The following is a 143,144-nucleotide window of genomic DNA, read 5'->3' on the forward strand; positions in this document are numbered from 1 at the left end:
TGCACTGTCAGCCATCACTAAGCCATCTGGGACACTGCAGGAGATTACACACAGACTGATGCTCATCTGTCCCTCCCCCTTCTCCTCATGCTCAGAAAACCTCTCATGTTGCATCCTGGAGGCGGAGGAAAAATGCATGATGTAAAAACATACAAATATATACTAAAATGGTTTTCTGTGTAAGGTTTTTAGATAAGAATTCAGTCACATGTCACTTCAATTATTTGTGTGTTTGATGGACGTTACCCAATAAATGTTTTCCTTTGGAAACAGGTAGCACATAGCCTAAATCTCCAAAACTGGATGCACACACATCTACAGTTTATACATGGTCTACAATCCATCTGCATGGAGAATCTAATGCCACACTTGAAGAGGCTGTGCCAATACGTTTCATATCATATGTTTTTAAAGTACCACTCCAGCCAGTGTTACTTCCTGTTTTTCAATTAATGTTCTTTCTCAGACAGAACAGGGCGGTGATCACCAGTTGGGCCTAATCCATTACCATTGCAAACACATTGTCATTCTAGCATAAGTGTCAAGGTCAGTATCATTAGCATGGATAGCGATAGCGGTCACTCCAACTGAAGTAATGAGGTGGAGGATTTTTCTCCACCCCCTTCACTTGAAAACGAGCACCCCAGTGAGACGGGCTCATCAGACCATATGCTCTGAGCCAGTGGCTTGCATTTTTTGAGACACCACAGGTGAGCCTATGGCTTCTCAACCTGCAGAGCCAGCTTAGTGCGCTGGCGATGTGTTGGAATGTTAGCGGTGTTATAGCCTAACCTGTTCACTTAGAACAGCATTGGCTACACAGACTAGGTTACATGTCACTAACAGAGATAGAAAGAAAGAAATCCATAGGTGAAATCAGATGATAGCTTAACTGTATTGAAGCAGCGTCATTGCTTTATTTTATTGTAAATGTCCTTGAATTTTCCGCCTCAATGGCTGCAGTTTCACGTAGCCTCCAAATCTTGGCAGGATAGAAAATTGTGTAAAACAATATAATTTGTTGTTGCATATTATTGCAATTAAGACAGCTGCTACAAACCTGAGTTGCATTGTAGTAAAACTGAGTCTGTATAAACAGGTGTATTTGTGCCTCCCTGCCAGGAGCTTGAGAGACTGTGAGCTGCAGTCAATCAGGTTATAAAACTGCCTACTGTTTTGTCCAATGAAATATGGTAAAATCCCGTCGTCCCTTGGCAGTTATTGGTCAGTGTGTCTCTACCATTGTGTTAATTAGGTCATGGCCAAGTGTGCACAGGTGCAGGACAGCCCTCAATTAACGATTATTTATAATCTAAAATGATCACCGGGCAGGTATTATGGTGAATAAAAACCATGTGCAGTAGGTCGTAAACCCCCTCCTCAACCTGCAGTTGGCAGCATTCAACTGAACTTCCCCAGAGTTCACCTGGAACTGATCAGACCACCTCTTTAAAACAGACTTCAAGCTAGGCTGAAAATTTGATGCGCGCCAGGGTTTAATTAGAGCATTCCCACCATCCCAAAGGATGCAACATAAAAATGGATTCTTGTATGAAAACGTCCTGCAAAAGTGATTAAATTAGCAAATATTGTGACATATCCCTTAAATAAAAGAAGTGCAAAATAGAGTCAAATATGAAGGTTCACTGAAAAACAGGAAGTAGTGCTGTCTAAGTGGTACTTTAAGGCAGTGGTTCTCAACTGGTCTGGCTTGGGGACCCACCATCACCCCTTAATGACAAGCCCCAACACGAATAGACAGGAGAAAAATAGAATAAAAAAAATAGACTTGCGGTCATGTGAGAAATGCCAATATTTTAGATTTTTATATATATATATTCACATAGTTATTTTTCCTTTGATAGGTCACTGGAGCCAATATAAAATATCTTGTGTATGTTCTGTCCCCACCAGGGACAATTTGGGAGCCTTGGTGCTGGACATGCTGTTCCACTGGGCCCGGGGACAGAGGAATGCAGGACCAGGGTCGGTGTCGAGGCTGGTGGCAGCTATGATAGAGAGCAACAGGAGGGACCTGGCAGATGAGATTGAGGACATTGTCAGTATAGGTAGGAGAAAGTACTCAGAGTCACTGAGGAGAGTAGGTCTGGAAGCAGAGGGCTCCTCCCTTGGTGAAACACAACAGGAGATCAACCCACGCTGAGTGCAGATGGCTGACTTGCACTTGAGCAATCTGTATACAGTGTCCCTCATCATCTCATCCTGCTGTTTAAAGAACTGTCCTGGAGTACAAAAGCATCTCTCTTTTTCACAATCATGATAGCCAACCACCAGCTTGCGGCACCTTTCACGAGACCTACAGGACACAAGTGAAACGGATAATGGCCTGTGGCTTTGTTTTCACCACTTTTTAAGAACTGTCTCAGTAGGAAAGACAATACTGTGGATGCCCATTCCTGCCAGGAAGAATGGAGAAAAAAAAAAGATGACATGTCATATGATGAAATACTCATGTTAAGTCAAAATTATGAGATACTAAGAACATCTTTTACTCATATCTAATATTTTTGAGTTACTATGTCAGGATTTTGAATTACAGTAGTATCTCATCTTTAACTCATCATAATTTGGACTTAGTATATCAGAATTTTGATTTAGTATTTCATCATTTTGACATGGAGCCTCAATTTTGACTGATCAGTCAGACTTTTGACAATGTCATCTTTTTGTATCTCTATAATTGTGACTTACTGTGACTCTTTATTTCCATTACCTTTCATGTTTTTTGTAATTTCTTGGCAGAACAGTGACATTGAATTCCATGAAATTCACTAATACCTGTTCAGAGTGGAGAGGCAGAGCAAACACTGGGAGCTGTGGGACTGTTTTTATGGTTGATTTAATGTCCTCCTTGTGTGCCTTTGGTCACCTAGAAACCAGCTCACCTGCAGCAAATCAGGACCTTCAGTTTTTATATGTCTATGAATTTTCATCTCTAGTAAATCTGTGATATAAAGAAATGTGTCGTTTTTTTTTCACTTTCAGCTGAGGGTCCTGCAGTGAGTCATTGGTTGTTTCACACACGTTTATTGCTGCATGCTGCGCCTCATCCCCAATATTTCAACTGCAGCCATTTTTCTATTTTAGTGTTCAAGGTCATCGGGTTGAATCGTCACGATGACGCTGGTCCCCATCCCCCACCCCTACACCTATACTGCAAATAATAAATATGTGTGTGTACTTCTACTACAGACCACTAGAGGACCCTTGTTAAAACCCCCTTTTTTTTATTCACTCCTACTCCATCGCAGCCAGGCTGTTCCTGTCTCCCTCCCTCCCTCCCTCCCTCCCTGCCTGCTCTCACTCCCACCTCTTGCACCTCCCTCCGCTGGACTCAAATGCTAGTAACGCCGGTAGGTTAGCTGCTGTCGGTCTGTCAGCCAGAGATAGACAGTAAAAGGCTTTGATTTCAAACCGCAACCACACCGGGAGACATAACGGAAACGGCTCTGTGTATGCGGTATGTAGATAAAGGGATGCAGTTAACGCTGAAGTGTTGTTGGCGGGGGTCTCATTCAGAAATTATGTGTATTGCCTTGAAGCCGTTAAAAATCTTACCTGAGAGTAACGTGAATGCGACGTGTTTAGTTGAACGTCCTGTAAAATACGTGGGATATCGCGGCATGGAATGCTAGCTAGTATTTCAGACTGGGATGTGATTGTATGTGAGAGGCAGCTTTTTCCGTTATGTGTCAAAGCTAACATTTTCAACATATGGTGGGTTCAAAGATGTAACATTAACCGCAGTCCTATTACAGACTGTTACGTTAACGTTACGGTGTCGACATTAACGTTGTGAATCACGAATAACGGTTATCCAGAGGATGGTAATATGCTGGTTAATGTGCGTTGTCATATTTTGCCCCCGAAGCCGGCGAGCCTTTGGGCACAGGTGTAACGGTTATTCATTAGTATTTTAAAGACATGTTATCCCGAGTTTCATGGTTTGTTTCATGGCTTGTGTGGACATTAAAGCTGGCTCGGTTTTGGATGTTGCCACAGAGTAACCAGACCAGATACCGAACGTCTCTCAGACCTGCAAAGGGCCGCTGTTGTCGCCCCCTGCCGGCCGTGCCAAAAAGTGATCCGCTAAGAACCGTCGGTTTGCCGTCGGTTTTCTGCTTTAACAGGTAAAAATGATTGGATTGGTTAGAGTCTGGCAGGTGAAATAATGCAGTCATAAGAATGATAGCAAAAGAGATGATTTCTTTAATTTATATACAACCCGTCAGTAAATCATGTTAATACAGTCTAGTTTACAAATATAGGCCTAAACAATGATATGATACATCTTAAACACATAGAAACATCAGAAACATTAGTATAGCATTTCTAGTATTTCCTATAAACACATAAGTGTCATGCTTGATTACGCTATAAACTGCACTTCTTTGGCCACCATTTGTGATTAATCGGGTACAAGAAATGTTAATGTTTGCTATTACCATGGACATTAAAGTTATGTGCATTTGCAGATCAGGACTGTTTGATCCAATCCAGATAAAAGCAGCTGTATAGGTCTAAATTGGGCGATAGGCTCAGTTTTTGGCAGACGCTCAGTTTTTGGCATGACACCTGTCTCTGCTGAGTGCTGAGGGTGTAATCATCATGTGGGCTGGGATGGTGGTAGTGGAGGGTAAACCCACTTAATCTGTACCACCTCCTTTTTCATTGGTAGAGAAGAGTGAAGCTCCTCACCTCTGACAGACAGACTAGCTAAACATTAACATGCTGGTATCTTCTTAGTGCAGGATGAAAGGAAGGTGAGATGGAGTATTGCACTCACATCATTCCTGGGATTTTACCCACCTTGCTTTTCTATTTACCCCCTCATCTCTGCTGAGGCCCCAAACTCCTCAAAAGCACACATTAGAGGACATTTCACTGTTGAGCAAGATGTCGAGCAATGCATGTTTTTAGAAGAAGCAACTTTTTTTTTTTTTTTAGAGTTCCCAGTGTGCTGGATAGGTTATGTTGAGGCCAGCAGTGTACTAAAGCATTCCTGCAGCCTTGAAATAATTGATGAGGTGAGCCATTCTTGGGTGTAAGGTGACATCCTATGCTTTCCAGTGGAACTTTTGTACCTTTTTGGCTTTCATTCAGTGGAAACAACAACACTGTGTTAAATATTAATTTACTCTGCATGCAAGGCTACACATATATAGCCTTGCCTGCTAAAATCCCAGAGCCAAGGACTCCTAAATGTCACTGGTCTATGCGTCCTGAATGGAAATGACGTATAGCCATGCATGTGGGAAGATGCTGTGCTGTTGTGCAAATGTTGGTCCTTCAGGCCATTCAAGGCCTCACTTTAATCTGCAAACTGTAATCAGATGCTTCAATGCCGCATTTGGCTGTCTGTCTATGGAAAGCCGACACATAGTGGTATTATTATTTTCCTATCAAGGTTGTAGGAAAGCTGAGAGGGAGGCAAAACAGAGGATATGCAAGAGAAAAACCCCAGGTGATTTTAGAAACTGGGCCACCAGGGATACCTGTGGTGTCAGAGGACTAAACACTACACCACCTCTCCACCAAAGGGCCTTTCTTGCTGCCTGGAAGTTGAACTGTTATTTCTGATCTACAGCAGGTGATTACAACAATGCATTACTGTGCAGGTTTAATGGCAGCAATACGAACCCGCGTAGAGGACTTGTCGTGGAAATGCATCCGCTGTGCCTAGATCATAACTCTCACTCCACTGGTTGTAAATGGAGATTGCGAGAGAGCTTTCATAAGTAGGTATTAGGTTTATAATCCTGATGCTGTAGGGAAGAGGGAATAGTAATCAGATTTATCTGTGACACCACAAATTTCATCCCTTGTTTCCGCAGTGCTGTAGGTGTCCAAAAATAGACTGCATCTTATAAACCGGTTAAATAAATAAATTAAGAAAAGCATGATATTAGCGCCATAGCAGCTGTCAGGTTTATCGTGAAGAATGGTAGAAATACAGCAGCCAACGCAGAGAATTATTTAAAATCGAGTCAGATGCAACTAACACATATAAGGAATTAAGTGATATAATACTAGCTCACAGTAGCTTTTCAGTATACTTAAATGATGCCCGCAAATTACTGAATGCTAGAAAAGAATGGCCCCAGAAGGAATGTAAAAGTGGGCAGATTGGGCTGTATATTCGATCTGGCCTTTGTGCTCCTGCAGCTGAGAGAAGTACTTGACATCTGATGGAGGATCGCAGTAACACACTTGTGTGTCTGAAACAGTTCTCAGTGCATTTCCTCGGTTGATGGCTTAGTGCTCACAGTGTGTTAATCAAACCAGTTCGTGTGTGGCAGATGGACTGGTAACAACAGCCTGCTCTAAGCTTATGAGGAAGGGCCCGTGTGATTTTCCTTTCTTGACAGTCACGTGAATGAAGTGCTGACCAGCACAGTGCTTTGTCACTATAGGTACTCACTTCCCCCGTCAATCACCAAGCTCACGGGCATTTAGTCAGCAAGACCTTTACTCTGCTTGGCACTCGAGGACAGAGAGGTAGTCGAGGAGCTGTGATAAATAAGGTAAATTTCCCTCTGGTTGATTTGAATGAAAGGAATATGATTTGCATTGAGTTTTGCATAGGAAAACTTCTGTGGATTTGTCTCCAGATTTCCCGTATCTGCAGACAGCTTCTCATCTTCGCTTATAATGATTGAAAATGTCAGAAAAGGAAAGTGAAATTTTCCTCTTACCATGCCAGCTGTCAGCTATGATCCCAGTGAAAACCGTAAATCTAGATTATCCAAAAATGCACAGTGAGTGATTGATCTTAATAAGATGAAATTCCATTCGCAAAGATTTAAGAACATGTGTTATGAGCATTTTATTCATCACATTCTTCCACATATTACCTCAACTACAGGATATCTTAATTACATAAGAATCAGCACATTACATAATAGTCATTGTTATTCGTTCTTCCAAGTGAGTCAGAAGACTTAAGAAAGCAAGTATCATATTTATGATCTCTGTGTCTGTTAGATATGTTATTTTATTATTATAGCCCTTCATATAAGGTGGTGTCATTCACCATGAATGGCTTTTAATTCTGTATGCTGACACACCCTCTGCTCTGGGATTACTGGATCATTATCTCCAAGCATTTGACTTTAAACACTGGACCGTGGGTGAACATATTTGAAAAGTTAAAGTTAATTGAATAGCCTTTACCTCTAAGATTGCCTTCTGCTTTACTGACAAGGTTCAACATAAGTGTCCTCGTCAGTGTTTATTGCCTCATTGCTCAAGTTGAAATGATGAACAAGGGTCAAAAACAGAGCGGTTATCTGCCCGTGCCCGGCCTCTTTAGTAGCTCTTTAATCTAGTGCGTCCTATAGTTGGTCTAGAGGGCTGGGCGAAGTTTGAAGTTAAAGGTTCTGCGTGGCTGCATAGTTGCATAATCTCCTCAGCGATTGTTTACTCATCAGTGCTTATCTGCTGTAGGGTACAAACTCAAAATATGACCTCTGTGTGTGTGCGCGCATATGTGTGTCTTTGATAAAGAAGTTTTCAGTCACTTTAAATGTTTTTTTTTTCCTTTTTGGTCTTTGTAATCTGGTCTGATTACAGATTGCCATGCAGGTTTTTGGCCCTTTTGTTAGTTTTTCTTTTGCTCTGAAAATTAAAGGAATTTCTTGGAGATTTTGTTGATGGCTGATGTTGCTGTGCTGTGCACACTGCACACTGTGGCCAGTTGTTTCCGCACAGACTCCAATTGTCGTGACAAGAGAGTCCAGCCAGGCTATGGCTGTGGGTCAAATAAATATTCTGGTGCAGACACAGTTGTGTGGTGTGGATGAACTGAAGTGGACGCCGCAAGCATGGTGAGAAAGGAGGGAGATGTCAGCTTGATGGGTGACTCATGGAAGACTGCAGTGCTCTTTACAACCCTTATATTTTCTCCTCTACCGACAAAACATATTGTCTTCTGTAAAATGTGGTACTAAGAAAAATCAGTGCAGTGATTGTTGAGTAAACAGCATATTCAGGAGGAAGTCAGTGACCGGAAATAGGGACGTGAAAGAAGCATGCAGTTATGTGAGAAGCTGGCTGGGAAAATGGTGAGGTCCATGAGCAGTCAGAGGGAGATGAGAGGGCTGTGAAGTCGGCTGTGTGAAGCTCCAGGGAGCAGGGAGGAGAACAACCAGCCAACAGAGACCAGAGAGGCGGCTCACTGACCTCACTGACACCTCCTCTCCTCCTCCCTGCTGCACCTCTGGAGCAGCCAGCCAGGGCCTCAAGTCCCCATCCAAACTAAACATACCAGACCGCAGCTGCATTCATGCAGAGATATCGAAATCGAACCTTTCACCAACGCTGTGCGCAGTCCCTCTGAAACGGAATCTGAGGAATTAGTGATACTGGTGTCCTACGAGTGTACGCACTTCTCTAAAAAAACCCACAAGTCAGCAAAGATCTGAGCCGGAAAAGCTGTGTTTGAGAGTCGTGACTCGTGACTGAGGGAAATGATGGGGGAGGGCTGGTGAGGAGGAGAGAGGAGGAGGCAGGTTGCATACGCAGAGGCAGGATGTGATTGGTGGATGGAGGGGGTGGAGAGAATAAAATGGGAAATTGGATGCGTTTTTTTCATATTGAGGGCAATCTGCTCCAAAAATGGTGAGCATCTTGGCCACATTAGAGATATTTCATCTGTTTGCTCAAACATGACTGTTTCAGCATCCAAAGGATAGCGGTGCTCTAATGTGACTTCAGTTTCACAGTGTTGGAGCGTTTGCATAAAACATGAGTGCTCAAGGACGCATGACGCACAGATGTTCCATTGACGATCATTTGTTTAACAGAAAGTAATCCCTCCACACTGATGTCTAAAGCTCTATTTTTGAGCAGCTATTTGCCAAATTTGTGCTGCCGTTGTAAACTGTTGACATGTGTCCTGTGCCATTGTCCTTATTTAGGGATTAATAAGTGACAAACACAGTTTGTAGTGCTGGTTTAGTTAGTTGAATGATTATTTTTCAAGGATTAATACCAAACATTCCTTCTAGTCCGGCTTGTCAATTGTGAGTATTGGCTGCTTTTCTTCTGAATATCTGGGTTTTGGATTGTTGGTCGGACTGTTAACTTTTAAATAGGTTTCTTTAAGCTGTGTGGCAGCTGCTCGTGCATTCATCTGTGGTGTTTCATGAGTTGTTTCTTTAGTTTCAGTTGCCTAACTAGCATAGAGCAGTGCTGTGAGCATGTTGTTGGTGTGTTGTTAGTCGGCCATACCAGGCTAAGGCTTAATGCTGCTGAATCGCCACACCACATTTGGTTGGTTACTCAGCTGTGAGTCAGAATACTCATTTTTCTAAAACATCTGCATTAAAATACCAAGCCAGCATTTTAGGATTCTTCCACTCAGACAGTTTTGGGAAAGCAAAAACACCATTTCTTTCCTTGGTAATTTGTGGGTTACACTGTGGTGGAATAAACTCACCCACTGAAGACAGCAGAGTCACTGCCCATTGTTCACTGTAGGTCAAGAACCTGTTTTTCACGCCAGCGCTTCCATCTCACAGCTCACTAATGATGCAGCTCTATGCAAGGCTTTTCACGGTTAATTTGGGAGAGTTGCACTTGCAGTTTTAGATGACCTGTAGCTTCTGTTCCTTTGGACAGTAGCGTCTGCCAATTGATCGTAATGTAACAAGACAAGCAATTAAATCACACCACCTTGGGCTGGAGGAAATTGATGATGATGATGGACACATATAGACCAAACGACTAATAACTGATAATGAAAACAACCTTGTAGGTGGCAGCTCAAACTAAGTGGTATAGATTGTGCTGCTGCTGTTTGCATTTTTGCAGTGTATTTTAGGTGGTGCAAAACCAAGTCTATGTTGCAGGCAACATTGCTTCCTTCTAACTTTGATCATGTGCTATTCCTCTATTTTGTTAGCAGCCACTTTGTGAGAGTGTTTAAAAGGTTCTTTCCTATTTCTGTGCAGAAATCCTCGAACTTGATCTGACAACAACCGCAAGGAGACGAGTGGACAAAGCATAATCAGAGGACAGCAGCACACTCCTGGAACAAACAACAAAAGACAAGGGCGACCTACCGAGTGTCTAGCTAACACACAGATTGACACTTTGACCAGTCAGGGCCTGATATAAATGGCTGACAAGCAGATCAGGTAAGGCTGAATGTGGAGTGGCAGCACATAGCAGCGCTGTGGCCTTGTTTTCATCTATTGATGTCATATTTCCTGTTTCTTCCTCCACGGTCCTCACCGTCATCCAGTTTGCCTGCCAAATTAATCAATGGGGGGATCGCTGGCCTGATTGGAGTGACCTGTGTGTTTCCCATTGACCTGGCCAAGACTCGCTTGCAAAACCAGCAAAATGGATCTCGCCTTTACACCAGCATGTATGAGATTTCTCCGTTCTTCATATGAACAGTCTCTAACGTGTTGCCTACATGTGGTCTGAACCAATAGGAGTATCATCCAGCTTGCCATCAGAGTCTCCGGCTGCACTTTGACTAACACACCACATTTTTCTGTTATATTTCAGGTCAGACTGCCTTATTAAGACCATCCGGTCAGAAGGGTATTTTGGGATGTACCGAGGTAAGTGTTTAACTTTGACAGGCGATGCTTGTGAAATTTATTAAGTGGCACAGGATTCTGATTTCACCTTCGTTGTGGGGCCACAGACATCAAATTACAGGCAATTATCTGGAAGGCTTTCCACCGTAGAGTGCCTCATTCTCTCTCTCTCCCTTGTCTGTTTCTTCCTATTTCTTTTTCTTCGTCAATGCCCTTTTCATCCTCCCAGGAGCGGCGGTGAACTTAACACTAGTCACGCCAGAAAAAGCCATCAAATTGGCTGCCAACGACTTCTTCAGGCATCACCTCTCCAAGGATGGGTAAGGCATGAAAGTGCTGACAGGCTGACTGACACACACCCACTCCCCTCATTCACTCTCTGATTAACCGGCGTGTTTACTAACGTGTAACCTGACACATTAGCTGTCCGTATTCTCACCGAGCTTCTAGTTAATCCGCCGCCGTTCTGTCATCTCCTCCAAGCATTTCACAGCGGTTTGCTAACAGTCTGATTTAAAAATACAGAATTGCTTGTGTGTTTTGTCAGCAGAGGTCCTGTCTGGAATCACGTCACCAAGGATAATTAGCACATAACGGTGTCTCTTGTCAGACGTTAGCAACCATCATCTGGTGTCGCTGAACCAAACTCAAGTGGCCATTGTTCCCCATGAGCATTGTCTGCAAAGATAAACCTGAAGGTTTCTGGGGCATCCGTCTCTGTCTCTATGGTGGCAAACATGCAGGCTGATGAATGATTGACTCGTCTGGCCCTGCCGCTCACCTTGTGAATTATTAATCTGTCCTTGTGCCTGACATGTTGATAGGGACCTATGAAAGGCAAAGATTAGCATCACCAGTGCAGGTGGTGACAACTCCTTTTGCACAAATAAAGTTGTCTGTCTGTCACACTGTCAGTCTTGTCTGTCCTTTAATTTGATCGTTTCTTCTTCTTCTTTTCTTCTTCTTTTCTCAGAAAACTCACTCTGTTCAAAGAGATGCTGGCTGGGTGCGGAGCAGGTACATGCCAGGTAAGTCAGCGAGGTGCTGCTTGAGTTGAATCCTCCTGTTCTCCATCGCGCTGACGGTGTCAGCTCACACGCAAACCATGGAGCCTCAGCCTCATTTGTCACGGCCTGCAGCCAGAATTAGCCACCACCACGTACATATGGAGAGGTGGTAGTTGCAGAGGCATGCTCGCAGTTTGTCTCTGCAAATTGTTCCCTGTTATCTGTGATCTGAGTGTGACCTCTATTTTCATGAATGATTTTTAATCACTGAAATGTTGTCCCGTTCGCAGGCGATACAATGGCGGCTAGATTTGAGTGATCAGATAAGACGTGAGAGTGCTTGGCCATGTGCGCTGAGTGAGTGAGTCAGAGGGAAATGCCTCTTGTCAATGAGGGCAAAGGCTTCAAGCCTGAGGAACGTGATTAGATTAAGTGTAGCAGACCTTGGATTAAGATTGCAGCTGAGAACATGGCCATCTCACCCTTAATCCAATTAACTAGTTACTATTGTGTGGATTACAGAGGAAAACAAGAGTTGACATTTAGCAAAGGGATGCCAGTAGATTTACACGAGACGCTGCTTTTGTTTGACACACTCAATGCTAATGAGTCCTAAACTAGGACTTTGAAATGACTTCACAGTCACATGTAGGAAAACTCATCAGATTTGTTCGCACTGCGCATATTTCAGCAGTGTTACCTGACACTTTCATTTGGTTTTGTCGCAGGTTATTGTCACAACTCCTATGGAGATGTTGAAAATCCAGCTCCAAGACGCTGGACGAATTGGTAAGAGGAAGTGAGATCCATGTGGTGGTTTAGCAGAGAATGAAGTGATTAACTGGAGAAACAGTGGCCTCATGTGGTCATGTCACAGATTACAACAGCTCTATTCTGCTTTCTTCTTACTGTTATGAAATCAAAATGTCTCCCCATATACCTGCTCTTAGCATAGTGTGATTCCAGTAGCTTCATATGAAACTTTTTGCTGTTGTTAATGTTGTATTTCTTATGCTCTGTAGCGGCTCAGAGGAAGCTGATGCCAGAGACGGTGGCAGCAGGAACTGTTGAGACCAAGTCCCCAACAGCCATGCAGCTCACCAGAGAATTACTGAGGGAAAAGGGTATCGCTGGGCTGTACAAAGGCCTTGGCGCCACATTGCTCAGGTAAAACACATCTGGCAACTCGGTGGCAATTTTACCAACCAGCTGTTCATGCAACTTAATCTGATCATCTGTCTTAATTGTCTCTTTTTGTAGGGATGTCCCTTTCTCCATTATCTATTTCCCCCTTTTTGCCAACCTGAATAATCTGGGTAAAAGAGGCGCAGACGGGCCCGCTCCTTTCTACGTGTCATTTATATCAGGCTGCCTTGCGGGGAGCACAGCGGCTGTTGCTGTCAACCCTGTTGATGGTGAGCAGTGGGACATTGTTACAGCAATTTGTGCACCGTCGGTTGATGTTATATGTTCACCTGAGCTCTGTGTGTGTTGCAGTGATAAAGACTAGACTGCAGTCGCTGAACCGAGGCAGCACAGAAGACACGTACAGTGGAGTGACTGACTGTATCAGGTGACCTCATTATGTCTTCACCGCTGCGGCATGTGCAATGCTGTCTTTATAGTCAAGTCAAAATGTATTTGAAGTGCATTATCACACAAGTGTCTCAACAAAGAACAATGAGAACAGCAGAGCTAACAGGCGGTACAGTTCATAGATTATTAAGAAACACACATTTAAACAGGAAGAGATAAAACACCAGCAGCAACATATCTACTGGCACATGCTGGCTGTGCGTTTCACTTATTATAATGAAGTTTTATTTGCTCTCTAGGAAAATCTTGCGTAATGAGGGTCCAACAGCCTTCCTGAAGGGAGCCTACTGTCGAGCCTTGGTCATCGCGCCTCTGTTTGGCATCGCCCAGGTGGTCTACTTCCTGGGCGTGGGTGAATTTATCCTCAGCTTCTTGCCTAAAAAAGACAACTAAGAAGCACCTCCTTTCTGCCTTTCCCTCCCATAATGCATCACACCAACTGCGTGTGGATTCATCTCATTCTGAAAGAAATCTTTGACGGGTCAATGCATGACCAGTCAGTACATTTTATTTTAAATTTGTTGTGTTGAATGTTGAAATACTGTCGTTTAGGAGGGAGCCTTTGTTTGCCAAGCTGCCTGTTGTGGCACACAAAATTCCAGTAGCTGCGCTCAGCTAGCTCTCTGGAAATGAAGCCACAAATCTCGGTTAAAGTTGTAAAGGAATATTGCTTTATAATTACGTTTTATTGCATTTTTGAATATGATTGTTGATTTTTCAAAGTAAATGTACTGCCCTTGGTTGCTGCAATTCTGCAAGCCCTACAGTATCTAATTTAAAATTAGGTATTAATTTACTACTAGGTTTTAATTATTAATGTGAACTAGCTAATTTAAATGCCCATACTTTAATTAGAAAGATACGGGAACATTAGATGGGGTAAAATATTTACTAAAAATACTACTCAAAGGATTCCCCCAGACCTTATGTCTTAAAAGACTTAGAATTAAAGCGAAACATATGCCTCTGTTTCAGACAAAGACCTGGGGAATGTGTTGATTTGATACCGTCACACCCCCTGTGATCTTTCCTGAGAAGCCACATCCCTTCCTGTAAGTGGTTGTAATGAACTCAGCCATTCAGCTCCGAGCAGACTTTTATTGCCTTGGCTTTATAAGTAGATCAGGTTCCATCTGATATTTAGTGCAGCCACAATGGTTCGACTGTTTTGCCTCTGTGAAAGATGTCTCATGTTTCGTCGTCACACACTACTCTGTAGAGACAGTGTTCAACATTTGGGCACGATGCACTTCCAAAATACACGTACACATTGTTCAACCTCCAAAAAAAAACCCAAAAAACCAAAACTGCTCCTGCTCTTTGTTGCATGGGTTGAAACCTTCAAGCATGTTGTACTTGTGGCCACACCCCAGTCAATCATGTCACAGCAGGGGCTCTGCCTTTGACACATGATGGAAACACCTGCTGTGACATCACTGATTGGATTGTGGCCAAAAGTGCACAGTGCGCTTAAAATTTCAGTCCTTGGAGAGCAGAGCAGCAGCAGTTTTCTGCCCTGTGTGAGTCATTGTGCATTCACATGAACGCATTAGCTGTGAACACTAAATGGGTTGAAAGTAATTTTAATAGAACGGCAGATTATTAGCAGATATTCAGTAATTACGTTGACAAATGGTCATGGTCAGACATCACATACCGAGGCCTCGCAACCACAGTCGTCCATCGTGGAGCCAGCGAAACCTGAGCTGGAGCATTTCAAACCCCGTAGATTCAGATGTGATTATTATTGTTTACAGACGAGTTCACACTCAAATTAAATTCTTTGTCCAAACTTGAATTCAGTGACAGGACCCAAAGAGCTAATGAAAAACATTTTTTTTTATCAGAGCATTAAACCAATGTGGTTTCAGTGTTCTGTACGTTTCACCAAACATCTCTGCCTGTTTGCATTAGAGGTTTTGTTTGCTTTAAGCTGCGAGGGAAAGCAGCACTGTCGTATCTTGTTTATGCATCACGACACTGAAGCCCTGCCATTGGTTTATCTCGCCGGAGATCAAGGTGACTTTGATGTGTATTATCCAATCACATTCCTTCCTCGCTCCCGCTGTTCAAGCAGCTCGTCAATTGTACTGTTGCACTGTAGATGCGCAATGCAACTTTTCAATGTATTATCATTTGTGGGAGTGAGATCTATTTATCGATATTCCTTTCTATAGGCAGTATAGCACTATATATTTGTATGTGTCGTTTTTTTCTGTGTCAAAAGTGTCCACCTGAACTATATTGTACATATGCAGATGATATGAACTTTATGTTTTAGGATTTATTGTTTGTTTTGTACATGATGGCTTATTTGCACACCTACCTCTCCAGCTCCCCCCTCAATCCATACTGTGGTGATTTTATGTTACGATGATGTGGACATATCAAATGAAGGAACATGTTTTAATGCAGCAAGCATCATTCGAACTCAAATGCAGCATATTGATGAGGGTTTTTTTTTTACTGTATGCAAAGGAGAACACAAGTGTAGATCTAGGATGGTTTTTTTTGGAGGTGCCATTTCTCCTGAGCTGTTGAGTTGGCCTGTTGTCCTGTTTCCTACAGTTTTATCAATGTGGACCAAATGTAATGATGATAGAAATGTAGTTTTAGGTGAATGACCTATGGCACTATTTAAACTGTTCTGGAAATGAAATACACCCTGGACAAGGTCAGTAGGGACCTGCTGACATTAGACTGTAAATCTAACATCTGTCTTTTTGAATGGTGCTTCTTTCATGAGGTCGCTGCAGTATGACAACAATGGCACTAATGACCATGGCTGTACCGACTGACTCACATGCTAGCAAATCTCAGCTTTATCGATGTCTTAACTGAAAGCCATAGGTCAGGGAGGAGCAACAGAACTGCTAGACATCGACTGGCACCTCCAGCCATGTTGACAGATGACAGCTGAGCCACAGGAAAATGGCAAAAAAAAAAAGAAGAAGAGAGACCTGCCTGCTTGTGTGAGCTGGTCTTTATTAATACCTGATGTAGTTTTTTTTTTTTTTCAACATTCCGATTGCCAGTTCATCTCATATATATATGATGTACATCATATATATATATTTGCTGTTATTGTGAACATAATGCCTATTTTTGTGTTGAGATTACTGTTATGATTTCTGAGCCCCCTCTCCCCACCTCCCCCCTTGTTTGTTTTCAGATTTTATTGTCTGTTTTTGGTTGAATCTTGAAATTGTTGTGCAAAGTCATTTTGTTTTACACAGCTGTGAATTCTCACTAACCTTGTGCATTTGGTTATGTACGTGTGTGCGTGCGCGCGTGTGTGTCTGACTGTGTAGTGCTGTAGTCGATGTGTAGATGTTAGTGTGACACTGCGGTATTTTTCTCTTTGATTGTCAGACCCGCGCTCTCTCCCCTCTTTTCCTCTATCTGTCACACTCCTCTGCCATCTACTCTCTCCGGCACCCGCCGCTGGGGCTGTGGGTTAATGCAGAGGAGCTCTACAACACCAAATGTATGACTTAGAGTGTAAACAATCAAAGAAAGCACAAAGGATTATTAGGCACAAGAGACCACATGGCCCACTTTGATTCCACTCAGACAAAGTCCTTTTTAAAACAGTGTGCTGCTTTGGCAGACACGGATTAAAGTCTGATTTATTCCAGTGGAGATGTTGATTGAGATTAACTTTTTGATCTTGTGAGAAAGTTTATCTATGTCTGTAAAAGTTGATCCATAGGGAAGAGACGACAGGGTAGGAGATCCATGAGATGGTGTCCACCAGGTTACCCATCAGCAGTTATCCACAAAATGTATATCGCCTACATATTCTAAATCAATCAGATATACGAATGTAACTTAGATATTATGAGATGTATTATAATTATAGTGAAGAGTTTATTACATTTTAATCTAAATATTTGTGCTTTACACATTCACTAAAAAAAAAAAAAAAAAAAGAATCTTGAACCAGCTCACTGATATGCAATAAGTAGAAGCCACACACACACAAAAAACATGCAGACACACACAAAAAGAAGAAAAATATGTCACTTACACACAAGGTATGATGCAACTGGGGACCTAGGAGGCCTTCTGGGGTCTGAGCGCTCTTCACCACCTCTGTTGTCTTCCTCCAAGAGGAATTGTGCATTACAGCACTTTAAAACAAGGACCCCCGCCCCACTTTCCACCTACAAAGTCTCTCTGTGACAAAGAGGGTGTTTTTGGATATGTGTGGTGAATGACACCGTTGTCCTACACACTGTTGACAATGCAATGAAAAAAAAAAACAAAAATATTGTGTTCCTTGTCACAATTTGCTGTTCAATAAACTGATTGTCCTCAAATTGCCTGATGTAGTCGTCTGTACTGAGGTTTGTTTTTTTTTCCCATGGCCATCACTGTATCTGCTTTCAAGGTCCAGCAGTCGCCTGACAGAATACAAAAGAACCCACACTGCCCTTTTTTTTTTCCGACTGAACTAGTGCAGTGAAAACCAAACAGCAGGGCGATGCTTTGAAAAGTGTGAGGATGACATTGTGGGTCCTCAGGGCAGAGAGAACAGCTGAGACTGTTGGGTTGCAATGATTTGCTTCCCCGTGCAGCCACCAGGTGTCAGTGTGGGGTCGCAGGAGAGCTGTAGTCCTGCCGTGGTGGGAGTGGGAAGAGTGTGAGCGGTGCAACACACTACAGGTGTATGCTGAGCTTGGGTGGCGTGGCAGTAAATCACGCGCTCCCAGCTCACTCTCCGTCTAGCTGCCTTATTGTCAGTCATGCAAGTTTCTGTCTCCTGCAGCTGTGGTGCTGCTTGTATGCAGATGTGTCTTTCTTGCCTGTGATTTCTGTGGTTTCACTTGATAAATAAGGTGTTTCTATGTGTTTATGAGTTGCATGATAAGAGTATGGAAATGTGTTTTTGTTTTTTTGATGATTCCATCGAATGTTTGAGGCTTATCAGTCCCTCGTGATTCCTGCACATTTCAGCACAACTGATGTTACGACGGGTTTATTCATTATTAATCTCCGACTGTTGGCTATGCATTCAACATTACTGTTTATAGCATTAGTTTCCAGGGTGCTATTTTGCAGCATAATTACATCATAGCACCTGCACACACACAGACAGACACACTGCTGTATGTCTGTGGCTTTGTATCCAGGTCTCATTTCAGCCAGAGTCAGATTTCGTATATTGAATTTTCTGCCTCTTTGAGAGATTCCTTTCATCAGACTATCTACTCCAGTGTTTACACACGCACAAGAGATTAGCCAAAGGCTCAGTTTACGACAATGACAAGACTTTGAAATATAGAAATGAGCACCAGCCACTGTTCTTATGCTCATTCAAATCCCTTTCATGTGTCCTGACTTAAGCTCCCATCGTGAACTATTCTTAGTCTTTCATGCTTTCTAGCAAGAGGAGGAGAGAAGGTGGGGGAAAAGGTAGTTGAAGTTGAGCTTAAAGGCAGAGCATGATAGAGAGAAGGGGAAATGAAGAGGTGGAGACAGTAAAGGACCATCGATAGAAGGAGCAGAGAGCCAGAGGAAGAGAGGGGATGGTGTTGATGTGTATATAGGTCACTAAATCAATGGGAATCAGGTTTTTGAAGGGGAGAGAAGGGGGTATTTATAGATAGCAGTGGAGACAGATGCATCAGTGACAGGCACAATGATGCTGGGAGCACAGGAGGGGAAAATCTGGGAATAGACTGTGGTCAAATTAGTCTGCAGAGAATTCTCCTAACAAACAGCAAAAGATTCTCAATAGTGAACAAATAGCATGGAGCGCAGTGCAAAACAAAATATAATCAAATGGAAATCACTGCAGGATACTTTGAGCAAATGACCTTCCCGGCTCTATCGAGAAAGCGCAGGCTAACGGTTAGTTGGAAATGCTTACAGCATTTGCATCCACCGTACAGCTCTACTCATATCCTATTGATTTGTAATCTGTGATATCAGAGAGCCACATGATTGAATGGAATATTAGCTTTCTATTTTGCTGGCTTGTAAGGAGAAGATGCATATTTATTACTCGGGCACGCCGAGAGCCAACGAACGCCTGTGAAGTGCATTAAAAACATTACAATCTGCATGGATGCATTGTAAAGATTTCAGGTCAGAGGTGACCGGTTGATGGGTGTGCACTGTAAGAATTTCCATTTAAATGTTGTAGCTTAACTACTCAACCATTTCTACCAACGGCAAAGTGGTGATGCTAGCTTTGTGCTGTAGTTTTAATAACTGTCATGGCTTATCCCATTTAATGTATAATGTCCCAGGCCACAGTCTACACGCTCCATGTAACAAGAAGTTCCATCACAAATTAGAAATATGCTCTGAGAACAAGAAGGAAAAATAATTGAAGAAATTGTTTTAAATTGCCTTCTGAGTAGATTTTTCTAGGACTAAGTCAAGGTCACGGACAAATTGTTCCCTCAGGGCTGCCTGTGCATGATGTAAGACAGCCTGAATACTGAGTGGGAAAATAATCTGCATCTCACTTCTGCTTCTAATTTGGAGAGTACTTGCATAGCAGCCGCATCACCCTGCATCAAAAACTGGCAGGGGACGCGCCCAATTAGTCCTTGAGAGCTTTTAATCTCTGGCCTGTGCCTTATAATGTGGTCAATAAACTTGCACAGGACAGCGTCTTGAATACGAGACCATCTGACGACCGTTTGTATAAGGGATAAGGATATGGATATGCAGCAGGTGGGACATGGTCGAGGTGACAGGGCCAGATGGGTTCTCTCCTTATATCAGTGTTTGTTGGTCAGAAAGACAGAATGTCCCTGAGATTTTACAAATTGAACCATTAAAAAGTGTCATTATGGCCACAGGATGTTGCTGCTTAAATGACTCTTTTGTCACTGTGCTTTTAGAAATCTAAAGGGGGAAATAACTGAATGCATTTACTCCTTCACTCAGTGAGTACAGTTTTGTACTTACAGGGCCGAAACTACTGTTTAATATCTTATTTTTTTTTCAATTACCTCAGTCATTGTTAAATTTATATAGTGTCACACAAAAAGCAACAAATGTCAATCTTAACTTCGCTGAACTTCAGTTGTGTTATCTGACCCGCAGTCCCAAACCTAACTATGTTCATTTTAACAAAACAAAACAAGAACAACAACTCCTCACACGGAGGAGCTTGGAACAATCTGTTTTTGATTTTTTTTTTCTTGATAAATAACTTAAATGAGTAATCAATAACCAAAATAGCTGGCAATTAAATTTTCTGGCAAACAACTAATCGCTTCAGCATTTTACACAAAAAGCATTTGAACATTGGACAGTATGTGATAAATTTCTATGGACTGAACTACCCAATGGTGTACAAGGCAGCTAAAATTAGCTCTGCATTGATCAGGCTCAGCATTAAAATGCTACGTGCCCATTAATGAATTAGTAATAATAAATCAATACTATATTTAAATAGATTCTATTTGCAAATGTTATGTTATATATTGTGTGAACACACATCTTGGGACCACGTTGGAATTAAATTAATGCTGATAATAATAATAATTTTGAATGCAGGGCTTTTGTTTGTAATTGAATACTTTGATACTTGTATCTTGTGGTATTTCTACTTTTCCTAAAAGATAATGAGAGCCCCTTGAAGCTTGTGTTATCTGAAATGGGACGTGGCTGCTCCTCATTCCATGCAAAGCATATATTTTAAGACGACAATTGAATGCACAAACAGAACCACACGTGGCAGCGGAGCAAATGGGCGGCGAGGACTCCAGAACACAGCTGCAAAAAGTCACTTTTTCCCATTTTGTCCTCTGAGCCACAGTGAACCAGCGGTTATTAGAGAGAGAGAGAGAGAGAGACAGAGAGAGAGAGAGAGAGAGAGAGAGAGAGAGAGAGAGAGGGAGGGAGGGAGAGAAAGAGGGAGAGGAGAGAGGGAGGGAGATAGTGAGAGAGTCTCAAACTGGTTAGCCTACCTACCTATCCACTAGGAGGAGAGGAGAGGCTGTTGAGGAGCAACACAACAACAAACAGCTACTACTACAAACCGCATCAGCGGAGTTCACGATACACGCCAGAGGAGTACCAAAAAATAACTGAGACAACGCCATCGTATTAGCCTCGGAGTGAAGTAACAGCCATGTATCTGAACAGGGAAGAGGACAACAGCAAAGGTAAGATCCAGGCAAGAATTGCCACTCTTTGCGAAGAGCATCCTGATAGTTTCAAGGTGTTTCATTTTTTGACCTGCTGATTCCCTGTGAGGTGACAGCCTGACATGAAAAGGTGGGGATGCACAGCCACGCATCTCCCCTCAACGCGCACACACGCACACACACATATCTATTTCTATTTTTTAAAAAGCAGCCTATCCTTGGAGCGGTGATGTTACTGAAAAGTGTGGGCTGTCATTATGTAATATCAGTGCAGTTAATTGCCTCCTAGGAGGATGCTTATCATTAGCCCAATCCTGCTTTTATTCCACTGCACCGTGAACGATTAATTGTGAACCTGTTGTAGACTGAGCCACTTTATCATATGCAGAATTTTGGCGCTGCGCGTTGCCTTGTGTTGCTCATGTTTTGTGCATTTATAATACCTACTTAAGGGCAACATAACACAAGGTCAAAGCCTCTAGCTACAATGAAACCCAAGTGTGTGGGGGTTATTTATGGTGCTCCACAGCTTCCGATATCCCGCAACAAATACTAACGGAGCGGGCTGCAGCTGAACGCTTCACGGGGGGAGATAACCGTGCAGCAGCGAGAGGGGTAAAGAGGGTACAAAGGAGGCATATTTGAGTAATCTCTCCCACGTGTTTTTGAGGCGTGATTTCTGCTCTCATCGGCTGCCCAGAAACACTCTCGACTCGTGTCCCCTGCTGCTACCATGAAGCACAAATAACTCTCTGGGGCGAAGAGGTAATGCTAATTACCACCTAAATCTTCAGGTTACACGAGAATAACACCTGCTGCTACCCTAGGAGGGGAGGGGAGGACGGGGGAGGTTGGGGTGAGGCGGGATGAGATGGGGGGTGGGGGGGTGTAAAAGAGCAAAAGGCAGAGTGGGAGGAGCCATTTTTGTTCATTTCCCTGTGATGTGAGATAATGTGATCTCACCACACACGGACAACAACATGATACTGTACAGAGGATGTGTGCGAGCAGCAGCAGCAGCATCCGTGGGCAGGGGAGGACGGTGGCTGGAGATGAGAGCAGCCCCCCCCCGTGTGTGTGTGTGTGTGTGTGTGTGTGTTAGAAATGCTATAGCCCTGAAGACAATGACACAAGCATGCACAGTATATATGTGCAGAAAAGTTCTTTAAACAGATTTGTGCCCTTTCCACTAACAAAGCTTGGCGAGGTCACTTTAAACTGACCTCCGCAGGATGTCAGTCCCAAGATGAAAATGAAGGGAATAGGAAGGCTTAAACGTCCCCCTGGATCGTTATAAGCATTCAGTGCTTGTTGATTTCTAACAGAGGGCATGGTTAACCCCAGCCCTTGTTTTGACAGTATAAACTTTACCTTGAATGATGTAACTGTAGCAGCAGAGTGTGGTGCAGGCAGTGCAGGTCAGACATGAATTACCTGCTCCACACCCAGGTTACACCAGATATCTGTAGGGAAAAGTGGATGTCTCCCCTTAAATATGTTTCCACAGAGGTGGTTTGGTCTGCGGTGTATTTTTAGCAGCACAGATGCGACTGAATGATCATAGAAATATTATAAGAATACTACAGACAGCAGTGTGCCTATATGATCCTCTCGCTCCTCTGCAACCGTACACTGGTATTTGTTACTTTGATCATGAAGGTGACACTACTACTACTGTAGGCTGTAATATAGTATAGAATTGTCTATTTATAGTATATAGTTTAGAGAATATTATAGATTCAACATGATACTGACAGAAGGGCGGGAGTGAGAGAAAAAGGCACAATTACAAATGTCTGCTACTTCAGCACCATGGACAGCACCGTGGATTCATCAATACACAGCACAGTTAGGCTACTGATATATCAGAGCCATTTTCAGGATCATATATTCTAACTTGCACAAACCTCAGTCAGATAAAGGATCAATGAGTCAGGCAGACTAGACTAACATATTCAGCTGTCCTCTGGCCCTGCACTGCCCGCTACCAGAGGATAAAGAGGGAGGACGGCAGGTTAACAAGGGGGATACATCTTCATCATTTTGCTAACAAGGGAAATGGCATTCCCCCTACTGTGGCTACATATGACGTGACCTTGTTGTTTGTCTTGTAACGGTTACCGACTTTTAATGATTGTAACTAGCTAGCAATCACTTAGGTTGTTGATTTGACATGTTTTTATTACTGTTTGTTGTTGAGATGACAGAATTGGACATGATTTTATCTGCAGAGTCTGCTCACATCTGAGGAAAGCGAGCTAACATCTGAATTACCAGATTTTGAACAATGGACGCTGTTTGCTAAGCAGCTTGGCTCAGGAGTGGCACTATAAGCCTGTGGGTCGGTGGTCCATTGAGCCACCACTTCAGTCCAGACAGATGTTTTTTTTTTTAGCCTATGAACATTTCATTTACTGCCATCACTGGATCAAACTTTTAATTCCCAACTTATGACAAAAACCAAAACCAAATTGTTTGTCAGCCTCAATTGTCCTTGTCCTTAGTGCTAAATGCTAGCATGCTAACACACTAAACTACACTCGTAGGATGGTGAGCATTGTAAGCATTATTTGCTAAACTTGCTAAGCATGCTAGCATTGCCATGGCAAGCATGTTTACATGCTAACATTAGCATTTAGCTCAAAGCATCTTTGCACCCAAGTACAGCCTCACAGAGCTCCTAGCATGGCTAATCTTTGTTTGTAGTGTAGCAGGCTGCACAGAGCATGACCTCATGATCCAGGAGGTCATGTTAGTTAGTAGAAGGTGTTGGAGGGAGAATCAGGTGTGAGCATGTGTGTGAAAGTCTGTAGCCTGTAGTTTGACTTTGTGGTAATTCAGGCCATTTCCAAGGGTGAAGGGACCGCAAGTAAAGTAGTGAAGTTATGAGTACGCTGACTACTAATGTGTTGGGCCTGTTCTTTTAAGCGAGGAGCTCAATACTTGATTGACGCGCCTCAAATTGATTTACGTGAGTGGGTGTTCCTTTCAGACGGGTGTTCCCTCGCCGCACTGCTGTGGCCTTTAAATTCACACCGCGTCTCAAGGTGGAGTGGCAGGGAGAGGGAGAAAGGTCTACCAGGGACGTATTGATTATGGCCTCAGAGGATTAGAGGGGGGTGAGTACAAACAGGTTGATCATATGTGAGCCTGACAATCCTACAAACTGATGGCTACTGTCCAATAAACATCTGAAATACGACTGGATGTGGGCTCCAGATGAACTTAAGGAAAAAGTAAATTGTAGAAAGTAGAAAAGGGGGAATGCTCAGGATAAATGGCACCATATTATTGTTTCTTCAGTCTGATGGCTAAATGGTTAGTTATTTATACCCGCTGGAAAACATTCAACAACTATTTAGACTACTTACTGATGCTCAAAATGCAGCACTGTTGGCTCCTGCGGCGTTTGATTGTAGGCCATTAACAGACAACTTGGGGATGTTCAGACCATCCAGCACACATACAGCCAACTTCTCCTAATTATGGAGAAAAAAAAACCTTCTTAAAATTTTAGTTTTTTAACGAGAGCGTCTAAACAGCAGATGGATTTGATAAAAAAAACAAGACGAGATTCCTGTTTGTGATGGGTGTGGCATTAATGTCTGCACTGGTGCTTTTGAGACTAAATGCTTTAGGGCATAGGTAGTATAAACTGTCAGAGGGACACTGTACAGTATGTCAGAGCTGAAGCACTTAAGATGTAGAATCAGTGACTAAACACACTGCAATTGAAAGGCCATGCATGGTGACACTAATGGTTCTTAAAGTAATGGTAAACAGCTATTTAGAGGTCTAAGATCCTGGTTGTCATGTAGTTGAATAGAGTCATAGAGTCAAGAGTCAAATATGCATCATTGTCAGCGGTAACTAATCATTGTTTTCATTATCAATAAATCTGCTGACTGTTTTCTCAAATGATTGATAGTTCTTTCAGGCCATTTAAATTCCCAGACCCCAAACGGACATCGTCACATATGTTTTTCTGTCCAACCAACAGCACAAAACCCAAAGATACTCAGTCTGTTATCATGCTGAGCTGAAAAGCAGCAAATCTTCAGAATCACCGAGAAGCTGGAAGCAGCATCTGTTTCATTGTCTCATGTCTAGATGATCGCATCTAGATTACAATCTTAAATCACCTTTTAAAGAAAGATTTTCTGACATCAATGTGCTTTGTATCTTAATTATAATTAATTATAATTTGACCATTTTTTTTCTTTTCTCAGTTAATTACTAGAAGTGAGAAGTAACAATCTCATTTTATATAAGTGGATTGGGTTCGTATGTGGCTTTACACACGATATTGTGCATTTCTCCTTTTCAACCGTCACCAGCAAGTGTGAAAAATCTGTCAGGCAGGCGGCATCATCACCCCATGCACAAGAAGAAGACCATCTCCACTTGTGAATGTCTGCGCTACACAGAATGGGGAGATTCACTTCTATTTCCACTTCAGCGGGAATTGCAGCTGAAGCCAGAAGCTGAAGGGTTTCTTTCAGTAGTCAACCGAAACACAGAGCAGTTTCCTGCTTGTCAAACAGCAGGGGAGCAGTAAATGAAAAGCTTTCCAGCTTCATCTGCTGATGACTGTTTTGATGAACTGACTGTAATAGATTTGTTGGACAGGAGCAGATGCCTTTATCGATCGATTCCACCGAGGGAGAATGGTTCAGGTACAGGTTAGGTTTGGAGAGACGTGTTCTGAGAGGGAACCTGTGGTTGACTGGCTTCATGTATTATGCATGCAATCCCCCTGATCTGTATAACTGACAACAAGAAGTGGATCAGTAAGACAACTTTATGGCCTCTCTGGGTGGAACAATGTCACCTCAGGACATGTTCCCCTGTTGTCTCATTGCAAAGTCCAGTTCAGTCCAGTTCAGTCTGGTGCAGGATAGTCCTCAATGCAGTTTACAATAGTATGTCGAAAAATAATAAAGAAATCAGTGAAGAACTTCATTTGTTTGCTCAGCAGCATAAAGTATTATCCTTTGGAAGGTAGACATTTTGTTATTTCCCTCCTTGTGGTGTTTAGTCTGAAGACAGTTTGTGCATCAGGGACAAATTGCCCTTAATTTATTTGATGTGTGGTCCTGTACTCTGTCTGGCACCACACACTATCTACCACTTGAATATAATATATAGCATTACCGTCAGGCTTACTATTGATTTAGGTTGCTGCTGGCCTTGGGTTTGGGCTGGAGCCTAAATCTCTAGCCAGGGCTACCAATCTAAATGACTTAAGTTTGGCATGTGGAACCTGCACTAAGAGAGCTCCTTAGTGAGTTTATTGTTTTGGCATCTCTGCAGATGAATCTGCAACTTAAAAATGTTTGATGTGATTAAAAGAGGACAAATACTGTGAATGTCACAAAAGATAAACTTTAAAAAAATTATTTATGGACATTTTCCTTTAACTGTCTGACCCAATTCTGGGCCTCTGAAAGACAACTGCTCTTTGGTAGTCATGGTAGAGGCGTGGCTTGAGAGATAACCCAACCCTGTGGTCAAGACTGAAGTACTTCAGCGCCTATTAGATGGATTGCCATCAATGTTTGCACGGACAATTTTGTTTATTTAAATGATCCTGTAACATTTCAGTGGATTGCCATCGTCAGGTCGATATTTGTGCTTTGCTTTATGACCAAACACCCGCTAACAAACCACTAATGATGATATCATCAGCCTGTGCTGTACTTTGTGTTAATTGCAAATTAGCAAGTGTTTCCATGCTAACAAGCTGAACCAACACGTGAACATGGCAAACATTATGCCTGCTAAACTTCAGCATGTTAGCATGCTGACAAATTACTGCTCATAGAGCCACAAGCATGGCTATTGGCTCTTCTTGAAATGAAATAGCATATGACCATGATTAATAAGTGCTTTGTAATGACGTATATAAAGCCAATATGCTACCAAAATGCAGGCAGACAAGTGACCAGTAGATGGTGAATGTGTGCACCTTAATATTAAGTGTTACCAACCACTCTGATTGGATTTTAGGTGGCCCCTCTTTGCCTGTGGGCCCCTGACTTTGTTACAACCTTTCAAATCACACATGACAGCCTCATATACTCTAACATACATTGTCAAAGTTGTGCGTAGAGCCAGTATATAGGTGTGTTTTACTGTAGTCACTTATCTCTGAGTGAAAAGCCTTCATTATGCCCCAGGTTTTGACAATTCTTGGCATACTAGCTTGGTGTTGTATCACAGTTCTTGGTATGCATCAAAGGATTTTAACTGCTAAGGAATTGAAATGGAAAATGGAGAGAATTTGTGGGGAGTCTTTAACATGGTGTGAAGTATAAGTGTCAGCAGATGACTGAGTTCCTAACCTCTTTGTTATTATTGCCCTGTAGAAATTGATGATGTCCTCCTACTTCATGGCTGTTTTACTAATATGGGTTGGGAAATTATTTGGGAGGATTGCTGTGGCAGTCTTGTAATGGCCATGCCTCTTAGAGCAGGATGAATTAAAAAAGCACTGGATGCTGGGAGAAAAGGTGCCGCGACAGGTTTTAGCGGCTGCACTCAACAAGTCTACATTTCTGTGATCAAACACAAAGGGAAGATGACTGGATATATTCATTCAGGATGCCCTTTATTTTCTCTCCTAATATTGTTTAAAGCGCAAAGCTGCTGCATGCTATTCTGTTGTCCTGTCAGCTTGCTGAGTTGATATCAGATGTAGATGAAAATGTCACATTTTACAGCAAAGCCTGAATTTAAATGCAGCGGATTCAGTCTGTGAGCATCAGATTGGTGAACACAACCTCAGCGGAGACCTTTAGATATGTAAGGTGCATAAACCAGCACAGGAATAACGTAATTGTAGAGAGCACTCAATTAGCCTGTTTGACATTTAATGGATCGCTCCGTCACTTGAGCTTAAGTTTATTTAGCTTTGAATGGATAGTCAAATGGTTAACGGCTCCAATTTGTTATACAGAGGGATGTTGTGAGCTGAGCCATTGGGAAAATTTGAAGGATCACTGGAGTCAGAGGAACAGGCCACAATGCTGCGATTCAGGCAATTAGATGCTTTTGTAGGAACACCTGCAATGAAACACGGATTTGGACCTGCTGTTTCACTGTTCCACTGAGAGAGCTCATCATCCTCCCCAGTGAAACAGGAAGCCGCATCAGCTGATTACTGCAACGTCTAATCACACTTTGAATCATCAAGCAATATGCGCCACAAAGAAATAAAATCATGCAAAGAACAGAAAATTACTTTTAATTGATTAACCTGCAGCCTGGTGCAAATATCCCGCTTACATAATTCAAAGTCAGTCTTATGTAATGCAAGGTAATGCTGGATGTCAGAAGATTTGTGCATTAACATTATTATTTTTCGATTTTATTACACTTACTTGACCTCATATTAAATTAATGACGGAAGTCCTGTATTTTGATATTCGAACGAGAAGGATCCTGTATCAGACTTGTTGATACAGTTCCACAGAGCTGGAGCTATTCTTATGGTGGACTCGCTCTCAGCTGACTAGATTGCGGAGGAGGGGGAAGTCTTTCACTTCTCCTTTCTCTGCCATCTTCTGTCCCTTTCTCCTCTGCGTCTTGGGGTAGAGGAGAAAAAGGACAGCGCCGGTTAACATCAACCGGCCGGGGGAAGAGTGATAGAAAGCAAGAGGTAGAGAGGCAGACAATAGAGTGGAGGCGAGCGTGAAAAGATGGAGAGAGCAAGAGAGACAGAGGGAGAGGGAGAAGCAAAGAACAAGCCCTGGAGTGCTAGCCAGTCAAGGTCACACAGAGGAGAGGAGGCCCTGCGTGTCTATGTCTATGTGTGTGTGTTTAAAGGAAAAACAGAGGGGATGGGAGGCCTACATAGTAAAGAATGAAGGGTTGGTGACAGCAGATTGGTTTAGTCTAGGATGGGGGATTTTATGGGGGAGGGATGAAGAAAGGAAGCAGACGAGGGAAAGAGAGAAAGCCAGAGATGAAAAGAGCTTGTAACGTGGCTTCACAACGCTCTTCTTATACTTAATATTCTCTTCAATCCTGTATTCATGACAGGGATGGTTTAATAGGTGGGTGACTTGTAACATGTTGGACTTAAACTCAGAGGCAGTGGTGGCGCATTTGTAATGTTTATGATTTTATTTGTGCGTATGTGTGGGGAACGTTTCCATGTACGCTGTTGCATAACCACCCAGTCCCGTCATGTTGATCCATGTTCTCTTCGGAGCCTCTTTCTCTTCTTCTCTCTCCATTGCTTTTTTTTTTCCCCTCTCACCACTCGATGACCTCCGCTGTCTTGTTGCAGCTCCCACTTTCAGTAGGTTGCATTCTGTGAACAGCCTGTGTTGTGAAGATTAAAAGCAATAGCTCTGCAGGTACATCCCACCACCTCTTCTGTGTTCTGAACGCAAACAGACACCACGAAGAAACCGTTAATCCCATCCAGAGAATTTGCTCTAGTTTTGATTAGTGATGGAGAAAGGGAGACTATTGCATAATGGATTGCCCGGTGCTTGTCATCTTAGGATCAAGTGTTTTGAAAGCAGGATTGTGGTTTGCTGAGAACATTCTTTATTCAGTTAGCAGGATGCAAGGAGTCATTTGGAAATGTGATCACTGCTGTCTCTTCAAACATATTAGCCCTGTTTGCATCTCACACCCAGGAGAGATTACGCGTGTGAGCAGTTGCCACAGTGTTTTGGAGCACCAAGGTGCTGATGTGAAAGATCTGAGGTGGCTCGGGTGCTCTGTGACATTATCTCTCCGGAGCAATGGTGTGTGGAGTTGTGATAACGTATGATGACTTTGTTTGCAGGAGGTCAAGAGTTCACCCTGTGGGTGGCCCCCTGAGGTCACTCCCAGCTCCGACTGTTATCGCATCAGATAGTCTCTGTCTTAATGTATTCATGCCCCGTTGATGTAATTTTATTTTACTTTTTTGGAAAAATGTCCTTTTTCCACTCTGTCATCCTAAAACGCAATCACCACCACTAATCCTCACATTAAACCTCCAGTGGTCACACAGTCGCATTCAGTTTAAGACTCCCAGTGAATTCCTGGCAAATTATCCTGTTGACAGACATCATTACCATTGCAAAGAGTAATTAATCTTTCCACACCATGATTTTACACAGATGAACAGTAATAGCTTCTATAATAATAATGGGTTCAAGGCATTTTGCCAGCTATAGACTGTAATTTTACTCATCTTAAACAGACCCTGTGGAGCTGACTTGCAGTATATGCTACTGTACAAATGACGCTTAATTCTCGTATTATTATAATGGACAGCTGATAGAGACAGGCAGTAAAATACAAGAGCGTACAGATCTCCACCACGCTTACAGTCAGTATGGTGGCAAAGATAACAAAAATGTGCACAAAATGTTTTAGGCTGATTGGTCTATTACCTGCGGACAGTACGCACATGGACACACACAACCAAATGCACAATCCCCTCCAGACTTACCCTTGGTGGAAACAACAAGGGGAGGGAGATGTGACGAGCAACAAAGGTCCCCAGCTGGAATCAAACGAGGGATGTTGCTGCTATGTTATATCTTCTTAAATATCATCTGTCCACATGGGGGGCCCCAGCCTGAGCTTTAGTTGAAAGGACACTGCCCTAAGTCATTAAAGCAATAGTTTGAAACTCTAAACCCCCCCCCCAGCCTACACATTTCTGACTTTGATTGAGGGGTTTATGTGTGACCATTTCTGTAACTTTCCGGAAACTGATGGCCCTACATTCACAGCCACTTCACGCCATGATCCGTCAGCTGTGTGGAGCTTCACGATAATATCAGTATGATTTTTAATATGTTAAAATTGAATGTTTATAGGAAGCTGCATCACGCTGTTTGCTTGAGTACAGCATGTTCCACAAGTTGGTGTGTGTGCTCGAGCCTTAATGTGTGTGTGGCCGCTCTGTCTCTTGGTATTTAGCAAAAAAGTGTGTGATTTTGTGTGAGCCACCCTGTATCTGGCAAGGTAGTCAGACTGACAGATTGGGCTGTACGAGTGCCATCTCCTCAGCTTGGCTGCCTGAGCGTTTCTCCCTTGTTCCCTCTTCCTCTCTCCTTCCTCCGTCCGTCTCATCTTCCCTTTAGCCTGCTTCACTGGTGACCAGCAGGGCAAGGGATATTTTCCTTCATTTACCTTATCTTGCTAGCTGTATAGGTAGGCCCTTTCCCTGGATTACGTCCACTCAGTGTTCCATAACTGTAACTACAATACCTGATGGATCAGCTGTCCAGGTCTGTCTCCCCTGTGCTCGACCAAAACAGGTACTTGGCGACAGTGTGAGGTTAAAATGCCAGAGATGGCAGCGAGCACCCTGTGTGTCCTCGCATTAGTCTCTACCATTAGGGATTTTCTCACTTTGTGGCTGCATTGGGCCACAGTTATGTGTGTATTAGGAGATACACAGAAACTGTAAATGAAGAGAGCTATTGTTCTGCAGAACTGAACAGAGGGGGGCTGGGTCATGGTAGGATTCAACAGAGTGATTGTGTGTGGCAGTGTGTGTGGGGAGAGTTCACACAAACTGTTTTCACACTCATGCTTCCACGAGAACTGTAGCGTCAATAATAGAAAGATAGATTTTCAGCAACAGCTATCAGTATGTCCTCATTTTGCTCTGCTCACTATCTTGATCAGTGTCTTATTTTGGTAAATTGAAAAAGATAACATTCAGTTTATTACACAGCTGTTATGTTTCACATCTGCTTTAGGTGTACCCAGCTATTTGGGCAAATGAGGCATTTTGAAATTGGCATCTTTTGTGCGTGCGTGTGTGTGTGTGTGTGTGTGTGTGTGTGTGAGTGTGTGCTCCACCAGAGCTCGTTGTGGAGAACAGGATGGAGGGAGCATGGGGGAGAGGAGGAGGAGCAGGAGGAGGAGGCAGAACAGAGAGTAATGAGCCCAGGCATGAGGGACAGATGACGTGGGAAAACCTGACACAGACAAAAGAAATAAGCAGTCTCATATCTCCAAACCCAAATATGGATTCACGTGACTGATTAGGAACAGTTGGCTTAAGAAAAGCAATGCTGACCCGGTTCGTGGTGTAACTGAGTACCTGTTATGAACACAAAAGACCAAATTACAAATACCAATAGCTGGGAGACCCCCTTTGTTCTCTCTCCTCCCACTCCATCTCTGAAAACGATCTGGATTACTGTTTTCGTTGCTCCTCTTGATTCCCCACCCGTCATCTAACTTTTGCAGACGCAGGCTTATCATCCCATGTTTTTGCTTCAGCAGCGGCGTGAATTGGTGCAGCTCGAAGAGCACAATGAATTGGATGCAAGCAATTGTGCATGCATGGGAGTGAGTCGAGAGAGCTCAGCCCCGGACTCAGTAGAGCTGAGACGCACCAGATTGGGCTGGCTCGTCCAAGCAGTGCATTTCTGATTGGTCTGGGCTACAAAGCTGAAATGCGCCTTTTGTGCCACTGGTCCACAAATCTGACATGCTGTGGAAATTTCTCCCCCTCCTTTTCTCTCTCTTAACTCTCTCGCTAATGAACAGCAGCGCTTTTCTACTTCCACAGATCATTTTTCTTGTACGCAACATTCATTGATTAATGCCAACCACCCTGAGACCCTTCTTTGTGATTATGGCTCTCAGGCTTGGGAGGGGCCACTGATACTCTTAATGAGTCATAAAAAGCGAAGAATTATACACTCCAATAGTCTTGACATTGGGTGATATTTCAATATTTGGCCACTCACTCTCAGAGTCTATTTGCCCACAGAGTTGGCACACGCTCAAATGCCCTCAGACACGCATTTGCACAAGTAAACAGAGGAATCTTGACTTTCCAGTCCCATGGTGTGTTCCATGCGCTCAGGATATTTGGGTACAGGCAGGATCCTGCTGCACAGCCCGGAAAAACAAACATGCAGGTCAAACAGAGAACTCCCAGAATGCACTGTGATTCGGCTCAGCTCACTCACCACCAAAATAAGCATGTTGATTACATAATCAAAACAAGGAGCCTGGATGCCAAAAAAGACTATATGGTAATTGTCATGCTATCAGTGTGCTGACTCTACAGTGCATCCTGCCTGTGGTGATATTCCTTCCTGGGTGGATTGTGAGCCTGATTGTGCTAAATTATGTTGTCTTATATGTGATTATCCACTTGATAAGGACAGGGTATTGTTTGCCCACCAGTGACGGTCAGCACATCGAGATGATGGAGGTCTTGCTAATTGAGCTATCATAGAGGGATAATGCGTGCAAAGGATGTCATAGTATCTGCCTCTCACACCATCTTTCCCTGGGGTATATCTGTTCCTCCCCCGTCTCTGAGTCCACTGCCCTCTAAAACACACTGCTTAATTACAGAGCAACAGAGGGAGGAGGTGAGGACAAAGTGGGAGAAACGAGCAAAAGCCAGAATTGCGGAAGAAGGGGCTTCAAGCGTGTAGCTGGAGGAAGTAAAATGGGTGCACAAGAGCAGCTGTGAGAAACTGACGCTGGATACGGAGAATGTTCATAATTAGGATTGTTTTAGAAGTAGCTTTTCTTAAAAATTACAGTTAATATTTGATGATGGCTGCACTCTGAGATCCCCCACTGAACAGGCTCTGACTCTGAGGCAAACACACAATGACTGCACATCAGACATGGCTGAGGATTGACAGGCGTGTGGCTCCCAGCTTCTTCCGACAGTCTTCTTCCTTCTTAAAGCGCCTGACAAACCTCATTAAGGACTGTTCACGCAGGCTGTATTGACATGAGACATACCAAGAAAGGGTCATGTATAAAATATGAATCTCCCAAGGTTACATAGCAGAGGCTGCACATGGATCTATACTGCTTTGTGCTGTATAAGCTTTTAACTAAACTGTAAACACAGTGGCATATGAGATGTAGTCTGTATTTACGGTCAGACCCTCGTGTTCTATTGCATGTTGGTGTCTTTGGGGGAAAAAATGTTGGGCACTGTTTTTATAACTGTGGGAATATTATCATTCTGTGCAGACAGATTTTGCACACACCTCTGTTTCAGTCCAAATCCCTGAGCCAAGTTCACCCCGTCTCCTTTACTCCTCTGAAATATTAATAAAATGTAATAGGCTATTTGTATTAAATATTTAATTCTGTGTCGTATTTGCATCTCATAAACCGCTGGTCAGTATTACTTTGGATTACCTTTGAAATTTTAAAACTCGGAGGCCTGGGACAGAATTAGAATGGCAGAGGAGCAGAGGAAGGTTGGGTGAGGAGGGGGAGTGTGTGGAGTGAGCTGGGAATCGCTTGGGGAAGTTCAGTGAAAATGCTTCTTGTGTCTTTTGGCTGCTCCATTTTCCTCTTCTTCTACTTCTAAACACAGCACGCCTTGCTCAGTCTCCCTCTGTTTATTAGCCACTGTTTGCAGCAGCACTTTGTGTAATGCGCTCCAGACAGATTTGACAGGCTGGATGTGGACAATAAAATGTCTCCTGTTAGATTACGATCTACCGAGGGATCACAAGCCCAGGTGCGTGGAGTCTGGGAGGTAAAAACCCGAGTAATGAAATGAGGACGAAGGACAGGTGAACCTACAGAGTGATTGGACTTACCATTGAAGGTTGTCCCCTGACCTTAAAATCATAACTTTCTGAAAGCATATCACTGTTTTCATGAGGAAACCTGCATTTCTCACCATAAATGTAGTTTGCTTTCAAGTACATAAAGCTCCATAAAACTGTGTTTAGTCTGACTTTATGGTGCTATTATTTAATTGAAGTTAGAATGATATTATTGTCATAGTTAAAAGCGTTAATCTTTGAGGTGAAAAGATTGCAATACCAAACATACAGAATCTTTTTTTCAGAAATAACCTCTTATAAGCTTTAATGTGTCTGAGTGGTTATATTGGAGCGTATAACCATCTGTATAGTGCTGAACTGAGGTTAATACTGCATGCTGTGATGGGGGAGGGCAATTCATTGCGTGCAGCCATAGGTGTGCTGTTTCAGTGGTTTGAGGCAGTGCTGTTGGACCTTAAGTTGTAATATCAGACCTATCTTATTCGCTCAATGTTTCACCTGTTGAATGCAGCTTTGCAATCTGATTTGGGAAAGGAGACCTGCATGTCTGATTAAGCGACTTATTGTACCATCAGCATAGTTTTCATCTACAGACGTTGCACTCCCTCCTGTTCATTCTTACTGTGCAAAATATAGCCAGACTGGAAGCTTTCATTTTAGCGTGAGATGTAATTGGAAATAGCTGAACATTTAATCCAGTTGTACTATTGTAATAGCAGCATTTCAAGGTGGTGCGTAAGTATTTACCAATAACAATTGCATGGAAGTGCTGATGAGGTTTAAGGAAGGTGTCTTTGTTAAACTACATATGATAGTCCTCAGTGTGCAAACACATGCAGTGAGTCAGCCAGTCTTGGAACCTATGGGCTTTCATCTGAGACATTTTAGCATCTAAACAATGGCTAGTGTTTCAGGGCTTCCAGTGCAGCCAGCAGATATCCACATAATGGCCAAGACTTCCTCTTTCTTGCACTGGTCATTATTTATAGTCTGATTAGCAACTTGAGAAATGAAGACAACATTTTGGCTAATCTCTATAAACGGGTGTCTGCTTATGAATGCAGATGAATTACAAAAAAGCTAATGTGTCCTCAAACAATAGCCGATGGATTCTGTGATTGCATTTCAGCCAATGTTTCCATCTCTTTTGCTCTTCACACGGACTGTTTACCTGCATACAACCAACGCCACCAGTGAGCAGCTCTAAATACCGGCATAATAACACCCACACAGCTCTGAGGATCTTCTGAGATTGAATCGCTCAAACAGCATCCAGAGGTGGTCAGTGATGCATGTGACTGCATATTCAATGAAGTGTGAAAGCAAGTGCCTCCTTGACTGCATGCAAGGGCCACAAGGTCAACTTCAACTTTGTACAACATGCATATAGAACGACAAGTTGTTTGTTTGTTGCAACCAGCGTGGGCAGCGTTTTGGACTTGATTCATGGGGGGAAATACCAAACAGCATTTCTTGTGTCTAGCTCTGAGGCTGAACACTTATGTTTTCATGTTCAGCAGTGGTCGCAGTTTCCCACAGATGAACTCAAATGTGAGCCAGGAAGCAATGTAGTCACTCTTAGGCACTTTCTGATGCCAAGTGTGATTTGCAGCTCAAGCTAGACACATTCTGGATGCAGTTGGTGTGAACGGGGCATGAAACACATGTGGAAGGGCTGTTCTCTGACAGGATTATGGGCCATCAGCCATAACAATAAGACCAAGTAGGATTTGTCAAAACCCTGGCCAGATGGAAAGGTGTTAATAATATGTCAATATAAGACACGATTTGCTCTTATTTACTATAGCCTACTTGGCAATCATCACTGTCAGCAACGAAGTGCAAAAACATTCACATTTGTTTCAGGGGGGAAATTAGTGATATGAGTAACGAGTAAGCCTTGTCTAGTCCTTTTTGGCTTTGCAGAGGAAAGAAGGCTAATGAAAAGCTCTGTGCATCTGTAGGTCTGCATGCCCATGCTCGCTCACTGTCTTCCTCCAGCCAGCCATACGCATGGTCTCCTCTCCCCCCCTCCCCAGCCTTCAGCCTGCCAGCCCCCAACTAGCACAGCCTGGAGGTAGGGCATGCTGGCAGTCCTCTGCGTTTGATTTTTTTTTTTTACGTGCTCTGGACTAATCCTATTTTGGGTGCTGCTTTTTGAGTCAAGGTTTGCACAATCTCTCCAGGCCAGATGCAGGAAGGAGTGACACTGCAGACCCCTCCCCTACATATTATTACATCATCTGTTGATGACCACTCAACCGTTCAACCATACATCAACCCAGGAACGCTGTGGAGGTGGCACTTGTCATTTAACCAGTCGTTGGGTACGAGGGGCCAAAAGGGAAGCACAAATCTTTGTACTGTATGTGCCATTCTCCCTCCTGCTCCTCTTCCCCCATTCTCCCTCTTCGCAGGTCCCATTCTCCACGACTGTCAGCCCACACAGGAATCCTCCAGAACAGCCTGGTGAATCACCCTGCATCCACAGGCTTAGCACAGCACACGTTCTAACAATTACTCAAATAGGCATAGACACATACCCACACACACATACTCCCCCCTGAACCTTACATTTCATCTGTGCATCAATTAGTGTTTAGAAATGGTATAGCGCTAGCTACTTCACACATGCCCATCAGATAACAGTCAGGGATTTGTGTAAAACTATTCCATTAACTTGTGAGTAGCCACTGATTTTCAAGCAGAAGTGGTGTGTTTAGTCACAAAATGTCCACAAAGCACTTAAGTCCTTGATCCAATATTTATTTTACTTTTCTGACTTAATTGCATGCTTTCGCTGTCCGTACAGTTTTATGACATGTTTCGTGATATAATGTTTTAAACATATTTTAACAAGGTTGGGAGTCTGCAGCTATGTAGGAGCTCTTTGTTGCTGTACTTCAAAGATTCAAGCATCTTTATGTGTCGCATGCACAGAGATACAAGTAAGACGATGAAAGAGATGCTCAGTTTCTGTGCAAGAATGAGAGATACTCAGACACAGCAGTGCTTTGAGCTAAAGGCTAACGCCAACATGCTTACATGTTCACAATGGCAATGCTAGTGAGCTGCTCTGAAGCAAGTATTGAGTAGTTGCTGAGATATATCAGGTAAAGTAAAGTGAGGTGCTACAGTAAATGCATGCTGCTAAAAGCTAAAACTTTTTTCACCAAACTGAACTGAGCTGAGTGGAATTCATTTCCTCATACTGTGGAAAATCCTATGTTTAATACAACCAAAACTTAAAGGCCAGTCTGCTGGATTAAGTGCCATCTAGCAGTGAGGTTACAGATGGTAACAAACTGAATATCCCTTGCCTCACTCTCTCCTACCGTGGCAGCTAAAAGAACGTGAAAGACTCTTCTGGCCAGTCTTTGGTTTGCCTGTTCTGGCCTACAGGTGACATGGTGCGCAACATGGTGGACTGTAGGTATATAGAGCTCATTCTAAGGTAACAAAAACACAATGATTCTAATTTTCCTGTGATCATTCACAAAAGGAAAACAAACAGTAACTATGAATATTATATTCCATTTCTACCAATAGATCCCCATTAATTCTACACGCTGGACCTTTAACAGGACACTGATCTAACAGGAACCTCTGTTTGGAGACTGTTCCTTTGTGTTCTCAAGAGCCCCTCAATCGGCTTAAAGGTCAGGTTGCATACAAATCACATAACCGCCCTGTTTGTCCTTTTAGTAATTTAACAGACCTCATAGAGAGACGGGGCTGAGAGGCTGCCTCAACAGCAGTCGTTATTCCTCGCCTACTCCATCTGGCCCATTACACATGACGAGAGTTATAGCTTCTCCTTGAAGAGAGTTAATAAATCAACCACGGATCAGGTTAGTTTAGACTCTTTTCTTTTCATTCCAATCACAATAAATAATGCTGATCATGCCGGGGGGTTGTTTGTGACAACTTAGTTTGCATGTGCCCAACTCAGGCATCGCCCGGTGAATACAGTACTCTGAGCTCTCAAGAGAGCACCAGGTAAATTGAGAAAATGATGGAAAACAATGCTTTCCACACTAATCGTATATTTGTGGTAGAAATGCTCATTATTACCCTGCCGGAGAAACATTTAAGGTGATTTCCAGTAATAACTTCAATCTCTTCTCTTTCTGCCTCTTAATTCCTCTCCAGCCTGAACTCACACTCGCTCTATTATTTCCCCCCTCAGCTACGCCTGTAATAGTTAGCCAAATGACATCCTTGTCATGATGTTAGGGTGATAATGTCAAGTAGGTGTGAGAGCTGTGTGTGTGTCACTTGCTTACTGGCAGCAGCCAAGCCTGCCATTTATTCTCTGCCTCCCTGCCAGCCAGATGGAATACTTTGCTGTATTGGTTGACCTGACAAACAGTGACATCCTGCACGGTACTGCAGGTATTATGGCTACTCCCGAACTCTGAGGTGATATTTACTGCAGCAACAGCCCAGCTGTGTGAGTGTCAAGCTCATGTCTCCACAACAGTTACTATTAATATGCTTGTGAATAAGAATTAAGACAAGCTATTACAGTATGGAGCTATGCTAAAATGTCCTCAGGTGCTGTGAAATTGAGTTAATGTGGAAGGAAGATTGCAGGCGGCTCCCAGCAGAAGTGAAGGCCACAAGGACTGGTAGTTAGTGGAAAACTCTATTTCCCATGAGCCCTTGACTGTAACCTGCTGCAAGCGAGCAGCTGCATGGCATCGTCAATATGTCTCAGTCTGCTGGGTACTACCCAGCTGTAAATTGTTGACAGTTATACAAGCAAACACATCAATGAGCAGTCAGGCAACAGACAGCAGAGCTGGAGGCCCGTCCAACACGACCCTGTGCTTATAAAGAGCAAATTATGTTTATACAGAGCTGGCTGTCCACGGAAAGTAAAACTTCATTCTGGGGAACATATTAAATTTGATCATTAATTATTAAATGTGATTTTTGGAAGAAATCCACTTTTGAGTCCCAGGAAGCAGATACATTAAAACCTACAGTAGATATTATAGGATATATTTCATTACTTTAATTTGTCCTTCCAGTGACATTGGCTGATGCTAATGAGAGTTATTTTCTGTGGTGTCTGTCCAGCTGGAGTCTAAAAGCAGAGGGGTATTTAAATCTCCTCCTGACACTGAGCCAATGTAGTGTCGTCCCTGGAGCCTCTGCTCAGTCCACAGCACCGAAGAGGACAGGATGGCTTGGACCATCGCAGAGCTTTACCGTTAATGCACAGCTGCTGACAAGGAAGGTCACCTGGGGCGAAAGGTGGTCACTGGAGAGATGGGATTCTCTGCTCCATCTGATGAGTGCAGCAGCCACTGAACAAATATAATGCACCCTGTCGCAGAGTTACTCTGTTCTCCCTCTGTGCTCCTATGACAGGCTAAATTACAGTTCGCCAGCCTGTTGCACATACAAAGACAACACCAGAACCATTATTTCTTCCAAAGTAACCTTTCGCCATCCCTCACTTAGTCGCCGCACACTTGTACATCCTCCCCCCCTCGTCAGCACTCCTGACACCAGTTGTGAGAAGGTTGTGGTCACAGGCGCGGCAGAGTGACCAGTCATCACACCAGCCGAGGGTACAAGTTAGTCAGTGTGAGGATTTGACTCCAGGGAAAGTGAGTGCGACTTGCAGAAAGAAACAGACATACACAGGCAGACATACAGACGAAGAGGCAAGAGATGCACAGATGGCATCAGGTCACATGAGGTCAGGTCGGTCTTTTCGTGGCTTTTTTATGGAGTCTAAGGGGAGACAACTTTGGCTGGGTTGTGGCCGAGTCAATACTCTAACCTCTAGCTAGAGGCTAGGGTTTGCTGTGTCCTGGGTTTTTACTGCCTGGTCCATCCAGACAGGTAATAAAGTGCTTTTTACAAGCAGAGTTTAATTCAATGAAGAAGGCAAAGGTAGAGACCTCCAGGTAGTCATGAATCTAAATTAATTCGTTTATGACAAATGGAGTCAGTCCGGCATTTTCACTTGAACTTTGCTTGATAGATGTGCGTCTGTTTTGGTTGTGAATAATCATGTAAATGTCTTAAGCTAAGCTCATTGTGTGGTTGCGTGGTGTTTGAGGAGATTTCATATAAACCATAATGGAGATGCTGTGACGAGGCTGCTTCACTGTCATTTAGCTGTCATTTAGTTGTCATTCAATTAAAGTTGCACTTGCCCCTCCAATACTTTAATTACACCCTCAATAATTGTTTTCCCATTTTTTAAGGAGTGAGAATATTTAGGCTAATATTTTTATATGAAGAGGAGCACTGGAAATTGGACATAGATATGAAAGCGCACAAGTATGCACACACAAGCACACACAAGCACACATACCATGAATGCATGCAACTCTGCCCTGTATCCTTAGGCAAATACAATTGACTTTGACTTGGATTAGATTTTATAATGCCACCCACATAATACATCTGGAGCATCCGAGACCTCTTTGTCTTGGTTGATGTCACCAGCAGTGAGCTGATGATGTGGGCAGATGGGGACTGTAGGCCTGTATGCATATGCACAAGCTTCACAAATTGCTCCTCAATAGCATTACAGTCGAGTCCCTCTTCCCTCACTCCCACTCTGCTTTTTCCTGTACTGTTCTCTCTCCACTTTCTTGGTTTCTTCACATCCCTAAAGCGCATGTGTTCCCACTCATGTCACTGTGCTTAAGCTGTGTCAAGTAGAAGAATATGTGTGTATTAGTGTGTGTGTCTGCAGTTTTGAGCACATGAGATTGCACCTTTTTCTTTTCTTTTCTTTTCTTTTTTTTTTTTTAGAGCGGCAGTAAGTAAACAACTTTCAACACAGATGGTAAGGTGATACAGCAATAAATGATCTACTGTACTGTACTGTAAAAAAGTTTCTGTACAGTGGAGCACAAAGTTTAAAAATGTGAACATGGAAGGAATGTAGGAAGTTAGAGGGGCTCGCCAAGACATTTGGCACAACACATGAGACTATTACCATTTTGGGCCTTGATGAAAATATCCATCTATACTATCCATTAGCTGTACTTACTTATCATGGAAGGTTGCAGGGCGGCTGGAGCCAGTCACAGCTCGCATTGCGTGACAGCCAGGTTCACCCTGGACAGGTAGCCAAAAAACAACAGAAAGTGGAAGAAATGTGACCTTTGTACTGCTTAGTAATGGCCACTTGCTAAACCAGTGGAGGAGTTAAACATACACACAAAAAATACAAAAACTGCTCACTTATTCATTGTGCTTATCTGCTCTAAACTAGTTTGTTAACATGTCCACCAAACTAGCTAACTGCCTCCAGTGGTGACCAACCTTCCAAGGCCAAGGAGCAACCAATGTTGGACTCCATTGGCTATCATCTGACTGATTTCTGGCCCAAGATTTTCGGCTAATCTCCATAAACATATCTGCATATGACTGCATATAGATTAAAACAATGCTAATAAAAAGCTAAATCATTGTCAGACGATAGCTAATGCATTCCTAGATTGTACTCCGGCCAATGCATGCCACCTTTTTTCTTCTCCATACAGACTTTCTATGTGCATGCAAAGGCAAAAGGTAATTGATTGATACCCAGCAAATGAAAAAATGTCCTCACCACATCCCCCAAAGGTCCTCTGTGAATGTCTGCTAAATGCCATTGTGTAGGTTCCCATTGTTACAATATTGCAGGATTTTCAGTGAACTTGATGTCCATTATTATTATTATTATTATTACTAATGACTAATACCACACTTTCATTACAACTAAATGCATTCAAACCCTTAGTTATGTATTGTCAACAAAAGTCAGTCAAAATTAAAAGTACTAATTATGCAGTAAAATGGCCCCTGTCTGTGTTTTACTATTACCTTATTTAACTTTGCACTAATAAATATGTGGTCACATGCTATTCTGTGTTATCAAAATGCCAAATTTAGCAGAGATTGCATTTAGAAATTGTGCCATTTATGGTGAGTAGTAAGGAGTGAGTAGTAATACAAAACAGATTTCTATTATGTTTTTCTCTGCATATTTTCATGGTGCTTGCAAAGATAACAAAGCAGCTAAGAAAGTAAAAGTCAGCTTTTAAAAGATAAAGTGGGAGTTAGTGGCAGAATAACTCCTGTAAAAGAGTAAAAGCAAAGAGCATCAGCACTTAGTTTAATTTGGATGTATTTGGTATAAAAATGTTTGAATGTTTTTGCATTTGATGAAAAAGAAAGGCCGAAGAGAACTGACTAACAGTGTATTATAGAAAATAATAAATGACGTCAGTGTGGTGTCAGAATGTCTGTCAAAGCAGTATGTGGAAGGAACGGACTAGCTTATTCCCACTGGTGATGTTGATCATGTCAAGATACATGAAACAAGCCTGAAAACTGAAAATGATGATTGATTGCATTTACAGTCTCCATGTTGTTGTCCTAATGATAATAGTAGTAATATGATAATGATAACAGTGTGAGTAAAAGGCCGTTTTTTTTTTTTTTTTTTTTAAATCACATAGTGCTGACTCATTGATTGGATTGGGAACTGTTCCAACCCAGTCATGCACTCATGGGATACCTATTAAAAAGATATAAATAGGAATAGGCCTTGTTGGAAATTCAAGTCAATTTCTTCCAGATGACATATAGTAGTAACAGTAAACTAGCTGTATGCTACAATTTAAGAGCAAGACTGTTTCCAGGGACATGCCTCAGTCTTTTAGCGTGATATCATTTATGGAGCCATCCAGCGTATATGTAAGACCCTTTTTCAGGATTCTCATTTAAAACCAGGCAGGTGGAAACATTAAACTGTCTGTCAGAGGCAGCATTTTCAACTATCTCACAGAGCGAATGTTATCTCAATTAGCTAGCTAGCCATGACTGATGAAATCTGCCAGCAACGGCTCTCAAAGTCAATGGTTGGGGGCTAGAAATGAGAAGCTGCTTTGTCTGCCTCTGTGTGAAATCAAGGATTGTTTCAGAGAATTTCAGGTAGTAAATCTGCCACCGTTAGGTTTGCAAACATTATGTGCTGTGCAGGACAGAAAGCTGGACAGGCATAGCAACAGTAATTAAGGGCAGGGCTTCGTGAGTGGTCAGTTGGATTCATAATGAACTGAAAACTCTTGAGAAACCAGCAGAAGAAGTGAAGGGAAAAGATTCATTGAGGTGCTGTTTTATTGCAAACCTTAACCTTGCTTACAGCAAATAGACTAGGCTGTATAAAGGCAATTTAAAACCCCCGAACCTGGAATAATGTTAGTCATGGTTGACTTAGTTCACAGCTCTTGAGCTCATTACTGGGATGGACAGTGGTCTACCTCCAGCCACCATGTGGACTCAAGTCAATAAAGTCAAGGGCATCAGTGGGACTGGTGAGTAATAGCTTGTTTGTGAAGCCATAACATCCAAGTAAAGCTCTGGGGCCACGAACCAGGAGAGGCTCATTCAGCCTCATCAGGTGTCTGGAATATATAACAGCCATTTGTCCCAGTGTGATCAAAGTGAGGATAGTACTTAGAACAGAGGAGAAAGGTGAAGTCTGAATAGGGTGTCGGGTTTATTATGCCTAGATGCAAAAATGAATCAATGGTCATATTTCTGAAAATTTTCTTCAATCCTGACAGATCTGGCACAATCAATAGATACGTAATTAGCTGGTAAACTACACCGGCAGATGTGCTGCATTAAAATAATATCCAAGCAGGCAGCCTCTTTTAAAGCACTGTTTTGAAATTGTCTGGTGACATATGACTGTAATCCATTACTAATGTGTGTTTGATGCGAGGCAGGGGCACTTACGACAAATTGTAAAACAACTCGGCCTGTTAGGAGGTAGGAGAGAGTGTCCTTGGTAAATGTGTTGAGTCCTTCCTGTGGCTTACATATGAAAGTCATCCGTTTCAATCTGACCAGTTAATTCAGCCTTTCTGAGGCAGAGCTGGGGGAGAAAAGAGACAAGGATAGATCGTGTGATAGATTGAGACCGTGCATACTGTATAAAGTCCTGATCAAAGACTGAGATATAACCAAAATGTTATCTGTCGCGCTCATTCAATCAGAATTCAAAGTGGATTATCTTCATTTACCCCCCACGGAGCTCATGACATTAAAGAAGATTTGTTCAAAATCAACGTGCTGATTTCAGCTTCTGGAATCTGGGGCTTCATCATTTTTATAAAAATGTATAATATGTTAATGTCATAGGCTGTTTTTTTTTTTTTTTTTTTTAAAGGGAGCAGGCTCCAAGAAAGAAATTATCGGAGGAACAGTAGGTCGTATAGAGTAGTTGAACAGAAGTCATAGGATTTCAGACTGAGCTGATTCTGTGTATGCCTCTTTAAATATGCTGAAAAGAAAAAATTATTCAGTATTTACATATTCATTATTTTTATTGCAGTATGTCATTTTGACAGTATTATACAGCCCTGCTTACTACATAGAAGATAAGCTATTCAGTCTATTCATTAAGCATCTTACTGTGAGCAGGTTGCTGGTTGTTTTTCTCAGATACTCCTGAGTATTTACATTAGCATAGAGAGGATGAGGGAACAGTGAGTAGTGAGAAATGTTGGCAAAGGTATTTACGTGGGTATTATATTTGTTGACACTTATATAATTACATAAAAAATGTCTATGCCAAAAGAATATGGAAGGTATATTAAAGACTCATAAATATTGAATATGAAGTGCAGCGTTTTGTCAAAGTCACATTAGAATATCATCTGTTGTATGTACTTAAGTTACATTGCACACACACACACACACACACACACACACACACACACACACACACACACAGCTGTACGGCAGATCATAAGATTTTGTTGCCTTGTAGCTTTATTAAAACATTATCACAGCTTCACTTCACTTACACCCCAAGCGTCCAGATCTTGTTGGGTTTTATGGGCGCTTCACCCATGCAGTGTCAGAGGTGCTAATAGGATGATGGTGTCATTATAGGTGACACCAGGCATGTGTCACATGATGTCTTGCTGGTCCGACTCCAGTCCGGCTTGTCACTGGGCTGAGATGGATCTTATCCCTCATCTGAGAGCAGACAGGACGTGGGTGGCAGTCCTCTTACTCTCGCTGTGAAACAGCCTCTGTGACAGCACAGCAGTGCTGCAGCTGAGCCACAGGGAGCATATAGGGACAGAGAGCCGGCAAAGCTCCCCGTAGCCTACAGGGGATGCAAGAGACTCTCACTCTCACCACAGGTGCTCTCCCTCTCCACCTGTCAAATTTCACTGGTTGCTCTACACATCCCTGTGATTGGCTGCACATGGGGCGCTCGTGTCCACCGTGGACTCGGATTTCCGTGTGGTTAAAAGTACCAGACCATTGGTTGTTTTACCTGTTTGCTGAAAATTGCATTAACTCAGCACAGCTAGCTCCAATTCCACAAAGCATACCAGAGCTTTTGAGATGATGGATGCGTATCTTCCGGGGATCAATCTGCTTTTGATCCTTTCTGCCATCTTGCTCGAGATAGTGAATCCATCACAGTCAACATTAAGTTGTCTATATTGTTTCTCGACATTGTCATTGCATGGTAATATAACATAAAGTGGTGGCAAGCACTGACACCCAAGAATTGATGACAGTTTATTGCCAAACATTCAGAAGCTACAGCATGTTGTCAGAAACTCAAATTCAGGAACACAAACGATAAGCAGACGCGAATGTAGGGATCATGTAAATGTGGAGCTTCTTGCATTCAAAAAATGTTGTTTTTTTTTGCAGTACAGTAATGGATGTCTGAATATCCCATTAACACTTGAAAGCACCAACCAGAAAAACTGCTCAACAGTGTCAGCTCTTTCATTGTGAAACAGGAACATACAGTAAGTTTTTTTTTTACTAAGAAGACCTAAAGAAGGTAAAGAAAATGACCAATCAGACCCAAACCTTGATTCTGCAACTGCAGATTCATAAAAATGCTTTGGGGACAATTGAGGAGATAATTGACATTTTTCAAGAGCCCCCATGTTTTTTGGGGGGTTGTGAATCAACACCAATGCCCACTCACCATTCATGGTACATTCATTGAAACAGCTGTAGGAAGGGCTCACAATGATGTCCGCATGTAGGGGGGGGGGGGGGGCTGTCAGTCATCTGTCGCACATCCTACTCGAAATGACGTTCTGTCTCAAGGAGCTGCCTATTGAGCCTCACCAGACTGGCTGGCTTTGCAACAACAGTAAAAGGGCTAAAACATGCCAAAACAACAGGTCATCCTTTTAACATGCCACGGCACTGGTAGCAAGCACCTCTGAGCTCAGTGTGTGAAATGTCACCTCATCAGTTTATTTGACAATGACATTATTTACCAGAGCCATAGTAATTATTCTTTTTATCCACATCTCCCCTCTTGAATCAATTTTACGCTCTTCCCACACAAATCGTTTTGTGCGGCTGAGCACAGGAGAAGTATTCCGTTTGAACGCATTAAAATGCATGTGCTGTTTACTACCAGCCAGCCTTTTGTCTTGAGAAATAACTGTAAAACAAAAGCAATAAACTGCAGCGTAGAGTTGAGCCAGGAGGTAGATGGAAGCAATTTGAAATACTCAGTATCACAATATAACTGGGAGTAACATTTTGCTGTTGCACACAGATTGCGCCTCAGAGGGGACAGACTGTAAAGACATCTGAGTGACATCTGAGGATTACCCCAACAGCAGCTCAGTGGCTATAAAGAGGGCAGGACCCAGGCTCCAATACAAGGAGGGGGCACTTTGAAGTGGCGATGAGGCTGTGAGCTTTGCACCCAGAGCTTCTGAGGCACTGGCCTCTCCACCTCAGTCAGAGCATAAAGATGCGGTGTGGCAGCTTTGCTGACTGGACACTGCTCCAGTTCCGCCTGTCCAATTAGCAATTTCTTCTACCCCTGAGGACTGGTCCCTTTCTGCTTGGCTTAGCTCACTGCATGTGGGCCAGATCACCTACACGTACAGTACCGCTCTATGTAACCACAGTAATGCTTGTTGTACTCAATGCTGCTATGCGCTAACAGCGATCCATGATAAAGACTCTGTGCTGTGATATTTTCCAGTCCTTGCCCTTAAACGTCCATATTTAACCTCCTGCACGACTCGGCCTTTGTTGTCCCCTTCAGTGAAAGGGTTTATTGCAAGCTCATTTACACCATCATTGTCACTACTCAGCTCAGTACATAGAGTCATTTATTTTTTCTTTTATGTGCATATAAAAGCGATGGGCACCGAAATCTAAAACAAACAAGCGACTTTCAAGTTCAAGAGTGCTCTGACTTCTAAAGGCTTCTGATCAAAGGGTTCAATGGCTTGTTCAGCTCACTTGTCAGTTTTACTGAGTGTCGCCTTTTTAGATGTGATTCATCACCCTCCATTTGGAAGCATTTTTTCATTCCTTACCTAGTTAAATATAGTCAAGATTACTACATGCAACATTAGCAGTTCTTATTTAACATCAAGTGAAATTTTCCCCTTATTCCACTTTCAGCACGCACAACACTGTTTTATCTTCCACCTTCTTAGTGCGTCATCGGCTGGAGTATTTCAAGCTAAAAGTTTAGTTTTGTTCAAGGGGAAAGATAAATTGAATTTCCTGAGTGCTGTGATAGCTGTGTGTAGTGAAGGCTTCTCTTACTCTAATGATGCCTCTTCTTCTGCACAGCCATAGCTGCAGATTTGCATATCTCCCTAATACTTCAACACAGTGTATTTCCTTTTACTCCTCTGCACCGCCTGCACACAGTGCTTCTCTGTAGCTTCTAAAAAGGAAGTTATATTCCATGAAGTGGGAAGCAGAATACGGTTGTCCATTAGTGAGAGCAGTAATGTGGCCTCTTTGGATGCTGCATTTTATTTGGAGGCTTTTTACTCCCTTAGCTCTCATGACTGACACAGATCATAAACCACACCACCCACCACCCCACCCCTCGACCTTCAGAGAGAACACAGGGCTTAAGGCCCTACATCAGCAGCAGGCGTTCGCAGATCCACCTGACTCTCCAAGCCCTTCAAAATCAGAACATCCATCATTCAGCCACTTAGCACTAAAGCTACCATGGATGCCCTTAGTTGGAGAGCAGTTCATCTTTCCTTAAGATCCATAGCTTCCCTTGTTGATGTTGTAGCATCTAATGGACTCAACATTATTGACCTCGCTATGAATATGCAGTAGCAGAGTGTACAGCCTGTATCTATTCCTGAACATCCATGAATGAAGATATTCATCATTCAAGGGCTGGATGTTTTTTTCGCTGACCCTCTAATGCGTGGACGTGCCTTTTCACCATTAGCAGCCTCTTTGACTGCAAATAAATATTGGGGGGGGGCACACACTTGCAATAACTATTACACTGATTGCATCTATACCTTTGCGATCAGAACAAGATCAGTCAAGTGGGATGAAGGTTTTTCCAGTCTGGGGCAGTTGCTGTTGTTGGAGATAAACTCATGTTGAAGATGTTTAGGATTCTTATCTCATGGTCAAACAGCTGCATGGGCAGATGTCCATCAGCTATGGAGAGCAGAGTTCAGATGACTCCTGCTGGCTGATTGGAGCACATGTGATAGAATTCATAATTGTGATCTGCTCCAGTACTCACAATTCCATACTAATTTGTATGGTACATGAAGATTTAGCATGTCCCAACACATAGTATGTCAAATTCTCAAAAAAAAACAAAAAAAAAAACAAAGCAGGAAGTTCTACTGCATCCAGTCACAATATGCAAACCAGCATACCCATAGTTTCACACTACCCCACTGATCTACAGGTGGCAGTAATGCATGCAGAAATGCAGCAATGTGCCAAAAAAGGCAGGGAAGAAGAAGACTGCTTGCAATTAAACAATGCAGGTTTCAAACTTTGAAGCCAATGTTTTATGAGGAAGGAAATGCATTTGGTGAGGAAACATTGAAAGCACATAGAAACTTCACTAACAAGAAAACTCCACAGGGGCACCTTAAAGTGTCCTAAACAACAGGAATGTATTTCTGAGTTTGCTCCCAGTAACACATACATGAGATAGAATTGAACTCATTGTACAATTGGTTTTGGCTCCTACAGAGCCAACACTGGTGTTCTGTGTAGTGAATCTGTGGCTAACACTGATCCTGCCAGCCTGTATGTGACAGGCTGCCCCTACCCGCCTGCTGTAATCACATCACACAGCTAAATAGTCATTTCTGTTGCTTAAAATAAGGGAAATAGCAATATGACACAAGCCCAGACAGTCAAACTGCTGGTGCTGCTCTAATACTGATCTGCCTGTTCTCTGCTGATGAAGAAGAGTTTAATTCAGGGAAACTCAGATACAGTAAAATAAGCTCCTGTACCGTTTCCTTGGCTGTAACTTTTTTGGTTGCCGTGGTCAAAGTTGAACCATCATGGACTCTGAATGCGTTGGTAAATAACTGTGCATGCATTTGAGAGTGGCAGAAGCCCTTCCTCTCCCTGCCGCTGTGTTTACATCGGAAACAAATGGAGGCGACGGCGGCAACCGCTCACTGTCTGAAAGCACCTTCAGGGGGGCGGCATCAGACACATCAGACAGCTGATGTTTTTTTTTTGTTGATGTTTTTGACAGTTTGTTTTTGTTTCTATTATGGGTGACTGTTATTCGCTGTTTTATGAGTAGAGTTATTTCATTTGTTGTCTGATCTTAACGCTTGGCTTATACTGCACGTTTTTGGTCTCACTGATAAATTTTTAATTTGTATTATTTTTGTGTTCGTGTTAACGAGGACCCCAGGAAGACTAGCAACCACTTTGTGGAAGCTAATGGGGATCCATTAAAGAATAAAGAATAAAGCAGAGCCGGCCATTAGCAGGTGAATAGAAGCATTTGGTAACACCATGCGTATTGACAGTCATTTCCAAGTTTGCACGATGATTATAAATAGGTTATAAATAAGTAATCAATGCGGCATACAGTCTCTGTTGCCCGTGTCTCTCTCTATTTTGGCCCCGTCCATATAAATTTTAGTGCAAATGCACAAAGTAAATTGTTCTTTCACTCTAGAAATTGTGTTCTCATGGGACTTTAAAGGGTTGTGGAGTAGAAGGCTAATCACCATCTAGCTGTCGTTAGGGTTGCTGTTCATGGTCTTAGCTGCTCTGTATGCGCTCTCTCTTTTCTGACTGCAAGTGGCCTCAGGTGTCACGTTGACTTCAAAACGGCAGTTGAGGCCGAGGGAAGACTGCGGAATACAATGCTGATCCCATTCTTATTTTCCACATGAAACAAGTTTACCCGCCACTGTTCCTCCTTTTTGAGCTCATCTGTTCCCAGAGGACATGACGAGATGGAGAATAAAGCCAAAATATGATGGAGGAGCGAGATGAAAAGGCCAGTTGTGACAGGCAAAGGAAGGCAAAGAGACAGCAATTGGGGAGAAGACAAACCCAGTTACTGAAAGGAAAAGCATGGGTGTTTGTCAGTGTTTGTCACTCAGCTGTGCGAAAATGCATCCTGACACCCGTTTATCACTGTATATTTAGGAATTAGAATTGTTGGAAGGAACTCACGAATGTGAATGCATTAGCATCCTCCCCGCTGTGCAAATATCAAAGCTCAATGAGGCTTTATATCCTTGTCCTCTTAAGTGAAGGCCGTTGAGTTGTTTAAACGCGGAGAACCAAAGTGCTCACGAGTTTAGACCCACTTACTGTCGGGTATCGTAACCAGCATGTAAACAGCCGCAGGCGTGCAGGTGCAGGTGTGAATTGTCTCACACACACATACCGAGACACATGCAAGCAGCAATAGATGATGTTTTTTTATGACGCTCTTCCAGAGCCACCTCTCTCACTGGGCATCTACTGATACCCATTAATCATGAGCTCTCTTGTATTGTCAGCCCAGCCTCCCCTCCCCTCCGCTCTCCTCTCCTCTCTCCCCGCTCCCTTCACTTTCAGCCTGTCAGTTAACAAGCTGTGACACCATGACAGTGATGTGTGTGCAACTGAGTGATGCCTGGCTGCAGTCCTTATTGGAAAAGTATTGAAATGCTCCGGCATGAAGGGGGTAGTGATGAGATTGTATTTCTCAGCTCCTTATGACAGAATGTAAAAATGGCTGCCCGGCTATTCAATTAGACGTGGAGGGAGAAGGCCCGGCTTTGTTTCGGGTTGCTCCCTTTTACAACTTGATTCACTGTGGCATACAATCAGCTGTGGACCAAGAGCGCCATGTTTTTATTTTAAACACAATGAAGAAAATTTCTCTCTGTGAGCAAAAAAGCATCACTCATTTTTTCTGTCTCTCTGCCTCTGTGTGCATGTGTGTGTGTGTGTGCACAGGCTCAGTGTCCCTCAGTGTGTTCCTGGTCTCCCTCGCAGTGACAGTGTGTGCTGTTTGGCTGGTGGCTCTTTGTGGCGTCTGTGGTTGGTGTCAACGCAAGCTGGTGAGTTTACACACACACACGAACACACAAGCTTCACTAACAGATATAGTGTAGCTTCCAGTCACGTTTCTTGCCATCTTAACATGCTTTAATAATCAGAGAGTCTTAATAAACATTGTCTGCTGTGAGACTACTTGAAAATGACACTTTAGTGCACTGGAGAAAGGACAATGTGTGCAAATATTATGAAAATCTGTGCAAATATTATGTGCAGTCTTGTTGAACTGAGAATTTTCTGTTACAAGACAGTTATTTATGAAGACATATTACCAGTGGAATAAGTTTTCAGATCTTTTACTTATGTAAAAAATGTCAATTCAGTGTAAAAACATTCAATTATAAGGAAAGGTTCTGCATGCAAAATTGAACTCAAGTCAAAATACAGTGTAAATTGTAAAATGAACTTAAAGTATCATAAATAAAAGTACTCATTCTGCAGAAAAAAAATGTGCTGTAGCATATATATCATTATATATTAGATTGTTCTTATTGATGCATTAATGCTTAAGTGGTTTTACTGCTGTAGCTGGTGGAGATGGAGGTAGTTTTAAGCTCTTTATTTACAGTCCAAGGCCCCCTCCAAAGGGTCACAAGATAAATCTGGGGAGCCGTAAGATGATTAATGAGAAGGGAAAGAAGAAAAAGAAAAGCTCTGCTGCACCAATTTGCATTCATCTTTTGGACTTTGAGCTGAATCTTTGCTTTCTGTGAAATATTGGATCATTTGACCTCTTTTGGTCTCAAGCTGTTACTTAAATAAAACCATCTCTGAAGTTTAGAGGGGAAATGACTCTTTGGTGTAACTGCTAACAATTCATAGACATCTGAGAGATGACAAGGCACCCCAATTAGACGCTGCTTTTTCTAAGGAGTTGCGAGAAAAGAAGTTTAGGAACCACATCCACAATAATGTCCAACTTATCCTTTTTATGTAAAATGTTAATCTGAAAAGTAACTGGTAGCTATAACTGTTGAATATGCGTATTGCAGTACAATCCCTCTGAAATACTGTATATAACTGTATAGAAGCAATGGCCACAGTTGCATCAGTGTCCACCTGACCGCAGCAGCGCAGACTCAAACTAATGAATCTCTCAGACGGATACGGCTCCAACATTAGTAAACTGTGCTGATACAGCATCAGTACCAGTCCAGTCACTGAGGGGAAACAGAACACAGATCAAGCAGACTGACCTCTAACAGAGGGCATGTCATTGTGATTATGTGGTATGAAATGTGATTGATTAAAGGGAGGCAACCACTCATTAGGCAGACAGAGCTGTACGGCTGAGTGCCACCTCACTTGACTGATTTTTTTTAGATTTGCATGCCTTTAAAGTTAATTGATTTCTGATTCATCCTGTGCTTGTACAACCCAGGAACACGGGTCACCTATTTCAAGTTTAATTCTGGCTCTAACTCTTACTTGTTTCAGCCTACCCTCACACTGCTGTGAAACTTATTGGTCCACAGATGGCAGGATTTGGCACTGCAGCAAGCTCCGCACACCACATGCCTCTCTACATCATGTCATTTGCGTTACTTGAATCCCCAGAGGGTGACTGGGTGTAGCTTCCTCGTCAAGGCCATTATAATGTATATGAATCGGGTGGGAAATGGTCTGTGCTGGAACGGTGATGCACAGTTTCTCCATTGTTTGCTTCGCTGGAACATAGTGTTATATTTGATATTCCAGTTTAAAGTAAATGGAGCAGTGAATGACTCCTGGTTTCATGCTGTTGATGGTGGTAGTTCTGCTTCTAGCACCTTGGAAAGCAAGGACCAATAAATGCATTTTATTTCCATCCTGTGACAGTGCAGCGCAGCAGAGCAGAGCTGGGATAGGATGACGATCTGCTGTGACCCTGTGAAGGCCACTATCAACCACACACAAGATGATGCGCTTCTGTCTCAGTGGAGAAGCTGTTTGTGAACGTCCTCTTTTTTCTTTCCCTGCTTACTTCAAGGAGTGTGTGGAGTGGTGGTGGGGGGTAACACAGAGTGGCATTAAGATGTTAATTAAGCCCTCTGCAGTCTTCGGACCACTTACTATGTGAAAAATGTCAGCCGCCCACTGGTGTGAAACCACATTAAATACAGCTGCTTAATGTACAAACTCATAAAGTGTGACTGAGATAAATGGCAGTCATTTCCACAATGATAAAGGTATTATTGATGACGCACTGCACGTTGACAAAGCATAAATACTGCTAATCTTGTTAGAAATCATTTTCTCACATGAACGTTAAGGTGTGTTTTCTATATGTGACTAACAACCATGGAGGCGTGGCAGCTGTTCAGCCTCTTCTTCTTCTTCTTCTTCTTAAAAAAAAAAAGTTTCACTCCCTCACTTCCCTTGATCTTTTTGTCTCTGTTATTTTCCATGGTAGCCCTATATTCCCTGAGCACATGATTAGAATGTATATACAGTATCATTTGCATAAACACGGTTGCTTTCAAATGAGATCCCTTTTCACAGACGCACACTGTATGTAGCATGTGTAAATTCATGCAGGCTGATTTTCCATGCACAAAAATGTTCTCTCATTAGGTAAAGAGGGCTCAGTCGTCGATGCTCATCTTACGTAAAGCTACCACAAGCCAGTCCACATCTGAAACTTTCATTTTTGATATTTCCGAGTGTACTCTTTGACAGTGTCAGCTTTCATAAGAACAAATGTTTGCCTCAAGCTTCACGTGTCAGTTGCGAGTGGGCCCATGCCAGTTTTGGTTATGATTCATAGGTTAATAGACAAGACATTTTGGGTGAGTGTTGCTTTCGGTGTTTTAGCTTTGGCAACCAGTGCGATGGGTTTTATTTTAAAAGTCCTCATGTGCAGTCATCCTGAAGCCTCCCTCCTGCTTGGCTTTCTGTTATCTAAGCCCCCTGGAAGTACTGCACATTGAATGCTATCGTCTCCTTCTGCTGTCTGCTAAGTCTGTTTGCTAATTGCTGTGTACAGACGCATAATCATGAAATTTTTAGGATACGTGCTACGGCGACGTCATTTTTTTTGAGTGACTATTTTAGAGCAATTCTGTATTGATTGATGTTGTTTGTTTTCACGTCTGCTTTTATTGTGATTTTAGCAATTAGAGGTGGAAAACTCCAAACAACACTACATTATTATTAAGCTGCTGTGTTGTGAGGCTGATGATTGTCAGCAGGGGCTCATGTTGAAGGTGTTGGGTGGGATTTTCAGATATCAGAGGTGGTGCAGCTAACATCTGTTTGAGCAGCAGTGGCTGTTTGGCATTCAGAAACCCTCTGCTTGCTCCTGTGATCCCTGTGCTGTTTGATCCGTGACATAGTTGTGAGCGGAGCTGAGATTGGACCTGACCAGATTCACAGCCTGATTCGATCCCTGCTGGCCTTGTATCAACAACCCTCAATATTTTGGTTGCATCAGCTGGGAGTTCACGGTTAGTTAGGAGGATGATAGTAATTACGTTAATCAAAGCAGAGATACGACGTGAAAATCAATAATTACAGAATTTCAAAGGAGTCGTGATAATAGCTCATTATGGATATAAAGCCTTGACCTGCAGGTAAGTGACAGATAGTGCTGGCAGTGTTTCTGGTGATATCTAAATTTCATGCCTCTGGGATTATATGCTTCTTGATGTAAGCAAATACTCCAGAATAGGTATTAAAGAAAATTGTTTTGACAGATGAACGAATTATCACTTGATGATTTTGCAGCGGACGACCATTTTAATAGTGCACTCCTCTCTAATTATGGTGTGATGTGGGTAATATTGAGCGAGCATGTAGACTCTTGCTGCCTGCTAATTCACAGCAAACAAACACAGCTGGGTGTTGGAAGGCAGTGCACTGCCAACTCAGACAGAGAGCGGTAGTTTCACTCTGTCTCCTCTCACGTCTGTATTCTTCAAGAAAACCCTCAGCATCACCCTGGGCAGTCCAGCACCGAGTCTTTCCTCACTCATCTACACTTCTGGAGCAAACCAAAAAAAAAAAAAAAAAAAATCCGGGTACCTGTACACATTCAAAACATCCACTATTGCAAGTGAACACATGAATCTGTAGTAGTTATTATTACTACTGCTATTACCTGAAGCCCTGATTGGCAGAAACCCAAACTAATTTGGTGTTATGACGTGATGAAGCTATGGTGAAGGTTTGGTTAGGTGGAGGCACAAAAACAGCTTCTTTACATTGAGTTAAACATGGTTTTGGTTAAAATAAGTATCTAGTTGAGGTTTTGGAAACATGGTGACTTGGGTTAACGCTAGCGCCCCTTCATCATGATCACATGGTCAAAAAACGATTGAGTCATTGTTGGAAACAGGAAGCAGACAGTGATCGCCAATGTTCAAGTCCAGCGCAGGTTTCGATGCTCTTCAACACCGTCACCTGACTTCCTCCTTTATACCTGTTACAATAACTCCGGCCACTAGAGGGCATTGTCATTTGAACGTAAAAATATGTCCTTTTGTGGGACGTTTGCATGGAACAGCTGATGCTGCTCTTAGGAGTCACCTGAGAAAGCATTATTATATTACTGTACCTTTTATTTGCAGAATAGATGCATTACAAAGTCAAAGTCAAAGTCACTTTTATTTGTCAATTTCTTCACATGTACTTAACATACAAAGGAATTGAAATTGCGTTTCGCACTTTCCCGGCATAGACAAGACAACAGTAGGTGCAGAAGCACGACAGGACAACAAGACAACAGGACAAAAAAAAAAAAAAAGAAAAGAATCTAAAAAAAAAAAAAAAAAGAAAAGAATCTAAACCCTAGGTACATAGATATATCACCATATTAAACTTCAGTAACTTAAAGGCACAATCCATAAACATGAAGAAAGACTGAAAAGATGAAAACAGGATCAGAAACTGGTCACTCTTGAGCTGACTGACTTGTCTTACTTTAGCAAAGCTGATGAAGACTGACAGGCTCTAATATCGAGATAACTTTTCGGACTATAGATTTTGCCCACGCTAATAGTTTAGTTATAATGCTCATAATGTAACCTTCATTTCAGGCTTCTTGAGCCTCCCTGTCTTGTGGCCTTGGGCACTCAGTTCCTCTATTCCCCTCATGACACACCTGCTCATCTACTGTACTAGACTTTAATCATGTTCATAATTATTTATATGTATAACATGCTCTGTTGGGGTTTTATTGTTAAAAAGTGTTAAGGGATTGTTCTTTTTTTTTCCTAAGTTGAGGCTTGCTGAAATTTGAATGTCTCATAATTGGTTCATCGTATCAGCTGGAGCTATTTTGAACTCATGGCTCAGAGCCAGACAGCACTGAATACTGTTATCGTGTGAAACCCTTTGTTGTGTGACAAAAAGACGGCTGGTTTAAATTAGACTCAAGTATTTTCAAGGGTATTTGAGTAGATGATGAGGGGGGAAATTGCTCACTCTTCCACTGGTTTGTTTTAACCCTCATTTGGGGCATTGAGCTGATTTTCTTTGCTGTTTCTTGCCGCTCGTCCTCTGAGCTGCTGAGCTTCGTTAGGTTCATCACTATGGATCCCTGCAGCCCTCACAACTCCCTTGAATGTAGACGCAGAGTGTTTTGTCATGAATGAGCTGGAGGAAAGGTGTAGAGGAGATGGTTTTGAAGCTCTGTAATTCTTTGTGTGCGCATGGAAATGAGGATTGCAGGACTCATTGCAGAGTGCTCGAGTCCTTTCTTGTTTTCACACCCAATCCACTCGGGACTTCCTGTCACTCACTGTTTCTCTCAGTTCACTTTTCGCACCTGTCCCCCCCTCCCATCTCTTTGTCTCACATGCCGTCCTGCACTGTCCTTGTTTTGCTCTCCTGCTGGCTGCCTTCTTTTTTTTTTTTTTAAATTTGATTTCTATTTTCAGCTCTCACCCCTCTTTCTGTACTGGACTCTCTCTCATCCTCTGTGTCTTCCCGCCTTCCTGAAAATTTTACGATAGCATTGAATGATACATGAGTCTCCTTTGATAGCTTGTCCTCGCCTCGACAGAAATTCAGACTGTTTTGCCTGCCCAGAAATCGCCATACAAGAATACAGCATTTTTTTTTGCTGTGCTTAATGATTTTTTTCCTCCCTCTTGGCCAGGCAGGTGTTTTGAAACCATAAATAGAAGATTGTGTGCATCTTTGTGTTTGCAAAATGTACAAAATTATGAGAGGTAATTTCATACATTCAGTCAGCTTGTGAAGCCAGTGATAACAGCTATTAAATGGTGAAAGCAGACTGTAAAGACCATGAATGCTCTCTATAATGTGAGCTGAGAATCTACCGCTGACATCCTGTCATGTGTTCAGTTTATAGACTTCTACATCTATGATAGTTTGTAAAGACACTGTTTATCCAGGAGTCAGTGTTTAAATTACACGCACACCTCTTGTATGCAGCTGTTTAACTAATCGGTCCTGTGAGATCTGTTTATTCATTTGGCGACCTTTCTATTTCAGGTTAGTACTGATTATACAACAGATGAGCGGCTTTGTTTCCTTGTGTGTGATGGATATCATTTTTGCTCAGTTGTGCCATTGTGGGCTTTATCATTTTTGCTCAGCAGTGCTATTGTCAACTCTGGCTTTGTAACAGGTCCAACAATATCCAAAGCCGCAATATCCAAGGTGTGGACTGCAGTTTGAAATGATATCCGTGTTATCTGGACCTTATGGAGTGTGCATGAGTCTGCCTGTTAGTGAAGCTCTATATAGTTTGTGGCACAATTTGCATTTCCATACACTTCTGCTATTTATAAGCATTGCATGCATCATAGATAGGTCAGAGTCAATTCAGTAACCTCTGGCTGATTGCCTCTCTTGGTTTGCCATTATGAGCACAGGCTGAATATAGGTAGTTGTAAGTGCTGGGTTGGCCAACCTTAAAGACTTCTATTCTGATGAAATAGGTGGTCAGAGACCTTAATGCAGGCACCTCCACAAGAACCCTTAATCTTGGTGCCACAGGGTGCAGATCTGGCTGCCACTGGAGGGGACGGCATCTTATCTTGTTGTTCATGGTGCTCCTTGATCAGGTCTAGATTTCTTGATGAGCCTAAAACTCAGACCAGAACCTCACCTGTGCCCACCCCTTTAAAGACCCACACTGATTGATGCTGCCAAAATCTGAGACCCAAACCCAACCCGAGACAGGTTATATCGGGCTATATTTTTGGGGGTTTGGGTCTCAAATCAAGGCTATATTTTTGTTTGTCCTTTCCCAAACACAAGTAATGTGCTTGCTTTGGACAGAAAGAAGTGTTAAGGGCTGAGGAAATGGCTGAACTCCTAGTGCATCACTGGGAGAAGATTTTTGTAGATCCAGAACGGAGTGGGCATGTAGGTGAAGTGAGTCAGCAGGTTCTTTGGGTGACGGACTGGACGGTGGAGCTGGGCAGACATGACGGGTTTGAGACACAAGGGAAACAGACTTAGTCACTCAAAAGAACAGACAAGGCAGACTTAACACTCAACAGCTCATAACAAAGCACAAGGGCATAGCAAAGTGGCCAAGATGTGTTACCAGACTATTGGATACAAAAATCAGTTGGAGATGGGTGAGGAGATCCGGGTTTTTATCCTGTGGTTGATGAGTGTGGATTGGCTGCAGCTGTGGTGGCTGATTGGCACCGGGAGCAGGTGTAGGTGAGCCATAATTGCAAGGAACCACCCAGTCCAGACACACACACACACACACACACACACACACACACACACACACACACACACACACACAGACACAAGGATAGACATAAGGAGAGACTAACATGACACAAAGGGACACACAGTGAAACATGAGGAAAGGGAGGAAAAAGGAGGCTTCCTAACAGCAAATGTTTTCTCACAAATAAAAAAAGGCAATAAAATATTTAGTTGGCCAACAGAATATGTCATGGAAGCACTCAAACAGGGGCCTCATTACACAGACTTTGTAAGTCTGAAATCCTATCTTATCTCTGTTTAGGATGGCATTTGGTATTTTGGTATTACAGAAACATGTTTCCTAACTGCATTTAGAAAAACATCCTATCTTATCTCCATTCAAAATCACCAAAATGGAAGCACCGCCATCCTCAAAACTCTGTATACTGATGTGACGGCATCTGCTGCCTCTTGCCACTTAAAATCTTTATCCTGGGTTGATTTGTTCAACCACTGCAGTAGGTCTGGTCTTGTATGCATTGGCAGCTGTTAGAGAAACAATCAATCAGTCAAAACTTCAGAATGGAGATGTCATCTTGCTACATAGCTAGCTAGCTACATTCATAATATGTAGCGACAGAAAAATGAAAAGATTGGATGAGATTGATGCAGCTGGACAAGTTGTTGAAAGCCAACATGCAGAAATGGCAGCTTTTGAATAAACATATGTCTATTTGGAAAAAAAACACAAACTTTACTGCTGCAAGCAATGATCTTAACATGACATTGGCAGGACCGATGCGTCACTTGCTATTTAGGGCATAATGAAACAAAACAATACCCCTCTGCCCAACAAGACATCAGGTAACATTCACAGTGGTTCCCTAAATTAAAAATCAAAATGATAAAAATACAACAAAATGGCAATTCAGTCTGATTAGCAGGCTATTGTTAGCTAGCTAGGCTAACGCAATGCATTAGTTAAGCCTGTCACTCTTGCTAGTGTTAAATACTGTATGAACAACACATGACAGGCATGGATGGAGACAATCAGAGAGACGAGACGCATATAATTAATGATGCTTTTATATATGGAAATAAGCAAACCAGAGAATGACACTGTCTGTGACAAAACAGCTGGAATCACAACTCAGCCTGTTGTTGCTGTAGCTGCTCTGTAGTGAGGTTTGGTAAGGATTATCATGAAGGCTCATTAAGATATGATTTGATAAGATAAAATAAGATATAACTTGGTATTTAGTTTAATTCCATTAAGATGTTACAGGCAGCAATAATAGCAAGAATAATAAGGAGACATAGAAAAATAACAACATAGACAATAATAAAGGACACAAGATAAAATCAACTATTTATATATACATTATATACAAAAGTATAAATATAATATTGCCAATGGAAATTTCTTGAATTGCACATGGTAAGATATGGATGAAATAAAAATACAATAAAATACAGAGTAAAGTAGAAGCATGGAGGTTTCCTAGTCCGTACATAACCATAGTCCGGTTTGATCTCCATTCTCAAGCTCCATGCTCAGCTCCCAACAAGGAAGCTTACCACAGGAAATTGCCCTTCAGCCAGTTTAAGATTGTCCAAGCCAAGCCACAGTGGCAGCTCAGTGTGGTTTCCTCCCACTCATTCTCTGGGATGGAGAATCCTCGCCTATCTTCGATGTGTATCAGAGCATCACTTTCAGGGAAGCATGCGTGGTATTTGGGGTGGTGGGGCAGCTTTAGACTGACCCCTCCTTGTCCCACTTGTAGCAAAGTGTCAATAGAGATTACTTGCATTGTGACACGTGTGAAACACCTTAAACTGTAATGAGCTTTTCCAGTACAATGCGCCCAGCAGACCACACTTTTCGAAGCCTTTAAATTGCCATTATTTCCATGGTTACAGCAGGTCATGCTCTAGCTATTTGAAATCAGGCTGGTGCAGGACTTTCTAGAGGCTTCTCTCCAGCACCCAGCGGATTACCTTAAAGAGGCAATTGCCATGTAAATTTCAGGGTGGTGCGAATGATAATCATAGTCAGAAATGGCTCTCCACCGCAGATTTGATTTGACTTTGATGAGTGTAATCAGGAGACCATCAGGTAAAGGACTGATGGCACAGTGTTCCTGAGATAATGGGAGAGGCATTTACACTTGAATTTAGTATAGCAAAAACACAGCTTCACAGGACAAATCTAAACTAACCTTTTGTTTCTCTGCTTTCTCTGTCATCCCCTCCCTCCGCTTGGCTCAAGGGGAAGAGGAATAAGCCAGGAGTGGAAACAGCAGACACTCCAGACTCGGCACGTGGGCGAGGGGAGAAGAAAGCCATCAAGTAAGTGCCTGGAAACTGGTTGGGGTAGAATAATCTGGTGATAATGAACTCCGTTTGGTTCAGCTTTGAGTCCCTTCAATGTACACGGCACAAACAAGGCAGAAAAGGAAGCCTGTTGTTTTATCTTGAAGAGCACAGTCTCTGCAAGAGCATGGCAGGACAGACATTAAATGAAAGGTTAGTGATTTAATCAGTATAGATTAAATCTGCATTATATTACCTGTGAAGCTTTTGGCAGGACGAGTCTGCTCCTGCACTTATCTTATGGGTTGTGAGATAGGTCTCCCTTAAGTGCAGGCCTTTAGCCACGCCTCTGCATTGCTTCAGATGGTGCATGTTTAAGTAAACGCAGGGAGGCTGGAAGGCTCTTTGGGAAATCATCGGAGTATAAATGTTTGGGAGGATTTTTTTTTTTTAATCTAACATTTCTTACAGGGCTCAAACTAAGATTAAGGTATTTTCCGTTCTTGATGAAACAAGGCTATAGGCCAGTACCAGAAAATGTCAGCTCTGTAATGCTAAGTACAATCCTTATTTCCACAAAATGCCTCTGTTAACCTGCTCATCACTACTTCTCTTCTGTAGCCCGCTGTTGTCTCGGCTATTTTTTTGGATGTCTGTGTTTACTTTTTATTTTCTGTGCGGACAGTTTTAAGCACTGAGGATGGGCCGTGTGAACGTATTCTGACTTGAGTCCCTTGGTCTCTTGGTTTTTTGCGTTTTCTTTCTCACTGGCTCCAGCAGCATTGGTGTGCTCTGTTGGCCATTTCAGCTTCAAACTTCTTGTCTTTGTGCACTGCCTTTCTCTCCTGCTCTGTCCCTGTGCTACAGCTCTGACCACTGCTGTGTGACTTTTATGACATCAGTGATTCTGCTCACCTTTTTCTCCTCTACTTTGACTGTCTGCGATTTACCTCTCTGCCTTGTGTCTCATGCGTTCATGCGCTCTCACTGCTCACGCCGAGGATGGGGGCCAGACTTCTGAATGTTTACTCAAATGTGTTTCATCAGTGGTGCCGTGCTAGATCAACAGAATGTAATCACATGCTGTATGTATTCATCAAATTATGACTTCCTCTTTTCTTGCTGCCTATCTTCTCTATCTCTCTGTGTCTTTGCTACAGCACATTGCTTTATGAAAAGCTTTTGTCAATTCCTCTTTCCCCCAGGCTGCCCCATTTTTTTTTTTATTTTTAAATCGGACCACTATGGTGATTTGTCAACTTCAGGTGGAAAAGTAGACGATAATCTGGGCCTTTTTGTATTTGATGCTGCTGTAAAACCGACCCTCTTCCTCAAACCAAGCCCTCGCATCGTCTCCAAAAGCAGGAGTGCCGAATGCGAATGGTTGGTTGGTGCCAAGGCTGTCCATAGTTGTGTTGCTCTGACCTGTCTCTCTCTTTGGCCGCAGTGATCTAGACAGAGACTTTTGGAATAACAATGACAGCAGCACAGTGCAGCAGAGGTGGAGCTCCTATCCGCCCAAGGAGTTCGTACTAAACATTTCTCCCTATGCCCCATATGGAGATCCTCGCCTCACACTCAAGTGAGTCTTGGTCCAAGGCTGGTAAGAGACTTCCCCCTGAGCAGGGCTGTAACGAGGCGGGGGCAGTGCCACTCTCCCCTTTTCCCCCTTTCCCTTTATTCCCTTTCCTTCCTGCCTTCCCTCCATTCCTCTCCTCCACCCTCTCACGTCATCCCCTTTTCTAGCTGTGCAGACACCCCCATGAGCCACTCATCGAACTGAACCATAGGATGCGGATGTTATAATGCCTGACAGCTTATTAAATCCACCTGGTTTCATAATCTCGATTATTTTTCTTTTCCGCAGGACCAAATTTTCTCATGAGTAACTGGGGATATTTAGCCGAAGGCCTTTAAAAAAGCCCATTCTATAAATGTCATAGTGTTGCAATCTACACAAACTGCACACTTCTAGACTTATTATTGCTGCATAATGCAATTTCCATCAACAATAGTAATAACGACGACAATAACAACCCACCCAATGTTAGCACACTGGAGGGCAAAAATGGTTACTAATGATTACTCATAATCTGCTTGGGAAATGTGAATGTAGGAAATGTCATACACGCACATTAAAGCATCCCCGCGACAGCCATTCGACTATTACTGCAGCGGCAAAGCAACACAGCCCTGTAACATCCTCAGGCTGATTTCTGCCGCTACTCCTCACTTCCTGTCACCTTTTAATGAACACAGAAGTGCATGTTCAGATGGCCCCCCACTCCCTACAGCCCTGCCGGTCCCACTAACTCCTGACCTCTAACCTCTCACCTCTCTCCCATGGGGCGCAACCATGGAGACGGACAACCCTCGTAGCCTCTCTCTCTCTCCAAAAGACGTGTATACTTTAACCCACCTTCTCTGTAATCTGTGTATCTCCCTGTCCTTTGCTTGTGTGAACTGAAATTTGCCGGTTGTTGTTCTTGTTGTTGTTGTGGAGGGTTGACCGTTAAACCGGGTGCCAGTGTTCACCTGTGGTTTGCATCATCTGTGGCTTCTCTCTGATCCCCATCAACCTAATATCTAATGTGTACTGCACTAACATTGTAGCACTTGAACTGTGTCTACTGTCTATCTTACTGCAAGATAAGGCAACAGTGTTTTTACGTGATGAAATAAAAGTAATTTCTTTTCACTGACTTGGCACTTGAATCCAATAAAGCAGTAGCAAGGTCATACCTATCTCCCTCCGGGCACCGAGAGGACTCTAAGCTTAGACATCCTGCTACCAGGAACCTGTCTGATAAACTGTCGAATAACTGGTCATCTTTAATAGACCTAGCTGTTGAGGACGGTGTGTTAAATTGCCTGGAGAAAGGAGGCAGCAGTGTGTTTATGAACACGGTGGATATTTGGATTACTGTCTGAAAACTCTTCCTGAAGATGATGGCTGCTGATCTCAGGAATCCAGCTGTAGAACCCAGTGCTTGTATTTTGTAAAAAAAAAAAAAACCCTCAAGGATGTTATTTGTTGTCCGTGAAGCTGTCTCTCGAGCAGGCCCTGTCTTCACAAGTTTCTCCTCTGTCCAGCAGTTAAAAAAAAATAAAACGCTTTTCACTCACTAATGCTGAAATGAGCTGTTTTATCAGCAGTGTGTGAGTCAGTAAAAATACTGACATTCAATTAAAATAAGACGACACGATGCGCTTGAAAGTTATATGTCTGACGAGGAGAGACAGAGGACGACTTCCTGACTCCAACCAATAATATGCCGTAAAGCCAACAGACAGCTGGGAAATCATTTCCTGTTTCATATTCTCTCGAGATCAGCAGCTTTCAATCTCTGTAATGACACTGGGCCTCATTTATCAAACAGGTTACCAACCCCGCACCATCAATCTCCATGTTTAAGGATTTATTGGATTGGAGGTTCAATTCCATAATTTTTCAATATTGAACTTGTTATATAGTTGATGTCAGCAACAGCCATGACACAATCTTGACTAAATGGTCGTGGTGGGCCATTTTTCAAATTTCGTACAGTGAATTATATTTTGTGTGTATTGTGCTTTATTTGATCCATCTGACAGCTTCAAGGTGAAATACTGTCAAAGATTATGTGGCTGTATTTCTTTTGTAAACCACTTTTACTCAGTGAAGTTCAGCCAGACACAGGATGGATACCTGAATGCTATGTTCCTCTAAATACTCCTGATGATTCATGCTCCCCTTTATGTGTGTGTTCCTACTTTTAATAAAGAGCAAAGACGTTTCACCTTGCGCCTCGCTCGATAAATGAGGCCCATGTCTCCTGTGTTGACCGTTGCTTCGGCAGTGTCATCCATGCTGTTGTTGTGATTGATGACTTATCCACATGCACTGTCAGGTCAATTGGTCAGAATTAAATGTGAAAGGTGACCTTCAAAGGGACGTGATGCAAGTGTAGCAACCCCCCCGATCCCACGTGCATACACCAGGCGACAACGTCTTCTGTGCCTCCTGTTTTGTGTCTCCTCAAGCAGGAGCACCATGCATATTAATGAAATGTAGTCATGTCACCAGAGGGCACTACTGTGCTTTATGTTTGATCATCACTGCTTTCAGAGTTGACATGACATTTGAAACCTAAACCCAGCTTTGAGAATACATCTGTGTCGACAACTGCTCCTAAGTATGAACGCTGATTAATTTCTTTACCTTGTACCTTTTCTTGAGGTCGAAATGATTAGATTGCCCTCATGATCCTTTTTACTGTGCGGTGCCAGCGTTTCAGGACTTCCTGTTGACTGTTATTAATGCTAAGTGGTGATCAAATGACAAGTAGATCTTTGAAAAAACAAAATATTACACATTAAGATCTAAAAATAGAGTGTAATCGATCTTTTACAGGAACAAATGTGCTTGTATTTAACCAAATGTCACTTTGGATGACTTCCCAAACGAGTCGATTATTTGCTCATGAGGCATTCAGCACAAGCCGTCCTCCCATTGCTCTAAGTTGCTACCATCGAATTGCTTTGTGTAGTAGCACATCTCAAGCCCCAAATGCCTAAATGAATGAGAGAATGAGAGCTAAATAACCAGAGTCCACACACTGTTGCCGCTAGTGAATGCTGGCAGCTGTAGTATTGGTCCTCCAGGCCCAAAGGAGTGACTTCTTGCTGGTTTTCCACCCTCCACAGGCTCCCTGTAAATTCTTCTCCTCCTCTACCTCTTCCTCCCTGCTCTCCTCTCCCACATCCCTCTCTTCCTCCACACTGGACTCCAGATCTTTTCATCCACCTGCTTCTCACTTGGCCTGGAAAACTAGACCTGCCCCCTCACACACTCTACTGATCTGTCTCACTTCCTTAGCCATGTGGTTGCTCAATCTATTATCCTGTATGCGCGTGCGTGTGTGTGCGAGTGTGTGTGTGCATGTGTGCGTGTGTGTGTGTGTTTGTATCTGTCTTTCTCACACTCTTTGGTCTTTTTCTCCTCTGCCTGTCGTTATTCTCCCTCTTCTATACCCTCTGTCTGCTGTGGGACCTCTGCACCCTGTCTCTGTCTCTTAGTGGGGCAGTGTCAGGGGGTCAGAAGGGGGCAGCAACTGGGCATGGGGATGATGGGGGGGGTCCTTATCGCAGTGACAGCGTGAAGAGCATGGTGACAGAGGGAGTGAAGGCTGGGAGGTGGCAGACCATCCAGGGCCACATGCAGTCCGGAGGATTGAGACCCAGCGAGTGAGTTCAGAACCGGGTAGAAAAAAGCGAACATTTGAGTGACTGTGCAGCAGAATAAACACATTACTACTATTCACATGTTATCCTTACTTACAAGTTGTTCCTTCAGCAGCAGCTATGATTAGATGAATGAATCAGTTCAGGGAGTGTCAGGTCAAGTTCAGCAGGGAGGGAAGTGCAGCTCAGGTGTCAAGGTGAGCGTGCAGGCACAGATCAAGGTGTGAGCACTGGGGAAATGTGAACTCTCGTCATCAGGAGAAGATAACAATAGCTACCGGAGCTGTAACACACTGACTCAAACTTTCAGCCGACACAATCGGCCCAGCTGCTCCTGCATGAATCTGCAGGAGAATCTGATTTATTTGAGGAACTGTGCTGCCTGCAAGTGTACTTTCACAAATGCAATCCAGAAATAGTTTAATTTTCGCACCCTGCCAGAAATAATACCTCATATCATGCAGACCCACCTTTTAATTAAGATTTAGCCCGAAATGTCAACTGCATGTCGATTACTGACTTCATGTAACCCACAGCCATGACGTATGACATGATTTAAGGTCTATATTCAGCGTGTTGTAAATGAAGCAGTTAATTTTCAGTTCGTGATTTTTTTTTTGCACCTTCCTTTGGCACCTCGTGCCTGTGATTTCTTCCTCCACAACACATTTACGCTCATCACTACCTCACTCCTCATTCTTTCCTCCTCTTCTCATCTTTCTTTTTGCCCCCTGTCTATAATTGGATTCTATTTTCAGGCTGCTATAAGTGTCTGTGTCTCTTGTGTTTGTGTCTCGCACCCCATTTTCTGTCTCTCCTCCATCGTCACCCTCTGCTCTTATCGCTCCCATCGCTCTCTCCATCTTCCTGTCGCTGTGTAAAGCCACTCCTCTTGTTCTCCATTTCTTATGTTTTGCCCACTAACTGTTTCATCCCTGCAAAACCTTCCATTTACCTCTTTATCCTTTTATTTGTGACAGTTAAATATGGTGCATATCACACTAAAAGCCTTATGCAAAGTTCTGTTAGGTGAAGTAATGCAGAGCGGAGTAAACTGCACCTAACTGATGTGAATAGCTCTCGCATGACCTAATTCTGGTAGTCTGGGTTACACAGCGATCTGAGAGAGAGGAGGATATATTTAGTGAGTAGAAAAAAATACAAAAAAGATGATACAGGTTACTGTAGAGCCCTAAAAACGCAAGAATGATGTACCTGTAGGTAAGTGATGGCATCTAAATAACATGGCACACGCCCTCATGTTGATGTGTCTACTTGAAGATTTTTAAGAAAGGCAATGAGCCAATTAAACAGCATTCATAAATGGGAGGAGTGGAAAACGACAGGCTGACAGAGGGAGGGAGTCATACTGTAGGACTTGGTTGGCTGTTGGGATGTCTCTAGAGGTGCAGCATGTATTTAAAAGACGAAAAAGACTTAGAGAGAAAGGAAGAGAGGCTATCAGAGATGGGAAAAGTTGACTGACGAGTAGAGGACATGGGGATCTCTCATCAGACAAAAAAACCCTCATCAAGAAGGCTGGGAAGCTGCAAAACCACGACGCACACGCCTCGGCGAGGTCACGTGGCGGAGAATCGCACTACACCCGTGCGGACAGTGCACATCCGACCACTGCCTGCGCGAAGCACACCCTCACGCAAACAGCACGCTCAGACGGCGCAGACACGCAAGGCGCACACACATCTGACGCAGACGCACAGGGCGAGCTCACAGTCTGCACACTGCTGCCCGACGCGGCCCTATGAGCAGTACACAGCACACAGCGATCACTCAGGCTGCACCTTCTACTGCTATTTCTGCTATTGCTGTTACTGCTGCTGCCTCACGTTGCTCTCTTTCTCTCTCCTCCTCCTCCTGTCTCCACCTCCCAACGCTCCTCCCTCTGCCTCCTTTTCCACTTTGTCCTCAAATACAACTCTTCCTCCTTCCTCCTCCTCCCGCTCACCATCATCAACTTCCTGTTTGGATGAACTTTCCTGTATCTATCCTGACGTCAACCTGACTTCTTCTGCTGTGTCTCCCTACTGCCCTGTGCCACCTTGTCTCATCTCTGATGATTCTTTCCCTCTCTTCTACGTCTCATCTCCTGACCTCACCACTTCTGACCAACTCACCTCCTCTTGCCACGGCTCCTCTCCTACATCTACTTGTTCTTCTTCTGTGTCGTCTGACTCCTTCTTCCCTCCTCATCATCCTGTCCTCTGCCGGCCGTGGCCTTCTTCGCGCTCTCTTTCCTCCCTGCTTCTCTGCCCTCCCAGCTTTGGGGATCCAGTCTTATCCTATGCATCCACTTTGGAGCACATCCCCTCTGGGCCGGCCCGGCCTCGGACGCTGCTGCGCCAGCAGAGCCTTCAGCAGCCTCTTATCCACCCACCAGGCCCTGGTCTCGGCCATCCACCCACCACATCTCAGAGTTTGGGACAATTGCACACTGCACCTGGACAGCCTGGGGGAGGCGGGGGTGCTGGGAGAGGAGAGGGAGGTGGCAGCAGTGGTGAGGGTGGGGGTGCAGGTACACGAGGTGGTCCCCGGGGGGTGCGGGGCAGCCCTGCAGGAGCAGGTGCCTCTCGCTATAGGGGAGGTGGAGCAGGAGGGCGCTCACGTGCCAATCCTGGCAGCTGGGATTACATGATGGACCAGATGCGGAATCGCGGCCTGGACGTCAAGTCCTTCCTGTGAGTCTCTACAACTCTTTCTTCATATATTCATGGAGTCTTTTGTAGTGTCACCTGCTTAGGCTTCTGTCTCTATCTGTGTCCTTTATATATGCTATGCTATGCTATGCTATGCTATGCTATGCTATATGGTGTTACCTTATGCATTCGTTTAAGATATCTCTTTGCTTTAATGTATAAGCCTTTATGTCTTAGAATTAAATAGTCTATAATCTGTCTTACAGTCTCCATATGTTTAAGTACTGACTAATCTGCTTTTACCTTTATCTTAGTGAAATACTATTCTGGGCCTTTTCTTCTGGGGGGTTTTCTTTCAGTTTCCATCTGATATCCAGGGAAGGATATTACTTCTGTCTGTCAAAATATCTACTGTACGCTTGTGTGCATATGTGTATAAATGAGTTTTGTATGTGTGTGTTTTTGTGGTTCACGGCTATATGAGATTGTGCGTTTGGAACATGTGAAGGATTTTTTTTCCCCCACAAAGTTTAGTCATTGCTGGCATCGTAACCCTGACATTGACATGTTCTATATATAGTTACAAATGCAATTATATGATGATTAAGTTGAATGCAGATGAGGAGGCCAGAGGTTGGCAGATTTGAAAACTCTGTTATAAATGTAAATAAGCTGTTGTCTTTCAGCTCTGTGCCTTGTGGTTGCGTAGGAGATGGATCATCTCATCTTATCAAAACATCATAGATCACAAGTTGATAACAACAATTATACATTATGTTTATTAGATGTTATTCTTAGAGAGGGCGTACATATGGTTACTTTCCATGTTTTATGTTCCTTTCAAATCTCAACTGCATGTGTTTAGTGAAATAATAAATGGTGATCATTTACAGTTTTCAACATTTGTTCATATAAATGCACAGCTGAAAATAATTACAAAGCTTCTTATTGAGCAATCTGTTATCAAATGCAGTTCTCCTACTTTTAGCACGGATGGCATCATGTGGAAGAAAAATGCAAAGGATGTTGTGACATATTGTGGGCTATTTCTATCCAATTCTGCGATAAATTGTTCAATGTTTACAGTCTATGCTCTGCTAAACAGTAACATCTGTTTGGGTGGCATTCAGCCTGTCTGCTGCAATTGTCTTTACAGGACAGAGCTAGTGGTGCTAGTTCATAATATTCATGAGATGGTGTTATAAAAAGTCACAGTATATTTTGTATTCACACCATCCCACTCAATTACATGATGTTATTTCTGAGCCGTCCTTTGGAATGACTGTTAAATATCCTTTTTAGGAGACACACCAGTAGGCCTAATCCGTATTTCATGAGTATTTGTAACTTAAATGGCACCAATTTTCCCGGTATCACTTAAACTTTTATGCTAATAGCAAATCTGCCGGCTGTGCCGCCAGCCTGGTGACATGTGTGTCAGCATGTGTACATCACACAGTCCACGTGTCACTGTGCATCAGCACAAGAACTAAGGTTAAGCAGCTGTGTGTAGATTTGTGTTAACCCTGAAGCATCGATCTTATGTCACCAGCACCATTGCTTCCACAACATATTGTTACTACAGGCCAGAAGCGGAGGGAGGGCAGATTGGGGGTGATGAGGGGATGAGGAAGGACACTGTCAAGGTACAACATGTGTTTAATGTCCCTTTGCACTGAATCCATTTTACAGTAGCTTTCCACCATTGGTTTTTATCTTTTATGTACATTAAAGCTTCTCTGGGCATTTGAGTATGACATAGCGTAGCTAATGCCACCGGCTAACCGAGCATTACCGTTATAACACATGCCACCACCAAGGTCATTGAGAATATCGCCAATAATAGACAACTATAGCGCTCATCATTTTAATGTGAGATTGAGGTCATTGTTGTATTTCCTTCTATGCAACAGCAACACCTCATATGATTGATGAGAAAGTGGTCCAGTAATAGACATGACCCATTGTTCAAGCCAGTTAATTTCAATCTTGGCCAGATTCCCTATCTGGGTGAAACATTGCCCAGTGAATGTGTTGATGTGATTGACACAGATGTTCCTTTGGAGCTATTTGACCAATCTCTTGGGTAATTGGTCTTCATGCTTTTTGGCTTAAAATCAATAATTTATCTTAGTGTCATTAATGTCTGTTCCCTTTCTCGCCTCTGCTTCTTAATGTCCCATGCATTGATTTAAGTGTTTTACCAATATTCTTGAGGGTTAATGCTCATGCTTAAAAGGTGATGGGAGAAGAGGGATCCAATAACCGTTACACTGTACTCAAAGTATTAGTACAAGCACCATGCTATTATATCATATAGGCTACTGATTCACAACTGTAACTGTAATAAGATAAGATAAGATAAGATAAGATAAGACTTTATTGATGGCACACTGGGGAAATTAAGTTGTTACAGCCAGTAAATATTACAAAGAGCAAAAAACACTGACACACAAGGGTCAAGATATACATGATATAGAATAGAAAAAAACAGCTGTGCATATGTACATTATGTACAGATTATATAAATACTAAATGCCATAAAAATGCTATTACCAATATTCTCATGGGAAAAACTACCACTGTCATATGTTGTCTTGCACTTGAGAAATGCTGTTGCATAGAATGGACATTGAATTTCATGAGTACATGTATTATGCACAATATGTATAGTTGCCAATATGGAAAATGAATAGTGTTATTGCACAGTTGAGAAAAAACATACAGCTTAAAAATTGCACAAGATGTAATGATGGAATGGCTAATGTGAGCATATATTAGCATTGATAACAGTAGTGCAAAAAAACAGTAGGTCCAGGATATAGAAATGGGAAAGACAGCATCAGCTCAGTGCTACATTACATTCCTACATACTCCTCAGTCTTCTTAGCAGGTACAGAGTTTGGCCCTTCCTGTAAAGGGCATCTGTGTTGTTTGTCCAGTCCAGTTTGTGGTTAAGGTGAACACCCACCTATTTGTAATCCCCCGCGATGTCAATTTCCAAGCCCTGGATGTTCACCGGTGTCATCTGTGGTACCGTCCTTCAGAAATCAATCACCATGTCCTTCGTCTTGCTGTGTGCAGGTGGTTCAGTCCGCACCAGATCTCCCTGTATTCTGGTACATTCCCCTGTGATACGCGTCCAACGATGACTGTATCATGGGAGAACTTCTGGATGTGACAGCTGTCGGTGTTGTGTCTGAAGTCTGATGTGTGGAGGGTGAAGAGGAATAGAATAGACATATTGTTAAAATAGTTAGCTAACAGTAATGGATAAAAGGTTGAAAAAGTTAGCTAAAAATAATGAATAAATTCTGGTAATATCAATAAAATCACTTCAAATTAATTATTTATGACAGTGAAGGGATACTGGAGTTAATCTGAAAGGGCTTGTAGGTAATACATAAAAGGTTGGAAAACACTAGTGTACATGTACAGAAGGGAAATTATTTGTGGTGCTGCAAGAAAAGCTTTTGACAGTGTGTAAGAAAGATGAAATTGTGAAGTTTAGGGTGATACCTTTCAACCGCTTGGCAGCACCATACTTTCTTAGCAGAGGTATTGTAACGCAGTCAGAGGCTTAAGCTATAGAACCGTGGGTGTGGGTGACAGGAAGGAGGGCAGGAGGCAGTGATGAGGAGGCAGAGAATTAAGAGTAGAGGATAGGGATGAGGGGGAAAGGGGATTTGGAGAGCAAGTGCAGCAGAATGGAGAAGATGAAATGAGAGAAGTGCAACACGGAGAGTGAGAGAGCAGTGACCCAGAAAACGGTGACACACACCGAGCACCTCAAGACACTGTGTCACTCAAATAGAAACAATTAGTCCAGATCTCCTTAATGAGGCTTAATTAAATCTTAACTCTGGAGAAGGACGACAGGCATGTTCGATGGGAAAGGTGAATCTGGAGGGAAAGCAGAAGGCAGGTTGAATAACTCGATAAATTACTGAGTGTGTGGGTGGTGTGGTTCGTGAGTGTGTGAGCGCACAGGCCTGTACATACCTTTAACGTGTGTGGAAGCTTCTGAATATCACATCCATTAACAATCATTAACTAATCATCAGCACTTCCTGTAATTATTTGTTGTCTGTATGGTGTGAACACAGCCCGCACCTGTTGTCAGCACCTCTCCATTAAAATCATTACGTTATTATTAATTTGGCCTTTCGGGTTAAGGTGTCTCCTTAATATCCTTCCCTGGACAAAGTGCTTACTGCTGGGGTGTTATGTGGTGTTGCAGATTCTCCCTTTATGACAATTTTCTCTGTCACTGCTTTCTCTGTTTACCCTCATATGGTCTCTTATTGTCCCGCCGCCTCTCTGCTTTGTGTCCTCGCTTTCACCTGAAATGACCTCTCCTTTCTTCTCTCCCCCTGCACCACACCTTCTTTATGTCCGATTTCCCCATCCTTTGCATCTGTTCTCTCTTTCTATTCCTGTTCCTATCTCTTACCGTGTTTTTTTATGGGGAGCCAGTGAAGGGAAGATGGTGGTCCTGGCTTTGGCCATTGGTGTGGCCGAGCAAGATGACTTTGCCAATATCCCTGACCTGCAGGAAACAGCACAGGCAGCACCACCAGCCAATCAGGAGCCCCCTCCTGAGAAGAGGTACCAGATAATGTATGAGAGCACTTGTTGTATGTGAGAGAATGGAGTGCAAATGAAAAGACGTGAAGGATATGATATCGAAGAAAAACAAGAGATGGTTTCAGAGTCTAGGTAGGGGGCACTAGTTTTGTTTTGTAGTGTTTTTCGGTGAGTCACTGCACTTAGGTGCGCTGTGCCACAGACCTGCACCTGAAATAGCACCAGTGCTTGATGCTCTGTTACAGAAATAAAAATAAAAATAAAGTAGCTGACTATGAAACCAAATGTGGAAAAAAATGCCTGTTGTGTGTGCTGAGATGAGTTAAGAGATAAAGCAATTTGGATGTTAGCTGTAAAGCGGTAATGAGCTCATAAATCACAGCAGTGCAATGCCTACTGGTACTCCAGTCCTTTTTACTGCTTTTAGGGCTGAAATTTCAGTGAATCAAATAAAACGGTGTTTTCTCATGCCAGTGGTCTTTTTATCCTGACCACGATAATTATCTCTCCTATCACAATGACATTCTCCTCCACCATTTTCATCTCTATTTGTTTGTCTCCTCACTCCTGCCTTATAGAGACCTCCCATTGGTAATTGTCATATTTCCTTTGTACTTCCATGCTTTTATTATCCCAGTCCTTTCTACCCGTGTGTTCTTTTTTTTCCTCCTGCTCATTAGCTTCCTTCAATCACCCTCTGCTGCTCTGAGAGTCCCGTCTCTGTAGCTCCACCGAGGGCCCAGAGAGCCTCCTCATTATTCCACAACATGGTAGTCACTTACATAAACATGCTGCTAAAAATAAACCTTTTCCTTGCCAGCCACCTTACACACTAGAAGCCAAAATACTTCCACTCATCTATAAGGATGCACCACTCTCCCTCGCATCTCCCTGTCTCCCAAAATAATTAGTTTTGCATTCTGTTTAGGAATTGGACCAGCTTTTTGTTGAAAAGTTTAAGACTAACAAATGAGTACAGTGGCTGCGTCGTGCGAGACAAACAGCTCAAACCACGCTGCGCTTGTGCTGTTCATTTTCGGCCATGGATGCTGGGTTTGATTATTTGCGCCAGCATGTAACACCACAGAGCCAGAGTGAAATCCCGCGTTTGGTCCAGCCTTAGGCAGATGCGACACACTCCATTTCCTCTGCAGTCCAATTAGGTCGTTTTAACCTCACTTTGATTCTGTGACAAATTGGAGACAATTTGGAGATACATAATATGACGCACACCTTAAAACAAAATGGCAGGGGAGGGTGAACAAATTCTGATTTACTCGTCACACCAATTATTCCTCATTCACAAGTGTTTCATCAATTTGACACATGATTTGAAACTAGGGCTCTATTACAATACAGATGGTAACTGTTTTCTTATCTAGTCTACACAGCTGCAGTACGAAGCTGCACATGTGGGCTGTGCTAGAGACATTTGCACGGTCTCTTGTGTCTTCGGCATGATAGCAGTTTTCTGCCCTGAACTAATAAGCACCTTTATTTTTCATAAAATTTGCCTTTAGAGCTCTGCTACGTCAACACATAGTGAAAGCTATTTGTCTCCTGGTTTGTCTGCCTCATTTTAGTCTCTTGCCCTCAAGCATCCTGTGGCCTTTCCCCAGAGTCAACACAGCGCTGCATAGAGTCACAAACAAGCATGAAAGTATTCTTTGAGTAAGAATGTTGCTTTTGTGAACATCAAAACTATCTGCATCGTTCAGGATTAGTGCAAGAGGCCACGAAGGAGTACAATTTTCTGTGCAATTTGCTGAGCTGCTGGCTTTTCCAGCTTTTGTGTTCACCTGGAAACCTCCTCAAATGAGTTGTGAAATCCACTAATAGACTGAACAGCAAGCAGGAACCGCAGGCTGCTCAGGCCAGCACGTAGCCAGCAGGACTCGCCTTGATTAATGGTGATTGAGTGCATTGTGGTGTTTTATAGATTAACCTTAGGTTCATTTAATATCTTTCACTCAAAACAGAATGAGTGGCAGCTAACACTGTTTGAACAATGGAGAACTAGGAAGTAAATAAATAAATAAATAAATAATCTTGGCCTTTGAGCTCCTTTGTGTCCCTCTCCTGAGCTGTAAACTAATTCCACTTGAGCCACTTATTATGTTCTTCATTTCGTGATAGATTACAAATTCGAATGTATAATAAATGATTTAGCCACACTTTAATTGGATGCTAAATTTAGAGGCTCAAATAAACATTATAAGTCCACAGTGTATTAGAAATGCAAGGTGTAAGCTTGCTGGGAGTATATCATTCCCCGTGGTGTTAGTGCTGACTTCACAGATGTCTGGCCATGATTTAATCAATCACACTCTTGGCATATTGCTCATTCTAAACTGAGCTCTCGAGCTGCCTCGAGCTGGAGACAAAGCCGCGCTTTCATTCGTCTTTCACTCTCCACACCCCTTGTATAGCCATATCATTGCAGTCTGTGCATTTACATCAAACGTGTCCTTCATGTGCCCATCACTCATCTCCATACCTGCATCACTCATGTTACAGCCCATGAATTTACTCAACTAAATCGATTATCTGAAATGATTTCAGGCAAACATAAAGCCTCTGAAGTTAATGTGAATAGTTTACTCTCCGCATTAAAATTGTCAGTGCTTACATGGAAATGAAATCTCTCCACTGGTGATGAATATCAAAGAGCTGCTCTGCTCGGCTGATATATGGTGCTCAACAACAGTGAACCATTGGTGGAAAGTCACTAAGTGCATTTACTCAAGTGCTGTACTTTGTACTTTATCTTATAGCTATAGTTACTGTACAGATTTACATAACAAAACATGGTGTAATGCATTAAAGGTTAAACTTTCTGATATCCAGCCTTTTTTTTGGCTTGTGACCTTAATTAAAAAACCAGCATCTATTGTGGACCCATATCACACTTCAGATACCCATTTCCTCTTTAAACTTCTCGGATGGTTTCATTTAAGTATTTGAGGCACAGAGAGATTAGAGAAAAGCCCAGTGGACTAAACTACATAGCAGTATAAAATAAATCATAAAAACCAGCTCCACCTCGACCAGCTACAAGTTTGAAATGCTGCGTCAGTATTAACGATCTAATAATGTATCATTTACTTTGATATTTTAAGGACATTTTGCTGGTTATACTTCTGTACTTTAATTTTAAGTATGAGTATGAATGCAGGACTTTTTCCTAATAATGGAGTAATTTTACATATTGCTAGCTAAAAGATCTGAGCGCTTCTTCCACCGCTGGAAACAACAATACTCCTGGCCTTACAGTACAGTTAGCCAAATAATCTTGCTAATTGGAACATGCATGTAAAGTACTTCATAAATAACAACAAAGAGTCTTTTCATATGGCCTTCAGCAGCATGTTAACGCTTCACTGTTGCTTGGCCGTAGTTGAAGGCAAGCCAAACGGGCACACTGCTATTCCCACTGGCCATGAGAAGGTGTTACAGTGCGTGATATTCATTAGGCTCCTTCACTGACCTTGTGTGTGCGATCACTGGATGAAAGCGTTCGGTGTGGCCATTTGTTTACGGAGTGAGGCAGGAGCTGACTGACAGTTTGAACTGCTGGAGGTAGTGATAGAGACTTTCATACCAAGGTTAGACATTTTCAGGGGAGAGAGGGCTGCCCGATCAAACAGCAGAGGAACTCGACTGCATCACAAAGTTGTGTGTTGTTTGGATTCTGGGGCCACACATGCTGAGATGTTTATATCCCAGGCATCTATAGGTTGTGGATCTTAGAAAGCTTAATTAGGATGTTAGAGTGGCTCGTTAATGCCTCATTGGCCTCCACTCATACAATTCTGCTGCGATTCAGTGAACCTATACTGTAGGTTCTCCTCCAGTGTTGCTATAAAGAGAAGCCACAATCCCCGAGAGCTTTGAATCTAGATCTCTGTCTGAGCAGCAGGAGAACGGCCCAATGAGGATGGAGGTTTGCGACAGAGGAGGCGGGATATATCCTTGTGCCACATTAACATTCAATCCACTTGCCTGTGGTCTTTCAATTATTCATCCATGCATGTTACATCGTTTTGTGTAAGCCAGTGGAGTTATTTCTTCTTTCAGAAAACGTCTTGCAGATATTGATAAATATAGATGTGTACACTGCCTCAAAGACGTGATGCGCTCTGCGATTCGCTGAGCGTCTGTTAATTGCCAAGTGGGCTATATAATAATTTATGTTTCATAATATATTAGCTTATTACATTTCTTAAATTTACATGAAAGGCGAAGACAAATACAGCGTATGGCGGTTATGACCTTCTACCCAAATCAATACAAATGGTTATTTATTTAACGTCATGACTTTGTGTTCTAACTGCATTAGTGTGAGGAGGATGAGTCTCATCTTTATGTGGAGGGGGATGTGTATTTAGGCTAATGTATTGTTAGGTCATTCTGAGGTCACATACATGAGTCGAGCACAGTTTTTAGGTGGTTATTTCAGGCCTTGTTTTCTTAGATATTACAAAGAACTGCTGTTATAATGCTTGTGGATGATGTAATCTGTATGTATGTTTGTACATAAACATGTAAATTGATTATGCTATGCTTGGCTAGTCTGACACAGTGCTCCTCCTGTGACAGGGGCTTTACAGGCCCGACTAATCAGCAGTGTCCTCAGGGGCTCTGGTTAAGACTGTCCCAGAGGCTCTGGCTCCCCGTGGCCACCACGCTCATCTATGCATCACAGGGGGAATGTAGAGATGCATTCAGTTTCGTGCTAAGAGAGGGGAAAGTAGATAGCACTAAGGCGGGAAAAAAAGAGTCACAAAGAGAGTAGGAGGAGGGGCGCGCATTCATACATTCATCCATCCATATGTCAGCGGAGGATGAGAGAAAATTCAGGGTACAAATCCATCTTCCATCCATGAGAGTAGTAGCAGAGGGTACTTATTGTACTCTGCACATCCATGCGTTATGCAGGGCTGAAGGCAGCACTCTAGCCAGCAGGTACATGCTGGCACACATGCTCATCTCATACATACAGATAGATGGATGGCGGTTGGGGAGACAAGCTATTTGGAGCATTAACCTGGGACCCCTGTGTCCTGCCTCAGAACAGGTGGCACATCTGCAGCAGCCTCCACCTCAGAGGCAATCTTTGGATTTAATGGGGATTCAAAACATTTGGTAGACCCGTGTTTGGAGTTTTAATGGACTTTGAAAATGTTTTGATGATTTCATGTTGCTGAAATTCCCCGGAATGATAGGTTAGTTATTTTAATTGAGCTCGGAGACATGAATACTAAATTGCAGAGAGTATTGGGAGGCCATAAAGGGAGGTGGGGCTCAACTGCTATACTGTAGATAGAGAAGACACTAAGCTCATCTTTGGATTCAAGAGCAATCAGGTTTGCAGTGCTTTACTGTATCGTAGCCTGCCTCCAAAGTTAAAAGAAGGGGAGTTAAAAATCACCTGAAATACGGCTTCTAATAGAATTTAAATAGACATAAAACAGCATAAAGATCACCGTTTGGCACCCACCGAATTGTCTTGTTGTTTCCCATTTCCATTTGGAGTTCAGTGAAAGAAGCAGATACACAGAAGGCAGCATTTAGTGCCTCCCTTGTTGCCTCCTCCCGAAATGGGATTTCAGTAAATGATGCTATTTTAGACACATTTCCAGTTCCAACATGCAGGAAGTAATTAGTTAACAGCAAAAGCATCCATATTTATACGTCGCAGCAGAATGTTTGGTCGTAGCCTGAGAAGTGAAGCAGCCGGGATGACTGGCTGACTGGAGTGTGAATGTACATGTGTTTCATGTGGATGATGAGTTATGTAAGCAGCGCCGTGCCTCAATGCTGTGGATTTGACTGTGTATGATCCTGGGAAGTATGCTGTGGCCCCTGACGAATGATAGATCTAGTGGGCGGCTATGAAATTGAGCATAGACATTGAAATACATCACTTCATGGTCTCAGGCGAGCGTGTTTGTTTGAGTGTGACATGTTTGCAGAGGGGTGGGGAAAAGAAAAAAAAAAAAAAAAAAAAAAGAGGGGCTGGGTTGGGCTTTCTTTCTCGCGTCTCTCTCCAGCCTAGAAGTGGAGTGTCTTTCCCCCCCTCCCCCTCTCTTCGAGCTGCTGGCCCTCGGTCAGGTAACAAACAGGATAGTATCACAGGACGGTGAAACCCAAAGTGGCCCCGCCTGCCTCCATATGTCTGTTCATGTGAATGTGTGTGTCTGCGAGGCTCTCACCCGTACCTGTCATATATCCTATACCTTATCTTCTTTGTTCTCAGTGTGTTTGCCTGTTTGCTGCACCCCTCTAAACACACCCTTCCCCTGCGCCCACTCCCAACAACCTCTTGTCACACACACCCCAAACCCCCATATGTATGGTCTGTGTTTCTAGAGCCGTTGCTATGCCAACAGCCCACTTTCTGTGCCTTAGCTGTGGGAGAATCTGATCTGAACTCGAGTCCACTCTGCCTCCCACTGGACACTGTAGTCAACTGCAGGCTTTAAAGCATCAATTTCCATATCAACCCCCCAAGGGGTCAGACAGAAACAGCATTGGCACCGAAATGTAGCAGTTGTAGGATTACCATCTGCCACAATTAGCATTGCTTTTTTAGAAATTAAATAAACCGAAAGCAATCTTTCATTTTCAATTCACGATATACTGTGTGATCTGGAGGAAGTATCTCATTTTCTGCAGCCCCAGCCGCTTTCTTTAAACAGCCTGGAGGCAGCGCTGGAGCGGAGGACCACCTCAGGTGTTGCAGAGCAGGGCTGGTAGAAAGGCCATTCCCCTGGCTGCACAAGCTCTTACCTGAGAATGCACTGAACCCCTGAATGAAGCATGAAGGAGAATGAATAATTGAAGACGTTCACTCCCCCATCGATACTTGGGAGGTGGAGGAGGAGGGAGGTACCTTGCTTTACTTCAAGCTTTAAGTCTCCTTGCTTTAGAGCTCCTTTGAGCGGACCCTCAGATCTTGAGTTAGCGTTTTACCCCGCCTTTTCCTCTCCTCTCAAACTCATTGCCTGCAGTTTTGAATAAATAAAAAAATAAATAAGCAGACCCCTGAAAATGCAATTACCTCCCTTGGCAACTAATACAACTAACACCAATTGATGAATATTCCCTTCCCTTCTCGAAATGGTTAACATCCCTCCTTCCCCCCCGTCTCGCTCTGGTTCCTTTGCTGGTTGAAGTGATTGTCTGTTTGCTCGTCTTGTTTGCTTGCTTTTTCTGTCTGTCTATTTGTCAGTATATTTTCCCCCGGTTCTGTCCTCGTCTTCTGCAAAAATGTACACATTATTGCATTCAACATCAATTCTCATCCAAATTTGCAGTTTAGAGCGCCCAACAACAACAACAACAAGAAAAAAAAAAAAACGACCCATGAAACATACATTCTCTGAGTGAAACGCTCCACAGAGAATGCTGGCCAGACAGACAGACTTTCTATGGGCTCCTTGTTTCCTGCCTGTCCAAGGCATTGCCTTCACTCTCTGAGTGACAACTACTTGCATATATTATATATGCACATGTAGCCAATGCCAGTTTGTGCTTTGGCCCTTGTGTCCCCAGTCCACACTTTTAGAGTGTTGCTAAATGGTTGGAAAATCAGGTTGGATTTAAAGATAACTTGAATAATTTATAATTATTTGCTTCATTTCTACCAATGCCCTCTTTTGTAACACTCTAAATGTGCATCTCCTATGTTCTTACTATTCGTCCCTTTTTGTGTTTTTAATGATATTATGTTTTTGTATGGTATACCTACGCCTTATTTCTCTTTCACACTGTGTCTCATCTATCGTTTATTTTGAGCTCTCCACGTAAAAAAAAAAAAAAAAGATGGTTCTTGTTCTTCTTTTCCTGGTGATCAATTGTATTTATTGTCTTTTTCTTTTCTTCTTTGTGCTCTTCTTCTCCCCTTAGCATGTTCGCCCCTTTGTCTCCTGTTAGAGATATTGTGTGTGCATAGCTCTTTATTTTTTGTCTCTTATTCTTTGATACTTATCAGACTGACCAAACTAAGCCTCTCTTGTGTTTTCAGGCTTTCCTTCCTTCATTCCCTATCTTTTCTTGCAGCTCTGTTTTTCTCTCTAATGTGCTGGTGTTTGTAACAATCTCACTCTCTGTTTGGTTTTGGTTTCCGTAACCTCACTGTTCATGCTATTAATACTTGCTATCTCTTCTTATACAGATAAATAATTTCAGCTTGCTTTTCTATTTCTTACATTCCTTGTTGAACCTTCTATCTTATCTACAGTCTTTATGATTTATGTCCAGTGTGTGTATGTGTGTCTGCAACTTCAGCATCCTCTCTGCATCTGCTCATTTCTTTTCTATTTCTCAGTGTTTCAGTTCTTGTTTTTCTTCTCTATTTACTGTTTGTTTATTGCCTAACAGTGTTTCAGTGTTCAGCCTCTCCATGTGCCTTGACCAGTCATCTATGGAGTGCTGTGTGTCCAATGTGTCACATTACATTGGCCCGGACTTTCACATTTGGCTCTTTCTTGTTCTATCTTTTCTCATTCTTTCTGTAATCTCATAATATTTATTCTCTTTTCAAATTCTTTTTGTCTTCTTTTGCTGTTTTTTTTTCTTTATACTTTGTGATTCTTCTTGTTTTCATGATGTATGAACATAGAGGTTTTTCTCCCAGATTGTTTGACCCACTTTAACGTTATGTTTTCAACAATCCTCGTGTGAAGGAACTAAACTTAACATCTATTAACATTTGTACCTGCTCTGCCATGGGAGATCTCTGCTCTCTCTTTTATGTTTTTATTAATATTTTGTGTTGTTGATGCAGATTCTTAATAACTGAGAGATTCAAACACACAAACACTTAACAAAACTGTTCAACATCTGTCCTGTTAAACGTCTGGTTGTCTACATGTTGCTATACATGTCTGTCTATTGTATATATGGTGATGTCATGTTGCTATACATGTCATTATACATGTATGTCTCGTTAATGTCTTTAGAGGGAACAAGGGTTGATCATGAACTCTATGGGAATCGGAGATAATTAATTTCTATCAGTTTTACATATAGAGGTTCTGTCTTGTGTTCTGTCTGAAATTGTGTTTGTTTACTTGTTGGAGGTAACTTTCTTGTTAGAGATATGGATGTTTGCCACACTGGACATATGCATAGTCATCTCAGACTCCAAGTTTCATCAAGCACAACTCACCACATCAAATGTCCTCAGTTCTAGCGCCCACCGTTAATCTGTGGAATCTTTGGCAGATTTTATTTGGCTTCGCTCACTGTAGCTAGAGAAAGCACAATCCACTTTGAAGTGACATCTAAATAAAGCAAACTTGGACTCAATTGGTCATTTCAGATAGGCGGTTTTCAAGCGCCGTACAGTTGGAGGTTGGACTCCCTGTGTGCTCAGACATTCTCTCTTTCTGGAGATGAGTTAGCTTCTCAGCACGATGCCCTCGCCACGTTCCCTCTGGGTCAACCTGTGTTTTTGCTTACAGGGGCAACAAGCCAGCTAACAGCCCCAAGGGCCAACCCCCGGATGCTGATGGCCACTCCTCCGTAACCGACCTGGCCAACTCGCTCACTGGAGACATGGTGATGGTAAGACCCACGATCCCAACACACATCCATCACACTGTCATCTATGCTGATGAATCTCGATCGATGCTGCATTTCTAAAAATATGTGGACACCCCTGTCCACCCGTAGTTCCAATTAAAGGACAAGGTCTGTGTTATTCTGTATTATTTTATTGCCAGCATATCATATTAAAACCCTAAAACCAACAATATGATAGCCTGGGGGGACTCACAAGAGACAAATTAGACAATGAATGGTAAAAATTGAAGCGAATGAGGCTCAGATATTCTAATTTTTTGTCTCTAGTATGGGTCAAGCTCCAAAAACTCTGCACCGTACGTGCATTATAAGTAGTCTCAAAGTGGTTATTTTGGTGCAGAGTGCAGAATATAAACTGACCTTGATGTGACTCTTTCACTTTGTTGTGGAGGAACTTGGCTAGCCTGCACAGACTCCTGACCTCACCCCCATCCAACACCTTTGGTGATGAATCAGAACTCCACCTGTGAGCCAGGCTTTATCAGCCAGAATCACTGCCGGACATCATTGATGTTCTTGTGGATGAATGGAAGCAAATCCCTCCAACCAGGCCAACAAAGCCTGAAACCAGAAGACTGGAGGAATCATATCAATGGCCATAGTTTTGGAATTAAATATTCAGTGATCGCATTGGTTTGTCCACATACTTTTGGCCATGTACTGGATGAGGTAGTTCTTAGTCACCAAGTAGGGCCAGTGTTGCCGAGTCATCCTCCATACACAGGCTGATTTAAAGCTGCAGACGGTAATAAGGGAGCCATAATAGGGAAAAAAACCACACACAGGCAGTTCCCACAGTGGCAATCAAGGGAGACAAGCCATCCAAGGTGACTCACACTGTTTGATAAATTAGACTTGGAATATTTCACACTTGCTCTGCCTGTCAGTTCTGAAACCCATATTGACAGATTCTGAGTGAGTGAGTGAGTCTTTGTCACTTTGAAATTGAAGCTCTGGCCTAAAGCACTGAAATCAACAGTTTCAGGTGTAGTGCTCCGAGAGAGTGTTTGCATGCAAACCAGACAGCCAGGCCAGCCTCTTTAAAAGTGTCTGTGGAGGCCCCTGCACAAAGTGGTCTTATGAAGTGCTGGTTGTCTTATCTCCCTCAAAGTCCTCCAGCGCTTTGTTCCAATCTATGCTATTGTTAGAGAGAGAAAACAATAAAAGGACAGAGACAGAAGGTGGAGCCACGGGGAGAAACGATGCGACCATAAAGACAGAAGTGCAGAATGCCAACCTTGAGCTGTGCTTCTGTTGTCTCCATGCCCCACATGCAATGCTCTCTGTCTCTCTCCTGCTCTTTCTGTTTGTCTCTCGCCCTCTCTTTCCTTCGCTCTGTCCACTGCTGACTATCAGATAGTGGCCTTTTAGAGCACAGCAGTGATAAAGCAGTCAGAGTGGCTGTGAGAGAGAATGGGTGGTCTAAAGCTCCTCTATCTTCAATCTGTGCACCTCCTGCCTCTTAAGAACATTAGAAAGGAAATAAAACTCTCTCAGCCTTCTTAATGTCAGACCAATCTCTGCCTTTGAGCAGCTGCTTGAGTACGCGGCGATAGAAACACAGCTCTAAAATCTCCTCCCCTCACAGCTTCTCTCTGTCACGGTCTGCGTGCACGTGATTGTGTCAGAGGAAGTGTGTGCCCTTGGACTGAACTTTACATGTGAGTGGCTGCTGTTGCTGCATGTGTTTATATTCATTTGACTACATTTGTGGCCCCGCAGCTGTCTCCGGGTTCGGAGGATGATGACGGTGAAGGGCCTATAAGCGAGAAGCTGGGCCGGATCCAGTTCAGCATAGGCTACAGCTTCCAGAACACGACCCTCACCGTCAAAGTGCTCAGGGGCCAGGAGCTCCCAGCCAAGGACTTCTCCGGCACCTCCGACCCCTTCGTTAAAATCTACCTGCTGCCCGACAAGAAGCACAAGCTGGAGACCAAGGTCAAGAGGAAGAACCTCAACCCCCACTGGAACGAAACCTTCCTCTTTGAAGGTCTGTGTTATGTCTATTCAGCTTCTTTTCAAAGAATTGTTGCAATTATGAAACTGTGGAGGAATGATTTTTAACAGATTTGACAACTACTATCTGATACAAATATTTCTAACGAAGGACATGACATCCCTTTTTTCCACCTGAGCCCAGACCAGTTCATACCAGTTCAGACAATAACAGAAATCTGTCTATAAATAACCAAACTGTAACTGCAGATACTGTAAGTTTGTCTTCATATAAGACCACATTGCTCATTATAAGAAGCTGATTGAGAAAATAAGTTTTCAGGGCCTGTTTGCTCAGTCAGCTTTGCTCCCTTTTTGGGGGAATTGCTTCCATTATTAGGGCTTGGCATAGCTGTAAATCCTCTTTAAAACAACAGTTAGACATTTTGGGAAAGACACTTAGAGTTGGATGAGAAGATCAGTTCGACTAATATCTCTATGCTAAATGTGAAGCTACGTCCAAGAGCTGCTTCGCTTGGCAACATGGGGAAACAGCTAGCCTGGCTCTGTCCAGAAGTATAAAAATCACCTCTACAGCTCCCAAATTAACGCATTGTTCGTTGAACAAAGTGTGGCCGAGGCTAACTGTTTCTCCCTGCTTAAAATCTGTATGTCAAGCTAAGCTAACCAGCTTTATATTCAACAAACAGATATGAGCAATCAATCTTCTCATGTAACTCTCCACCATCTCATCTAAGTTTGTCCCAAAGCTCCATTAAAGCGTTTATGGCAATGACAAAGAGTCGTTTCTCAACTCAAAAAGAGCATTGTGGGAGTTGTGTGAAAATTCACAAACGAGGTGTGAAATTAGAACAAAATATTTTTTTGCATTGATGAAACCTCCAGCTCCAAAATCTGCAGACAGTTTTTGTTAAACAAAAAAAATAATAAATTATCTTAATAATATTCTTGAGAGGTGCAAACTGCAGATGTTTAGCAGCAGCCGTGCAGAGATCGGTTAAGCGTCTCGGCATTAAGTCATCTGAATTACCTTCATTATGACCATTGTGCTTGGATGACAGCGCAATGGTAAAACGGCCAAAATAATGTTCAAAAGGCTCAGACCCTTTCCAAAATTAGAACAATAGCCAGCGCTCTTGAAAAATAAATGAGATACTTCTTTGTGACTAGGGTATAATGATCCCTCTCAGTCATTAGAGAGAGTGCTGGCCGGTCCCGCAGTTTTTAAAATGCACTTTGGCCTTTGCCAATTTCATCCCTGTTGGCTGGGCGCAGATTACTCTGCCCTCTCAGTACTGTCAAGAATATGTTTTCCTCTCTCTGTGTCTTAGCTCTCCCCTCAGTGAATCTGTTTGTGTCTGTTTTAGGCTTCCCGTATGAGAAAGTGAGAGAGCGCACTCTATACCTTCAGGTGTTGGACTACGACCGCTTCAGCAGGAATGACCCCATTGGAGAGGTGTCAATCCCCCTTAACAAGGTGGAACTGGGCCAGATAAAGACCTTCTGGAAGGAGCTCAAGCCCTGCAGTGATGGCAGTGTAAGAGACGGAGGGATGGCCATCTGGCTGAATGATGACGAGTCCAGTGCTTTCATTCAGATGTTGTAACTATTTTATCAAAACAAGTGTGATGCCATTTGTTGACTGCTTGCAGCATTTTAGCTTGATTGACATAATTTTAGGGTGAGCGATGGGCTGGGCTCCGCCAGTCTGGACCGTCTGGGTTTGGCACAAGAGGTTAGAACAGAAAGGGCAGTGATGTAAGATAACACAACAAGCTAGTGAGTAATGTGGAGTTTGATATTCCCTGATGAAACGAGATATTAGACTGGATGATTCATACTTTGTGTGTATGTGTTCCTCAGGGGAGACGAGGAGACTTGCTGGTGTCTCTCTGCTATAATCCCACTGCCAATACCATCACTGTGAACATCATCAAAGCACGCAATCTCAAAGCCATGGATATCGGGGGAACCTCAGGTAGAGAATCCTCCTTGCTTGTTTAGTCTTTTCTCTTTCTAACCCTTGCTCTGCAGCCCTTCTCATGACACTGGAAGCTCTGTGGCTTTGTCACCGTGCTCAAACATTTACTGACCTGTCCGTGCAGAGGACGGTGGCCGTCTGGCTCCCAGGCTGGGTCGCACTGTAGATAGCCTCGGCAGCAAGGTGACATTACATCAAGCATCTCTCCCTTGCCCTCTCTCGCTTTCCTGTTCTCCCTCTGTCTGTATATCTATGAGGATCTTTAGCCTCCCAGCCAAATCTGTGTCAGCTCAGTCTGGTGCTCCTTTTTGAAAGTATCAGGTCTCCTTTGTAAAATTACTGCTTCCTGCAGTAGTAGGAGCTGGGTCTGTTAGTATTACAGAATATGATAATGCTCCAGAATGGGTAGTACAAATCCCAGGCCCTATTTCCATAAATACTTCCTCATTTGTATGTTTCCTTGCTCGGGGGATAAGTTGACCTTGAGCTCAAACTAGGTATCTACTTCCCTGCTGCCTTCCCTGACTTTAACAATTAGGAGGGTAATTGCAGACCTGACCCTAAAAATCACCTTGCATGGGCATCTTCATCCTCGCTGTCATGTAAACCGCTGTGCTCTGTGTCCACATTGCAGATCCATACGTGAAGGTGTGGCTGATGCACAAGGACAAGCGTGTAGAGAAGAAGAAGACAGTGACGATGAAGCGCTGTCTGAACCCCGTCTTCAACGAGTCCTTCCCCTTCGACGTGCCCGCCCATGTGCTGAGGGAGACCACCATCATCATCACCGTCATGGACAAGGATAGGCTCAGCCGCAACGACGTTATCGGCAAGGTAACGCTTCACAGCTCTCTTTGTTTTGTTTCCCTTGTTTTCCAATATATTAGCCCCCAAGGCTCCTTGTTACGTCAAGGTAATGGCAATTTAACATGTGTGAGGTCGGTCACCGAGATCAACCACACTAAGGAAAATGATATGAGAATTAATTACTTAATTATACACCAGCAGTCAGGGTTCATACAAAGCCTTAAAAGTTTGGAAAATACTTAGTGTAAACTCTTAACTTAATCTTTTCAATGTAAGGAATATGCTTGAATCAAATATACTAAAAAAAATACAGCAAAATACAGTCACGTTAACAAAAAAATCATTTTATATTTGAAATGAAACTATTATTTTAGTTAGCAAAACTGAATAGGATATTAATCTTAAGTCATGGTGCTTAACATTTCCTTGTTTTGGGAAAGAGTTAAGATCAGAAGATCGATACCCCTCTCACATCTGGTTATTGAATATAAGGCTATGGCTAGCACAGAGTTAGCTTAACTCAGCAAAAAGACAAAGACCAGAGGGAAACAACCACCCCGGCTCTGTCCAAAGGCAACGAATGACGCCTACCAGCGCCTCCGAAGCTCACTAATTAACACATCATGTCTTGTTTGATGAACCATGCAAAAACCAAAGTGTGAAAGTGACAGCTAGCTGTTTTACGGGAGGTTACGTGTCGGACTATTTCTTGGCTGGGAGCAGTTGCCAGGCAACCAGCGGAGACTCCAGGGAGGTACTGCTCCCAGCCAGGAAGTAGACCTCATCGATTAGGGTCAGCAATGTTTCATATTTCAAGCATTTTACAAGTCACACTACCATCGTACTCTTCTTCCCCTCTGTCAGATCTACCTTTCGTGGAAGAGTGGACCCGCGGAGGTGAAGCACTGGAAAGACATGCTCGCTCGGCCGCGTACTAACGTGGCCCAGTGGCACGCTCTCAAGGCCTGATCGCACCGCCCAGCTCCCTCCATGGCCCCTTCCCGTCTCCTGTTCCCCCTTCTCTCCCCCCTCCTCCCGCTCCCGTCCTTATGCACAAGACTGACTTGCTGCCAGGCTGCGAAACACGGGTACAATTAGCCATCTGCTCTCTTAAACCTTTAAACTCTTCTCTTTTCTTTCAAACTCTCTGCTCCTCTCTGACCCCTCCTCCTTCTTCTTCTGTTCCCTCCTCTTCATACAGCCGTGTCTTAATTTCTGTGTCTCCCCACTTTGCCAATGGTCCCCCTGTTTCTGACTGTCTGTATGTCTGTCTGTCCTTATGCACTTTGCCTGTGGAGGTCTGATGTTCAGTTTCTTTGTCGACCCCTTGGTTCTGAACTGCACTGCAGCCCCTGACCCATTTAAGGTGCCAGTCCCGTGGGATCACAGAGAATCTTAAGTAACGATCTAATCTCATATAATCCTATTGTATGACTATTCCAGGTACACAATACTATACAGTATGTACTGTATGTACATGTACATAATAATATATTAGGCGTATAGATTGGCAGAACTCCCCCTATACACATGACTAGTATACAGTGTGTAATCCATAGCCTCTGCTGTTTCACATCTCTCCTGTCTCTTCATTTGTCGCCTCGTTCTTGTCTTCTGTCTCCAGTGTATTGTCTCCCCCCTTTTTACTCAGAAGTGGTTTAATTCTCAGCTGAAGTTGTCGAAAGCAGTCAATACTCGGTTTGTGATGAAACCAGCTGAACTCAAGATGGAATTGTTGATACTGCTGTTTCTTCTCTCCCCCTTCTTTTTTCTTCTTATGCTCTTTATTTTACCTTTTTTCCCCTTATTGTTCCCTCTTTCTCTCCCTCTGGCACAATATTAGTGAACCAACGCCACTTTCTGGACCCTCCCCCGCTCCCCCTTGTCGTCTGTGTGCTGTGGGTGCTGTGCTGTAGCTCCAACAAAAATAGAGATTAAAAAAAAAATAAATAGACAAACTGAACTTTGCGACGCTGGGAAAGCGGGAACACAATAAACTTGTGAAATGGATCGCTCCTGATTTTTCCAGACAAAAAGTCCTGACATGGAGAGAGAAAAAAGAAGATGAAAAGAGAAAAAACCCAAACAAATCCCCCGTGATACGATGATGTCATTTTTCACAGCATCACCAACTGAGAAAACCAATTGAAAATGTTACGATGAAAACAGAAGCAAAAAGCAGAGTTTGTGCTGTTTGTGCACATGCGTTCGGCTGTGTGTGCACACTTCTGTCTGTTTATTGATGCTATGAATTCTCTGTGCTGCCCTGTGCTCTTGTTCTGTGCTGATGGGGGTCGAGCCCCACCGGCTTGGACTGTATGGTGTGCTGCGTTATAATGTGTGCCTGTTGCTCTGTGTGTGTGTGTGTGTGTGTGTGCGTGTGTGTGTTCACAGGAGCAACACGAGTCAGGCTCGGCAGAAATCTTCTTCTCTTTTCTCTTTCTCATCTTGCGCTCTTCTTGCTCTTCTTACTGCCATTGTTTCCCCATCCTCCTTTACTACCCTGCCTTCTGAACGGGGGCACGGGGAAGTTCTATCTGCACTTTTTTGAAAATGTAATAACAATAATAATGATGATGATAGTTTTGATGATGATTACAGTACTGGTGAAAATTAAGGGAGGAGTATCTGAAAGGGTGAGCAGCAGTTGGGGAGAGGAGACGTCTGCTCTGTGATTTCAGGGTTTGGAGATGAAGTGGAGGACATAGAGGATGGATGTAGGGCTCTCATCCTCCTCTTCTTGCTCCTCTTTTTCCCCTCAATCTACCCCTGTGTGTGTGTGTCTGTGTGTGTGTGTGTGTGTGTGTGTGTGTGTGTGTGTGTGTGTGTGTCAGCTGCCAGGCTCCTGGTGGCAGGCTGCTCATGTCTGAAATGTCAGGCGTGGATGGAGAGATCAGGCTCGTCTGCTTGTCACATGGAGGCCAGCCAACACAACAGTGCTATCACACCATGTGTTGATCAATAGCGAGTATGTTCAGCATATCTGGAAACAGTAAGATGTGCATTTTGGCTTTAGCGCTCAAAGAAAAAGAAGATAACAAAGTGGAGTTTTTGTTGTCGTTCACAGAAATGATGAAATGTATCGCAGACGGTGGGCGTGGTATTAGATGATGGTCTGATCTGCCACTGTGAGATACTGTAGAGGCAGATTAGACATTATCTCTTCCCTGAGTGCTTGAGAGCACCACAGAGTGTACTGGTAGCTGCCCCGCTTGTCAGGCACATTCAGCTCAGCTCGAGATTTCTCCAGCGTAAATAAGACAGTCATAAAGCAGCAGCGTGAATACTGCCAGCCATTAAGAGCTACTCGCACAGACTCTTTCTCAGCGTACTCTCGACTGTACCTGCCTGCCTGTCTGTGTTTTTACATTCATAAAGTCCTGTGAAGCATAATCCTGTCAGATACTAGAGTTTGCTTTACTGAGCAGCTTCTAAATGAGGATCCACCTTTCAAACATCTCTCCGGTTAGACAGACTTAGCAAGCAAATATAATCACTTGCTTGTTGTGTGGTTGAAGTCTCTCTGTGCACGCAGCATTTTTAGCTCCTACTAACTTTGGCCGCATTAACACCCATGCCTAACATGCTGTAGGCCTTGTTGTGGACTTTATTTTCTCTTATCATGCAATGATTTGATAGTATCTCATGCTTTTGTGCTTGGTATGATTCATGGCAATGATAAACTGATCACCACAGGAAAGACTGAAAGATTATGTAATTGTAGTCTAATCTGCACCAGGTTAGTCCTCGTCTGGTGTGTCTGTAAGCCTGTCTGGGCTGCATACTGTTTGCTGCGAGTGTGTTCTGGCCAGTGTGCTTCGTGTGAGATTCGGTGCTGGCTGCTGTGATGCACTGATCCAGTCCAGCACCCTTCAGAACAATTGGCCAGCCGTGGAACAGGGCCCACTGTTTTGACAGCCACTGCCTGCAGTGTCACAGCACATTACACTCCCATTAGGTGGTCAGAAAGGAGCAATATCTGCCTCCTCGGACCAGTGGGAGTCACTATTTGCAGAGGTAATGCTCGCTAAGAAGAATACAAAACATGGAGCGCTCTCATTAGTAACCATGAAGATGACAGACGGAGATAAAGGCTCGTCAGTCAAAATGAGGGAAACAATTAGGAGGCGGTCGCTGCCGAAGCTGTGAAAGCCAAACGTGGCTTGAATGTGCAGGTGATGAGTCAACAGAATACCTCTTCCAGTTCCTTTCACCAAGACTACATGTTGCTCAAGGAGTGATAAGTTGCTCGGCTACATGGGTTTACAAAGCTTAGTCATCAGTGACCCTGTAAACTGGGGGATATGTCTGTATTTTTAGTAACATGAGGCACAGTGTGATGCAGCTGATCCTCGACGGTAGACTGGAGGCTGGAGGGCTACAGGGTTAGGCTTTTAAAGCTCACAGCACTGAATGCTTTTGAATATAGGCTACTTCTTAAAGGCAAACCCAATGCACCATATTTTCTACTTTTGAAAGTTACTTCTGAAATAGGTCATCGGATAATTAGCCAGTGACACAACCTTTGGGCAAAGGCAGGAGGTTACTGAGCTGAATGTGCAGTGAAATGTAATTTGAATTTTTAGTAATTTTTACCCATTGTGTTTAGTTAGCCTTACATCCTTAAATTACTGAAGTGTATGTAAAGATAATGATTCAAAATTGCACATTTTTATTAACAATTATCAAATGACAGTGTGAAGACAATATGTACGGCATGACTCATGGCGTTTCTTGAGAATTATCACCAGAATCTGCTCTCTCTCTCAGCTCATTGTTTGGCTGTCTGGCCTGCAACTTTACTGTTTTGTTTCACTCCCCGCTTCTCATGAGTTTTCAGTAACTCACTGAACACATAGTTAACCACTAGCTGGTGAACATAGTGGAGCATTTAACAGCTAAAGAGACCCATATTTCCCTCAGGGGTTGGTGGAGACCAAAACAAAGCTAAAAGGCAAAAGAGAATAGTGGACTCACATTCATCATATCGACTTGAAATGTGATTATAGGTCAGTGCTGTGTTGGTCTTCCCTTTGCAGCAGACTGAGGGTGCATGTTTGATGAAGGTGACAAAAAGCAGAAAAGACCATAAAGCCTCTTTGTAACACAAAATAAGGAAATATTTCATGTTTTATATGTAATATTGGCTATACATAAAACATATATCTTAATTTTGTTAGGCTTCTGAAATATGTCATATCAAAATCGTGTTTGTAAGAAATTCTTTAAAAAATAGGAAAATAAAAAGGGTTGTGACCCCCAAAGAGAAGATCAGGGTTAAAGAAAGAACAGAGTACTTACAAGCTCCATGCAAAGATAAATTCACCCAGCATTTATCTTAATTAATCTAAATTAAAAGTGACTTTATATGCTCAAGGTCACAAATTCAACTATTACCTCTAAAATCACAAGAAAAAGGCACTGAAATATGATTGTAATATTGCACTTTCATTAGATTAAACTAAAGTTATTTACTGTAGGACCCACACCACAGTGACATATAACTGATCACAGAGTATCCAGAAAGTTGCACACATCATAAAATAACCAGGAGCACCAAACATTATGTTCTGTCATTACCAGCAGTCAAACAGCAGCACCATTAAAATGGATGGTAAGCTCACAGCCAAACCGTATAAAGGAGAAAGCAATTTCCAAATCCCAGTTTTATTGTACTGCCACCTGTCTCACATCTCTAAAATGTATTACGTTCTGTTGGCACCAGCACTGTCAGCAATGACCTTCAACTATCCGGAGCTTATGAATATAGCATGGCAGTGTTGCAGATGCTCCCAGTCGAGACTTTCTGCAGACTGACTCCGCTCAGTGTAGCTGCTCTCCTTGTGTTCAGCCTCAGCTCTGTCTTTCATCAGTGCTTCATTGCCTGGCAAAGCCAACTGGTCGGTGCAGGTGTGGATAATTACTGTTTGATTAAAAAGGTTTAGTTCAAGATGACAGACGCAGCCAACAGTGCCTGCAACTTTGCCAGTAAATGAGGCCTCTTAAGACTGACTTTTGAGTTATTTAAATAAAAAATCGTACCAAGTGTGATTTGATTTTTGTTTATTTGACAAACCAAAAATATATTTTTTACACTTTGACAGATTCACTGGAAATGTTGAAAATAACAAAATAAAATTAAAGGATATCTTATTTCCATTGTGGTTCTCTTTCCAGTTCCAGATGATTTAGATGCCATGTAAAATCACATAGATTAAAAAAAAAAAATATAGCTTTACATATAAAAACTACTGCAAGGAAAGGGAATATTAATGTATATACCAAACAAAGCTGCGTTTGATGTGTTCTGTGGTTAGCTTCTGTAGTTAGTGTTCAGTGTGGAGGCGACACCACAGCCACACCAGCATGGTGGCTCAAAGGAGGTCAGTCTGTCCTTTGGTCCAGACTGAAACAGAGACATTCATGCTCCCCTGAGGATGAGGTTTAATGACTTTTGTGATCCCCAGACTTCTCCTCCAGCACCCAAGTGATGTTCTCGGCTTGTGGTGAGATGTCTCGACGGCTGCTGGATGAACTCCTGTGATTTTTGTACAGACATTCATGTCTTCCAGAGGGTGAATTGAAAAGTTGTTCAAGATTACCTGCAAAACCTGTGACATTCTGATCAGCCTGAGCTACACTTTGTGTTTAGTGCTAATTAGCAAACGTTAGCATGCTAATACTCAAACTAAGGTGGTGAACACGAGTCATGGGCCGTGTGTCAATGCATTCATTCATTTACTTTTCCCAAAAGGGACAGTCAGTGGTTCACTCAGTAAATTGAGATTTCGGACACTTGTCATGTTTTTTGTGTCGTCACTAATACGTGTTGGGATGCACAACAGTAATTTTCACATTTATAAAATTACTTATTAGAGTATTGCATTATGTGATTGTTAGCAAAAGTATATCGTGGATAAATTTAAACACTCGGAAGTGGTTTCGGACGCAGATAAAGTAAACATCATGCGTGATAAACAGCCTGGTAGCATTTAGCTCAAAACTGCTTGGCTGTAGACTGTTGTTGTCAGTCTGTCCAGCTGTGTATAGAGAAGCAGGAAATCCTGGACTTTCATCCTCTCTAAGGTGTTTATTCATGGGTGTGTCCCCCCAAATTTATCATTGTCACCGGCATCCTTCCCTTCTGTTTGCTTTCTAAATAACTGAAAGCTTTATTGGCTGAAGGGGTCACAACATGTTTGCCAAGGGATTAGCAAGATATTCTTCTGAGCCTGATGATATTGTTTGTCCTTGTCATACTCTCAGCTCCTTCTTTACTCTGCGACATGAGTTTTCCTTGATGGATATGGCTTTCTTCAGATGAGCGTCAATGAGTCACGCTGTTGGAAAGGTGCCTGCTTTTCTGTGGTTTGTGCAATATTGAATTAAGGGCCCACTGTGCTTTATGTCTTGGAGAACTTTAGGTGTGTGTGTGTGTGTGTGGATTAAAATCAGGCTGTAGTAAGCTCATCCTGGAGGCACTGCAGCTGATGTTTTATTCTGCTGAATCATATTATGATGGCTGAGTCAGCCCACAAGCCTTCTTGGTCACCTTTGTCATTTGTCCAGTCAGCCTGTGTGTGAGTTTCGCCCTGCGCAGACAGACCTCGCCTCCCCTAACTCACCCTTTCAATTGTTTTAAGCATCTGGTGAAAACCAATGTGACTTCTCCCAATCAGGGTTCAAGTAAGCATTATTTGAATGGTAACAAAATGAACATGAAAAACAACAACGAGTAATAATATCTTTTATCTTTCTGTTCACATGACTGTTGGTCAGTGTGTATGTATGTGTGTGCTTGGTGTTCTTGTGTTGGGTTTATTTCTTTACAAAAACGTGATAAGAAAATCCTTCTGTTTTTGAAAACTTTATGTAAATATCGTTGGTGAAAATTAACATTTGTTGTATGCCAAGTTTTCATTTGTCACTTGAAATGATGAAGAAAACAATGATATTCATGAATAACAGTGGTGATGTTGATGATGCTGAAGCTGATTATACCTGCCCTTCTTGAATAAGGGCTTTTGATGTCCGCTGTATTTTTGTTGGAGGTGTCGTGAGGTCGGGGCAAGAGAAACAAAGGGAAGGAGTGATACCCAACACATCCCAGGTCCACTGTAGCAACACTGCCGCATACCTTTTACCCCCCTACGCCTCCAGGAAGTACACTGAGGGATGTGTGGCACAAATTGTAGCCTGTGTTAATTATGCCATAAAACATCTTTGTATTTTTATTACAAACATGAACAGAGTGTTCCTTGGCTGTGTGAGAGGACCGTTCACGTCCCCGTGGAGCCAGTCTGCCCCAGTCGCTTGGCATCAAATCTCACCCTGTCTGCTTATGGGCTTGGGGATTTACTGTAATACCATTGTGTTAGACGGGATTGGCCCTGTACTGACACTGATGATGCCTTCCTCATTGAATTTGGAGTCATTATTGCTCTGCTGGAGGCCATACATGAGGATGGGCACGTATGGAGGAGGGAGTGGATTCCAAGTGGAAGGATGTGCATCATTCGTCTGACCCTGTAAAGATAATTAACATGCCTGTGATTCAGCCTCTTTATTTGGGGTTAGACTCATGATTAAGCACAACTGACTGCCGTGAACTTGCCACATAATACGCTTGTCTCCTGCCTAGTCAGATATTTGTAAGAACTCTCAAACTCCAGCAAGAAAACCCCAGGATTAGCGCAAACTATAAGCAGCAGTATGGCAGACGTAGTGGGAATAAGAGTTTTTAATCATGTAAAATAAAAAAAAAAAAAAGCAAGGGAGAATAAGCTTGACCTTTCCAAATGTCCAAAATGTACCCTGTGCCTTCCCAGCAGGCATATATTCAGCCCACTGCTGCATCCAAAAAATGAAAAATGCCCAGGGCTGTAGTCCAGTTAGTTTCTCTGCAGGTGTCCCTGTTTTCAATATGCCACAGCCTTAACTACCTGGCTGGGCCTGTGTGTAAAGTGCAGGAATGGAGCTTATCAGGCTCATATTAGTTTTAGGACTGTCTCCGCCACAGGCATGATATCGTACAGCAGATACTCCCAGCAGCAGCTGCAGGAAGGACAGTGGATACAGTCCTGTCTGCATTGTAATACCATCCTTTGGAGGGAGTCCCATGGGGAGTTGGAACCCACACGCACACACACACACACACACACACACACACACACACACACACACACACACACACACACACACACACACACAATCTGTCATCGTTATCAATGCTGAAAATAAATTCTGACTTTTTTTTTCCCTAAATCCAGATCCCTCAGAGTTTGTGTATTTTCCTTTCCTCGCTGCTTGTAAATAGACTTTGTGATTCGGTTGGAGCAGCCTCTAACTCTTGCCATAATGTGGACATTATTAATCAGGTAGGTAACAAGCAATACACTCAATTGATCTAACGCCATACACTGAAATCTTGCTCGCCGAGTCTGACGGTGACTCCTTTGCTTTAAGGGATGTCGAGGGTAGCACTCCTGTTTCTTCACTTCCTTTCTCAACTTGCCATGGCCCACCTCTTCAACAAAGAGTGCTCTAACTTAAAACACACAATTGTGATGTGTACAATCTAATTTAATGTATTTATTTATGTATTTTTTGCCAACTTTGTATAGTGTATAAATATCTATAAATATATGAAAAATGACAGTACTGTATAGATTTTAGCTGCCTGGTAAGGTTAATAGTATATACTTGGTAGACTAAAAGAAAAAGCGTAGAGCTGTTCAAAAGCCAGTCATCAAGAAAATGCTTTCTGTAAAACCTGGTGCCACTGGCTCTTTTTATATAATCTAGGTTTCGTTTCCGGTTTATTTTTTTATTATTGCCAGTGGGATCCAAAGTGTGTGTTGTTCTTCTTTTCGTCCGTTCGTTTGTTAATGGGTTCGTTTGTTGTTTTTTTTTAATATTTCTTTCTTGACAAGACACAGCGAGGTTCTGGCAGCCAGGAGAGTGCAGTGGAACGCAGACTGGGACCCTGTGCAGTAGTGTGTGTGCGTGTGTGTGTATGTTAGGTGTGTGTCCGTCCATGGTAGTGCTAGTGCTCTCTGTGCAGTGCCTCCCTCCTCCCTCTCCTCTCTCTCTCTCTGATGTAGTTTGTCATGTGATGCAGTGTATGTTAAGATGCAGGATGACTGTGTCCGCTGAAGCTGGCAGATGCCCTCTCTCTCTCTCTCTCTCTCTCTCTCTCTCTCTCTCTCTCTCTCTCTCTCTCTCTGTGTCTCTTCATGTACACTCTGCTTCTTCATTACAACGATTCATTTTAATCCTCCACCAAGTATAGATTTCCACTTCCTCCGCCCGATTGTTCATTTACTCTCCCATTCTGCTGGTAATGCATACACCACCAGAGTCTAATTTCCCAGTAATCCATGCTTCCTCATCTATCTGTGATTCTTTGTCCATTAGCTGCTCTCATCAGTCACCCTCCACCTTGTTTTTCCCTCAGAGCTCTGTGGACCAGAGAATGATTTAACACTAAAAGAGCAGATCCATGCATCTCATCCCCGGTCATGTTTTTTTTTTCTCTTCACACTGTAGGACTTTTAGCCTTTTCTGTGTCCAGTCTCAGAGGAGAAGGGCAGCTGCTAGCTTGGCACGCAGAAACACAAAGCAGCCATATTCAGATGTCAAGCACAGACCTGTGACTCAAATCTATGTTGTGGTGGCTCCTCGGCCGCCCAGTTTGTAGCAAGAGCAAGAGAATAGCCTTAACGATTGGACCAACTACACACACACAAAAAAAATAGTGGGATATGTGCATTTGTAGTGGACTATTATTACCTTCCCTTTCCCACACCAGATTTATTACTCAGTATTCCGATGTGTTGCTTGGTTGCTCTGTACATATCTGTGTAGTACTTCTGTTGATGTCCCTGTATTAGGATAGTAACGGGTTCTTACTGGGCTGCCTCTGCAGACGTCCTCTCCCTCCTGTCTCACCTCATTTCCTCAAAAACTTCAAACATTCCATCTGACTCTCAAGTGAGCAACATTTTAAAGATGATTAGATTTCACGTAGGCTGAGGGTAAAAACAGGGGAGAGACTGAACCACAGACTTTACCGCTGGAGCCATGATAATAACCAAGACGTCTTGTCTGTGTTCATGTCCCTCTAAAAACCGCATGCTGACAGCAGACTCAGCATAAAGACCATCACACACGCCCTCTCTGCTCCTCCAAACCCACCTCCACGCTGACCTCACCTGGATCTGACAGGTCAGCGGATCAACGACTGGTTTGAGGAGCCACTGACCTCCAGGGGGTGAGAAGGGTGAGGCAGGGGAGGAGGTGGGAGAGCCCTGGGAGGAGGCAGAGAGGCCTGTCTCTGTGGTCACATCCTGGGTCAGGAGGGAAGGGAGTGAGGGCGTCTTGAGGTCAAACCCAGTAGCACTTTGGTTTTGCGTTCCATGTTTTTTTCGCCTCTCCTGTTTTTTGGCCGAGCGGACTGTGATCTTACTGGTTGATTTTCTCGTTCTCCCCCACCCATCAGTGTTACAGAGTGTGTTGGGTGGACGGAGCCATGGAGCTGAGCTCTGATTTTGTTCCATATTAAAGAATCATTTTTACTACACCTGTGTCCAGCAATTCAGTGGTCCTTCTTTCTTATGTAATTTTAGTTAAGATTATTTGAAGAGTGAGAGCCATTGACACTGCAGATACACAACATGGCCAAAAGTATGTGAACACCCAAACATCACACCTTATTCCAACACCATGGGCATTAACTTGCCACTGCAGCTGAAATAATTTGTTCACCAATTAATTAAATTAATGTAACAATTAATCTAACAGTTTTGATGAGCAATTAATTGTATCAGTGACTTTTGCTGTACTTTAGTGCTAATTAGCAAGTGTTAACATGCTAACAAGCCAAACTGACATGCCAACATTATACCTGCTAAACATCAATATTATCATTGTGATAATGTTAGCATGCTGATGGTAGCATTTCACAATCAAAGCACTGCCTCACAGAGCAACTAGCATAGCTGTGGACTGTTAGTCCTGTGAAAGCAAAAATGCCAAAAAAAAAAAAAATAAAATAAAATAAAATAAAATAAAAAATTATTGATTCCATTAGTTATTGGTTCTTAAATGTGAATATTTGCTGGTTTTCTTTTCATCTGTGATAGTAAACTGGATATCCTTTGCTTTGAGCTGTTCATTAAAAAAAAAAAAAAAAGTCATTTAAATGGGCCAATTTGTTTTTTGGAAATTTGTGATGGACATTTTCCAGTTTTATTTCTAAATCAATGAATTGAGAAAATAATGGGGAAAAACAATCCATTAACAGCATGTGAGCACTGGTGTCCACTTACTGCATGCTGTATCTTGGACACACATACACATGCAGTGCATTCAGGTAGCAATATAAATAATTACAAACTGCAGTGGCACTGTTCCAATTTAACATGTTCCACCATTTGCTGATAGAGGTGGCAATTTGCAAAGGTTGTTTTTGCCTTTGAGAGCAATTAAAAATGTATAGTGCAGCTCCACTCTGAGCAACACATTAGTCAGCATGAAGGTAAATGAATCGCACAGCTACATGCTACACTCTGAAGGAATCTTTCATCCCATTTTCAAAGGATGATGACAGATTGTCTCATTAATTAGCTCCTGCATTGTTCAGACAGTTCGGTTCATTTCTGACATCTTGGATTTCAGTTCAACAGCTGTGTGTTTTTCAGGCTCATCCATCAGACATATACAGTAATTGTATAAACATTCAAAGACATGTCTTGCAACATTAACATGATAGTGAACTGTTTTTTTTATTTAATAAGCTTCTCATGGAGTTACAGAATAACCTGTCTGGCACGTCAGGAAATGTACGCATGTTGACTGTAAATGTCTTATTTCATGCCTGAATCCCCCCCCGCTCATCACCGTCTGCCTCCTTAGCATGACACGCACCAAAGCTGACTCGAAATAGGAAAAAAGATGACAGTGCAATTTACTCCAAACCATCCGTGCCAGATTTGCCTATTAAACACAGAACTCAAAGAGGAAGGAGATAAAACTCAGAACAGTGAGGCGGTGAAGCAGAGAGAGCACCTCAGAGACCCGACACACAAAGAAAGGTCTTAGCGCCTGAGCTGCTTCTTTATGTCTCTCTAAATATTAATTCCATGCTATTCTATGGCAGACATAGAAACATATTATTGAACTGACAGAGAAACCCAGAGCAGCAGAGTATCAGGAAGCAGAGTTGGGCAGGAAACACAGACGAGCAGCGAGCCAGCCAAGCTCCTGCAGACAGGGGCCGAGGTTTCGTCCCTCCCTGAACTACAACAGACGGCTGCAGGCAAGCCAAACGCATCATCTCGACGGGAGACCCTTGCTTGCATCACCTCCATCTATTTTTAGAACCACTGCACCCACCTTTTACTCGTCTTTTAAGCTCCCTCTGTTTTCTAAGTGTTATCTCGAGTGCAAACTTGTTGCAAAGGGTGCAGAATTTTTTCCCCCAGTATTACTAGGATTTCTGGCTTATAAGTGAGCCTGGCTACAGCACAGTGAGTTTATGTATGTGAATTGATCAGATTACTGTTCTGCAGAGGGTTGAGAGTCTGCAGGTTTTCATTTCAAACAGAGTACAGCAGGTGCATCCACTGATCAGTTCCTCCTCTCTCACTCTCTGGCTGAAGTTGCTCTAATAAGTGAAATCATCTGGCGTAATCTTTAGCTGGAATGAAAATAGGCGTGTGGTCTATGCCGGCTGTATGGATCCCTGTGAATTTATAATTAGAAATGCCAATAATGTGCACATTGTGTTTAAGAGAAAAGAAGCAGGAAATGAGACTGTCAGTTTCAATGATGCAGGCGTTTCCCTGTAGTTATTTTTTGGAGAAGATAATGAACAGTTCCAGGCTTGGCACGACAGCATGTCAAGCAAGAAAGACTGTGGAACGGCAACACAAGCAACAGCTTGGTAGAGATAGGCTCCACCGACCGCCAGCGTTGGACAGATGGAGGGAAGAAAGGGACGAAGAAGTGATGTGACAGAGGTGAAAATGCAGTGTGAGTCCGAGGAAATGAGATGAAAAGCAGAGGAATGGCAAGTGGGAATTAAAGGAAATGTGTGGAAATCATGTGACTGTTCTTGGTGATCCACGGGGTGAGCAGGTTGTCATGGAAAAACCCCAGTTAGACTTTCTATTGTAATTCAGAGTCCCACCTAGTACTGAGAGAGAGGAAAATTACAGTGTTTGAAGGGTTCATGCTATGTGTTTGAGGAACATGTGGGATCTATGCTGTAAAGCAGAGGTTGTGTAAGATCCACTGGATAGATATGAAACTGTTTCACACCTTTATTTTATCATAAAAATCCTCCTATTGGTGGTTAATCACTAAGAGTATGCATCCATGCCCGCGTCCAGCTCAGACAGTTTTTCCTGATGTCCTAAATACACCAGGAGGTGAATATCCTGCAGATTAAACTGAGATGCTCGTGTAGATATATGTGTTCAGATTTATCGATGGTGTACGGACATTTTCTCCAGCTAACAGCGGCGGATGATAACTCTCTGTCTGGGATGGACATTTTTATCAAGATGTCATGCAAATTTCAAGCCATCCATCATTTTTTTTTTTTTTTTTTACATAACCTTATATCTTTTCTGGGCTAGACTGAAGCCAGAGTCACTGTGGCATCACACTGCCATCCAGTGGACACATGGAGAAACTGTCCAGTCTGGTGAGGATGTTTGGATATGAGAGCCCTGCAGATCAAATTTAATGCAGGATACAAAGAATCATAAAGATTTTAAAGAATACTTTAAACATCATGATATTAAACATTGCTTATAAATGATGAGAACAAAACAATAATACAATAGAGAAAAACAGAGCATAATATAAAATGCAAATAGGTAAAAACTGTAATATAACGCAATATAGCGCAGAGTTACATTAGTTGCCACTACTTGTATTATTAAGCCTTATAATAATAATGATAATAATAATAATCTTGAGAACTATATAGGTGGAAATAATGGGTCTTGGCTTCAGAAACTTAGCTTAATACAAAAAAAATACAAATTATGACTTGCTAAAAAACATATCCACATATTTGTGTTTGGGACTTGCCAAAAGATTAGAAATCAGTATGAGGCTGATCTTGAGTATATTTGTTGTCACAATAACCAAACCCCAGGTGCAATGCAGTAGGACACAACCCCCACCAACCAGTCAGCTCACACCTGAACACCACCTGTGGCCCCTGAGAGTGAGTGAGAACTAGTTAGCACGCGAGCAGAGAAGCTTCAACATAAAGCTAAAAGTGCTGATGAATGGCTAAAACATTCGGCTTGTAGTTGTACAAATACAGTAGATACACATTCCATGACAAGTATTATAGCAACAATATCCACTTTTATGTATATTTTAAATGCAGTTTCATGGTGTGTTCCTGCTGCAACATTAAATAACGCAGAAGATGCAATCTTATTTTGAAACGATCAATTAACCTGCATATGACAGGTGGTAAAGAAATAAAGACTAGATTTGATATACCGTGCTTCTGCTGTCCTATTCTTTATTTCTTCATTCGACTATAAGCAGCCAACCTCTCACTGGGGACTCACTCTTCAGATGTAGTGTTGCTTCCCTTGTGCTGAATCTCCTAGCAACAGAGATCTGTTTACCAACAAAACCACCACAAGACAAAGAGGTGAACAACCTGGAGTTACAGGTACGTCTGGGGAGTAAGTGAAGCTTTCCTCCGCTGTGGCAGACACTTCTTCTTCTGGGGTAAATAATATGCGGTGGAAATAAAAAGAGCTGTAACTGTCCTGCTGTTACTCAGAGCTTGTCTCCTCACTCAAACAGCATTTGAAAAAGGGATCACTTATTGTGCTATTTGCTACAGACTCTATGATCACCTTTTCAGAGAGCTCTGACTTCTTTTGGGCACTGTCCAAAAACACAGGGGTAACACCTTGTTTGCTGCTTTTATTTGTGCTTACAGCACTGCGTACGTGTCCAGAGGATTTTTGCAATCCATCACTGTCGTCAGTGAAGGTTTCCATTACAGCAGTCGCAGATGGCTGAGCAGGGAAGGACGACTGCTGGGCCAACAGGCAGTGGGGGACGACTGACCAGCAACACAGCAAGACTCTGCAGTACTTCTTACAGGGCGTCTTATGGTGAGAGAGTACATGACAGGGACGTTTATTTTATATATTTCAAGGACGTAGTCAAAAAGTCTCAGCATAAGCAGAAATAACTAATCACACTGATTAGGATTCAGACTCTGATGGCCAGTGTTTGTACGACTGTTTTAGACACAGGCAGCTTCTCTTCTTACCTCGGTCATCCCAGCAGGACGGGCTTCACAGCAAACCAGAGACCAGCCATATATTACAGGCCCAGTTTGGACCACATTGACAACCCTCAGTTTGGGTGAGTGTCAAGGCAGGGGAGGACTCATGATCGCTCATTACGCCACCCAGTTGATTTCAGGTCTGCCTTAAAAGCCCCACACAGGTGTTTTCAATTACCCTGCCTGATTAGGTGGAAGGTGGGTGGAGCTGTGCTGGGAAACACATGAGTCACCAAACTCCATGTACAGTTAAGTAAAAATAAAAGCATAACATGTCCCAGAATAGTGAGGAAACTGTCAATCAGCCACAGTGTGTTCCCACCCACACGGTCTTGAGAGTGAAGTGTCTTGAGTGAGTGTTCAGCCCAATCACAACTAAACACGTGAAGGATAAAATGAATGATGGTTCAGTGAAGCCATCATTAAAGCTATTTGTAAAAACTATTTGTTTTCCTACTGCACTTGCTATAAAAAGAAAAAAGAAAACAATCTGAATATGATGGAGGTGATATCTGTCCAGGTGCAGCAAAGCTAAGAGGAAAGTACAATGAGCAGGACAACACAGTCTTCAGAAGAGGCGTAATCAGGCAAAATGATTAAAATCACCTGTTTAATGTTTCCCATGTGTGCAGGGCTTTTAGGAGATACACCAAGTGAATGTCTTAGGTTCACTTGTGGTGCTCATTTTATTGAAAAATTCATCATAATTCAATGTGACTTCAAAGAAATAGTGTCCATGTGCACATTTTGCTGTGAATGCTCAGCACTCCACAGGCACTACTTACCACCAAAGAAATGGTTAAGCTCTGCTTTAGTGAGGTGGAAGAAAGTGATTTTAAATAATGGTGTCAAAATGGTTAAGGAGACTGTAATCATCTTGGCTGATTGGATGTCTTCTTATAAACAAGGCAAGAATAAAGTTATCAGCTGGGTACCACTGAAGACAAGACGGCAAATGTATTTTTGTAATTTGCGTGAACTTTGGGTGACACTTTAAGTCTCTCAGTGATAAGACTTCATAAGATAGCACGGCTTCTGTCTCTGCAAACCGGCTTCCTGAACTGATTCATTTCACTGTGAATAGCCCGACTGAGATAAATGAAAAGTGTTGTTTTTGTCTACAGGCTGCTGTTATCTGACAATTTCATGTCTCAAACCAAACGACACTACCAGCCTCACATCCGGTCTGACTGCTCTTTGCCAAACGTCATTAACAAACCCAGACAGAGCGGCTTCCATCAGCTGAGGAGTCACCCGAAAACAGCGAGTGTGGAGGCGAAGGTAGGACTCATAAACATAAGACTTTGGAGATGCTGAGAAGTAACACACAGTCCTAAAGTTCTCATCATCTGTCTTCATGAATGTGTTGCTTTAGACTGAATACCAAAGACTGTTTGTGCCACATCGTCTCAAGCCAACAGGTAAAATAAAGCCTGCACCTGCTGACCACCCAAGTTCAAGTGAATTTAAACTTTAAAGACAAAAACATAAGAAAATGCAAGTGCACCATTGTGGCTTGTTGGTGTTTGTAAATGGTGCTTTTGCACTGTCGCACCTCCTCCAGTTTCCCAGAACCATGTGACTGTGGGTCCCAAACAGGAGAGTGGGTTCACTGAGGGAACAGACCTTCAGCCAAACACGTTTCAGGAGAGGAAAAGCTGCACAGTAAGTCATGTAAAGAGCCACTAAACCAGTCTGCATTTACATCTGTAATCAGCAGGTACACCACTTACCTCTTATGTGTGGTCTGTCTGTCTCAGAGCAACGTCTAGTTTCACTTTCCTGTCTTCCTGATGTTCAGGTTGAACCTCACCTGTTTCACAGCTCCGTGATGAAAAGTGACTTCACGCCGCCATCGTTTCTGCAGGTTGACCCACAGCACCTCTCTGACCTCTCCTTTGAAAAGGTGTGATACCATTTTTCACAGTCTGTACGGTTTAACGCTGTGTTTCTGTGCTTGTGTTTGAGGGCACCGAGGCGACACCGAACCTGAGCAGCCGTTCTTCCCGAGAAACAGGATTCACTCGAGGTGCCGTTGCTCCATTGGCCTGCCCGGTGAGTACTGACCCCCTCCCGGTCAGCTGTAGTAGATTTGAATGATACCACTGACTTCCTTCTCTTCTAGACCTCCATTCTGCCATCACCACAAACTGAAAGTAATGCTCCGACTGAGAGGACCATTGGAAAAAAGGTTAAATATTTTATATTATACTTTCATGCCTGTCACCAGCTGATACTGTTGATTATTGTTTTTAGTCTGTTGTTGTGTTTTCCAGGAGCCGACCGGGTTTCTTCTCAATGCTCCAAACAGCCAGGCTTTCCCGAACGCACCTTTCGATATTTCGCACTTCACTACACATTATAAGAGCACGTAAGTGTGTTTAATACATTCACATATTAAGATTAACCAGCTGCCGGGAATCATCACGGGATATTATCCAACCACCTGCCAAATATCCAGTTAAAACATTATTTTACAGGTTCTGTCATCATGCTGATGATGGAAAGCTGAAATCTGGCCACGCTGGTGCAGGAATCACGAGCGCAAAGACAGACAGCGCCTACAGCCGTCGAGACATGGACAGGTACACCAACAAGCTCCACACACAGACCCATCATGTGTACTTTTTCATGACTCCCACGACCTTTTTTTATTTCACAGGTTCATCTTTAGGGCCTAGACCTTCGCACACCTGTGATGGTGCGTGCAAAGATTGTTTTTTTTTTTTGTCAACTCATTACTACTTTTGCTTTCAATGAGTCATTTGTGCAGAAATAAAAACTGTGGATATGAGTAAGAACTGTTGCTGTATTACATTTCCTTCTAATCAAGCCCTGAAAACCTTAATCACTACCCCGTCTGTGTTGTTTTACAATAGCGCTGTCAAAAATAACAACTCATTTTCATCTCTTTGTGAAGTCCTTTTTGTGCGAGTTGAAAAGCTGCCAGTCAGCCAGTTGTGCAAAGCAAGTGGTTTGAAAGCCAAAGAGGGAGTGGAGGAAACGAAGCATTGTCTTTGACCGCCTCATTGTCACTGACCTACAGAGAATGAGAGGAGTGTAAACTAATGAGCAAAATAATTATATTCAGACTGAGCGCCACACCGATTCCCATCGATGTCTGCGGTGTGTCAAACTGTTCTGCCACCCACAGCTGTGGAACGAGCAGCAGAGCGCGGACCGAGGAGGAGGATTGAGTTTCCAAAAGCATGTGTCATAAGACCGTAGCTCGATTCTTTACACCTACTGTGGGCCAACTCTCTCTTATCAACACAAGTCAAATAAACACAAGATTGCTGTGTCAAAACCGGAGATACATAAAACCACAGCGGGTACAAAGAATCGTTGGCATCAGCAATTTCATCATCTTCCTGATGTGGACAGTGAAATAATATGCTTTATGGAAACTCTGGAGTCTGGCTCTGGGGATGGAAATATGATCTGTCGGTCAGTCCAGACTGAAACATCTCAACAGCTACTGGATGGATTCATGGTCTCCAGAAGATGAATCCCTCTAACTCTGACGCTCCTTTAATATTTCCTTTAGAGCCATCATTTTGTCCAGTACTTTATTTTTCCTAACGGTCTCACCTGCACTTTTGGTTTAGTACTAATTAGCAAATGCTAACAAGTTTTACACCCATGGTTAACATACACCTGCTAAACATGAGCATGTTAGCATTGTCACCTTGAGACTGCTGCCATCAGCGTTTAATTCAGAGCACTGTCTCACAAAGCAGCGAGCACAGCTGTGGACTCGAGGTCTTGTTCAAGCAAAAAAGCCAAATATTCTGTGGTTCTCCTGCGTGAGGATTTTCTGCTTTTCTTTGTCTTATTTGATAAGCACAGATAAAACATTTGAAGACGTCACCTTGTGATGACGATGAATGATGAACACTTTTTACTGTTTTCTCACATTTCATAGATAAAAAGATTTGTCTTTTCTTCAAGAAAATTGTTGACAGATTAATTTCTAATGAAAATAATCATTAGCTGCAACATTAAGTGCAACATTTTTGAAAATTGTTTCATAATTTTTAAGCAAAAATGACAAAAATGAACTTGTTCCTGCCTCTCCAATGTGAAGATTGCTGCTTTTTTTGTCTTTGGTTGAAAAGTGAGTATCTTTGGATGTACACTGTTTCTAATACATACCTGTCAAACAATTAATTACCTAAGAAAATAGTCAGAAAATTAATAGATTAAAAAAATATAAGACACACATATTGTTAATTATATGTAAAAATCTATGGTTTTATATGTAAAACAGGGGACTTGTGCACAATATTGCTAAATTTAAGAAAAGCATTCATTAGTTCTGTTTCCCTGCACAGAAACAGGAGTCGAGACATGCTGCCACGCGAGTACGAGCATAAATATTTCAGCATCGGAGATAAATATTTCACTCTTTCAATGAGATGTGAGAGAAAGATACGTGGAGGGAAAGGGGATTGCATTACATACGAGCCCCACATGAATAATGAGTGCAGAGATGAGAGGAGAACAAGGGCCGGGCCTGCTTCATGTTAGAGACAGAGGTAGAAAAGGTGTAGTCACCGACAAAAAGGAGTATACAAAGATCACGACGGACCTGAGTGTCTGACCTGCAGGGCGCTTCGGGTTTTTCCTATTTTAATAAAAAATCTCCTTCTTGATTTTTTGTGAGTCCATCTCATGTCTGGAGCCTCCCTATGGACTTCCCTTTTATGGTGAGGCACCCCAGCTATTCATCCCTTTAATAATCCTGCTTGTCTCAGGCTCTTTCTTGGCACTGACATTCACAGGACTGCTTACACAACACTGACAAGCATGGTGGGGTTGTGTTTAGCATGTCATAAATATTTTGTAAATCTAAATCCAATACACACATTTACATGCGCACCCCGTCCCGCTTTATAAAAATAGCAATGAGGCGAGTGGAGGTGCGCTGGCAGGCACATTAAACAGACACTGGCCACGATGTGTGGAAATACTACAGTGTGTCAGTCATGTAAACAGTAGCTGCTGCTTTCACTGGTTCCCAATTAAGACATATTTTCCCATAAATGATTGACAATGACTTCATCAGCTGAGTTAATCTTTAATAATGGAAGACTTGGTCTCCTGTGTACACTCGGAAATCAACCCTAATGTAAAACAGCCATACACACTGCATGGATGCACACACAGACACACACACGTGAGTCCTGCTCTGATTGGGTCATTTGCAGCTGACTGAGATGTCACAGGTGCTGTCAGTTATCAGTATCATAATGCCTCACTGCTCATTTATTTTCACAGTTAACAATAGATTAGGAATTAGCAGCTAAGAAAGTCCCACACCTGTGTGGCTCATCCACCTCCACCTGCCTGCAGATCATCTGAGGCTGGATGTTTCTTCATGGCCCTCCACCACTTCTCCCCGTGTCCTCCAGCTCTTCATACTCGTAGTCCATCTGAGCCCTCTCGTACTCCAGCTCCTCTCCCTCGTACTCAAACCCATCTCCCTCGCATATCAGCTCCTCTGTCTCATATTCAACCCCCTCCTCGTCGTATTCCAGCTCAGCTCCGTCGTACTCGGTGACTGCCAGCTCTGCGTCCTCCTCCCCCTCTTTGGCCTCTTCCTCTTTAACGTCTGCGTCCCCTAAAGTCACCGTAGCTTCGTTGGCTGCTTGCTTGGAGTTGGAGCTGCTGTTCTTCAGGATGCCGTGAATCACCGGCTCCTCTCCTGCCAGAGCCAGCTCTTCGGCCTCCTTCTCCGCCGCCTTTCGTCGTCTCTCTTTCCTGGCCTCGCGCTCCTCCAAAAACTCTGCGGCGCCTTCCCCAACCACGAGCACCTCCTCGGCCACTTTCGGAGGGGCATCCACAGGGTTGTGGTCGTAGGAGAACAGGCGAAGGGCTGGGAGACGCTTCAGGCTGGGAAACTCTGATATCTTGTTGCGGTCCAGGTCTAGTATCTCTAAGTTCTCCATGCGCAGCAGGACTTTGGGGAAGGTTTCAAAGCGGTTCCCGTAGAGCCATAATCCCCTCAAAGCCTCCATACGCCAGAGGTCAGAGGGCAGCGTTTTCAGCCGGTTGTCTCCAATCTGAAGGGACTTGAGGTGGGGCAGGTCGTAGAGCTCCCGAGGAAACCTCTGGAAGTAGTTGCTCTCCATCCACAGGCAGCGCAGACTCTGCAGGTTCCTCAGCTCTGGCGGGAGGCTCATCAGCCGGTTGCTGCCCAGGTAGAGGCGAGTGAGGTTAGTGAGCTGGCAGATGGCCGACGGGACGTCTTCCATCTTGTTGAAGTCGAGGGCGAGTATCCGCAGACCCTGCAGCTGGGCGATACTGTCCGGCAGCGTGCGCAGGCTGTTTCCACAAACATACAGCTTCTCCAGATGCATCAGTCCGCAAACACGCAAAGGTAGACGCTTAAATTTGCGGTAGCTCAAGTCCAGCACGGGATCCCCGCTCTCAAACATCTCCTCCACCCCCAGTGGAAGCTCTTCCTCCATCTCCTCCTCTTCTTTCTTCTTCTCTGTGATTTCTGCCTCCTCGCCATCCATGCCCCCCTCCTCTCCTTCCTCTCCCCCCTCTCCCTTGCTGGAGGAGTTGCCCATGCTGTGGCCTGCAGCCCCTGACTCCAATGTGAGTCAGGACAGAGTCATTTGATGAGGTGGCGTCTGTGACAAGTTAACCCTCCGTCTGGAAGCTGCTGCTCTTTTGTGGATCAGCCCACTGGCTGCAAACAGCACCATGGTCTGGGCCAATTAACACTCTTGCAGCCATGCCAGAGCAGTTTGTCAGGTGTCTGCTCGTGCCTTCATCAGAAAACACCACCAGAAAATATCTAGCAAACTGTGGAGTAATAGTAATGATAGTAGTAGTAATAGTAGTAGTAGTAGTAGTAGTAGTAATAGTAATAATAATAGTAATAGTGCTGCTGGTAGTTGAGTTGAAAGTACAGCTGAATTTTGAGCTGAAACTGAATTCTTGCAGACCTTACCCTTTCCTCTCCTCTTTAACTTCCTGGAGGCTTTTAAGAGAAAGACAACGCGTCAGCTTCGAGGTCACCTGTTCACGTGATCCGGTCTCTCTATCAGAACCGGGGAAAAAAAAAAAAAGCTCCACTTTGAGCCGCTAAAGAGTCAGTTCTCTGTCCCTGTCCCTGCCGGGTGTCGGTGGATAAGCCCACAGTGTGCGCGCAGCTCGGTGACCTGGCCGCCGGCAAAGAAAAAAACAGTTAATGGAAGTCTGTCCACTAGTTAATGCAGCTGCTCCACATTCGAGGCCGAGGTCTCCCGGAGTTATAATCCGCGCTGGAGGAAGAAATTGCTCATTTTGAGAGTGAACCCCAGACTGCAGCCTGACTGAGTGACTCTGCTCCTGATGTTGGCCGCTTCTCTCCATCAGGGAGAAGGTTTACATTGTAGTGCTGCCTCCCTCCCTCCCTCCTCCCTCTGTAACCGGAGCGGAGGGCATTCACATCACATGGTCAGCGTGTGCGTGTGTGTGTGTGTGTGTGTGTGCGCGCGCGTTAAAAGTAGTCAACTAAAAAAAACTTTCAGGGTTAAACATGACTGTTAAAACTTTCCCCATTTTGCAAATTTCAACTTAATTGCTTATTCTTTTTTGTGCAGTTAGAGGCCACGCACGCACGCACACACACACACACACACACACACACACACACACACACACACACCGTGCACTTTTGTATACACGCATACATACACATAATCTGTTTTCTTCAGTTATTACAATGGCTGTATTGCATGTCTCTAGTGTTGTTGTTGTTGTTGTTGTTGTTGTTGTTGTTGTTGTTAGATGCATGTCATGTGAATGTGTATGGCTCATGCACACACTGATTTCTCCATGTTATTGTATGTAAACCTTGTTTCTTTCATCTCTTCCTGTTGTCATATTGTCTGTGTATTCTATCTCTCTCTCTATCTGTTATCTCTGTCAAAACACCATTTACCGTACACCACTGTAATATATGCACTGATATATATAAAAAAGAAAGTTTTAAAGTCTCTTGTCAAAAACGTACACACTAGTGGAAACAAAGTACATCTACTTAATTAAAGTACAATTTGTGATGTGCTTTAACTTTATTTGAATTTGAAATTTCCATGTTAACTTCATGCATACAGTATATCTCCACTACATTTATTTGACAGTTACAAGTCACTTTAAAGATTAAGTTTTAATATAAAAACAAAAGATCGGTTTCTAGAGATTAGATTAGATTCAACTTTATTGTCATCGTCAGAGTGCAGCACAGAGACAACGAAATGCAGTAAAATATGACCCACAGTTATAAATTAGCCCGTATTTAAAGCTCACTAAGATCTAAAGGAGAAGACGGGAATCAGAGGGTCTCCAAACTTAAATGTGAGGTGAATATCAGTGCAGAGTACTATATACTATCTATCATTGTACTCTATATGTTGTTTGTACTCCATTGTATAACCACAGTCTAAATACAATCAAATCAAATTCAAGAAAAATACTAACACAAGCAGGAGTCATCATGCTGCATGATGAGCACTTTTATTTTGACACTTTAAGTAAATTTTTCTGATGATATTTTCATACTTTTATGCTCTAAATGCAGGACTTTTACTTATAGTATAGTATAGCCATATGTTTGTTTTGTTGTATTGCTTCTCCAGTGAAGGACCTGAACACTTCTTCCACTACTGCAAATACATACTCATACGTAATGCATTGCAAAAGACCAGCAATCATCAGCGTCTCGTGGACACTCCAAAGATGGTAACTCCAGTGCTGGTTTGTATCAAACGTAACAGACACAAGCTTCAGCAGGTTTTTACAGACCAATTAAAAAGCTGTGTTGATAGACGTCATGTGACTTTCAGCTCTGACACAGAACAGACATAAAAATAACAAAAATAACCTGTAAAACTTCCAGTGCTCACAGTGTTCAGCCTGAATTATTGATGCATTAGGATAAGCAGTATTTTAATGTCTTTTCGTAGTTTTATTTCATTTTATTAATAGTTAAATTCTTGGTTTGCAAAGAGTCTTCAAATAGATAGATAGATAGATAGACAGACGGATGGATGAATAGAAAATGCAGGCCATATTGAAATGAACGTGACAGGACTGAAACATATTCATACACTGTGGCTCAAAATAGCTCCAAAATTTGGATGAGCCCAGAGCGAGTTTTAAATGAAAGGGCAGCGGCAGTTACTGCCCGAACTAACTATCTCCCCTAACAACAATGTAAAAGTACTCCATTACATGTGAGTAGAGAACAAAGGGTCAAATGTAAGTACATATACTCAAGTTCTGGTCTAAAGTGCAGTTTTGAGGTGCCTTACTTGTGAATTTCGACTTTATGCTTTAGTACTTCGATTGTACTGCGTATCACAGGGAAACATTAGAGGTTTTACTCCACTTCATTTGGATGTTTTGGTAAAATTAGCGACAAGTTAAATGAATGAATTAATTAGAGACAAATTAGAGACAAAATTGAATTTAGAGACAGAACATATCATCAATTTATAAAACATGATGTATTATTATAGACACTGACCACCTCTACAACATTGTAATGCTGTTAAATTAATGCATCAGTAATAATATAATAATGCAGCAATTAAAATATATTAGTAATACAACGTTATATAATACTGACAGGGGCTATTCTGCATCCAAGTTTTATTTGTAACAGAGTACATTGTCATTGTTATCACTGCTATTTTTATATGAGCAAATGATTTGAATTCTTCTGACACTGTGTAGTACTGCAAGCAATATGTATTTACACACCCAAGGCCAACATACTCATTGTAGATTACCGTCTCAACTGAAATCATTAATGCATTGTGTTAATAGTATTATCGTTTCAGGAACAGGTGCTGCTCAGACTGACACTGCTTTATGTTCTGTTGGGTAGTTTATCTGCATCACTGCGCCATATTTAATGAGGCTCTCTTATGTTTTAAATGTACAATTTGAATCTGACTAGAAAGTTTCAGCCAGATAAATCCGGTGGAGTAGAAAGTATACGAGTAGAAGAGTGGAAGGTTTCACAAAACAGAAATACTCAAATAAAGTACCAAACTACCAAACATCAAAATTGTCCGAAATATACTGAGTTACTCTGTCTCTGACTTAATTGAATACTTTACAATAGCAGACAGGTTTTCTGATTGACAGCCTGTTTTGCTGCATGTGATACTGAGGAAAAGCCTGGAAAAGCTGCTGGGGTCAGATGTGCAGTGCTTCTGTCAGCCTGATGAGCTGTGGCAGAAGAAGCGGACAAACAGGGAGACAGGCTGCACGCTGCTTGAGGATAATCCTGTCTGATATGCTGAGGACCAAAAGAGCTGATTTGCAAATTTCTGCATCGCATTGAAACGACCCTGAAATGACACAATGGACTGTAAGCAGCAGACAGACAGACAGAGACCCCGGGCGGTGGATGGATGTGACTGCTGAGGTGAATGTGTTGCATGCAGATGAAGCACTGCATGACCCAACTGGTGTGGGAAACATGTGGAAACACATCCTAACAATTAAAGAAAAACTAATGTAGACATTACCGGCCATCCGTCATCATATACGAAGAGCAACACAACAATGATGAAATACCAGATTTTGGTGATACGACCCTGTTGCGTATATTACTGGATGCAACACAGGACTGTAATGATGCTGTCCCATCCTCTAGGTTGAGTGAGGACAGGGAAGGTGTCTCCTTAAAGGAACACTTCTGCACCATCTGCTGGTGGAGGAGGGAACTGCAAAAGGCCAATTTCATAATATATTGGTAGCAAATTCAGTTGGAACTTCAAATTGCTTCCTTAGCGAGATCTTCTTCCTCCTGTCTGTCTTCTTAGGCATATATTATGTACATTAACACATTATATATTTGGTTTTGCTGGTTTCATTCTTTATCGTCTTACAACATTAAATCAAAGTAAATGAATTTATATTGTGGCGTAAATAACAAATAGTCATGTGGTGACTTGTACAGCCCTTAACCTGCTATTTGTGTGTACTTAAACACATGAAATACATTTTGAATAATACTTAAAAATATTGAGTTTGATTGAATTTACCGGTCTTAGTATATTGTACTATTATGAAAGCCTCATTATTTTCACTAGCATCTTTCAGTTGAACAGACTTAAATACATAAGGCATGCGTAAACATTTTCTTGGCAGTTATATGTTCTGACTTCTAGAGCAGCTTACAATTCAACATATTATGAAATCAAGACATCTAGATAAATCCTATTTATCTACAGTAGGTGGCGGTAACGAACTGCATTTGGCTCCAATCCACCAATAAAATACAAAAGTAAAAGGTGACCATGCAAAGCAGCAGCTAATCTCATTAGCCGGGAGAACTCCTTTCACTTTGCGCATGTTCAATTGTCCCAATGCTCAACATAACATAAGACGACATTGTTTGATTGGAGTCGCACTGCCAACATCCATGTCACGCACAGCCAGAGATGTGTGCCCTGGGCCATTCTGAAAGAGGGGGAAGAGCCTTAAACTCATACTGCCACTCAGCAGGTAGATGCACCAGCTGATCATCAAGTGACTTCAGAGATAGAATCCAACAGTTTCCACGTCTGTACTAATATCCTCTTCTTATATCTGCCCCATAGCTGCACAGACAACAGACGGCCCATGTGAATGACAAAGGCATTTCTTTAACAGGTTAACATGGCACAATCTGGTCTTTCTCCCGCCCCCAGGAGTGCTGATCATGTCATTTTTGTCCCTTTTTGGAGAACAGTGTACCACCAAATGATGCAGTCAACTCTATGATGGCTCTAGCCTTAATGTTTCTTAGAGGAATAGCCTCTAAAAATGAGTAGGAATAGCAACACAATCTACAATGACCACTTCAGGAAAGGGCTTTTCCAGCGCATGCACAGCGATCAGTGGAGGTGCAGCGACTTTCTGATTAGGTTTCTCTACCAACTGACAAGAGTGACAGAAGCCACAACATGCTACCACATCTTAATGGCCCTAAGCCTGTCAAGCTTAGCTTTCCAAGTCTGGTAAACATCTTTAAGAAGTGGGGTTTCATTGGTCAACCATTGAACTACTTAGTGCAACAGACCAAAGGTGGGTGCATTTTTCTGGTTGTTGTTGTGGACTGAAGTCATCATAAATTGATGAGGACCATTTTTTGCTAAATGTGTGGTGTGCTCTGTATTTTCTGCCTTTCAGATTACTACTCCAACATGAATCAGCTGACTGGTCTCATGGAGGCTTCTGGTCATTTTGGGGATAAAGGGCATCTCTTTGAGTAACAAAGCTCTTAATGCTCAGTGATTCGACAAACAAATCATGGTTCACAAGTAAAATACTTAAAAATACTGCTTAAAAATGTTAACTGGAAATATTATGTCTTCTCTGTCTTGTCTATGATATTGTCTAGGATACTGATGGTGAGGACTCCTTTCTAACTAGATAGATATATACTTTTCAGATTACTGATACAAATATCAATCAACTAATAGATTATAATATATTATTATGGATTAAACTATATAAAGTATCTGAATTAGCTCCACCTGTACCAGCTGCAGCATTAAAGAGATGTGCAGCACACATTAATGCATCAATAAGTAGGATCCAGTCATATAATATTATTGTGAAAATGGCTATTCTGCACAAGGAGGACTTTTACTTTTGGCACTTCAATTTGGATGCACACTTTGAATGCAGGTCTTTTCCTTGGATCGGAATATTTTTAGACGGTGGTATCGTGACTTTTACTTCGGTAAAAGCAGTACTTCTTGTTCCTCTGTGCACAGTGAAGGAGCTGTGAGAGCGACGTGTCCCCGCAGACTCTTTCCGTCTGAGCGCACAGACTCTGTAATATTCAGATGAGCTCTTTATTGAGCCTATTGCACATCAGCCAGTGGTCCAGGATATACTGTACGCCGATTGGCCCAGAAACCCTCGAATGATCGGCTCGGAATTTGTACTGAATGAGTGGGTGAATGAGTCCGTGAACATATTGTGGAAGACACGGGATGAATTTGGGGATGTTGACGGTTTAAAATGGATGTGAACGGAAAGGGAGCGCACGAAGTGAGGCGGTGTGTTATTGTGACTGAACCCCGAGGAGAGTAGCCACAATCCGGAGTGTGTAAGTCTGAAATATTTCTCATGTTCATGCAGCGGGCCTGTAGGCTGAACAGCCTGCCACCCGCTATCTGCCGTTAATGTTGAATTAATCGATACTCAGGCGATAAACGGTATTCCATAGACTCTTTGTGGCTTCATATGTCCCCTTTGTGTCCTGTTTTTACACATGCACCGCATATTATGATGGGCTGCATGCGATTCACTGCTTCCATGCGCTGCGATTAAAATGAAAAGTCTGAAGCGCACTTGCAGGCTAAATATAGATTATGTCCAGAATTTAATTATCTGATGATGTGCACTTTGCTTTTATGTTCATAGTTAATATCGATAAGTACAAACGATGCCAACTCCATACGTGAAAATCCGCCCTGCCTCACCAAACAGCCTCCTGGTTGTCGGATTTCATCATCAATTATTAGTGAAGATGTTGCTCGGCTCTTTGTCTTACTTCACCTGAGTTACAATCAGCCGGGTGGTTAAAGTAAAGAGAGCAACAGGTTAAAAGGCTTTTGCTCTGAGTGCTGCTCCGTCTGCACAATCTGTGGCTGCAGACTGCCAGAGGCCTGTTAAACACATCATATTCACATCCAGGTGTCAAACTTTGTGGCTGACTGGACCTTTAGTGTGCAGGTGGAACCAGGCCAGAGACAGCAGTGAGGATGGGAGGTGGAGGCCAGCTGACGGAGCCAGGAGAGGTGGGCAGCGGTCGAGCTGCTGGTGTTTACACCTGGGAGGAGGTGCAGAGCCACTGCAGCAGGAATGACCAGTGGCTGGTCATAGATCGAAAGGTTTACAACATCACACAGTGGGCCAAAAGGCACCCAGGAGGGATTCGGGTCATCAGCCACTACGCTGGAGAGGATGCCACGGTAGTATGGTTTTTGGATTATTATTAGAATTAACACATTTCCTGAGAATATAAGTGGTTTCTGTTGCGCTGGTGTCCATAAATGTCAGAGGTGGAACGTAAATGTATTTACTCAAATATTGCACTCAGAGGTAGTTTGCTTGAGCACTTCTGCTACATTTATCTGACAGCTGTAGTGATGAATTGCTGAACTGATTCACATTTTAAAGGTTTGCACCCTTTTTAGTTGGGACTCCTTGCCATCTTTCAGTTGTCTATGAGTTTTTAGCCATTCAACGGACGAGAAATTTTCTGTTTAACTTGTAAGATATTCAAAGCTCAAAAGTGGTAAAATGATTCAATATTTCACCGAAAAATTCAAATAATGGAAAAAAGTCCAAGAAGTAAATCCAAATTTGTGCAGCAGAACTTTGTTTTTCTTCTTCTTCTGTGCCCCATTAATCATCTTAAGACCTGTCAGATTTATCATGTGACCTACTGGAAAGGCCCAGACCCTGTGATGATAATACAGTATGATAACACTTCTGTTATCGTACTTAAGTACAATGCTGAATGCAGTACTGTGTTTTCATATTGTCGCATTGGCACTTTCACTTTAAGCAAATGATCTGAGCACTTCTTCCACCACTGATACATGTGCATAACTTTTTATTCACTGCATCACTGACTCATCATGTCTGTGTTGCAGGAGGCGTTCACTGCTTTTCACCCCGATTTAAAGTTTGTGCAAAAGTTTCTGAAGCCCCTGCTGATTGGAGAGCTGGCATCGACAGAGCCCAGCCAGGACCGAAGCAAAAACGTGAGCGTCAGATTCTTCACATAAAACCCCACATTATTCATGCAGCGGCTTTAGTGTCGGTGTGACAACGTGGCAGGATGAACACCGTGCACTGAAACACCTGAGGAGAAGGAGGCGGTCACAACCATTCTCAGATCTCTTCTGTTATTCATGAGTCTTACAGTGTTCGAGCACATCTGAGATTCTGGACGCTCATGTTTCATTAGCTGTTCAATAACTCAAGCTGTCTTCACGCCTTCTTGTTCTTTTCTGCACCAAAACCCCTGCTGCACGTCCTCGAATGCTTCTAGGTGACACGTTTTTCTAAAACAAATGTCACATCAGTGCATCACATCTTGTGAGCGTAACAGAATGTGTCTATTTCTTCTCCTCTGCTCTCAGGCAGCAATCATACAGGATTTCCACACTTTACGCGCGCAGGCGGAGAGCGACGGTCTGTTTCGAGCTCGGCCTTTGTTCTTCTGCCTCCACCTGGGTCACATCCTGCTGCTGGAGGCCCTGGCCTGGCTCATCATCTGGCTCTGGGGAACCAGCTGGACGCTGACGCTTCTGTGCTCCATCATGCTGGCAGTCGCTCAGGTGATGCCAGCATTATTATCGCTAAATGAACTGTAAGTCAAATTGTGCTCCTGACAAATACTAAAATGCTGGTTTCTGTTCTTCTTCTGTAGTCGCAGGCCGGATGGCTGCAGCACGACTTTGGCCACCTGTCAGTTTTCAAGAAGTCCAGTTGGAATCACGTGTTGCAGAAGTTTATCATCGGCCATTTAAAAGTAATTTGTGTTCTCTGTTCTACATATTTCTTTTCTTTTCCTAAAAATCAACACCATTCAACAGAATTTTCACATTTTCCATCAAAAAAATCCCTTCATTGCCTTAAAATGGCTTGGATCTAACTTAGGTGTACGCATCTTCCTTAATTTCTTATGCACAGATCTATGAATATGCAAATATCCCTGCCTCTATCTGAACCCATGTCTCCACTGCTCGCCTGCAGCAGCCTGCTCCATGTGTCATATGCACTAAAATGACCTAACCATCTCTTTCTAACACTATTCTAGCAGCTTATAAAAGAAAATAAATGCCTTCTTCATTAATAACCACAAAGTCATGTGAAGGTTTCTGTCAGAATTATCGTAATGAATCATCTAATTCAGCCTCTTAGCTACCGGACAAACTGTGTGAGTAATGTTTGCTGTAACTTTCTTCATCAACGCACCCAGCCCATATAAAAAGTCCTTTCAGCATTTGACATGAATCATCATGTAACACAGGACACAGTCAACAGATAGAACATAAAAATAGACTTCCTGGTTGACCAGCATGTTGGCTCTTAAGTGCTGTGTCTCCAGGACAAATGGATGAAGCAGTAACATCCGTCAATATAGGTTTTATGGCAAACAGTGCTCTGGAAAAAGGCTGCTACAGGCTACGGTCTCAGATTTTCAGATCAGTTGGTAACGTGAAGACTCACCATTTCTCCTTCTGCAACTTGGCAACCGAGAACCAAAAAAGTCTTTGCTATTGTTTTGAACATAGTGAAACTTTGCTGAAAATGCAGATACGTAACCACACCCGGCTTCTCGTCTGACACTGCTTGTTTCTCCATAGTTGACAGGATTGGTTCTTTAGGTGTGTTACATATGAAACCCTGCTGTCTGAATCCATGTTTGGGAGACTGTCATTGGTCCACTGCAGCTCCACTCACTCCGTTTCACTCATGGTAACATGAGGGAAACACCATATGGACACGTTAACAAGGTCAAAAGCTTGATTTTCAATGGAGGGCTTCTTTAAAAAGATTGTTTTCTTAGGGAGCATCTGCCAACTGGTGGAATCATCGGCATTTCCAGCATCACGCTAAACCCAACATCTTCAGCAAGGACCCTGATGTCAACATGCTGCACGTCTTTGTAGTTGGAGCCACTCAGCCAGTGGAGGCAAGTTACACAAGCTGATATTTGTGTTTTCTTGAACAGCCAGTATTAAAAAGCATTTAACCTTCCACCAGCTGCTCAGTCTAACTCTGCGTTCCTCTCTGTTACAGTATGGCATTAAAAAGATCAAATATATGCCCTACCATCACCAACACCAGTACTTCCTTCTTGGTACGTCTTCTTGGAGTCATTTAAAAAGAATGAAACAGTAGAAACTTCACAGGAATAATTGTTATCTTTTTCTCTTTTAGTTGGACCACCGCTCCTCATTCCAGTTTACTTCCACATTCAGATTATTCGCACAATGATTTCCCGCCATGACTGGGTGGTAAGATGCTGTCTTCGGATTTTCTGTCATTACAGTGAAAATTGACAATGCAGCATAAGAGATGAGTGTCAGGGAGTCATGACTCTATATGATATATAACATAAATCACATTAATCTTCTTGTCTTGTGAAGGATCTGGCTTGGTCTATGTCTTACTACCTTCGCTACCTGTGCTGTTATGTCCCCCTGTATGGCCTGTTTGGCTCAGTGGTGCTCATCAGCTTCGTCAGGTAACTCGAAACTGGTTTTGGTTTTGGTTTCTGACACTTTTCTTAGAGGTGAATTCTTGATGAAAAGAGATTTTGTGATAAATTACAGTTGTTCTCCATCCTGCACACGCATTTCTTGAAACATGCTTCCCCAAAACTTGCAACCATCACTGTAAACCTCACATTTTCCCACCAAAAGGCAACTTTGAATTCATGATGTAACACATAATTCATTGACTGCTGTTGTATTGTTATGAATGACAGGTTTTTGGAGAGCCACTGGTTTGTGTGGGTGACTCAGATGAATCACCTGCCGATGGACATCGACCACGAAAAGCACCGCGACTGGCTGACCATGCAGGTACCCTGCTGATTGTGAAACACTCCCCACAGTCACCTGTAGGTGCCGCTGATGTATTAACTGCACTCTTGTGTCTCATCCTCTACTCCAGTTACAAGCCACCTGTAACATTGAGAAGTCCTTGTTCAACGACTGGTTCAGCGGACACCTCAACTTTCAGATCGAACACCAGTAAGTCAGTGATTGAGTCCAAAGAGCACCAAACAAAGCATGAAAACAAAGCTCCTGCAGCACACAGTTATCACCATTAAGTGTTATTTAGCCACATTATTGCAGTGCAGGAGCTGTGTCGCAGCACACAAAGCCCTGAGCATTGTCTGAGGAAAGTACTGAAAATCATGAAGTCAATAATTCAACCCTTTATGAAGCAGCAGCCAGCCGTCACTGTGCAGCCAAACACTAGTTTCATTTCATGCGAAACTCAAGCTTCAATCATTGACTAGCAGACGGAATAAAAAGTAGTTTACACTTACATAAAACCCAGTTAATGACATGTTGGATGCTGTTACGTTTCTCATCTTTTCCTTTTGTGTCTCAAGTTTGTTTCCCATGATGCCGCGCCACAACTACCACCTGGTGGCCCCGCTGGTCCACGCACTGTGTGAGAAACACGGGATTCCTTACCAGGTGAAGACCATGTGGCAAGGCCTCGCTGATGTTATCAGGTAAATCCAGAGACAGTAGTAGAATGTTATTTACTGGCAGAATGAGACACGTTGAGTTTGTCAAAAGCCACTTTTTTTTTCAAAATAACGGTATGAACTATTGATTAACTGATGTTTTGTGATGGATTTTTTTCTTCTTCAGGTCACTGAAAAACTCTGGGGACCTCTGGCTCGATGCATATCTTCATAAATGACCAATCTTATTCTGCACACGGTACCTAAAAGGAGTGACCTTTCTCTCCTCCTGTGCATCATGCATTGATTGTATCCGGTTTTCCAAGCTGGATGGCATCTTGTTGTTGGTTTTATAATGACAGTGTGGGAATGAACTTTTCTTATCTGGTGTTGTGGTTCAGTCTTTTCACATCCTGTGCAAGATTTTAAGTGCTCACAGGATTTTTGGCTACGTTACCTTACAGTATCTTGAACAATGGTATGGTGTTATAAAGACAATAGTGAAAACTGATTGTGAGTTATTTAAAGTGATGTTTTTTCTTTATTTATCATGTGATATTGGTTTGAATAATAAAACATGACAATTATGCAGAAAAATGACAAATCCTGTTTAACTGAGGATTAAAATGCTCTGCACTTAATTTTCTTCTGTCAGACTTCTTTACTTGCAGCTCTTCTTCTGTTCTTACAGTAAACAATAAAGAAAGTGTATTGACTGTTTCTCCACCTCTGGTGTTATTATTAATCTGCGCACAAACACAAGAATTCTGTACAAAACAGAACATGAGATATCAACATTTACCAAGTTGTATTTATTTGCAGTATTTTTTAATTATAGCCTTTTGAAACACTGCGCCCCATAATATTTACAACCCTCTTGAATGCCTTCTCAAAATCTTCATTTAATTATTCTTATCAGAACAACATAATCTCATATTCCTTAATATTCCCATGTGTCAAAATATCATGCTGCATAAAAACACATTAAATGATAGCATCTCACTATTATTGACAATATTTTCATGCAGGGTTATTGACAGTTTCTCTGTGGTGCAAGATTACCACAATGTCTGATTATGAACAGCATAACAACAACATATTAATACCGACTGCTGATCTCTATTTACCAGCCAGGATGAGACTGCCTCTGCTGTCCTCCTGCTGGGAGGACCAGCAGAGAGCATGTTTTATTATTTCTTACACCTGTAAACAGTAATGTGAAAATAATTGGCTGTATATCAGAAAATGTGTCATACTTTCTGGCACAGATTTAGATATGCAATAGTTAAGATCTACTTATTTATCAAGTCATTCAGATGCAATATTGACAATGAGCACAAACATCGACCACAGTGCTCGTACACGTATGTCACAAGCTTGTTGTGCATACACGCGCGCACACACGCACACGCAAAACTGTACATATATTCATATGGTCCTCTTCTCATACAACAACAAAATCTAATGAGACAATGAAAACAGAAGCGACATAATTAGATAAGAAAAACACCTGAAAACATAGACATCGGGCCATACAAAATAAATATACAAATATAAACGTGAACAATATTTCGATATATTGTACTGTAGATTGATTTAAGAAGCTGCTGCAGGTGGAGAGCGGTGAGGAGACAAAAGCGTCTGGACGGGTCATGCTGGTTCAGTTTGTGCCGCCAGAGTCGATCCTCTCCTGCCTCCGCTTCATGATCTCCTGCAGCTCTGAGTCCCCGCTGCTCTTCTGTAAAGGAAACGCAAGACTCGGCTTTATTTATTTATTTATTTATTTGACTTTTTTTTCCTTCTCTCTTTTCAAAATACTACCATTAAGAAATGTAGAATGAGCTGGAACAGAAGACAATAAGGACCTTTCAATAACTGCAGTATAAAAACATAAAAATGCACAATCAGTGGCGACAGACTGCTTTTTATGTAAGTACAATAAACAGATTTCAAGGTTCTTTGGATTAAATGACATGAATCAGGTAATCAATCAGGAACTGCAAACTACTGCAGTCTTCAATCAGCTTTATATGCACAATGGTTGGACAAGGATAAACGATCCTTAGGAAGAAGAAGAAGAAAGTAAGGAAGCTAAACTAAATTAAGTAAAAGTTCTCTGAAACTTGTCATCTTAAAGGTGAAAACCAGGAGGTAACAGAGCAAGTGAGGAGCATCAACTTCAGAGCAAAAATATTTTTAGAAATATGGGACAGACACTTCTCATCCAGGTCGAGACCTTTAATCATCTTTGACTGGAAGCGCCAAAGCATTTCTCACACGTCTCTCAGCCGCTCTGCTTTGACTGAGTCAGGACTCATTGCTTCATTTCTTGTTTTCTTCTGCGAATAGTTTATTTATATATGATGTGATGATCTCTTTTGGTTTGCTTTAGAGTCTCCTCACATACAACAGAGCCACACAAAGTGATTAACACATCTGATGAACAACATCAGATAATCACTTATTTCATGATTTAAAATCTGGGTTGAAGCCTAAGTCTCATACACAAGTGTGCCACAAAGCTTATCCTCGCAATAATGACAGTGTCATGAGATTCATCTACTGTACGTTGTAATTTAGTACTTGTTATATTCTGCGTAACTGCTTGTTCTAAAGTTACAAACGATGTGGGAGGTTGTTCATTTTTTTAATAATCCTGTCTCAGTAGTTCTGACCTCATTACACCATGTACACACCCACTTTTTGACTGCACCCGTCCTCATTATGAGCGTGACACTTATCAGTCTGACAACCACCTGACAGCTGCCCCCAGTTTTTACATACCTGAGTGTAACTACTTGCCCTCCCACTTAAAGACTGAAAGTTGACATGTGTACTACTCATATCATATATCACTCTTTTGTGGCTTTTAAGCTTTTTCTTCAACTTTTGTTTATTAAAAGTGCGCAACCTGTTTGGGTGCAACCTCGCACAAGCGTGTGACTGACCTCCAGCTGTGCTTTCTGCACGGTGATCTGACAGTAGACACGAGAGCCTTCGTCTCCACACACGGCCTTCAGTTCGTCTTTGTTCAGGGAGAACAGCTGGGCTCCAGTCAGGATCCCCAAACAATCAACCGTCCTGCAGACAAGATGACATATTTACTTTCTATTACATAAAAATTCATTATATTTCTGAATTTTATGTCATTTCCACCAGTGAGTACACTGACGCTGTAGATCCAAGAATACAGTCTCTGTGGCATGTTAGAGCAGGAAAAGCACAGGTGTAATCAATAACATTAATAGAGACTGGATTTATTTGGGGTGTGTCTGCTTCACCATCCAAGTATTGAGCATGTTATTAATTACAGCTGTTCTTCCTCATGACATATAAAAAAGGTGTATAACACACCAGACATCAAGGTAAGAAAAGTAACGATAGCTGAAACATCTGGACCGATTAGCTGGGACATTGCTGACACTGCACATGTTGGATTTTGTGCACAAAGTAGCAAAATATCTTTGGGTATTTGAGCTAAATGCTAACATCATCGAGGGTCTAAGGATAGAAGGTGTCACACACTGTACAGACTGTAAAGCCAAAGAAGAGTCAGAGGATCATCAAAGTAAGTAGGATTCATCTTCGTGGATCTACAAATCCGTACCTGACACTTAGCTAACGCTGAAGCAATACAATGTAAGCCAAATATCACAATACTTGCTGACATTTCAGTCAGAACTAACAGGTGTGGGGAGGCCTTTTGACTTGCTGGATTGATGAGTGTCGTGGGTAACTTACGGTTTTGAGAAACCTTTCGAGTTGAGCCATTCGATCACCTGCTCTGATTTTGAGTCGTAGGTGAGTGGTACATGGCTGACAGTTGGTCGCTCCACACGGAACTTCCTGGGCGGCTGGTTTTTGTTAGCGGTGATCATCATCAATAACTCATTGTTCACCTCATCCATCACTGCAGCACAGAAACAGGGGAGCAGCGGGCGTCAGAACAACGTGTGAGAGTTGCTTTTATAAGAAACAAACCTGTAATTCCTAAATCTGACTTGTGTTTGTGCTCACTCACATTTGTCTTTGTGTCTCCCCTTGCTGAAGTTGTCTCCATGGCTCAAAGAACCAGGAGGTGACATTTTGTAGCTTTGCTGCACACACACAAGAGACACAGATAAAAACACAGATCATGAGAAAACAACTGCAGCCAGTATTATACAAAAAACAGGTTTGTCTTTCATCTCACTTTCATCTCGCTGATACATTTTGCCCGGGAGCTAAAGGCACAATGTGTGCGAAAGTATTTCACTCCAGGAAGAGCAGCTGCATGCAGCACAGTAGCTGCTGCAGGGTGTTCGTGAACCTGCATGCAATGTGAATACATGCAGTGCATGTCTTTGAGAATGTAGGCCTTCAGAAAGGGTGGGAACATACTGCTGAATAATGTGTAGGGTCAGAAATGCAGACAATTAACACACAAAGCTGTCGCAGACGGGTGTGCAAACGTATCATTACATTGTAAACTGTTTATTAGCTTTTATCTATGCTGTTCAAAATGACTTGTACATACTATACGTTGTCATTTATCTCGGCTTTTTATAGTTTGATTGACTTGTTTACCTCTGGATATTGTCTTTATCAAGATGCCTGTACTCTGTCACAAATGTGACAGAGAGACAGGGACAGAAAGAGTCTGTACCTGTCTCTCCTTTTGTACCGTTAACCAAACACTTCCAAGCTATAAAACAAATTTATCTCAAAACAGTGACAAAGAAACCTTGAGCTGTCTTAAGTTAACGATTGCCTACATTTCCCAAAATTCATTCTGCCACCTGACAACGTGCCCAAACTTGTGCAGTTTGGATAAGGATAATGGATGTGGCAGAAGTAAATGAAAGTGATACAAACATATATTGTGCAACATAAAACAAGTTGAAATAAGGCTATTCAAAACACAACACGTCCTGTGGCTGCATTGCATTCTGGTCTACTGAGTTTACAGTCAGTCAGACAAAATGGTGCCTTTACACTGGAAATGCTGGAAACTTTCTGGCATGTCATCGCATTGCCCCTGGGAAAACTAAAAAAAATCATAACCACAGAACAGGTTCAGAAATGAGTTTCTAACAGCGTTGTCAGAAGTCTTACGGGCGAAAGAATGTATGATATATGCACTGCGTGTATAGTAAAGTGTGTCACCTGATTGAAGACGCCCTCTGGCTCCTCTATCTTCACCACATCCAGGATGTTAAATGGGACGTAGCCGGCCTGGCCGCTGCGATTCCGTAGTTTCCACCACTGTTTGTCATCCTCTATCACCTACGAGGCACATTTCACATCTCACTCCACAGCGCCGAAAACTGTAATCAAACTCAAGCCTTGTGTAACGCACACTCATGACTTGGATGCAGCTGAAATGACTTCAGCGATGGCAGTGACTTGTCATTTTCACAATTTGTTCACAGTGAACACGATCACATTTAGCTTCAGCTGAGATGTTTGCAGGCTTTGCCTCATCCAGACGCTTTGATGCACATCTGAGTTCTGTTCAAAAGTGTATAAACTATGTTTCTATCTTTGTGTCAGTTGTTTTTTACCTCAAGGATTTCATCCTGCAGCACTGACAGCTCGTTGGCATTCCTTGCTACAAAGTGGTAGCGAATTTTGGCATATTTGCGAGTGCTGGGCATCCCATTGTAAGACCTGTGAACACACATGCCACATCCTCTCATCACAATTTGTTTTTGTGTGTGAAAGAGACAGCAGAGTACATGAATGACTTCATTACTTACCCATTTGCTGAGGCTGGGGGCTGACTTCCATAAGCCTGAAATAACAGACAGAAGGACTGTTACATTTTCAGAGGTTCGGGCCCGTAATGGTTGGTATATTCAGAGACAGTGGCTCATAAACAAACTCCTTACATCCTCAGTGGGTAGTTTTTTGTAACTGGGGCTGGGGGTAGAGGCCAGTGGCCCTGTGGGTCCCTCTGTTTCCCAGGGGGACGTCCTCAAGAGCTCCGCTGGTGGCTCCCAGCCATTACGGAACTTTGGATAGTAAGGAGGAGCGCACTGATCCGTGGGCCACTCTGCCCTGCAGGAGGAGGAGGAAGACAGTCAAAAGGTAACCTTTAAGCTACACATGCGTACAGACAGAGCCAGCAGTAATAATGCACCCATATGTCCAGTAGCTGATGATGGTCAGAGCAGCATGCTGCATGGTGGCTGAGTGTGTGTATGTGTACAATAAAGTGCTATATAAATATAGTCGTTGATGTACCTGGGTTTGGTCCATCCATCCCCCAGCAGCTCGTAGATGGTCATCTCTTTGGGGGTGAGATGTCCTCGCAAGAAGTCCACAGCGTCTTTGCAAAGGTGAGGGGAGATTATTGAACGCACCAATTCAGGACTTCCACAACTCTGCAGCACCTGTGGACGCATTCAAAAGCTTACTGACAGACCGGTTTTTAACAATGTGGAGAAAAGACATTTTTATATCTACATATTTGGCCAATCCTCAAAAAACAGTCAAGGTTGACATCCAGCCAAAGTATTTTTGGTATAAATGAAACTCAACAATGTGTTTTATAGAACGCATGAATAATAAATGAGCACTAGCAGCATCCCAGAATACTAATCTCTTCTAAATTTACTAAAATGTGGATTTTTGCATCTTATTTACATTGTAAAACATCTGAAAACAGAATACACATGTAACTGAACTTGTGCGTGCAGAGCCTGATTGTCGGGAACAGCTAATAACCGCAAGAGCCCACTTTGAATATTATTGCTCTGGCTTTATCTCGGCCCTATCAAGCAAATCTAACATGTCCAGAGGTTAGTGCACCTTATAAACGCAGAGCCTAATCACAGCTCTGTGATCTTCTATCCAGCAATACTGAAGGTGTGGCTGAACACTGCGGCTTGGGAAACCAACATTATGCAACTGTGGCTTGACCTGAGTCAGAGCTGAAAGCCACGTCGCTCCAGTCGGGTGAGAGTTTAGTAGAGCGGCAGTGGGTGTGGTGCCATATAAGTAAAAACAAACATCTAATGGTGACAAGGCAAACGCTAAACTGTTTTCATCTGAACAGTTAAAGTAGCTGGGTGCATTGCTGTCAGATGCTCTTGTGGGCTCAGTCAACATTGAGTGTATCCAATGACATGGAGTTAAAATGACATGGATTTATGCCGCTGACATTCAAGTGTTCAGGATGATGGCATCCCCTGTAAGACAGCCATCATCCATCCATCAACCCGTCTGACGTCAGATTTATAGCTCTTACCAGCTCCAGTGGGCCAAAGAGGAAATGAACCAGCTCAAACGCGCTTGGATTCTGTATGTGTTTCTTCAGTTTGGCCTGCAGGGGGCACATCGACAGACACACAGTGAGAAGGTGATGAAGGGCAAAATGATGAATGTGATGAGCGAGGGAGGTTAGGAGCTGTGATATCTCACCAAGAGGTTGAAGGCCAGCTTCAGTTTCTGCAGGCTATCAATGAACTCTGCTTCAGTGGGGGGCTTGGATCGCAGGGTCAGCATGCCCTCTGTAAACAACCAGAGCAACAATGACCACACACAGACTCCAGAGTTACCAGTCCAGTTACCAGACAGCACACAGGTTTCACTCTATGGCCACGGTTCTTAAACCCAAATGATGTTTTTCATCTCCACTAAAGCTTACAACTTAGATCTCCAGTGAAAATGAAGGTTAGCATTACAATAAAGGATAATTGAGTTCACCTTGGCCAAAGAGTACAAGAAAAATGTGCTACATCAGGGTTTCTCAACTCTAAATTCTCACAACCCCAGAAATCAGAGTTCACATATGATGTGAGTTTGAGAATGATATTCCTTCAAATTGAATTTTTGGAGGTTTGGAAGTTCCAAATTACAATGGGTGTAATATATGAGACCTACTTCATGCTTAAATCAGAATATATATTTCAAAAACATTGCAATCAATACATCAGTCTTCAAATCATTTGACCAACGAGTGGGATTCTGACCAAAGTTGAGAAACTGATTCTCCACAGAGAGAATTCCTCACCTTCAGCACATCTGTCTCTGCAGTCATGGACAACACACATTTGTGTTACTTTTACTTTCTTATTACCAAATGAAGTGCGGAAAACAACACTTATAGCATGTGTGTTTGCCCCTGACACAGTCAGTCACACGTCACATGTGCAGTGTGTGTCGCTGCACAGGGAACGAGGTGTGTTAAAATTAAAAACACAGCATCTCACTGCTGCCGGCGTTTGGTGGTAAAACATTACTCAGCAACATGTTGCAGTAATATTATTACTTTGCACAGTTAAGATTAGAAGAAAAAAATGCTATTATACCTCTAGTCCATTAATAAGCTGACAGATTTTTAAATATCAAAATAGTTTTAACTCATCTAATCTGCATTTCATGCCAGCCTCCATGCACAAATACACTGATTTTTGGCCTCAAACATGTATCAGTAACACTGTACTTCAGACTGTGCAGGTGTAACATGACAGAAATACACCAGAACAGCTCTCATGGAAGGTGAGTAAGTAATAATATTACATCAGCAAAGACAATTGAGTAATGAGTTCTGTGTTGTTAACACAACCCCAAACTGGCCTCTACTACCACACATGCATCACTGGAGGAGAGTCCCGGGCCACAGGACACAAAAAGACACAAACATGGCAATGTGAGCAATATGACCATATTGTCACTTTATTCGTTCCACCACATCAGAAGAAAGGGAGACAGACCTGCTGGTCCTTTCTTCTTATTCTTCTTACTCTTGTTGCGATGGCTGAGCTGAGAAAAGGCCTCTGCTGCCTTTTGCAGCTGCGACACAAAGATCTCTATGTCATCCAGGCAGCAGTTGAGGATTTGCTGAGGGAGACAAATCCTGAGGTTTAGCATGAAGCATATGGCATTATGAGACAGTGAAAGGAGCTGTGCAGTGTAATGACAGGTGCCACTGCGGATAACAAACGCTCACCACATCCTTCTCAATGCGCTGGGCCAGCTTTTCATGCGACTCTGCCTCACTTTGTCCAGAGACTCGTCTCTCTACATCCAAACACAAAACATATGATGTGAATGCAGCTACTGTCAGAATCTAGTTTTGAATAAATGGTGCTAAAAAGTGATTTCTTTTGTCAGTGTATCCTCACCTAGTGAGTCTGGGGCTGCCGCTGGTCCCTTTGCAGCAGACGAGGAGGCTTGTGGGCCCGGAGGGGGGAGGATTGTTTCTCTGTGACGCCTCATTTTCTCCTGGTTCACTCTGGAGGAAGAGGAGGAGGAGGCATCCAAACCTTCAGCACCCTAACTTCAAGTTAGCTAACGAGCAATTACATGTCATAGTCATGTCCCTCAATCTGTACTGCAATAACATCTGTGTGTGTGTGTGTGTGTGTGTTTGTGTGTGTGAGTCTGCTGCTGCACTGCTCTCACTTCAGAGTCTGAAGTCTCATTTTCTTCCCATGTTTGTTGTCTCCAATGGCACTGTCTATATCTGCATGAACCATGTCAGCCTGAAGAAAGAGAAAAGAGACACATGGAGTCAAACCCGACATGTTCATACAGTTTTACAGTTGACACCATAGTCATATTTAGGGAAAAATGTTTCTGTCTCCACCTTTCATCCCCTTAGATCCTACTGCAATATTACCATGTAAAACTGAATGCTGAGTGTCTGCAGTTTAATGTCTCATTTTAAACTCACAATAGCATCTCATGATGGATTCGACTTATTCTAAGGTCTATTTGAACAGGAATGCTACTGGCATATTGCAAGTCTACAACCGACTGGAGTTCATTAATTCAGGAACAATCTGACCTGAGTTCTGTTGTTCCTACAGACATTAGACATCAACAGTGGGAACTTTTTAAAACTACAAACTTTTTAAAACTACAAACAGACCTTGTGTTGATTTTATGTTGTCTTAGGATGTAGTTTGCCCATTTGTTTGTTTGTATTGACTTGGGATGCTTGCTTTACAAAAGTGTGAAATAAATGCAATAGTGTACACTGTTATATCCATATTTACATTCATCTTTAAGATTCTGACCCCTTGCATTCATACTCTAAAGCTTTTTAAGTTATATTCAGATCCTTCAGCCGTCATCCATGCCAAATTATTACGACCATCACGTTCTTGAAAAGTTTCTTTGAACTTACTGGTGGTGATTCTGAACTGTAAAGAGATACTGATTTACAGTATTTTATAGTCTTATAGATCTTCCCCCCCAAAAAAAGTAAAACAACACACACAAGCACAAAGACACCAACAGCAGTGAAATCAGATGTGGTGACCCACTAACAGCAGTTTGGATTTACAACCGACACGACACACGTAGCCAACCAATCACGCACAGACAATAAAAGGTAATAAACTGAGCCAAGCCCATCACATTCACTTTGACACTCACCTCCACCTCGTCACAGTGGAAAAAGTGGATGTCGGGTCTGTGCTGGTCCTTGTCCTGACACACCAACAGCAGCACGGAGGGGTACCGCGTCTGATTCATGACCGCCTGACACAGGTGGATGGTGGAGAGAGGGAAGTTCTCCAGCTCCTCCTGCAGGAACACAACAGACGAACGGTTAGAGAGAGAGCAGCAAGATACTATCTGAGCCAGTCAAGTCCTCAGTAACATACTATAAATAGTCTCCTAAAAGATGTGTGTGAGTAAGAAAGTATGGTTAAACAGTTAGCCTGGCTCTGTCTAACAGTAATAAGCACCTTTAAAACTCACTAATTAACCAATTACATCTTGTTTGTTTAATCTGTTGTAAAGAGCGTAATTGTAAAGAGTGACTTCCGGTGACTCATAAGTTGACCTAAAAGCACATACTCGTCTCAAATGACCGGTCCACTTTCTTCCGCATGTTAACATAATTTGATGATGTGCATGCAGATGTGGAGCCGTACCTGTGTGTCACAGTCCAGCAGCCTGACCGCCTTGTCAGTGACCTGCAGGAGCATCTCTTGGGTCCAGATTTTGTCTTTTGAGTCCAGAAGAACCAGTTTCTTGATGGCATCGTCCACTGTGGCAATGGACTCTGTCTTGTCCATAATGAATGTGGAGAGATGCTGAGGAGAGGAAAGTGGGTTGGTAAATGAAGGGTTTTTAGCTGTAAGGGGACGATGTGAACTAAAATAAATGTCTGCATGGAAGGTAGGATTAAGGGTATGCTGTGAAAGGATGACGGCCATACAGTAATTTCAAATGTATATTGTTTCGAGTTATCTGGCTGTATTTGTTTTTGAGAAACATACAGATTTTCTTGCAGAGAATTAGAGAGAAACATCCATTCAATATGAAACTGGAGCCAGCAGTTGATTATCTTAGCTTAGCTTAGCTTAGCAAAAAGGCAGGAAACTTCGGGAAACATCTAGCCTGGTTCTGTCCAAAGCTGATATAAAATCCACATACCATGAAATCTAAAGCTCACCAATTAGTCATAATTTTGAGACGTGTCTCATTAGAACGACTTACAGGATCTCTTTTTTCCCTCACATTGGTGGAAATGGGCCTCCGTAGTTTCGAGGTGCTGGTAGGCAGATTTTGTTACTTTTGGACCGAGCCAAGCTATTTCCCTCTGTTTCCAGCCTGTATGCTAAGCTAAGCTAACTGGCTACCAGCTCCAGTTTCATACTGAACATACAGCGATGACACTGATATCAATCTTTTCATCTAACCCTCAGCAAGAAAGCAAATAAGTTAAATACTTGTTTTTCTCAATGCTTTCAGCTGAAGGCATTATTTAGCCGTGTGAGCTACTGTTCTGTTTGACCTAATATCAAGACTGTAATTTAGCTGCTTGCATGGCTCTGCATGCAGCTGGTGCTAGCTTGGCAGTTATCTGTGATTACTTGCCCATGTGTGATACTGAGGAGGCGGTTTGAGAAATCCTATCTGCACGGACACGGGTTATGGTTCAATGCCCTGTGTGACCTGACGCACATCTCTCACTCCCAACACCAGCTCCCCACTGCTTGTAATCAGAGGCCTGATTGTTTTATTATGACAGAGTTCCCGTAGATGATAATCAAGAGATTAACAAATATGTCAGACTTTATCTCTGGTCAAAAGGACAATGCACCATTACCTTTAAAGTCGACAGAGGGACTTAGTTTTATCTGGTTTGTCACATGAGGCTCTGTGACCTCTTTAAAATTGTAAATCCGTAGATAAGACTTACTTTCCTTTTTTAAAGCCTTTTGTTATTTTGGGATAGTTAACAATAAAGTGTAGAAAGAATCACTCACCTGGATTCAAACTAGAGCTGTAATGGTTGTACATTTACATGTACATTTAAATTCCTTGTTTTTATACAGATTTTAAAATTTGCTATCTATTCTCTTTTTAATGAGTTCTTTATCTCTGGTGCATTTATTTACCTCCACAGTGACAAGGCAGATGAACAGGTACGGCATGAATTAAAGACAAAATAATAGTAATACATTAAATTATGCTGAAAAGTAAATAAAATGTTTAAATAATACAGAATGATGACACATAGCACAATGGATGGGAACGTCTGGGGTCACTTGTAGTGAGCTTTTCTGTAAAAGGAAACTATTAAACATTAACTCTTATTCCACTGCAATGGGTACTAAAATGATCTTTATCGTAATGACTGGGTTTAAAGTCTTTTGACAAGCTTTCTACATATTAGTTCAAAAACTTTTTAAAATACACCAAATTACAGCACACGAGTTTAATTTTGAGTAGAAACAGAGCAGATCTTACCTCAACATGGTACTGTGACGTCTCGTGCATGATAAAATTGGAGTTGGAGTATTTTTTCCTCTGTTCTGTTGACAAGAAAACAGCGATGTTAAAAGTGAGAAACTGAGAAACCACCAAGTCTTGCCTGTGATTTCACTGTGTATCCTGCTATATAAACAGCCAGCGGTGACACAGACCTGAGGACCACATGTTTCAGCAGAGTGAACAGATGAACTAAAGCACTAATGTGCGAGCAGAAAAGACCAACAGGGCAATAAGGAAGTGACAAGGACACGTATGTTTGCTTCGTGGGGTGAATGACAGTATACTTTACTACAGTGCAGTGAAAACTACAGGGGCTTTTCTCTGAAAGAAACGCAGCCTTGGTCAAACTACCCTTATACTAATATTACATATTTTAATACCATTTTGTGTCTAAAAGTGTCCTTCCAGAGGAATAATACACTGGAAACAAATCAGTTTGTGAAGTTAATTATTAAATCTTATATCAAAGAGTCTATGTGGCCAGATTTGCCCTTTCTCCCATATAATAACTTGGCCAGGCTGCCATTAAAACTTCACGTCATTTATTGCGAATCAGTGACAGTAAGGATCAGTGACACTTCTTCTCGACAGCAGCATGCTGACTTCCTCATCTGTGGCACACTATTATAAATTCTCTTAGGTAAAAACACTGTAAAGATAATTCCTGAAAAGTCCATTGTCAGTGTACACAAACTGGAGGTTTCAAGTTTCCACATCACACTTGTGTAGGTTGCATACCGGATTGGCCTCCAAAGTCATTGTGATGTTAAAACATCATGATTGCCTCTTCACAACCTCTCAAATTTAAGGTGAGCATGGAGAAATTTTCCCTTCAGCAGATGACTGCCTGGGGACTTTAATCTGCAGCTATGATTTATTTGATCACCATTGACATATTGTAGACTTTGAGGCTGATTTGGTGAACTTGGCAGCAAACAGTTGCTGACTAACACATCCAGCAGTGTGTCAATAAGCAACATTATCATTCATTTGGAGTCGTGTATTAAGCAACCTGGTTAATGTAAGTCCAATATTCACTCTCTTTTAGCTCTGCTTTTGGTTTCTACCAACTCCTGAGAGAAGTATCTCGCTCTTTAGCCGCTAAATGCTCCACTATGCTCACCAGCTAGCCTCTGTGTCTGTCTGCCGTGGTGCTGCGGTGCTGCAGTCCAGACAGCTCAACAATGATTTGAAACTCACTATAAAGTATAATATAAATGCATAGGGCATGCTGCTGCTTATATTCTTATATGTTCTATTAATGACAGCAACTAAACTCAGAGATCAGTTCGGTAAGTTGATCACTGTGTGGAGACGAAGTTAACATTGAAAGAAGGTAACAGGTGCACAGTTAATAGAGCGGATACACTGCATGTCAGACAACAATGTGGAGGTAGGATTTAAGGTGAAACAATAATCACAGCAGCTGGTGGCGCAATGGACAGAACTGCTACGGAAAGCAAAATTAAGTATGTAAAAATCTAACTGGAGACTAACTAACTGTTCAAACTGCCAATTTACCCATTGATATCATAAAAATATTGATTATAGCTATTTTAAAGTTTGAGAAAGACTAAACCATTAAAATTACCAGCAATTTCAAAACCACTTCAAGATATCAAAAACTGGTTTAGACCAATAAAGAATGACATTTATAAGTGCCGGCGCTCACTTACTGAAATTCCATTGTCAAGACGGCACTGTTCACAGGCTTGCATGTGCTGTTGGCCGGGCCCATTGTCTTTGAACTGGCTGATGTTAAATGAGTGTGCTGGTGTGCTCATTGACCTATTTACCAGGTGAATAGTCTGCAGGTAACAATTACGGTTAAATGAGAGCATGTTGCTATCACTGCCAGACCTCATATCAGATCTCTTTCTGTCCCCCACCCAATAGAGTCAACATGTTGATGCCACACCAGTTTTCTCTTCATACACACATTCAGTCACAATTTTCTTTATTAAGAATTTGCTTTATTATAACAAAAACCATGATGTTTGTTTAACACTTAACAAAATGCTAAAGTACACTCTCATATTTGATATCCCTCTTTTGATGGCACATTGTGTTGTAATCATGTTTGATAGAGATTTTACTCTATTCTTATATTTATACAGCCGCCGTCACCGTCCGAATGACGCAAGCAAGCATCTTTCCTGTTACTGCCGTTTCCTCTCTGCTGATTCCTTCCTGCTCAGCTCCCCACAGGTGAAACACAAGCGTCAGGTGTCGTTCTGAAAGTGGAGCTCGCCCCATGTCTTATTAATGGCTGACATTTATGCCAATCAATTCACAGCGCTGCGACAGCTTGCAATAAGAGCCACTTAGCGGGCAGATGGGCAGATCCTCAGGGCTCTCCAGAGTCAATGACCAGTGATAAACATGGCTACTTGGCAGATCATCAAACCAATACATGACCCAGATCAATCAGACAATCTGACCACCCTAATAGCTGCCCAGTGAATTCTGATATGTAACCTGACTTAACCCGAATCCAACATAGTCACATTTCTTTATACAGTGTCATGAAACTGTTTGAATTCGAACCAGTTCCCACACATTTAGACTGATCAATAGAAGAACAAAATGCTGTATTGCACCATCAAAAGGCTGAATGAATCCAATCATTCAGATAACTCTGAGTGATTGTGTTGGTAAAAGCCTATGACCTGATTTTTTCTCTCTCTAACTGCAGGCCACTCATTGGACACTGTGTTGCTGTGTCCACAAAGATTTGGCCATATGTCATCAGAAATTATCACATGATCACAGCTCACGGCCTGATTCACGACAGAGTCAATAATGTACAACAACAGGTTTACACTGAGCATTTCTGTATCAAGAACAATAAGAGACCAAACATGCACCATTGTTTTGTTATGTTCAGTCACTGATAACACTGCTTTCAGACAAATAGAAGCAAGTGGAACTGCATAAACAAGGCAGACTGACAGAAACTAAGCAGCGGATCTATCGCAGACATTCAGCTGAATAACACACATACACAGACATTCAAGAGAAACAATGGAGCGGGACAAGATCAAAGTCTTTCAGTTAGAATTTCCACCTGCTGATTTGCTCTCAGTCCAAACACATTTTACCTGACATGGACATGTTCCTCAACCACAACCGGAGAAACTCAAGCAAGCTGCTGGATGGTGTGAAGTCCAGGGAAGATGAGTCTGGTGTGGCACCTGTCTGCTCTACCTAAAAGCTAGTGATAACAGATCAGGTAGGTGGACCTGTGCATCATTTGCATCACTTGTGGGCTGCCCTGCATTGTGTGAATGACGGAGAGGGCTGAGCTGAGCTTGGACTATTGCTGCTGTTGCTCTACATGTTTATTCAGCAAGTAGCGAGCTACAGTCTACAGTATCTATCCAAATATCTCTCACTGTTATGGATGGTGCACAGTGCTGTGACGAGGACAGGCATGCTGCTGCCATCCTGCAGTGAGAAGGTAGTGGTGACCATCTGTCACACAAGATGAGACGAGCCAATGAAAAACAGCACAGTCTGGTCACACATACAGTGGGATATTTCACAGAGATCACAGGAGCGGGTGCATCCTGTGGATATTTGGATGACTTGAGGCACAAAAATATTTCACAGATAACAAGGTGCAGAGTCAGATGGTTTGAGAACATCTTGCATCCCTACAATACCATCATCTGTCATTTGAAGCCATTCTAAATTGGGAACAGTGCAGCGAAGCATGAGAGCAGGTTGTGCTGTCATACCTGGGTGTAGGTTTCTATTTGGGCCTATGACATGCTGTACAATGTTCCTCTATGTTGGCAGAGTGGAAGGAGGCACCAACAGGGACCAGTGAGTTAATGTCTGAGGCAGCTCGGGGAGGACCCGAGGTGAATGAGAGTCCGCCTCTTCCTTTCCACTTTTCAATGTGCCTTTTATTCACCTGCAAGACATGGGCATCCCCACCCAGTTCCAACCACACATTAAAAACAGGCACACCCTGCACTCCCTGCTAATATAACACGGCATATTTCAGTCACAGACACACACCCTAGCACAACTATGCCGCAACTAAAATGTCATGTCATGTCATAACTGTATTACTGAGGTTCACCTCAGCGATCCAGCCCGGCAACATGAAGAAATGGAGCCCTACACACAAACATATCCTTCAGATGAAAGTTTGTGCAAAAGGCTGAAAGTCACACAACACAAATATAGGTTACAAAACATGACCACAAAATGCAGGCAAACAACAAAAAGCCTGATGCGTCCAACAACAAATCCCAGCATGCCATGTAGGCTCAGCGCAGAGCTGGAAACTCATGTTCCCTTCAGGAGCCCAGCCTCCCTCCCATGTTCCTCAGTGTCTGACAGAGGCGTCAGCAGCCTGAGCACGATGAGGCACCTCAGCAGGACCTTGCCCCCCTCTTATCACTGTGTGTGTGTGTTCTGGGGCGAGGACTGTGATAGATCAGAGAGGCTGTGCAGCAACATGCAACAGAGTGAGAGCGCTGGATTTCCTGACATTTGCATAGCAAATTGAATATTGTGTGATATGAGCCAATTACGAGCAGAACCACACACCTCGACATCTTAGATTTAGAAAGATATCAAAGGATAAAGCTGGCGTTGTATACTGTATTCCATTTGTGATTTGCTCCTGATGAAGGGACTATTTCAGGCCGTGCATTAGTACACATTTGGTGCACTAGAGAGTATTTATTGCAGCAGGACGCTGTATGTGGGACTGTCTCAAAATAAACTACAGTACCCTTGTTCATCATAATGAAGTAACATTTCATACAGTGCAGCAGTGCGGTTCATCTATGTGTTTTTAATAGTATACGAACCTCAACAATGGATGTCAACAATCAGGCCTTGGCTACACAGGTAATATTTCAGACTAAACCAAAGGTTGATTTTGTTTTTGGACAATAGGGCAAGAACACAAATAATGAGTAATGAATAACAGTGAGCATGCTTTCATGGAACTGTTCCTTGACAAGTAAGAGTGTTTAAATTCCTAAATTACAAGCTGGAAGCTGTAAACAGTCTGTAGCAGCTCATGCCAAAGAAACAAGGGCAGGTATAATTATATGTGAAGGACATGTAAAGTCTTGAACCAGGCCAACAATAAATTACTCCTTCTATTCAATCACTTACCATAGAGGGCCTTGGCGCTGATCTTGCTGTCCAATTTCCCACTATCTGCCACTCCACTGCAATGACAAGAAGATGAGACAGGGTTACGCTGCATGCTCTTCATCTTCCCCCCTGCACCTCTGGACATCAGCGTCACAAGCCCTCTGAAACTCCCACACTGTCACTTCTCATGAACACAAGCCCACAAACTAGGAGTGATATACGGAGAGCAGACTGGAAAGCACTGGATGAGATTAGTCTGAGATTCTGAGCATATGGACCAGCCAGGGAGAGAGAGGGAGAGTGGAAAAGGGAGGGTGGGGGGGAGTGAGGGGTTGTGGGACATGGAGGGAGGCTTGAGCCAGGAACCCAGGCAAAGCAAACAATTCTCAACAGAGCGCCTCTGTGCCCGAGGTCCCTGACCCACACCACCTTCTGCATACTGGGTTAGTGATTCTCTGGTGCCTGTGTGATAGTAACTCAGTATCACGTGATAGGCTAACACACAGGAAGGTAAATATGCGAGGGGAAAGCAGGAATGTGTGTGCCACTCACTTGGCTTGCCTCGATGGAGGTTCCTTGACACTCATGATTTCCGGCATCAACCTGAAGAAAGAAGAGGACGACAATCAGAAAAAGAGAGTGGGCGCTAATGAAAGAGACACCAGCGGCTGGTGGTGGAGTGAAAACCACTCAAACAAACATGCATTATTTATTTAAAAAGGACCTTTTAAATACCTGCTGCAGCAGGTATATTTTCTCTCTCATTCCGCTTCGGTGAGCTCTCATATGTAGTCCATGGTGTTTAAGCTTAAAAAACTATAGGTATCTCATTAAGATTGTAAATATGGTGTGCAAAGTTAAAGTGCCGGCTATTTAACAGCCTGTTCTTCCAGTGTGCAGAGCCAGGTGTTGGGCTTGTACTGCTGGCAGTTGGGGGACAGATCTGGGACAAAGGCAGACAGCAGGTTGATATGCACTATGTAATTAGATCCAATCTGCTAATGTTTATATCTGCAATTAATTAATGTGGTTGTGTTTTACACCCAGCTATGCTAACTATTTGATCATTAGGACTGGCAAAAAAAGTTTGGCAAACCAATGTGCAACAGGGTGCTTCATCAAAATCTGAGAGGTTAACAGGAGCAGGACATGACAGGACCAAACTCTCCCACACCTCTCCCTTTGGGCCTGGAGACTCCGATTTGTCTGTCAAGGCACGTGCTGACGAGGTTATGTAATATATACAGTTCTACAGTCCACTATGGCTAAACACCTATTGACCCTAATAAGCTCTTACACAACAGAGTGGGCTTGGTTTCTTTTACGATTATTAATGGATTTACACACCAGATTATCTGCGACTTGTGTACTCTCAGGAGCCATGTATCACTTTGCTACCCATTCAGTGTGTATTATTAATTGGTGGCAAGAGGTTAGGGTACTGTGTCACCAGCAAGCATTTCAGGTGTTCTGCTAGAACATTCCAACCTAAGACTGACCTTACAAAGGTGTTGTACCTTTGTAAGGTCTGATTGTCAAATTGTGGCACTGGACGTGCTTCCCACAGTAGCTATGAACATTTAAGTATCATTTTCTAACCAGACTGTTACAAGTTGTCCATGTCAGTGTGGTGAGACAAACATTTCCTCATAACATGCCTTACTTTCTCTCTCAATTATTCAACTCGCAGTGGTAAACATATGACAGATAACAGGCACAGTTCCTCAAGCTTATCTTCCTGTAGATCATAAGCATACAGTAATCACCCTGAACAGATAATCTCCTGAAATCTTCTGAAACAAAGCAAGGCTGA

The 143,144-nt window shown here is 42.7% G+C and overlaps 6 protein-coding genes across 21 annotated transcripts; 4 read left to right on the forward strand and 2 right to left on the reverse strand.

The window, feature by feature from the left end:
• Positions 1 to 3,063: 3,063 nt before the first annotated feature.
• Positions 3,064 to 17,499, forward strand: slc25a22a (solute carrier family 25 member 22a). Of its 5 annotated transcripts, XM_076732241.1 has the most exons (12): positions 3,305 to 3,481; positions 4,024 to 4,151; positions 9,975 to 10,160; positions 10,268 to 10,393; positions 10,540 to 10,595; positions 10,804 to 10,894; positions 11,548 to 11,602; positions 12,310 to 12,370; positions 12,604 to 12,748; positions 12,842 to 12,996; positions 13,079 to 13,154; positions 13,417 to 17,499. In XM_076732241.1, the coding sequence occupies exons 3-12, from the start codon at positions 10,141 to 10,143 to the stop codon at positions 13,568 to 13,570; spliced, it is 939 nt and encodes a 312-aa protein (XP_076588356.1). In that variant the 5' UTR covers positions 3,305 to 3,481; positions 4,024 to 4,151; positions 9,975 to 10,140; the 3' UTR covers positions 13,571 to 17,499. The 5 variants fall into 5 exon arrangements, with proteins under 5 accessions (XP_076588357.1, XP_076588355.1, XP_076588356.1 ...); XM_076732242.1 differs by lacking the exon at positions 4,024 to 4,151 and having other exon boundaries at positions 3,064 to 3,374; XM_076732240.1 differs by lacking the exon at positions 4,024 to 4,151 and having other exon boundaries at positions 3,246 to 3,481.
• Positions 17,500 to 21,043: 3,544 nt separating this feature from the next.
• Positions 21,044 to 90,848, forward strand: syt7a (synaptotagmin VIIa). Of its 6 annotated transcripts, XR_013077241.1 has the most exons (14): positions 21,044 to 21,309; positions 52,083 to 52,186; positions 62,074 to 62,153; positions 63,565 to 63,699; positions 67,176 to 67,343; positions 69,620 to 70,036; positions 74,471 to 74,602; positions 84,052 to 84,154; positions 85,895 to 86,162; positions 87,496 to 87,665; positions 87,992 to 88,106; positions 88,744 to 88,943; positions 89,781 to 90,004; positions 90,760 to 90,848. XR_013077241.1 is itself a non-coding variant. In XM_076732344.1 (13 exons), the coding sequence occupies exons 1-13, from the start codon at positions 21,276 to 21,278 to the stop codon at positions 89,883 to 89,885; spliced, it is 2,031 nt and encodes a 676-aa protein (XP_076588459.1). In that variant the 5' UTR covers positions 21,082 to 21,275; the 3' UTR covers positions 89,886 to 90,848. The 6 variants fall into 6 exon arrangements, 3 of the variants coding, with proteins under 3 accessions (XP_076588459.1, XP_076588460.1, XP_076588457.1); XR_013077242.1 differs by lacking the exon at positions 63,565 to 63,699 and having other exon boundaries at positions 21,082 to 21,309; XM_076732344.1 differs by having other exon boundaries at positions 21,082 to 21,309; positions 89,781 to 90,848.
• A 14,119-nt stretch (positions 90,849 to 104,967) lies between these two features.
• Positions 104,968 to 108,273, forward strand: saxo4 (stabilizer of axonemal microtubules 4). Its single transcript, XM_076732442.1, has 11 exons — positions 104,968 to 105,076; positions 105,215 to 105,332; positions 106,377 to 106,533; positions 106,628 to 106,673; positions 106,817 to 106,917; positions 107,054 to 107,119; positions 107,221 to 107,307; positions 107,378 to 107,443; positions 107,529 to 107,623; positions 107,733 to 107,953; positions 108,173 to 108,273. The coding sequence occupies exons 1-11, from the start codon at positions 104,974 to 104,976 to the stop codon at positions 108,271 to 108,273; spliced, it is 1,161 nt and encodes a 386-aa protein (XP_076588557.1). The 5' UTR covers positions 104,968 to 104,973.
• Positions 108,274 to 110,312: 2,039 nt separating this feature from the next.
• lrrc10b (leucine rich repeat containing 10B) lies at positions 110,313 to 111,830 on the reverse strand. Its single transcript, XM_076733923.1, has one exon. It carries the CDS (start codon positions 111,828 to 111,830, stop codon positions 110,631 to 110,633), a length of 1,200 nt encoding a protein of 399 aa, XP_076590038.1. The 3' UTR covers positions 110,313 to 110,630.
• A 6,196-nt stretch (positions 111,831 to 118,026) lies between these two features.
• Positions 118,027 to 124,213, forward strand: fads2 (fatty acid desaturase 2). 3 transcript variants are annotated; one of them, XM_076732035.1, is made up of 13 exons: positions 118,027 to 118,366; positions 118,989 to 119,234; positions 119,922 to 120,032; positions 120,414 to 120,611; positions 120,704 to 120,805; positions 121,847 to 121,972; positions 122,080 to 122,140; positions 122,221 to 122,297; positions 122,430 to 122,527; positions 122,771 to 122,867; positions 122,959 to 123,038; positions 123,407 to 123,532; positions 123,675 to 124,213. In XM_076732035.1, the coding sequence occupies exons 2-13, from the start codon at positions 119,025 to 119,027 to the stop codon at positions 123,724 to 123,726; spliced, it is 1,338 nt and encodes a 445-aa protein (XP_076588150.1). In that variant the 5' UTR covers positions 118,027 to 118,366; positions 118,989 to 119,024; the 3' UTR covers positions 123,727 to 124,213. The 3 variants fall into 3 exon arrangements, with proteins under 3 accessions (XP_076588150.1, XP_076588151.1, XP_076588152.1); XM_076732036.1 differs by having other exon boundaries at positions 118,179 to 118,366; positions 118,957 to 119,234; XM_076732037.1 differs by having other exon boundaries at positions 118,234 to 118,366; positions 118,996 to 119,234.
• Positions 124,214 to 124,271: 58 nt separating this feature from the next.
• Positions 124,272 to 141,919, reverse strand: eps8l2 (EPS8 signaling adaptor L2). 5 transcript variants are annotated; one of them, XM_076732030.1, is made up of 20 exons: positions 141,884 to 141,919; positions 141,350 to 141,405; positions 136,184 to 136,248; positions 134,359 to 134,520; positions 133,856 to 134,005; positions 132,878 to 132,957; positions 132,598 to 132,707; positions 132,423 to 132,493; positions 132,187 to 132,313; positions 130,892 to 130,980; positions 130,719 to 130,793; positions 129,713 to 129,861; positions 129,358 to 129,526; positions 129,226 to 129,260; positions 129,031 to 129,136; positions 128,633 to 128,752; positions 127,509 to 127,584; positions 127,229 to 127,397; positions 126,436 to 126,568; positions 124,272 to 125,225 (listed from the first exon to the last, which is right to left on the reverse strand). In XM_076732030.1, exons 1-20 carry the CDS (start codon positions 141,916 to 141,918, stop codon positions 125,148 to 125,150), a joined length of 2,055 nt encoding a protein of 684 aa, XP_076588145.1. In that variant the 5' UTR covers position 141,919; the 3' UTR covers positions 124,272 to 125,147. The 5 variants fall into 5 exon arrangements, with proteins under 5 accessions (XP_076588145.1, XP_076588144.1, XP_076588146.1 ...); XM_076732029.1 differs by lacking the exon at positions 141,884 to 141,919 and having other exon boundaries at positions 141,350 to 141,805; XM_076732031.1 differs by lacking the exon at positions 141,884 to 141,919 and having other exon boundaries at positions 132,217 to 132,313; positions 141,350 to 141,603.
• Positions 141,920 to 143,144: the final 1,225 nt, after the last annotated feature.

Source organism: Chaetodon auriga, chromosome 6 (assembly GCF_051107435.1).
Source record: "Chaetodon auriga isolate fChaAug3 chromosome 6, fChaAug3.hap1, whole genome shotgun sequence".
NCBI classification, from domain to species: Eukaryota; Metazoa; Chordata; class Actinopteri; order Chaetodontiformes; family Chaetodontidae; genus Chaetodon; species Chaetodon auriga.

What these genes read in the sequence shown, in the direction of transcription:
- slc25a22a (XM_076732242.1), top strand. Translation starts at nt 10,141, where the DNA reads ATGGCTGACAAGCAGATCAG. An exon ending in GCGGAGCAGGTACATGCCAG is followed by an intron (nt 11,603 to 12,309) that starts GTAAGTCAGCGA and finishes GTTTTGTCGCAG; the next exon opens with GTTATTGTCACAACTCCTAT. An exon ending in TGCTGTCAACCCTGTTGATG is followed by an intron (nt 12,997 to 13,078) that starts GTGAGCAGTGGG and finishes TGTGTGTTGCAG; the next exon opens with TGATAAAGACTAGACTGCAG.
- syt7a (XM_076732342.1), top strand. Translation starts at nt 68,838, where the DNA reads ATGGGGATCTCTCATCAGACAAAAAAACCCTCATCAAGAAGGCTGGGA. An exon ending in TCACTGGAGACATGGTGATG is followed by an intron (nt 84,155 to 85,894) that starts GTAAGACCCACG and finishes GTGGCCCCGCAG; the next exon opens with CTGTCTCCGGGTTCGGAGGA. An exon ending in AGCCCTGCAGTGATGGCAGT is followed by an intron (nt 87,666 to 87,991) that starts GTAAGAGACGGA and finishes TGTGTTCCTCAG; the next exon opens with GGGAGACGAGGAGACTTGCT.
- saxo4 (XM_076732442.1), top strand. Translation starts at nt 104,974, where the DNA reads ATGGCTGAGCAGGGAAGGACGACTGCTGGGCCAACAGGCAGTGGGGGA. An exon ending in CGCCGCCATCGTTTCTGCAG is followed by an intron (nt 107,120 to 107,220) that starts GTTGACCCACAG and finishes CTTGTGTTTGAG; the next exon opens with GGCACCGAGGCGACACCGAA. An exon ending in AGAGGACCATTGGAAAAAAG is followed by an intron (nt 107,444 to 107,528) that starts GTTAAATATTTT and finishes TGTGTTTTCCAG; the next exon opens with GAGCCGACCGGGTTTCTTCT.
- lrrc10b (XM_076733923.1), bottom strand. Translation starts at nt 111,830, where the DNA reads ATGGGCAACTCCTCCAGCAAGGGAGAGGGGGGAGAGGAAGGAGAGGAG.
- fads2 (XM_076732035.1), top strand. Translation starts at nt 119,025, where the DNA reads ATGGGAGGTGGAGGCCAGCTGACGGAGCCAGGAGAGGTGGGCAGCGGT. An exon ending in ACACCAGTACTTCCTTCTTG is followed by an intron (nt 122,141 to 122,220) that starts GTACGTCTTCTT and finishes TTTCTCTTTTAG; the next exon opens with TTGGACCACCGCTCCTCATT. An exon ending in AACTTTCAGATCGAACACCA is followed by an intron (nt 123,039 to 123,406) that starts GTAAGTCAGTGA and finishes TTGTGTCTCAAG; the next exon opens with TTTGTTTCCCATGATGCCGC.
- eps8l2 (XM_076732029.1), bottom strand. Translation starts at nt 141,476, where the DNA reads ATGTCCAGAGGTGCAGGGGGGAAGATGAAGAGCATGCAGCGTAACCCT. An exon ending in CGTCACAGTACCATGTTGAG is followed by an intron (nt 134,521 to 136,183) that starts GTAAGATCTGCT and finishes TCCTCTCCTCAG; the next exon opens with CATCTCTCCACATTCATTAT. An exon ending in TGCTGGACTGTGACACACAG is followed by an intron (nt 134,006 to 134,358) that starts GTACGGCTCCAC and finishes GTGTTCCTGCAG; the next exon opens with GAGGAGCTGGAGAACTTCCC.